This window comes from Pelodiscus sinensis, chromosome 2 (assembly GCF_052426305.1).
Source record: "Pelodiscus sinensis isolate ZL-2025 chromosome 2, ASM5242630v1, whole genome shotgun sequence".
Classification (NCBI taxonomy): Eukaryota; Metazoa; Chordata; order Testudines; family Trionychidae; genus Pelodiscus; species Pelodiscus sinensis.
In genome coordinates, this window is record NC_143053.1 from 256617414 (window position 1) to 256761592 (window position 144179).

General features: G+C 48.2%; 1 protein-coding gene across 2 annotated transcripts; it reads left to right on the forward strand.

Annotated features, from left to right (window-relative positions):
* Positions 1–29725: 29725 nt before the first annotated feature.
* On the forward strand, positions 29726–33444 carry LOC149525467 (uncharacterized). 2 transcript variants are annotated; one of them, XM_089776841.1, is made up of 2 exons: positions 29726–30648; positions 30844–32507. In XM_089776841.1, the coding sequence occupies exons 1-2, from the start codon at positions 30099–30101 to the stop codon at positions 31326–31328; spliced, it is 1035 nt and encodes a 344-aa protein (XP_089632967.1). In that variant the 5' UTR covers positions 29726–30098; the 3' UTR covers positions 31329–32507. The 2 variants fall into 2 exon arrangements, with proteins under 2 accessions (XP_089632967.1, XP_089632966.1); XM_089776840.1 differs by having other exon boundaries at positions 29810–30648; positions 30844–33444.
* Positions 33445–144179: the final 110735 nt, after the last annotated feature.

The window sequence follows — 144179 nt, forward strand, 5'->3', positions numbered from 1 at the left end:
TCAAGTGTAGGCCTTTTAAGACTACACTTGAAAGGGAATCCTCTGAACTATCATTCATGCTTAAATTTGACACTTTACACTTAAGTTTGAATAAAGACTCTAATTATCTTACCCATTACAAAGTGCTACATAGTCCTGTTTTATGATCAATAAGTATGTGATTAAATGTCTATCCAGAGGCAGCACGGTCTAGTGGGCAGATCAGTAGACTAGATAGATAGATAGATAGATGTGGTATAAGGGACAGAAAGAGAGAGACAGATGTGGTGTACAGAAAGAGGATATCCAAATTATATCTTCTTCTGATCTCACTTTCGCAAGAGGATCTTTCGAAAGTGACAGTAGTCTGGATGCAGGTTTTTCTGGAAAAAAACCCCTTTTTTGAAAAAAATGCTCTTCCTTAAAAAATGAGGATTACGCGTTTTTTTTTTAAAAGGAGTTTTTTCTCAAAAAAAAAATGCACCCAGACTACTTTCACTTTCAAAAGATCCTCTTTCGAAAAAATCCGTAGTTTAGATGTACAGATAGATAGATAGATAGATAGATAGATAGATAGATAGATAGATAGATAGATAGATAGATAGATAGATATTCTTCCTCTGGAAAATGCTGAGGGTCTTAATTGCATTTTTATTTATTCTTTGCTCTAGCACACCCATGGGCATCTAAGGGGTGCGCTACACTGCACCGTAGCTTGAAATAAGATACGCAATTTGAGCTATGCAAACTGCATATCTTATATCAATCTTATTTCAAAATTGCTTATTTTGTAATTTAGTGCTGTCTACACAGCACCAAATTTCGAAATAACCCGCTACTCCAAAACATCCCTTCCTCCTTGTGGAATGAGGTTGACAGGGATGTCGCGATAGCAAGCCCATTCTATCCCGAAATAGCGTTGCAGTGAAAAACAGTCTCAGGTCTGGGCCTTCATAGAATCATAGAATAATAGGACTGGAAGGGACCTCGAGAGGTCATCGAGTCCAGCCCCCCGCCCTCAAGGCAGGACCAAGCTCCGTCTACACCATCCCTGACAGATGTCTGTCTAACCTGTTCTTAAATATCTCCAGAGAGGGAGATTCCACCACCTCCCTTGGCAATTTATTCCAATATTTGACCACCCTGACAGTTAGGAATTTTTTCCTAATGTCCAATCTAAACCTCCCCTGCTGCACTTTAAGCCCATTACTCCTTGTCCTGTCCTCAGAAACCAAGAGGAACAAATTTTCTCCTTCCTCCTTGTGACACCCTTTTAGATATTGTCATGTGGCAAGATCAATGAAACAGCAAAGAACTATGTAGAGGTTAACAGGTTGGTGCAGGAGGCTATAACCGGGGGGGTTGCAGGGGGTGTGATGAAGGGGTGTCCACCTATGGGGTGGGGGGAATTTGTGAAAGCGAGAGTGCGAGAGAAATTCTCTCCATAGAAAGACTCAAAGGGAAAACTCAGCTCCTTGGCTGTAGCTGAACAGAGCAGAGAGGCCCGGTCCCCTTGGATACTGTGTCCCAGGGTGTATTCGCTCATGGACCAATTTAGCAATGGTCTCAAGTTTTCAGTTCCTGCAAAACAAAAATCGCACAGATTCCCAAACCCACAAGGGCCGACGGTGGGGATGGATCCGGCCAGCAAGCGTAATATAAGAGGGTGTTTGTTGGTAGCCTGGGATAAGCCCAGATCTCAGCCCTGCCTGACAGCTCAGACCGCTGCTTGTGTGAGCACAATAAGAAAGTGTGATTCATGATGTATTGATGGTATCGCCAATCCGCCGGGGACGCCCCATGCCAATTTGGAATTTCTCGCTCCCAGCCAGCAAAACATTCGTCAGCAGCTTTTCCGAACACAAGAGGACATGAAGAAATACAGTCCGAGGTGGCCGTGCCAGGAGCTGACGCTCTGGGCTGTGCTAGGCAGGCTGTGGGTAGGCATGGTGTGTGCACGGACAGACCGTGACGTAAAGGTGCAGAAGCGTGTGCCGGGAGATGGGCCCCATGCCTGCCCCTGCCGTCCGTTTGATTCCAAAGCTCAAACAAACAGGAAGGAGGACAGCCACGTACCTGCGCACACATGGATGGGAAACTGATGCCATGAATGGGCCTTGCTTGGATAACTCATCCCATAAGAGCATCAGAACAGCTTTAAGGGGTCAGACCAAAGGTCTATCTAGCCTAGTGTCCTGTCTGCCCACAGTGGCCAGCACCAGGTGCCCCAGAGGGAGTGAACAGAACAGGGAACCTCAGGTGATCCCTCTCCTGTCACCCATTCCCAGCCTCTGACAAACAGAGATTAGGGACACTTTCCCTGCCGATCCTGGCTAATAAGTATTGATGACTTCTCCATCCCCTACTGGGAGAGGGAGACGCAGGATGGTCAGCATATACGGTCACTACGATTTCCATTAGGGTAGCTTGTACAGGTCTCAACCAATGAACAGATCACTTGCTGATTGGGAGAAAAAAAACAGGTTAATGGTGGATTCTGTCACTTCTGGTCTTTAAATCATGAGGTGAGGATGTCAGTCACTCAGCGTGAAGGCCTTTTCCAGAGGTGGGCAGGTGGGCTTCTGTAGCTTACAATGTGCAGGAAGTCGGGCAAGACGATCGCAGTGGTTCCTTCAGGCCTTCACGTCAACGAGAGCAGGGTCCCATTGTGCTTGGTGCTGTACTTTCCCATGGTGAGAAACAATCCTAGCCTGGAAAAATGACTGTCTAAATCCCACATGGGATTAGAGTTGTTCTCTGTTTGGCACCAGCTTAGTTAGGGCTGTGAAGGCCACAGCTGTAACTGGATTCAAAAAGGAATTGGATCCATCCACGGAGGATAGATCCATCAATGGCTATCAGTCAGGATGGGTAGAGATGGTGTCCTTAGCCTCTGTTTGTCAGAGCATGAGAATGGGCGACAAAGGAGGGATCACGTGAGGATTCCCTATTGTGTTCACTCCCTCTGGGGCACCTGGCATTGGCCACTGTCGGAAGACAGGACACTGGGCTAGATGGACCTTTGGTCTGACCCAGTATAGATGATGTTATGCTCTTACTTTGTCCCCTCTTTTTCCTTCCTCACCCCATCTGAAGAAGTGGGCTGTGCCCATGAAAACTCATGATCCCCTCTACATGTTTTGTTAGTCTATAAAGTGCTTCCAGACCATTTGTTGTTGTTTTTTTTTTCTGTAACAGACTAACTCGGCTACCTCCTGAAGCTCCTATTTTTTCTGTTTTCCTGCAAACCATATCTCTGTTTCTCCCCATTCCCATAAGAACAGCTGTACTGGGACAGACCAAAGGTCCATCTAGCCCAGTATCCCGTCTACCGACAGTGGCCAGCACCAGGTGCCCCAGAGAGGGTGGACCGAAGACAATGATCAAGAGATTTGTCTCCTGCCATCCCTCTCCAGTCTCTGACAAACAGAGGCAAGGGACACCATTTCTATCCCCTGGCTAATAGCCTTTTATGGACCTAACCTCCAGGAAATTATCTAGCTTCTCTTTAAACTCTGTTATAGTCCTAGCCTTCACTGCTTCCTCTGGCAAGGAGTTCCACAGGTTGACTACACGCTGTGTGAAGAAGAACTTTCTTTTATTAGTTTTAAACCTGCTGTTTTCCCCATTAGTTTTCCCCCTTTCATATTCTGTCTTTACTCCCCCTTCCCCTCCCCGAGGCCCTATTTAATCATTGCAGGGGGAGGACAATTACACTGATGTCACTGGTCGTTACTTCCCTACCACTGTCGACTGCTCCATTTTGGGATGGTAAATATGAAAGTGATCTGCGGTTCTAGCCCCCTAGGTAAAGGTATCTCATGGTCGGGCCCAGCCAGACCATCAGCAGCACTTTCCTGCTGTCCCAGGACTTAAAAGCAGAAGATGTGGCTAGCCGTGGCTCTGAGAGCTTGATCCAAACGCCATTGGTGTTGAATGCCATTGAATTTGGTGAGACTCCAGTCATTGATCTCCTCTGCCACAGCCTCCCCGCCTCTCCACCCCGTTGGTGGGAAGATCGCTTGTCTGAAGCTTCTGCCCTCTTGTGGCTCCCTGAAGACATTCAGCTCCCAGCCTCTGCTCTCACACCTCGGAGCCTTGCTCCCTACAACCGAGGATGTGAGGAACCTTCTCCAGGCCCGGCCCACCAGGCCTCAAACCTCTGCCGTTCAACGTCTCTCTTTAAGACCCACTTTTTTCCAAGAGACTTGTTGGTCCCCCTCTGGAAACCTTCTTTAGTCACGAGCATGGCCTCTCTCTACAGCCCACCCCATCTTTTGTTGGGGCGTAGTCTATTTAGATTAGAAGCTCTTCAGGGCGGGGACCGTCCTGGCTCTATTGACAGACAACCAACGACAGGCATGGGGGGGCATGTGTGTAGAAAGGGAAGGAAAATCAGAGCTCCTGTGGCTCTTCAAGATGGTAGCCAACCCGGACGTCGTGTGTATCACGTGCACTGCTGCAAGTGGAGACGATGGTTGGGGAAAGCAGCAAAATGAGGTGTTTTGGGGCCTATGTCCCTACAAAAGCTAGGTGAAGCACAGGAATGGGTTCCCTAGGGAGGGGGTGGAATCTCCATCGATAGTAAACCCATGGCCCTGTAGATAACACAGTTTTGGTGCAAGCTTGGTGTTCCAATGTCCCAATATAGACCGCTGGGCCTAACACTTGGTGGTTAGCCACAGCATATCTTCCAGAAAGGCATCTACTCTTGCTCAGGCGTTATGAATTCTAGAATCTTAGAACTGGAAGGGAACATGAGAGGTCATCAAGTCCAGCCCCCTGGCCTCACGGCAGGACCAAGCACCATCTAGAATAGATCATCCCCCACAGATGTCTATCCAACCTGCTCTTAAATATCTCCAGTGATGGAGATTCCACAACCTCCCCAGGCAATTTATTCCAGTGTTTAACCAACCTGAGGAGACTGAAGATTCACTACTTCCCTTGGTAGGCTGTTCCAGTGCTTAATCCCCCTTGCGGTCAATAACCTCTCTTGTTTCTAATATGAATTTGTCTGGCTTTTAACATCCATCGGTTAGTGCCTCCTATTTAAAGTGCCATTCAATTCTGGGGTTATGGAATCGGTTCCTAATTCCATGTTTGGTCACATGGGGTTCTAAACAACCCTGAGAAAATAATAACCTTCTATTATTTCTTTCTATTGTCTTCCAGTAGCGCATTTTTACACTAGGAAAGTATTTCAAAATAACAAATCAAAGTAACGTGTCCACACTCCGGGGATGCCTCGAAATGCATCCAAGGCGGTCTCCATTCATGTGGACGTGGTACCTTAGACTTAGAGCACTGGGGAGTAATGACTTTGAACGACTCAGGGGAGCTGTTATTTTGAAATAGCGGCACCAGGGCATCCACACGATCGCTATTTCGAAAGAGCTATTTTGAAATTGGCGTTATTCCTCGTGGGAAACGAGTTATTTCGAAATAACAGGCTTGGCAGTGTGGATCCTCCGCTTGTTATTTTGAAATAAGGAGGGCGGGGGCTTATTTCTAAATAACTCCCTAGTGAGGACCAAGGCTTAGAGGAAAAAAGCTGGATGAGGTAAGAGCTTTTATTGCACCAAATTCTGTGGGTCATTTACATCAAAGGCTGAATATGGGACATTTCCAGCCTGCTCATTTAGCCTCATTAACACCAGCACTACTATTAACAAATAACTTTTTTTTCCCCATCCCTTCTTTTTCTGTTATAAATTCGGGGTTCCTGTTACTTACAGTGCAGCTTCCAGCTCATCTGAGGAAGGGGGTTTTGCCCACAAAAGCAAATGATACTATCTATATTTGTCTTAGTCTCTAATGTGCCACAGGAGTACGCATTGTTTTTGGAGTTTGAGACTAACACGCCCCACCCCCAGGTTCTGTTGGTCAGGAGACACCTGGGGGGGGGGGTGCCACGTTATTGAATTTTAAGGGGAGCAGCCAAATCACTGTGGCACCTATGGGGGGGGTGTTTGCCCCAAAGTCTGTACAAAGTGGGCCATGTGAGGTGTCAAATGAAAGCTTATGTTCTACTGATTCTATATTTGCTACTCATGCACCTGTGCGGTGTCTGTATGTGGAGTTATGAATATGGGCTCTGTGCTTGTACTGTGAACGTTCTCTGCCTGAGACAGAGCAGTGGGCCTGGACTGCCTGTTGTAAAGAACAATTGTTCAGTCAATGACTATGCTAATTAGCAGGGCCCCAAGGACAATGGCTCTCAAGGCGCCCAATACACACCTGAGGAATGTGTCTGGAAACCTGCAAACCAGTCAGTATCCAATGCAGTGGTTCCCAAACTTTTCGGCGTCACGCCCCACTTTTTGATTTTTGGGAAACCCTCACACCCCCCCCCCCCAAAAAAATAGCAGAAAAACGTGGGGTGGGATTGGCAGGGTGTGTGGTGGCTGGGTCGCCTCGCGCCCCCTCTGGAATTTTTTCATGCCCCCCCAGGGGGGCACGCCTCCCAGTTCAGGAACCCATGATCTGATGGCTGCTGGCATGGGACACAGGGATAGGTCACTTGGCTCCAGCTTGGATGGTACCAGGAATGGATATAAAGTGCCATGAGGCAGACTCCATCTCGTCTTCAATTCTGCTACCGATCCCAGATGCAGCCTTGCGAGGGACAGCGAGCCGGGAAGGAATGTGGACACATCCTGATGTAGGATGTACACTAGAGACTTTTAAGATAGCAGATTGTAACACCTCTGCTGAGCGCCTGCATCAAGAACTTAGTGATTGGTGCATAAGATGTATTCGCCTTAATAACCTTATTCTCCACCTTTTCTTTCTTTTGTTAATAAACCTTTAGGCTACGTCTACACTGGCAGCTGCTTGCGCAAGAACTCTTTTGCGGAAGAGTTCTTGTGCAAAAACTCTTCCACAAGAGCTCGTCTACACTGCCATGTGCTTTTGCACAAGAGATGTGCTTTTGCGCAAAAGCATCCATGCCAGTGTAGATGCTCTCTTGTGCAAGAAAGCTCTGATGGCCATTTTAACCATACGGGCCTCTTGCGCCAGAAATTCATGTTGCCTGTCTACACTGGCCTCTTCTGGAAGAACTCTTGCGCAAGAGGGCTTCTTCCTGAGGGGGAGTGTCAGAGTTTTTGCACAAGAAGCCCTGATTTTCTACAGTACAACGTCAGTTTACTTGCGCAAGAATGCATGGCTAGTGTAGACAGGCGTCATGCTTTTGCGCAAGCGTGGCCGTTTTCATGTAAGAATGCGCCAGTGTAGACAGCCTTAGATTTTAGATTCTAAAGGATTGGCCCAGCGTGATCCTGTGGGTTAGATCTAAAGTGTAAATTGACTGCGAATCTGTGGCTGGTTTTTTGGGACCAGGAGAACCCATTCGGGGTAGGTGAGATGGGGTCCTATAATCCCTCACCTGTGTACAGGCCCACGGCTGATTGTGGCACAGGGAGAGCTGGGTTGTCTGAGGGGTTTTGCTTTTGGTGAGGCTTCCAGCTGGACGGATTGGTATCTGAAGTGCTCGGTATGACTGGTTTGTGGCCTACTTGGGAAAGGTCTCCAGTCTGGGGGCTATAAGGAACCCTGGTTTTGAGCAATTCGCCCTGAGCGGACGCCCTCAGCTGTGCCCAGATCAGGCCCGGTTGCACAGGGGGTTATCCAGAACTGGTCCTCAAGTTTCCAACCCAACCAAAGATGGTCCAATAAAAGATATTACCTCATCCACCTTGTCTTCTCCTATATACTAACCAACGCAGCTACACAAACACGGCACACACCCGTTCTGCATAGGTTTTTACACCACTTCCATCAGCACAGTATGTGAGCGCCTTTGAGAGTTTAAGAAAACACATAAAGTACCTTATGCCAGCTCAGAAAAGCTTTCTCTCCTTCCCGCCTCCCTGGGGAGACTAAATTACATGAGATTTCTTTCCCTCCACCTATTAAAAACAAACCAAAAAGACTTTGCCTTTCGGATTTGCATATGTTAAACCGATGCTAATGAAATCGAGCTATCAGACTGTTTTTCCATCACAGCCATCTCCCCTTGCCACCGAGGCTATTTTATGCTGACTTCATTTGTCTTGTGAATTTTTGACCCAAAATAGACGGTATTAAAAAAAACCCACATGCACCAAGTCTAATGGTTGGCGCGAAGAATAAAGACTTTGTTAGATTCTGTTCCATCCTCTGCGGATGACGTGCTGTGCTCCACACAAGCCACTTTGGGGCCGTTTGTGCCTTCCGGCCCACCACTGAGTTAAGGGTGGTGTCTCCTATGAGTGGAGGAGATGCCGTGACTCATAAATACTCTTAGGAAAACAATTTAGGAGTGGCTCAAAGGGAGTTTATGTAATAATTTACTGTGGACTGATCCTAGTAGTAAAGAGCAACCCCTTCTGCCCCACACCATCCCTGGCTAGTGAGTGAGGCATGGTCCTGGCTAGTGATGGAGCTGGCTAGTGAGTGAGGCATGGTCCTGGCTAGTGATGGAGCTGGCTAGTGAGTGAGACACGGACCTAGCTAGTGAGTGAGACAGGGACCTGGCTAGCAATGGAGCTGGCTAGTAAATGAGTCACGGAGCTGGCTAGTCATGGAGCTGGCTAGTGACTGAGACACGGACCTGGCTAGTGATGGAGCTAGCTAATAAATGAATCGCAGAGCTGGCTAGTCATGGAGCTGGCTAGTGACTGAGACACGGACCTGGCTAGTGATGGAGCTAGCTAATAAATGAATCGCAGAGCTGGCTAGTCATGGAGCTGGCTAGTGACTGAGACACGGACCTGGCTAGTGATGGAGCTAGCTAATAAATGAGTCGCAGAGCTGGCTAGTCATGGAGCTGGCTAGTGACTGAGACACGGAGCTGGCTAGTCATGGAGCTGGCTAGTGAGTGAGGCACGGATGTGGCTAGTGATGGAAGCCGCTGTCTGCTTGCACCCCTCGCCTGGCGCCCACAGCTCAGAGGGCACCCACAGACATAGGTGCTCGCCAGCAGCTCTGGTCAGCAAGGCTGATGTGGCCACGCCAGAGAAGCCAGGAACGAGGCAGACTCCATTCTTTCATATTCGTGTGACTGGCAGTTGATCTGTTTGCACCGGTGTTGTCTGGCCATTTTCCATTGATGCAAATAAAGACAAGGCTCAGCCAAGCCCGTCATGATCTAAGGGCGGACAGACAGACTGACAGAAGCCAGGTACCAAAGCACTCGATTCACTGTTGAGAGCATGGCCGGCATGGGTAGGGGGCATGCTAGGCGGAGCCAAACCCAGCTTGGCCCCGCCCACAACTCACCCCCAGGACACCTTCTGTAGGCGTAATGGGGGTGGCGTGTTGCTACCGATCAGGGAGGCTGGGACCCACGCCCACCTCCCCGTGGGAGTGATGGGGGTGTGGCATTCTGCCCCGCCTCCGTGGTGGGAGGGGCAGGGGCTTGGCTCCCGTGAGGGGCGGGGCTTCAGCGGGAGGGGAGGGGCTTCAGGTGGATGTGAGGGCCTGCCTCCCGAGCCCTCCCTTCACCGACTACCCATGATGGCCGGCTTTGAAGAGGGACTTGCGAGTGGAGAGGGAGGGGCAGAGGTGAAAGTAAGCAGGTGCAAAAGCCGGCAGGGGGCTATTTAAAGAGCTGGTAGGGACCCGGGGGGCGATGGGACCAAACCTGTAAGAATTTTTAAGTTACTTTCACCGCTGGAGGGGCCTCAAGGCTGAGTTCAAGGAGAAACCGCGTGGCAGGGAGGTGGCTGTTTCAGAGAGCAGACACGAGGGGGAGGGACACAAGTGGGCAGACACGGAGGGGGAGGGAGGAGGAGTGTGGGTGCCCCAAAAGCTCAGCAGGATTGGCCCAGCAATGGCCACTAGCCAGGAGAGTGAGGGGTGCAACTTCAATCTCCGGCTGACCCTAGGAGATGGGAGTGGATGGCCGGGGCCGGATCACTCCATTGCCTGTTCTGGTCAGTCCCTCAGCAGCGCCTGCTACTGGCCACTGTTGGAAGGATCCTGGTCCAGATGGTGTCATGAACTGGGGGAGTGTTGACCAGCACCTGGTGACTGAGGGGTGAACTCAGATACCTAGCAAAGTTGTCAGCCAGGGGGCCGGGAGAGCCAATGGAGACAGAGGGTTGACATTTGAATTGGATACAAGTTCCCTACCTGCTTCTTTGTGTGGGAGAGTGGCACCAGGACTAGAGAGAAACAGAATGGCTGCATCTAGACTGGCATGATTTTGCACAAAAGCGGCCGCTTTTGAGCACAATCTTGCCGCCTGTCTACACTGGCCGCGAGTATTTGCACCAGAACACTGACTTTATACTGTACAAAATCAGTGCTTCTTGAGCAAATACTCTGACGCTCCCGCTCAGGGATAAGCCCTCTTGCACAAGTTTAAACAGCAATGTTAATTTCTTACGCAAGAAAGCCCGATGGCTAAAATGGCCATCAGAGCTTTCTGGCGCATGAGAGCGTCTACACTGGCATGGATGCTTTTGCGCAAAGGCACATGCCAGAATAGATGCTCTCTTGCGCAAATACTTTTAACGGAAAAACTTTTCCGTTAAAAGTATTTGCGCAAAATCATGCCAGTCTAGATGCAGCCAATGATTTAACCATGCCCCCTCCCCCTGGAATTCAGGGCATGGGTGAGGATTGAACCAAGAGAAAAATAGAAGCAAGGAAAATTCTTCTGTGCCTTGGTTTGAACTGTTCTCTGCCTCCCCTCCCCATTTGATATATGGAGATATACCTATCCCAGAAGGCTGGAAGGGACCTTGAAGAGTCATTGAGTCCACTCCCCTCTCTTCACAGCAGGACCAAGTTCCATCTCTGAGGGTATGTCTACACTACAAAGTTAATTTGAACTAACGGACGTTAGTTCGAATTAACTTTGATAGGCGCTACACTAGCGCTCCGCTAGTTCGAACTTAATTCCAACTAGCGGAGCGCTTAGTTCGAACTAGGTAAACCTCATTCTACGAGGACTAAGCCTAGTTCGAACATACTAGTTCAAATTAAGGGGTGTGTAGCCCCTTAATTCGATCTAGTGGGAGGCTAGCCCTCCCCAGGTTTCCCTGGTGGCCACTCTGGCCAACACCAGGGAAACTTTACTGCCCCCCTCCCAGCCCCGGCCACGGCCCCGGATCCGGACCCTTTAAAGGGGCATGGGCTGGCTACGATGCCCATGCCAAGTGCAAGCCTGCCAGCACCCAGCCAGCAGACCCTGCACCTGGCACGGCTCGAGCCAGCCACCCGATGCCCCCGAGCCCTCCCCCTCTTCCCGGGACCAGGCTGGCGGCTCCCGGGAGCTTGCCCGGGACCGCAAGAGGCGGGCACCTACCTGGTCTAGTGCGGACATCATGGACCTCATCCATGACCTCCGCACTAGGCACAGGAAAGTGGCCGTCTAGGGCAGGAGAGCTGCCAGCCTGGCCACCCAGGAACAGGTGTTCATGAAAATCAAGGTGGTCCACTGAGACCCCCGACCCTGAGCCCTGAGCTTACAATGGCCGTCCTGGGTCAGACCAAAGGTCCATCTAGCCCAGTAGCCTGTCTGCCGACAGCGGCCAACCCTAGGGACCCTGGAGGGGATGGACCGAAGACAGTGACCAAGCCATTTGTCTCGTGCCATCCCTCTCCAGCTTTCCACAAACTTTGGGCAGGGACACCACTCCTACCCCCTGGCTAATACCACTCCATGGACCCAACCTCCATCACTTTATCTCACTTCTCTTTAAACTCCTATCCTTCACAGCCTCCTGCAGCAAGGAGTTCCACAGGTTGATTATTTGCTTTGTGAAGAAGAACTTTCTGTTATTAGTTTGAAGCCTGCTACCCATTCATTTCATTTGGTGTCTTCTAGTCCTTATATTATGGGAACTAATAAAGAACTTTTCTTGATGCACCCTCTCCACACCATTCATGCTTTTATAGACCTCTATCCTATCCCCCCCCTCAGTCTCCTCTTTTCTAAGCTGAAAAGTCCCAGTCCCTTTATCCTCTCTTCATATGGAACCTGTTCCAAACCTCTGATCATTTTAGTTGCCCTTCCCTCTCCCACCCTCTCTCTTCCCCTCTCCCACCTCCTTTTCCCAGTCTCCCCCAGTTTTGTTCAATAAAGAGAGATTCTATTTTTGACCACATGTTTTCTTTATTTTGTACATCAGGAAGGGGGGCTAGGGAGGGTAAGTGGAAGGAGGTGAGGGAGGAATGGGGCACGAGCCCCCGATGGGGAGGACTGGGCTGGCTCTGCGGGCTTCTGGGGGTGGAAGCTCTCCTGCAGCCCCCCAATTGCCCCCTCTCCCCAGATGGCAGCCTGTGGCAAGTGCAGCCGGTCTGATGGCCGAGTGCTGTGATGTGCCCAGTGTGGGCACTCCGGGCACTCCAAGCCAGGACTGGTTTGCAAGCGGGGAACCCTGAGAACTGTCTGTCCGGGGTGGGGGTCGGGTCCCTTTAAGCATAGCCCTCGGCTAGCCTGAGGCAGCAGCTCCACGCTCTAAGTCCTCATCTGATGCCCTGCCGGCACTGCTTCCGGCCATGCTTAACCCCGGTTCAGGGTCCACTTAGGGTATGTCTAGACTACAGGCTTTTGTCGACAGAAGCTTTGTCGACAAATACTGTCGACAAAGCTTCTGTCGACAAAGAGCGTCTCGACTACATTCAGTTCTGTCAACAAAGCATGCTGCTTTGTCGACATGGCAGTGTAGACGCAAAGGACAGTTTAGATGCAATAATGCCTTCTATCAACAGAACTCTGTCGACAAAAGACGTTATTCCTCGTAAAATGAGGTTTACCAGTGTCGACAAAACTGCTGAGTTCTGACAAAATGCTAATTCGAACTAATTTTTTAGTCTGGATCCGTTAGTTCGAATTAACTAATTCGAACTAAGTTAGTTCGAATTAGCGCTGTAGTGTAGACATACCCTGACAGATTTGCCCCCTCAAGGATTGAATTCACAACCGGGGTTTAGCAGGTCAATGCTCAAGCCACTGAGCTATCCCTCCCTCTAGATTTGCTACCCTTAGATTTATTACCATCTAAGCCAGGGCTACTCAACATGAGGCCCACAGCCCGTTTGTTTGAGACTCGCGGTGCGGTTTGGGTTTACGCAGGGCTCAATATGCGGCCCAGGGGTGGGAGCCAACACTAAAAAACAGCCTCTAGAATGGTCTTCTGTTGAGATGCGTTTTAGTAGTTAAATTCCTGGACTGTCATTGCTCATGAAAAGGGCTGTCCTATGGGTGGAAATCCGATCACTATTGCATTTTATTAATATCAGCAGAACTGACTTAAATGGGGCCCGTGTGTTGCGTAGTCTTGCCTTAATCTTTGTATTCACGCCCGTCAGTGTGAAAGAAGCTATTTGCATATATTTGCATATATATTTGCATGTCCATGCAACCGCACTTCAGTTGAGGCCCTCAGCATGTGCTGTGAGTATCACTGTGGCCCCCGGGGCTTCCCAAGTTGAGGAGCCCTGACCTAAGCATTGGGCGGAGACTTTCCCACACAAAGAAAGCAGGCAGGGAACCTATATCCAATTTAAATTTCAACCCTCTATCCCTAAGGTGACACCTTTGCTAGGGACCTGAGTTAATCCCTTAGTCACCCCGTGCTGGTCAGCACTCCCTCTGTTCATGACAGATGGCTGTTCTGATGCTGAGCAAAAGAGGATGTACAGGGAGGGTTAAGGAGTCCTGTGGCACCTTCTAGACTAACAGACATATTGGAGCATAAGCTTTCGTGGGCGAAGACCCACTGCGTCAGATGCATGTAGTGGAAATTTCCAGAGACAGGGAGGGTTAGTGGCATACCAAGCTCTGTCAGGAGTGGCCAGGAGGTTACATTGGATGATGGAGCCAGCGGAGGGATCCAAAGGCCAGAGTGACTGGATTAAATCGATGAGCAAAGAAGACGTCTTTTAGCGGCTGCATTTCCGTGGGCAGGAGGGGGCAATGCGTGTGTGTGCATGGGAGGCCCGAGCCATGGTAATTGCAATTGCTGTGTCTCCAGAAGGGGTAATTTCCACTCTTTGCCCTGGTCTACATTAGGGCTTGATTTCAAAATTACCCTCCCTCAGGTCGAATTAAGAAGCGGAGCATCCACTCGATCATGCCCGTTATTTTGAAATCATGGGCCGCTTATTTGGAAATCTGGGCTCCTGCTTTCCTCGGGGAGTAACGCTCATTCCGAAATCGTTATTTTGAAATAGAGGCCATGTGGACATGTCAGTGCCACTATTTCAATATATCGACTCCCGGAGTCATTCCGACTCATGACTCCCCAGTGCTTCCTGGGGCGCTAAGTCTGAGGTAGTGTGTCCACATGACCGGAGCCTGCCTCGGACTCATTTCGAGGCTTCCCCATAGCGGGGACATGCTAGTTCAATTTTGAAAAATCGGGAGCTATGAAGTCAAGTGTAGTTATTTTGAAATCGTTTCCTAGTGTAGACATGCCCTTAGAGTCTTGTGCTGACAGAGCCGCGCCCTTTCCTGCCCGCTGCATATAGAAATCAGGATGAATTCCCAGTCCAGACCTGCCCACAGGAAGCCCCATGTCAAGACTGGCTTTTGGGGACTTCACTGCTGTTCATCTCCTCTTTACAAGGCCACGTAGCTTCACCTTCCTTAAGAGAGGACTTCAGCCTTGCTGGTCCCTTGGGATGACCATTCTTGGCCATCAGATCAGTACTAAGTAGAGTATTCTGTGGGGATTACAGCCTCCCTTCTGCCTCTCTGCTGGATGGACAGGGGTTGCCTCTGCCCGCTGGTAGAGGGACAAGGAAACTTCAGGTGCTCCATGAGGAGAATGGGGATAGATCTGCCCCGCCCCCCAGTACCTTGTATTTACCCTGCTCCCAGAGCTGTGGCTGTCTGTCGGTGCTGCTTCCACCAATCCTGAGAGCATGGAAGGGGAGTCATTTGCAAGCCAGGCCTTCTGCTTAGAGCAAGATCCCTTGTGGAAGCAACTTCAGTCTTCAGCAGAAGGCCCCATCCGAGATTGCCAGTGGCTTGCAGGGGTTTTGAGACCTTGCTCCTGTTCGTTTTAATGGGACTCGATGGTCTGACCCAGTATGGCCGTTCTTATGTTCGTATGTTTTTAATAATATTGGGTATGTCTAGACTACGCTGTAGTTTCGAAAGAGGAAACCACGGAAATTTGCATATCTTCTTCCAATTGCACTTTCGAAAGTGAAAGTACAGCTGGTCCCCAAGTTACGAACGGGTTACGGACCAAACACGTGGCCATAACTCGAAATGTTTGTAAGTCGGACCCCATTGAGTTGCATTGCGACCACACTGTTCATAAGCGCGGGTGATGTTCGTAACTTGGGGACCGCCTTTATGACCACTGAATGGGAGGTTTCGTCGTAAATGCGAATGGTCATAAATTGACCATTCGTAACTCGGGGACCGACTGTAGTCTGGACGTGGTTTTTTTCGACCCCCCCCCTTTTGAAAACCACGTAAACCTCATTTTTTGAGGAAGAGTGGTTTTTTGAAAAAAGGGGGGGGAGTCTGAAGAAAACATGTCCAGACTACTTTCACTTTCGAAAGACCCGTTTTTGAAAGTGAGATCAGAAGAAGATATGCAAATTCCCGCAGAATTTGCATATCCTCTTTTGAAAGTACAGCGGAGTCTAGACATATCCAATTGAGCCTGCTAACAGCCTTAGCTATTCAGACAGTTAGGGTATGTCTAGACTACAGGGTTTTGTTGACAGAAGTTTCGTCGACAGATACTGTCGACAAAGCTTCTGTCGACAAAAAGCGTCTAGACTACATCCAGTTCTGTTGACAAAGCAAGCCACTTTGTCGACATAACAGTGTGGACGCAAAGGACAGTGTAGATGCAATAATACCTTCTATCGACAGAACTCTGTCAACAAAAGATGTTACTCCTCGTAGAATGAGGTTTACATACGTCGACAAAACTGCTGAGTTTTGTCTACATTATGTCGACATAACTCAAAGGCAGTGTGGACGCAGGTATAGTTTTGTCGACAAAAGTCCAAAAGTCCACTTTTGTCGACAAAACCCTGTAGTCTAGACACACCCTTAGCGTTTTCGCTCATGCAGTAGAGGCTCATGCAATAAGGTTCAATTCTACCTTTTGGTGTTTACATACAGGGGCCCAAACTCCTCTCTGGCTATGTCTACACTGGCGGCTTCTTGCGCAAGAACATCTTGCGTAAGGGTTCTTGTGCAAGAAGTCTTGCGCAAGAAAACGTCCACACTGCCATATGAGAGCTGTGCTTTTGTGCAAGAGCGCCCATGGCAGTGTGGATGCTCCCTTGCGCAAGAAAGCTCTGATGGCCATTTTAGCCATAGGGCTTTCTTGCGCAAGAAATCCCTGCCGAGTGTCCACACTGCAAGAGCTCCTGAGCAAGAGGGCTTACACCTGAGAAAAAAGAGCGTAACTCTTGCGCATGGAGCCCCCTCTTACCATGCCTTACTGTAAATTTATTTGCGTAAGAGCGGGCGGGCAGTATGGCTGTACTTGCGCAAGAAGCCGCCAGCGTAGACCTAGCCTCTGTGAGGTCCCTCTTGGCTCACATTTGACCCAGGGGCTGATCCAGCGACCGACTCCCAAATATCAGTGGCGCTGCATGTAGCACTGGGCAGGGGTTGTCTATTGAGGTTCTGCAGCTGTCGTTGACCTCAATGGGGCAACAGGGTGCTTGTCACCTCCGAGGACCGGAGGGCAGAACGCAGCTGGATCACAGAGCAGTACTGCTTGGGGAGCGATCAGCACTCCTGGGCAGAGGTGAAATTCCCCAGCCGGCTTCGTCCAGCCAGAAACAGCAGCACTGCATCTTCCCATCTCCTTGCTGCCGCCTGCTGCGTCCAAGGCATGAGCAGAAAGAATCACCTGTGAAATCCTCCCACTGTCAGACTCACTTGCTCGTCTCTCCCGGCCTGTGTGTCCACCGTGGTTGTTTTCTCCTTACTGCTGGGATGGTTGCAGCTGTAGCTTGCCCCCAGGCCTGTCCCTTCTTCCCCTGTCAGTGAGTCAGCTGCGAGCACCTGAACTACATGCTGTGGTTGGTATTGGCTGTGTTCATTTCCTCTGCGAGGATGTGGAGCAATTGATTACCTCATTGCCGGATTTACACAAGAAACCCTTTCAGAGGGCCCGCAGGGATGGAATGGGAATGGGAAAGGGCCAAAGTGGACTTCTATTTCCCCTCATCTTCCATGGCCCTGTGGGCACCCCGAGAAGTGATCAAGGGTAGCCACTGGAAACAGTGATGCCTTCAAAGCTCCCTGCTGTGGAGTTGTCTTAAAATGATGGAGTCCTAGGGTTGCAAGAGACCTCAGGAGTCATCGAGTCCAGCCTCCTGCCCAAAGCAGGGCCAATCCCAACTCAATCATCCCAGCCAGGGCTTTGTCAAGCCAGGACTTAAACACCTCTAGGGATGGAGATTCCACCCCCTCCCTAGGGAACCCATCCCAGTGCTTCCCCACCCTGCAAGGGAAATAGTTTTTCCTAATATCCTAACTAGACCTCCTCCACTGCAACCTGAGACCATTGCTCCTCGTTCTGCCACTGAGAACAGCCTCTCTCCAGCCTCTTTGGAACCTCCCTTCAGGGAGTTAGAGGCTGCTCTCAAATCTCCCCTCACTCTTCCCTTCTGCAGACTCAACAGAGTCATTTGCATGATGTGAGATGGAACAAGCATCAGTTTCATAAGGGGCCATGCTAGATTCAGCCCTATTTGAGTCTGGAGAATATAGAGTAGGCCAAGTCATTGAGTTTTCTTGCAACAATCTATGCTAAGCCGTGTCAATCACCACAACTCCTCAGCTCCACAGTTCCCCCCCTTCTCTTTGATATTTTTGGTGCATACATGTAGAGGTGATGGACAGACAGCCCCGTGGGCTAGAGTCTTTTCTTTAAGGAGCAAGAAGGCAAGCTTCTTCTCAGCAGATTTGAGTCTCCACTGCTTTGCTCTTGGTGTGAGAATTCTCACCGGAGCAGACAGGGAGTGCAATGGCACTAAATTAGAACGGGGGTGTTCGTACTCCCATTACACGAGTGGAAATGACCGCACAAGGGACCCTCTACCTGAATCACTGTTGACTGCCCTCACCAGAAGAATCATAGAATCATAAGACTGGAAGAGACCTCAGGAGTCATCAAGTCCAACCCCCTGCCCAAAGCAGGACCAACCCCAACTCCATCATCCCAGCCGGGGCTTTGTCAAGCCAGGACTTCAAAACCTCTAGAGATGGAGATTCCCCCCCCTCCCTTGGGGAACCCATCCCAGTGCTTCCCCACCCTCCTAGGGAAATAGTTTTTCCTAATATCCAACCTAGACCTCCCCCATTGCAACTTGAGTCCATTGCTCCTCGTTCTGTCATCTGCCACCTCCGAGAATGGCCTCTCTCCAGCCTTTTTGGAACCTCCCTTCAGGTAGTTGAAGGCTGCTCTCAAATCCCCCCTCACTCTTCTCTTCTGCAGACTAAATAAGCCCAAATCCCTCAGCCTCTCCTCGTAGGTCATGTGTTCCAGCCCCCTCATCATTTTTCTTGCTCTCCGCTGGACTCCGCCCAATGCAACTACATCCTTTCTGCAATGGGGGGCCCAGAATGGGACACAATATTCCAGATGTGGCTTCCCTGGTATGGAATAAAAGGGAATCATGACTTCTCTAGATCTGCTGGCAATGCCCTCCTAATGCACCCCAATATGCCGTGAGCCTGCTTGGCTACAAAGGCGCCCTGTCGACCTGAGGCACTCAGCTTCTGAAGCCAGAATTTGCATTCTGAGCTGGAGAAAAGATCCCAACACCATTTTGGATAAAACAAATGTATTTCCACAAACCATTTTGGGTTAGAGCCAAAGGCGTTTTGGAGGAAAGTTTCATGAAACCCCTTTGACTGGCTCTCACTCTAGAAATCCCCTTCCATCTCCATGCCCAGCACAGATCATGACTTAGTTGGTGCCCCTGGCACCTGCATGCTGGGTTAAATGAATTTAAGAGGTGCGATATCTCCACTCCACCTGGCTTTCCATGTCAAAGGAGGATGAGGGCCAGGCACGGTTCAGAAAAAAAAGTAATAAATCGACTCAGGGTGTCTTAGGAAAGCATTAAAAGTTTAACTGCTTCGTATTAGCAGGGCTTATTATGAGCAGGTATTTCTGAAGCACTTGTTAAGAGATGAGAAATGAATTTGTGGAAAGCTACCCTATATTTTCAGGCAAACTTCACCGTGTCAGGGTAGCCTGCACATCCCAGAACTCCTTTGATCTAGCAACAGGAAAGCTAAATGGATCCACCAAGTGCTTGTGTTTGCTTCACCAGACTCCAAGGTGACTGTTTCACACAACTCCTGTTTCCTCGAGACAGCCTGGTGTTGCTGACTCGTTCTGCATTCTCCACTTCGCCCAAGCGAGTCCTGCTTTCGGAGGGGTGGGGTGCTTTTCCCATTCTCCCATTGGCTGCCAGTGAAATCCCATGGTGTGCAGGAAACAGAGCTCTGCGGTGGGAAGAGGAGCGGAACCCAAACTGAAATCAGGTCATTTGGTGGGGAGGGTCGTGCTCGGGAAGAATGGGTTAATTTGCCAGTTAGCCGCCAATCCGCACAGTAAAATAAAAAAAGACCTTTCTCCAAACCCGTTGAAGCCAATGGGAGTCTTTCCGTTGACTTTCAGCGGGCTTTGGAGACAATCCTAAATGAACTAATATGCCCCTTGTAATATGCATTAGCTAATCTACTACATTTGCATTACATTATAGCTCTTCTGAGCAGGATCCTTTTGAAGATACGCTTTCGTTATAAGACCAGCTGCACGGGGTGTAGGAATGCCAGGAATCACTTAGCACTCTGTCCGACTAGCAGTGTTTGAACTCCTGGAAGAACTTCCAGTAAATTACGGCTAAGGCACCGGGGCAGTTGTAGCATGCTAATATGGTATGTGGTCATGTAATTAAAGACTCTAATATAATGCGTACCCATGGGAGGGATTAAAGTTGCACAGACCACCGTAATTCTGGTATTTTCCAATTTCTCTGTGCTTGGCTTTACTACTGGAATAATGGGTTTGTTTGAGCATACCTAGTGTGTGTGTGTGTGTGTGTGTGTATCTGTCTACCTAGCTATCTACCTATCTAACCCCATACACCAGATCTATCTATCTATCTATCTATCTATCTATCTATCTATCTATCTATCTATCTATCTATCTATCTATCTATCTATCTATCTATCTATCTATCTATCCCTATGCACCCCATCCATCCATCTATCTATCCATCCCCATATACCTCATGGCTACGTCTACACTGGCATGATTTTCCGCAAATGCTTTTAACGGAAAAGTTTTCCGTTAAAAGCATTTTCAGAAAAGCGCGTCTAGATTGGCAGGACGCTTTTCCGGAAAAGCACTTTTTGCGGAAAAGCGTCCATGGCCAATCTAGACGTGCTTTTCCGCAAAAAAGCCCCGATCGCCATTTTCGCGATCGGGGCTTTTTTGTGGAAAACAGAACTATTCTGTCTACACTGGCCCTTTCGGGCAAAAGTCTTTCGGAAAAAGACTTTTGCCTGAACAGGAGCAGCATAGTTTTTCCGGAATAGCACTGATGATTTTACATTAGATCGTCAGTGCTTTTCCGGAAAATCAAGCGGCCAGTGTAGACAGCTGGCAAGTTTTTCCGCAAAATCAGATGATTTTCCGGAAAAACTTGCCAGTGTAGACACAGCCCATCTGTCTATCCATCCATCTATCCATCCCCATACACCCCATCCATCATCTATCTACCCCCATACACCTCATCTATCTGTCTAGCTATCTGTCTAGCTACCCCCAAACACCCCATCTATCTATCTATCTATCTATCTATCTATCTATCTATCTATCTATCTATCTATCTATCTATCTATCCATCCCCATATACCACATCTCTCTCTCTCTCTCTCTCTGTGCCCCGTCCATAGGCTCTGTGGCTGAGGTATAGTCCCATTAACTCTAAGATTGTGTCTTAGCTCCATGGTGACAAGTCAGTTTGCAATCCTGATCCAGCCAACCACAGATATTCATTCCGTGGAGCTGGAAAGGCTGAATGCAGCTCCAGCTTTAGTAGGAATCATCACGCTTTCCTAAAGCCTTAGCTCCTGCCTAGAAACCAATCAAACACGCAAGCCTGTCTCCAGGAGAAAGCGCCGGTCACTTTGCTTTCCCAGCGACATTCCTGGCTCTGAGTCACGCGGAAGAAGGCTATTTTTCATTCCGAGAATGGTAACCTCGCCTGGCGTGCGCTGTTCCAGAAGAGGCGCGAGCAGCAAGTGCACTGAAAGATGGCTCTTCTCTTGTGGGAAAGGTTCACGCCACTGACGCCTCTTTTAAAATCACTTCTAGGAGTGTGACGTCCGTTTGATTGCTCAGCATTTCAGACAGAGCCATGTGCAAGACAGGAAACCCCGTTGAATACGAGCTTCATCTCACTCTTTTCGGCCAGCACTAGATAAAATTCTCCTCTGATGCACACCCCAGCTTTTTGGAGCTCGCATGGTCCAGGGGTTGGATCCAGCCTTGGGAAGCAAGACACCTGGGGCAGTCTTCGTTGGTAAAATCTGGAACCTTTGCATGACCCCAGCGCTGCAACTGGCTTGGATTCCAGCTAACAGAGAACTTCCTTTGGAGAAGGGCTTTGGAGAAGGGAGATGACTCCTGCACCAGCCACCCCCATCACACCAATACAGGGGGCGTGAGAAGGGAAGAGGCCCGTCTGGAGCTTGCTGGAGTATGTGGCAGAACAGGCCTTTGTTACTCCAACCTGTGCCAATGGTGACAGTCAAGAGCAGCCCCTAGACTGCTCTAACTCATATCAAGGCCAGGCTAACAAAGTCTAGGGGAGCCATAGTTGGATCTTGGATGGCCCCTCTTCTTCCCAGACCCAGATGGTGCTCAGGTGCATGGGAGAACTGAGTTCCTGCTTTTTTTTTTTTTTATTCTCAGGGATGCCGTGGATTGGCTTTGAGACCTTGGGCAAGTCATCTCAATATTTCTGTGAGAGGGCTCATAATAATTACCTACCCTGGGTGTTCTGGGGAAGCTGGGCGAAGGCAGCCCCGATTGGAAGCAGGCGCTAATCAAAGCATAACGTTACAGAGCCCTGAACAATCCCTGTTGTCAGACAGTGCCAATATGGCCTTCATACCAGCCTTCTGAAATCCTTAGTTGTAATCTCTCACTGGACCAGGCCACACCTGGCTGGCACTAACAGAGATCCCCCCCCCCCCCCCCCCCCGTTGCTCTCACGTCTCTGTTGTCCTGTAACCATCTCCTTTGCACCTGCCAATCAGTCGTTGCGAGCATTTAGGGCCTGAACCAAAGTCCACTTAAGTTAATGAGTGTTCAATGAATGCTAGATCCAGTCCTTAATGTTTTCTTTACAAAATTCCCAGCTCAGGGATGTCCCAAATCCTGGTACTTTCAAATCAACCCCCCAAATCACACTTATTTCCCCACTGCTTCCTTATTCGCTGGACATTGCAGACACTGCTAATGGAAGTCACTGGCAAAACGGTCTGCTACCTGGGTGTGAAATAAGCCAAAGCAGGCTATACCATTGTGAGGGTGAACTCTGCAGACTGCATGAGACAGGCTTGAATCAAAAATTCCTGCTGCAGGAACCAGAGTTTAGTCTTTGCATTTCAGGTCCTTCCACGGTCCAGTTTTTCCTCATGGAGTAGGCAGTTTCATCGAAACTGACTTTTTTCCATGGGAAAATATTGATGAAATGTCTCCATTTTCCAATCGGGAGAATAAAAATGAAAAAAATATATATGTATAAATATATATATATATAGCTCACCATGAACTGTCAATCATTTCAGTCTGCTCACAAAAGTAGAAATTCTCCATTATGATATTTCCAGTTGGAAACTTTGATTTTGGATATTTTTGTTTATTTGTTTTGTGAAAAATTCTCATAACATAAGAAAATAAGAACGGCCATACTGGGTCAGACCAAAGGTCCTTCTAGCCCAGTATCCTGTCTGCCAACAGTGGCCAGCACCAGGTGCCCCAGAGAGGATGGACCGAAGACAATGATCAAGTGATTTGTCTCCTGCCATTCCTCTCCAGCCTCTGACAAACAGGGCAACGACACCATTTTATCCCCTGACTAATAGCCTTTTATGGACCTAACCTCTATGAAATTATCTAGCTTCTCTTTAAACTCTATTATAGTCCTAGCCTTCACAGCCTCCTCTGGCAAGGAGTTCCACAGGTTGACTACACGCTGTGTGAAGAAGAACTTTCTTTTATTAGTTTTAAACCTGCTACCCATTAATTTCATTTGGTGTCCTCTAGTTCTTCTACTTAGGGAACTAATAAATAACTTTTCTTTATCGGCCCTCTCCTCTCCACACCACTCATGATTTTATAGACCTCTATCATATCCCCCCTCAGTCTCCTCTTTTCTAAACTGAAAATGACTACTGAAGATCACGTGCGTGGTGAATCAGACGCAAGGTGTGATCCCACGATGTTGGGTCACAGTGCGAGCTTCCCACTGGGACGGGAGCTCAGCACTTGCTTCTGGTCTTAGGAAGATGATGAGCTACTCAGCTTTATGTGTGTGACTTTATTACGTACAGCTGGATTCGTTGTGACCAATGCATTGCCAGCTGGCTCTGCGGGTGAAAGGATGCCAGGGAAAGTGTCAACAGAACATCTGAAGAATTTGCTAGCACGCTGCTGACATGCTGTGTTGTAACACAAAGTGCATATGAAATACATGATGTGCTGGCCCTGATGTCTGCCTCCAATCATCCACTATCTATCTAATCTTATTTATCTATCTATCCCCTTACATCCCCGCTATCTATCTAATCTAATCTATCTATCCCCACATGCCCCATCAATCTATCTATCTGTCTATCTTTCTATCTATCCAGCCATCCCCACACACTACGGCTGTGTCTACATTGGCACCCCTTTCCAGAAAAGGGATGCTAATGAGAAACTTCGGAATTGCAAAGTCCACGGGGGATTTAAATATCCCCCGCGGCATTTGCATGAACATGGCTGCCGCTTTTTTCCGGTTCAGGGTTTTGCCAGAATAAGGGATCTTCTGGAAAAGGGCTTATTTTCCACAAGATCACGTCTAGACTGGCACTTTTCTCCGGCAAAACCCCGAGCCGGAAAAAAGCAGCAGCCATGTTCATGCAAATGCCACGGGGGATATTTAAATCCCCCGTGGAATTTGCAATTCCGAAGTGTCTCATTAGCATCCCTTTTCCGGAAAGGGGTGCCAATGTAGACACAGCCTACATCTCTCTCTCTCCGTCTATCTATCTGTCCCCAGACACCACGTTTGTTTCTATATCTTGATCTATTTATCTACTTGTCCCATGCCACCACATATGCTTGGAACAAGCTCCCCATCAAAATCCATCAAGCCACTCACAGCCTTCCACTCCTTTAAAACTTTTCTTTGAATCCACCTTTGTCATGATGGCTGCAAATCACAGCTATCTGTGATTGCTTAGGCCAGAAAGCACCTGTGACTCCTGAAACTGCTAATTTATGCTAGTGCATCTGTCCTCCCTGTTTACCTTTTTATTCCCTGGTTGCATGTTGTCTAAATCCTACATTGCAAGCTCTTTGGAGCAGAAACCATCTCAGTTCTATTCACTTGCACAGCATCTAAGCCATCTCACTGTTCTGCAGAAAGGACCTGGGGATGACAGTGGATGAGAAGCTGGGCTGGAATCAACAGTGTGTCCTTGTAGCCAAGAAGGCGAATGGCATATTAGGGTGCATTAGGAGGAGCATTGCCAGCAGATCTAGGGAAGTGAGTGTTGCCCTTTATTTGGTTCTAGTAAGGCCACATCTGGAGGATTGCATCCAGTTTCGGGGCCCCGCCTACAGAAAGGATGTGGATGCATTGGAGAGGGTCCAGCAGAGGACGGCAAAAATGATGAGGGGGCTGGAGCACATGATCTAGAAGGAGAGGCTGAGGGATTTGGGCTTGTTTAGTCTGCAGAAGAGGGGGGATTTGAGAGCAGCCTTCCACTAGCTGAAGGGGGGTTCCCAAGAGGCTGGAGAGAGGCTGTTCTCAGTGGTGGCAGATGGCAGAAAGAGGAGCAATGGTTTCAAGTTACAGTGGGGGAGGCCTAGGTTGCAGATTAGGGAAAAAACTATTTCCCTAAGCGGGTAGGGAAGCACTGGGATGGGTTCCCTAGGGAGGGGTGGAATCTCCATCCCTAGAGGTGTTTAGGTCTCGGCTTGACCAAGCCCTGTCTGGGATGATTGAGTTGGGGTTGGTCCTGCTTTGGGCAAGAGGCTGGACTCAATGACTCCTGAGGTCTCTTCCAGCCCTAGGAGTCTATGAATGGGACGCTGAGGGTTCCTGCTGGATGTTAACCTGATACAAAGAGTAGCACAGATAAAGAGCTTATGGGAATTGATGGAGGTCGACTCCTGGGAATGATGGCGGCTTTAAGGCTGGAATGGCCCAGTTTAAGAGAGCAGGACAGCTGCACCCGACTGGAGCTCAGGGGAGGGCATTCTAGACTCTTTTGAAAACCTGCACCCTGTGCCCTCTTGGCAGCATATTTTTTTATCTCCACAGGACTGTTCTGAATGCTAAAGCTCCTCTCAGGTGTAGGTGTCAGGGGAGAGGGCAGAAAGCCTTCGACAGTGAACTCCTCAGGGGCTCTCCTTGTCTTTTGGCATGTCTGTGATGGCATTAGTGTGACCCCCTAACGGGTGCATGTTACGGGTCCCTCCGTTGGCCCAATCCATGGGGACACAGGCCAGTTACAAGCCCACGGAGGCAGCGTTTGCTCACACAGTAGCAACTTGTGCTGGGTCACCTGCCACATTGGCGCAGGAGCTATCCGGGCATGTCGACACTGGGAAACGATTTTGAAATTTCTCAAATCCATTTGAGAACTCCCAAAATGACAAAACCGAGGTAGCATGTCCGCACGACAGGGAAGCCTCAAAATGAGTCTGAGGCCGGCTCTGTTCATGTGCGCTACCTCAGAATTAGAACCCCAAATAGTACTGGAGAGTCATTCGTTCCAATGATTCTGGGGAGTCGTTATTTCGAAATAGTGGCACCGGAGCATCCACACGCCTGGTCTTCTGAAATCACTCTTTCAGAATGAGTGTTATTCCCCGAAGAAAGCAGGAGTCCAGATTTCAAAATAAGGGGCTTGGTTGTGTGGATGCTATAAATTCTTCCTAAGGGGGGCTATTTAGAAATAAAGCCCCAGTGTAGACCAAGGCTCCGATAAGGATGCGCTGCCTAAGTTACTTGGGTATGAAATACCCTACTCTAGACACGGTCTTTTGGTGTCCCACCCACGCTGGCAAATTCCTCCCCAGCCGGCTGAACAGCTGTGCACAAATCCAAGTCCTCTTTAAAGATCATCTAGAATTATTCTGTAACAGTTCTCTGTGGCCTGCACGTTCCTCTCTCCCTCGTTTTATTTTGTGACACCCCTTGCCCTGTTCCTGAGGTATTGTGTGTGATGGATGCAGCCCAGACCACCACAGGAAGTGTCTCTCGGGCCTTCCCAGCAGGCTCAATATACCCCCCGCTGGATCGCAGGCGGACGGCTCCCCCACGCCTGCGTACTGATGGCGCTCTGAAAGGAAAATCTCCAACACCCGCTGACACACAATACAAAAGAGCCTTGGCAGATGGGGGAGTGGAAATGCAGTTTTGGCACTGACATTGGTAAAAGCAGGTCACACTGTGCCGGCTATAGCCCAGACAGTGTGTGTTGGAAGTCCTAGCTCTATTTGGCTGGAGCCTCAGGCACGCAGGGTATTAAACAAGACTGACCATAAAGGATACGTCTACACTGCACACCAAGCTCTGGGTCTGACTCCGGTTTGACTCCCAAGCCCCCTTTTAGTCCACACACAAATCAGTCTAACTCCAGTGAGGAAACATTCCGGACCGGGACCCTGCTGGGGACAGAGTCAAAACCCAGGTCCCATTGGGTCTGTCTATGGTGCAACAGAAACCCGGGGTTAATAGAACTTGAATGAGCCAACCCTGGGTTTTTTAAATAGGAATTGAGTGTCTAGACCCACTTGTAGCCCCGGGTGAGGAATTGTTGGATCTTGAGTCCCAATCTGGGGCTCACCCATCTACACTGCATTCTGCAGGCCTGAGTCCAAACACCTGTATCCCTAGCACCCTCCCCGAAAGAGGCCGCTCTAGCCCTCTGTTCCTTTGGCACGGTGGGAAAACTTGTCTGTCCATCAAACGTCACTGCCCATAAGACAGAAAACAGAACCAAGGGATTGTGGGATACCTTTAGTGGACCCCCAGGGGACTACAGTCATTCCTCATTTAACACTATAGATGCATTTCTGAAAATGTTCGCGCTAAGCGAAAACAGGCTAAGCCATGTATACTGAAGTGTGAAGTGGTTCCTCTTGTGTGTCGGTTTTTAAAGTGTTCTGGGATCTTTCAGAAGGAGAGGTTCTATCAAAATATAAGTTTTTACTGGGCCTCTCTCTGTACTTACTATCACAATTTGACACCACTCACACCATTAAGTTCATTGGCATGACTCCCACTTTGCATTGGTCACTGTAAGCAAAATCAAGTCCCTTAGGGTAGGTCTATACTACAACACTATTTCGGGACTCCAGAGCATCCCACAATAGCTATCCTACATCTTCACAGCAAGCCTGTTATTTAGGGTTCGCTATTCTGACGTCCCTGTAAACCTCATTCTACGAGGAATAAGGGATGTTCTGGAACAGCGCTTTATTTCAAAATCTGGTGCCGTGTAGACAGAGCCAAATGACAAAATAAGCTATTTCGAAAACAGCCTCGAAATAAGATCCTTGATTTGTGTCGCTCAAATTGCGTAGCTTATTTCAAGTTATGGTGCAGCATAGATGCACCCTTATTCTGACCCGCCAAATCTTTATCCAGGCTAGGAACGTATGCAAATCTGAATACTTGTTGCTCTTCAGATGAGTTCAGATTTAGATCTCTCATTCACACTATTTCTGGGTATGTCTACACTACAGCGCTAGTTCGAACTAACTTAGTTCGAATTAGTTAATTCGAACTAAGCTAATTCGAACTAACGCGTCTAGAACTAAAAACTAGTTCGAATTAGCGTTTTGCTAATTCGAACTAGCAAGTCCACATTGAGTGGACTCTGAACAGGGCTTAAGGATGGCCGGAAGCAGAGCCGGCAGGGCATAAAAGGAGGACTTAGAGCATGGAGATGCTGTCTCAGGCTAGCCGAGGGCTGCGCTTAAAGGGTCCCGACCCCCACCTCGGACACACAGTTCTAAGGGGTGCCCCGCTTACAAAGAAGTTCTGGCTTGGAGTGCCCGGAGTACCCACACTGGGCACATCACACCACTCGGCCATCAGCCCGGCTGCACTTGCCGCAGGCTGCCATCTGGGGAGAGGGGGCAATCGGGGGGCTGCAGGAGAGCTTCCACCCCCAGAAGCCCGCAGAGCCAGCCCAGTCCTCCCCATCGGGGGCTCGTACCCCATTCCTCCCTCACCTCCTTCCACTTACCCTTCCCTAGCCCCCCTTTTTATTGATGTACAAAATAAAGATAACGTTTCTTCCAACATTGACTCTGTCTTTATTGAAAAAAACTGGGGGAGACTGGGAAAAGGAGGTGGGAGAGGGGAAGAGAAAGGCTGGGAGAGGGGAGGGCAACTAACATGATCAGGGGTTGGGAACAGATCCCAGATGAAGAGAGGCTACAGAGACTGGGACTGTTCAGCTTAGAAAAGAGGAGACGGAGGGGGGACAGGATAGAGGTCTCTAAAAGCAGGGGTTGGGTGGAGAGGGTGCATTCAGAAAAGTTCTTCCTGAGTTCCCATAAAGAAGGACTAGAGGACACCAAAGGAAAGGAATGGGTAGCAGGCTTCAAACTAGTAAGAGAAAGTTGTTCTTCTTGACAAAGCAAATAGTTAACCTGCAGAACTCCTTGCTGCAGGAGGCTGTGAAGGCTACAACTAGAACAGAGTTTAAAGGGAAGTGAGATCAAGTCATGGAGGTTGGGTCCATGGAGTGGTATTAGCCAGGGGGTAGGAGTGGTGTCCCTGCCCAAAGTTTGTGGAAGTCTGGAGAGGGATGGCACGAGACAAATGGCTTGGTCACTGTCTTCAGTCCATCCCCTCCAGGGTCCCTAGGGTTGGCCGCTGTCGGCAGACAGGCTACTGGGCTAGATGGACCTTTGGTCTGACCCAGGACGGCCATTGTAAGCTCAGGGCTCAGGGTCGGGGGTCTCAGTGGACCCCCTTGATTTTCATGCACACCTGCTCCTGGGTGGCCAGGCTGGCAGCTCTCCTGCCCTAGCTGGCCACTTTCCTGTGCCTAGTGCGGAGATCGTGGACGAGGTCCACGATGTCCGCACTAGCCCAGGAAGGTGCCCGCCTCTTGCGGTCCCGGGCAAGCTCCCGGGAGCCGCCAGCCTGGTCCCGGCAAGAGGGGGTGGGCTGGGGGGCATCGGGTGGGTGTCTCTGTGCCGTGCCAGGTGCAGGGTCTGCTAGCTGGGTGCTGGCAGGCTTGCACCTGGCACGGGCACCGTAGCCAGCCCGTGCCCCTTTAAGGGATCCGGGGCCGGGAGGGGGGCATAGAGTTTCCCTGGTGTTGGCCAGAGTGGCCACCAGGGAAACCTGGGGAGGGCTAGCCTCCCACTAGTTCGAACTAAAGGGCTACACAGCCCTTAGTTCGAACTAGCTAGTTCGAACTAGGCGTTAGTCCTCGTAAAATGAGGTTTACCTAGTTCGAACTAAGCGCTCCGTTAGGGTATGTCTACACTAGAAAGTTAGTTCGAACTAACGGACGTTAGTTCGAACTAACTTTCCTATGCGCTACACTAGCGCTCCGTTAGTTCGAACTTAATTCGAACTAACGGAGCGCTTAGTTCGAACTAGGTAAACCTCATTTTACGAGGACTAACGCCTAGTTCGAACTAGCTAGTTCGAACTAAGGGCTGTGTAGCCCTTTAGTTCGAACTAGTGGGAGGCTAAGGCTTCCCAGGTTTCCCTGGTGGCCACTCTGGCCAACACCAGGGAAACTCTATTGCCCCCCTCCCGGCCCCGGAGCCCTTAAAGGGCCACGGGCTGGCTACTCACTTTGTGCCAGTTGCAAGGCTGCCAGCACCCGTGCCTGCACAGCCTGCACCTGCCACAGGATGAGCCAGCCATCCGAGGGCTCCCAGCCCTCCACTGCTCCCCACGACCAGCCTGGCGGCTCCCGGGAGCCTGCCCGGGGGCGCAAAAGGCGGGCGCCCGCCTGGTCAAGTGCGGAGATCGTGGACCTCATCGAGGTTTGGGGGGAAGCCTCAAATGTCCACGATCTCCGCACTAGCCACCGGAACGCGGCCGTCTATGGACGCATGGCTGCCAGCCTGGCCGCCAGGGGCCACCAGCGCAGCCGGGAGCAGGTGCGCTGCAAGATTAAAGACTTGCGGCAGTCCTACTCCCGGGCCTGCCTGCCAGGGGCTGACCCGGAGGCCTGCCCCCACTTCCATGCCCTGGACCGCATCCTGGGGCCTCATGCCGTCCCTGCCCCCCGGGACGTGATTGACCCCGGGGCAGAGGGACCGCTCCTGGACACGGAGGAGGAGGAAGAGGGCTCTGAGAGCCAGGAGCCTGCCGCCAGCCTTCCCAGGACCCGGGACCCCCGAGGCACCCCACAGAGCCGCTCGCCTGCATCATCAGAGGCCGGGGAGGCGTCCACCTGTGAGTACCCTCGTGTTCCCCTTATGTGTACGGGGGGCTGGGGCGAGAGGGAGCCCCGGGGCCGTGCGCCTGGGCCTTGCCCACTACGGAGCAGCAGCTGGGGATCCTGCAGGGGCCCTGGCCTTGCAGAGGGGAGCTGGGTTTCACACACCTGGGCCCCTGGGGTAATTGACCGCTGGTCTTCTTGCACCACAGCTGCAGCACCGGGGACTGCAGGGCGCACCACACCGCCTGCAGCAGCCGCCCGCGCCCGGGCAAGCAGGACAGCCAGGAACCAGGAGGACTACCAGAGGCGGCATCTCCGGTTCCTGGACCGACAGCTCCGTCTCCAGGACCACTGGGTCCAGGAGGACCTCAGGCTGCGCCAGAGGAGTCTGGAGGCCCTGGAGGAGCAGGGCCGTGCCCTGCGAGGCCACCTCCAGAGCCTGCTAGACCGCTTTCCATTTCCTCCTCCCCCTGCTCCCCCTCTTGCTCCCCCTCTTGCTCCCCCTGCTCCCCCTCTTGCTCCCCCTCTTGCTCCCCCTGCTCCCCCTGCTCCTCCTGCTTCCGCTCCTGCTTCCGCTCCTGCTTCCTCCACACCCCCTGTCCTCTCTGCCCCCCCCTCCACAACCATTCCCCACCGACGCCCCCGGACCCGCAGTGTGGCGAGACGGGAGAGGCACCCAGACTCCCACCCCTGAGCTTTCCTTTCCCTTCCTCCCTTCCCTCCCCTCCCCTTCCAGCTCCCTCGTCCCAGGTTTCCCCCTCCCTTCTCCCACCTTCATTCCTCCCTCCCCCACCCCAGTTCTGTGAAATAAACAGACGTTTTTGTTGGAAAAACAGGTGTCTTTATTTGACAGTAGGTAGGGAGGGGAAAGGGGAAGGGGGGGGTAGGGTGGAAGAAGGCCCCGGTGGGGCATGCAGGGAGAGGTCAGTCCTCCTCCTCCTCCACCTGGAAGCTCTCCCGCAGGGCTTCCCGGATCCGGATGGCCCCCCGCTGGGCTTCCCGGACGGCGGCGGTGCGGGGCTGACCGTAGTGTCCAGCCATGCGGTCAGCCTCAGCCATCCAGGCTGGCAAGAAAGCCTCCCCCTTCCGCTCACACAAATTGTGGAGCACACAACATGCCGCCACCACGGGAGGGATGTTGTGCTCAGCCAGGTCCAGACGGGTGAGGAGGCATCGAAAGCGGGCTTTCAGTCGCCCGAAGGCCCCCTCCACCACGATGCGGGCCCTGCTCAGCCTGTTATTGAAGGCCTGGCGGGAGGGATTGAGGTGTCCCGTGTAGGGCTTCATGAGCCAGGGCTGCAGTGGGTAGGCGGCATCCCCCACCAGGCAGACGGGCATGTCCACGTCCCCGACCCTGATGTGGCGGTCGGGGAAGAAGGTCCCGTCCTGCAGCCGCTGGCACACGGAGGAGTTCCGGTACACCCGGGCGTCGTGTGCTTTGCCGGACCAGCCCACATTTATGTCCGTCAACTGTCCCCGGTGGTCACACACGGCCTGCAGGATGACGGAGAAGTACCCCTTGCGGTTCACGTACCGGGACGCCTGGTGTTCCGGGGCACGGATGGGGATGTGCGTCCCGTCGATGGCCCCCCCGCAGTTGGGGAAGCCGAGGGCGCCGAATCCCCGGATGACGGCATCCGGGTTGGCGAGGCGGACCACCCTGCGGAGCAGCACCCGGTTGATGGCCTTGACCACCTGCGGAGAGAGACACAGCAAAGCGTCAATCAGTGGGGCGCCCGGGTGGCTGGGAGCGTGCGTGCCCTGGCAGTGCCCCGCGCCCCACTCCCGGAAGCAACCCCCCTGGCGGCGTGTAGTACGGCCGGGACAGCCCGACCCCTCCGGTGCGGGGCGCCTTCGCCTCCTCCCCCCCCCCCTTTGTCCCTGGGGCGGCCCATCCCCTCCTCGCAGCCCCCCTCCCCCCCGGCTCGGTGGCCGACGAGCGCCGTACCTGCATGAGCACTGCTCCGACAGTGGATCTCCCCACGCCGAACTGGTTCCCGACGGATCGGTAGCTGTCCGGCGTGGAGAGCTTCCAGAGGGCGATGGCCACCCGCTTCTGGAGGGGGATGGCGGGCCTCATGCGAGTGTCCCTTCTTTGCAGGGCAGGGGCGAGCCACTCGCAGAGCTCCAGGAAGGTGTCCCTCCTCATCCTAAAGTTCTGGGTCCACTGTCGGTCGTCCCAGCGCTCCAGGACGATGCGGTCCCACCAGTCGCTGCTGGTGTCCAGACGCCAGATGCGGCGGGGCACGCCGGTGCCGGGGCGCCGCCGCGGCTCCTCCACGGCCCCCAGGGCGGCCAGGCGGAGAGGCAGGGGGCTGACGTTCCCCAGGTGGTGCCAGGCAGCCTCGAGCCATTGCTGGCAGGCTTGCAGTAGCAAGTCCAGAACGTGCACCAGAAGGTGCAGGGCGAGCCGTGGCTCCATGTTGCCACCTGCGGCAGTCCCCCCCGAAGGGAAGCACTGACACAGACGGGCACAGAGACCGACGCTTTGCTGTCCCTCGGCGAGGTTGGCAAGCAAGCAGGAAAAGCTGAGAACCGGCTGTCCAGGGGGGGTCCCTTTAAGCACGAGCCTCAGATAGCCTCAGACAGCAGCCACACAAAGCAACTGCTGACCTGATGCCCTGCCAGAACCGGTTTCAGCTGCCCTTAAATGCCCCCCTGCGTCCAATCAGTGTGGACGCGCTAGTTCGAACTAGCAAAACGCTAGTTCGAACTAGTTTTTAGTTCTAGATGCGCTAGTTCGAACTAGCTTAGTTCGAATTAACTAATTCGAACTAAGTTAGTTCGAACTAGCGCTGTAGTGTAGACGTACCCTCAGTTCGATTCAAATTCGAACTAACGGAGCGCTAGTGTAGCACCTAGGAAAGTTAGATCGAACTAACGTCCGTTAGTTCGAACTAACTTTTCAGTGTAGACATACCCTCTGTGATCAAAATTGGTTCTATGCCATTACTGTCCTAGCCCACAGCTGCCACCCCTGTTAGTTCCACATTAGGGGAGGGTGTCAGAACTCTCTTTGGGGTCACGGCCTAGCTAAACCTTATCGATAGAGACGGTTGAATTGCTTCGTCCAGAACATTTTCCATTAAAATACACTTTCACCTAAACCAGTGTTTCTCAGCCTTTTTTGATAAAGTACCCCCTTTGCAATATATATATATTATATATAAAGGAGAATGTTTGCATGTTTGTGCGCTAATAACTGGGACACTATGGGTGTGTGTAAACTACATGGCTCCATCGATGGAGCCATGTAGATTAGGCTGATCGGCAAAGGGAAATGAAGCCGCAATTTAAATAATCGCGGCTTCATTTAAATTTAAATGGCTGCCGCGCTGAGCCGACAAACAGCTGATCAGCTGTTTGTCGGCTCAGCGCGCTAGTCCGGACGCTCCCACGCTGACCTGAAGGCCCTTTATCGACCTCCCCGTTATGCCTCGTAGGATGAGGTTTACCGGGGAGGTCGATAAAAGGCTTTCATGTTGACAGGGGAGCGTCCAGACTAGCGCGCTGAGCCGACAAACAGCTGATCAGCTGTTTGTCGGCTCAGCGCGGCAGCCATGTAAATTTAAATGAAGCTGTGATTATTCAAATCGCAGCTTCATTTCCCTTTGCCAAATAAACAAATCTACATGGCTCCGTCAACGGAGCCATGTAGTTTAGACGTACCCTATAAGAGCTATCACAACCAAACTTTGCATGGGATAACCTGTCATCTAGGAGAAGGTTTTAGGGGACTGGGAGGGAAGAGATGAGAGACCGACGCCTCTCCCCAGAGCTGCACGGAGCTTGGCAGCGTGAGGAGAAGTGGCTTCCCTGGGGAAGCAGCGGGGACAGTCACTCACTAAGGCCAGCTGAAGGACAAGGAAGTGGAGGGGTGGCTTGGGCACCAGCGGCAGACACACGGCTCCCTTCCCCCTCCCTCACCTCAGTTATATCAACTGTCCTGAGCAACGCCTGGTAACTCCAGCTAATATATATAATTAGAGAGAGACACACACACACACACACACACACACACACACACCAACAGGACCTACAGATTTCAGACACAACATTTTTTTCTCCCATTGCAGCACATTTGTTTAAACAACTTAATTGTACAGTCGTCGGGTGAACAAGGAAATTTTTGGGTGTGAAAAGTGCAAAAATAATAAAGCGCTGTAAAACTTAAGACAAAAATTCAATTTTCTCCACATTTCAGTGGTGTAAACATACCCCCTAGACTTCTCTGGAGTACCCCTAAGGGTACTCCTACCACTGGTTGAAAAACACCCATCTAAACCACACTTTTCCAAGGAGAAAATATGATTTGGGGTGAAAAAAGCCCAGAATACATTTTTTTCCCTCATTTGGAGCTGTAGCGCCACTTTGCTGCCACTGTGGAGGCCAAGAGGCTAAAATGAAACAATATCTTGTCTAGAAATGTCAATCTCAAATGCCAACATGAGGTGTTATTTCTTGGTTTTGGAAACAAAACCCTAAACCCAAAGCAGCGCTCTCAGTGGGAACAGGACTGGTCATTTCCTGTGAAGGTTTTGCTCTGAAACCAAAAAAATGTTCATGTCAAACCAGTTCAATATTTTCCCTCGGAGAAGTGACTTTTCGTAACCAAGATTTTTGGCCTGAAATTTCTCCTGGGCAAAATGTTCATTTTGCAGCCCTGCGCTCCTCTTAGGAACAGCCACCCCTCCGTAATCGCGCCAGCTTTGGGCCAAAGCTTCAGCCTGTGTTCATGTTAGTAATCTCATGGGTAGCCTCGTGTGTGGAAGGATGCTCTGGAGATAAAGGACCGAGGCTCAAGAGTTATAGCTTACATCCAGGGGTCTGGCAAACACCTTCTAAGAGACCCTGAGCAAATGATCTGGGGGGCAGTGAGGCCTTGTGAATAGGACAGAGTGGCTGATAGAATTGCCTGGCTCTGTGCTTCTGGAAGGGGTCAGGCCTGGGGTGGAAGGGGCCAGCCCTCTGCACTTCCTGGACTATACTGTGTCCCTCCCTAATCAGCCCTCTGCACTTCCTGGACCACACTGCATGGGGCTCCAGAGATGATTGAAAGGGCCCAGGGCACCCCCTCTGATGGAGGGCTTGGGATCGAGTATTGGAGTGGGCCTCTGCTCTGGCTTTCCGGGATGCCTTGGTCAAGTCCCTTTCCTTCCCTCTGCCTCAGTTTCTTCATCTGTAAAATGGCCATCATGGGGCAGGCCCCCTTTGTCAAGCCCTTTGTGATCTGCTGAGGAAAGAGCTCTGCAAGCCCTAGATCTTAATATCGTCCGGCGCGCCTCCGCTTCCCTTCTGTGAAACGACCATCACGGACCTCCCTGTCGTTGTCCATTCCTTGCCAAGCTGAATGGAAGATGGGGACAAACATAAAAAAAGCCACAGAGGCAAGTAAACCTCATTGACTGTCATTGGGACGTGGGATTCTAAATCGACTAGGCCCAACGGTAGCTGCTCCTCCAGCATGGCGTGAGGAGGGATTCGTTGACGGATGCTTTTTGTCCCCAGCTGGAAAGCACCATAGAAAGGCCAGGGTGGGGGGTGAGGGGATGGGGGGACCGGCCCCTGCAACCCTGTCGTGACTCTCAGCCAGCCGGTAGAACAGAAGCGTTATTGGGTCACGGGGACACAGCGTGGAACAGACATGTTGTTACAGGAGTGGTCAGTACAATCCATCCTGGCTCTGGGCCCTTGCCTACCCCCCAAGCCAGCCAGACTGCCTTCTCCCTAAGCCAGCCGAAAAACTAACTCACCCACCCAGCAATGGGTCCCAGCCCTCCAGGCAGCCCCACCCCCACCTTTGTTCAGATTCCTAGTCAAGGTGTCACCTGGTTGCTTCCCCCCCAACCAGGCTGAGGTTACAGGACAGCCGGAGCTCTTGTTGTGTACCTGCTAAGATGGGGAAGCCTGGGGCAGCTTCCCCCTCAGTGACAGTCACAGCCAACATTCCCATCCCCTACCGGGTTCCAGTGCAGTGCCCAGGGAAACTGAGGCACGCACACATGGGGTTACCACAGAAATGTACAGGTCAGTAGGAATCCCATACAGCAGGGCTACTCAACTTTGGAAGTTCCGGGGGCCACAATGATACTCAGCACATGCCGAGGGCCGCAACTTAAGTGTGGTTGCATTTACATGCAAATATATATGCAAATAACTTCTTTCGCATTGAGGGGCATGAATACAAAGAACTTCCCACAATGCCCCAATGCTGCCAGTATCTCCTCCCTGAGAGCTGGGAACGCAGACAGCTTGTACCCATCTGTTCCAGCCAGCCCATCCGCTTGCGTCATTCAATGCTCACCCTGCCTGGGAGATGCCTCACCATTATGGAGTGTGGGGGCCACGTTCAAAGGATTGCACCCATGGGCCACATGCGGAGACCTGCATAAGCCCAAACCGCACTGTGGGCCACAAACAAACGGGCCGCGGGCCGCATACAGGCAGAGCCAACGCAATTCCCACTGTGTCACACAAGGATTATTCCTTTGTCCTTTTGACTGTCTCTGCTGAACATGCCATTGAATGCTCTGTATCTACAAAAGGGAAGAGTGAGGGGGATTTGAGAGCAGCCTTCAACTCCCTGAAGTGGGGTTCCAAAGAGGAAGGAGAGAGGCTGTTCTCAGGGGTGACAGAACAAGGAGCAATGGTCTCAAGTTGCAATGGGGAAGGTCTAGGTTGGATATTAGGAAAAATTATTTCCCTAGAAGGGTGGGGAAGCACTGGGATGGGTTCCCTAGGGAGGGGGTTGGAATGCCCATCTCTAGAGGTTTTGAATTCCCGGCTTGACAAAGCCCTGGCTGGGATGATGGAGTTGGGTTGGTCCTGCCTTGGGCAGGGGGTTGGACTCGATGACTCCTAAGATCTTTGCCAGCCCGAGGATTCTATGATCTTGAATATCTCTACACCTTCCATTAGATCAGAGCCACGTGCTCCAATGGACAGCAAAGGTTGAAAACTCTATCGGTTCAAAGCTCAGCTCCCCTGACTGAAGCGCATAGTCATTAGGTAATCAGCAGAATTTGTAACCAATAATGACTAAAACTCCGTTTGCTTCGCTATCTTACATGTGTTTCTCATCGCAAAAGCCTCCTTGAATAGCAGTTTTCATGATGTGTTTTTTCAATCCAAGGGAAAACCTCTTTTAATGTACTATATTAAAGAAAGGGTTTCTCTGATTCAAATTTTGCTTCCATTTTTGGTCCATGCCAGTTGGCATTTGGTGGGCATTAGAAGTAAAAGATGAGCAAATCTGTTCACACTGAATTAAGAAACGATCCCATATGTTAACCATAAATTGATGCAAATCCAAAGTAAATATTGCCCGAGATCCAGAAAAGTTTGATCCATGTTCTTTAACTCTCCTTTTTTTAAAAAAAATCCCTTTTCTTTTTACATCATTTTCTCACTGCCTCTCTGCTCCTAATGTAGGAACACCAGGGCAAAAAACACATGGAGACAGTTACTGTAGTATTCCTGTCTGAGTAGAAGCAGCAGATAAGAACTAAGGTATGAACCTGTATTTTTATCTCAGCTTAACTCCTAGGTAGGTCTGGTGGAGAGGAAGGTGGAAAAGTTTGGTGAAAATAATCATGAATATTTTTCCTTGGAATTTTTTTGTCTAACATTAAAAAAAAAAAAAAAAAAAAAAAAAGATTGATCAGCTCTTCTGATAAAACTTCTAATTTCATCTCTCCTCCTAGACAGAACCATGGACTATTAGAACTGGAAGGGACCTTGAGAGGTCATCTAGCCCCTGCACTCACAGTAGGGACCAAGCACCATCTAGACCATCCCTAACTAATGTTTGTCTAGCCTGCTCTTAAATATCTCCCATGATGGAGATGATGGCGATTCCACAACCTCCCGAGGCAATTTATTCCAGTGCTTAAATAAATATAATATATTGATTTTGACCTGAAGTTTGGAAGCGCTATAATATCCCATGTAGAAGACTAACTATTGTCGCAACTCACCCCATCATCACCTTGGCTACCGAAAAGAAAGAGGCAATGGAGAGAGACAAATCGGTAAAGCTGGTTGGAGGATGACAAATCCATTTCACAGCAACTTGTCATGGTTTGAAGTTTGTTGTGATTTCCCAATGGAAGGAAAACAAACTCGTGTTTTGTAGGTCTTTCATCATTTTGTTGCTCTGCTCTGGACCTTCTCCAATTTCTCCATGGCTTTCTTGAAATATAGTGCCCAGAATTGGACACAAGACTCCAACCGAGGCCTAACCAGCACAGAGTAGAGCAGAAGAATGACAAACGGCCGTGTCTACACTTGGAAACTATTTTGAAATTGCTAAATTCAACTTAAACTCCCAATTTAACACATTTGAAATTGCGCGTCCTCACTACGGTGAAGCCTTGAAATGAGTCAGAGGCAGGATCCGTTCATGTGAATGCGCTACCTCCAACTTAGAGTGCCAGGAAGCCCTGGGGAGTCCTTAGTTCGAGTGACTCTGAAGAGTCGTTATTTTGAAATAGCAATACCGGCGCGTCCACACAACTGTTATTTTCAAATAACTATTTTGGAGTTATCCTTGTTCCTGATGGAAAATAGGAGTACAGATTTCAAATGAAGCAGCCTGTTATTTCGAAATAACTGGCTTAGTTGTGTAGACGCTCTGCTTCTAAATTCAACCAAAGGGGAGTAATTTCAAAATAATGGGCTTGGCTGTGTGGACGCTCCGCTTCTAAATTCGACCTAAGAGGGGATATTTTGAAATGAAGTCCCAGTGTAGACCAGGGGCATGTGTCTATGTAGCGCCTAGCACAACACAGCCCTGATATGGTTTGAAGCCCCTAGGGGATACTGTCATGCAAACAGGGTTAAAACTATTCAAGCCAATGGGCCATGCTGCTTTATGTCAGCTCCAGATCGGATGCTGTCGCTGAACGCTGGCACAAGAAACTGCACCTAGGGACCCCACTTGCCGTGTCAAAGCTGTGTCAGAACCCACATCCTGTTGGAGGTTCATCAGCTCCATAGGCAATATTAACCCCAGCACATAGGGAGGGACATGGCTGAGTCTGTAGGCCAGTAAAGCCCCACTTAACAAATAAAATACGCCCGGAGGTGTTACTTCATGAGCACTTGGAACCCGTGTGTGGCCAGCACCTCCTTGGTAAGACTTTCCACTGAGTCTGAGGTGCGGGGCGTGTGTGTGGTTTGTGTGAATAATGGAGTGTTGGCGGGACGAGGCGGTGATTAACGACCCTGGGGTGTGCCTTCAAAGGCAAGGGCAGTACATAGGAGAGTCAGGCAGGGAGATGGCAGTGGGAACAGACAGAAGAAGAGGAAAGAGGAAGAAATTAGTCGGTGAAATTCTCTGGCCTGAAGGAGAACAAATGATTTTCTTTTGGCCTTAACCTCTGGGCACAGGCAGCAAGGGAGATGGAAACATAAGAGCATTTAGAGGCACTTTGTGGATATATTCACACATCACAGTGTTGATTCAGTAAAATCCTAGAACTGGAAGGGACCTCGAGAGGTCATTGAGTCCAATCCCCTGTCCACACGGCAGGACCAAACACCATCTAGATCATCCCTGATAGACATCTATCTAACCTGCTCTTAAATATCTCCAGTGATGGAGATTTCACAACCTCCCTATGCAATTTATTCCAGTGTTTAACCACCCTGACAGGTAGGAAGTTTTTCCTAATGTCCCACCTAAACCTCCCTCGCTGCAATTTAAGCCCATTGCCTCTTGGCCTATCCTCAGAGGCCAAGGAGAACAATTTTTCTTCCTTGTCTTTATAACACCCTTTTAGTTTCTTGAAAGCTGTTATCACGCCCCCTCTCCGTCTTCTCTTTTCCAAACTAAACAAGCCCAATTCTTTTAGTCTTCCCTCATAGCTCATGTTTTCTAGACCTTTCATCATTTTTGTTGCTTTTCTCTGGATCTTCTCCAATTTCTCCACATCTTTCTGGAAATGCGGACACAATACCACAACTGAGGTCTAATCAGCACAGAGTAGAGCGGAAGAATGACTTCTTGTGTCTTGCTCACAGCATTCCTGCTACTACATTGCTCCCTCTCTATTTTTTTAGTAAAATAAAATGTTTTCCTAGAGGGCAAGAACACATGGCCTAGTAGACAGCATGAGCATAGGCAAGGGATGCAAAAGACCTAGATTCCATTCCTGGTTGACTTACTGGGTGACGTTAGAGAAGTCACTTTACTCTTTTCACACCTTAGTTTCCCCAGCTGTAAAACAGGATTCATGATGCCGACCTCCTTTGTGAAGCCCTTTGAGATCTATGGGTGGAAAGCACTCAATATAGGCTAAGGATTATCATGATGGGAATGGGATGGATAGTCTGAAGGCAGGGATATCCTTGATACTTGGTACCCTTCACTGAAAAGTGTAATGGTGGTGTTAGAAAAGGGTTTTTTAAACTGTCATTGTTTAATTCCCCATTTTTATTTTTTTATGAGAAACTGACAAAAATAATTTTGCCAGGCTTCAAAACCATGTTTTTAATAAAAGGAAAAGTTGGGCTTCAAAAATATCCACTGAATTATTTTCCATTTTAGTTTCCATGTCGAAAAGTGTTCATGAAAATGGAAAAAAAACCCTTCATGAACATTTTTTAGTGAAGTCAAAACATTGTTTTCAATAATAATAATAATAATAATAATAATGATAATAATAATAATAATAATAAAAGAGGTTTTCACCAAAACATTTCTACCTGCTCTAATTCATAATCCTCTCAGGCCATTTGAATGTTTTCTCCAATCCATTTAATAAAAGGCAGCCACAAATTTGTTACCTTAACAATTTTTATTATGCTGCTCACTTGGATCTCTCCAAACTTTGCTGCTGAAGGAGCACACATGCCCCTACTATTTAAAGGAGAATCTCCATTATCTGTTCACAGTATAGTGCCTATGACACACAGAATAACCATTCTGATTGTCAGCAATACACACACGTAATAGCCAGTTCATTATAATAGTTAACACAAAAAGAGTCTCTCCTTAGGTGACAGCTGACTTGCTGCTTAGAATTGATCCTTTAATCTAAACATTCTTCCTTAGGGTCATATTTTGCCATCCCTCTTCTGACTGACTAGCACATTACTCCTCTGGTGAAGTTTCTTTCTTGTCCGATGTCATGTAGTAAGCCGGGGGGGGGGGAGGGGGAGAGGAGGGGAGAGCTGAGAATTGAGTCCATTTCTGGGCTGTCCTGGCTTTCTCTTTATCTCTCCCTTTAAGGAAAAAGGAATCGATTTCCCGAAGCACCACAGGTGGACTTTTAGCTTGCTTGCTCCGATAAGTTAAGCAGGTGGAGAAATTCTTACCTCACGGGACTACATAAATACAGTGCACAATCCAGCCCATAATGCATAAAGTTGTCGGACTTTACCTGTTTTCACATTCCAGGTGTGTCTAGACTGCTGGGTTTTGTCGACCCAAGCAGTGGCAGCCGATCCGCAACACGGCGACACACTTCAACGGGCTGTTAGGTCAGCCTGACAGTCGGCCGCTTCCCCAGGCCATTTCCTCACTCCCCCTCGGCTCTACATGGCTCCAGGTCGACTGTTGGTTCTTGGGGTCCTGGCAGGCTGCACCCTGGGATAGGGTAAATACGGTCTCCTCTTCGGAGCATGGGCCTGGTGGTCTGGGCCAGTCCTCAGCCTCTTCCAGATCCTCAGGGCCCCGCTGGCTTGGGAGCTCAGGACAGGCCTCTGGTTCCTCCGGCGGCTGGCCCCCAACTGAGCTCCTGGGCTGGGCTTTTATGTTCCCGGCCCTGCTCCTTGCCCTCCGAGGAGCTAAAGGGACAGGACCCGTCTCAGCCCACCTGGTCTCAGAGAGGGGTTCTTCCCCCTCAGTGTCAGTGAGCGGCCACCCCTGTTCGCTACAGATCCTTGGTTTAAAGGGATTGTGTGTGGGGAAGTTCTGGGTGGGATCTGCAACCCCCCTACAAAACGCATTCTGGAAGGGGTTAGGAAGCATCTCAGCCCTTCTCCTATGGCTCCATTGTTCAAAATGCCCCCAGCTGCTGCAGCTAATGAGGGCAAGTCCCTGCCTAAAGAGGAAGGCATGGGAGGTGAAGGGGCAGACCCCCACCTTGTGGCTTCAGGTGAGCAACAAGGAGGTAGCCCCAGATGACCTCTGAGGGAGTTATCACCTCCTGGAAGCACAAAGGAGGGAGCTGGAGACAGGTGCTCTGAGCTTTCTGACTCATTTACTTTAGATTGATAGACTCTGCCTTCTTGTTGTTCTTGTTGATTAGGTCTAAGCCACTGCTGCCCCTTCCAGGACTGACCCCGGTCACTGGAGTTTGCACAAGGTGGTATCCACTGACAGGACCCCTCCCGCCCTTGAGAAACTCGACGTTTTGTCTGATCTTTCTGAGAATGTCTACACAGCAGGGGGTGGGCTATCAGGCAGGCCAGGACTTTATAAAACTGGTGAGGAAGGGTATGTCTACACTACCCTCCTATTTCGAAATAGGAGGGTAATGTAGGCATACCGCAATTGCAAATGAAGCCCGGGATTTGAATTTCCCGGGCTTCATTTGCATAAGCCGGGCGCCGCCATTTTTAAATCCCGGCTGGTTCGAGCCCCGTGTAGCGCGGCTACACGGGGCACGAACTAGGTAGTTCGAACTAGCGGGGTAGTGTAGACATGCCCTAAGGGAACTTTGCGAACAGGGGCAGCTAACAGGGAATTTGGGGAGGTAGTTCTCCAGGTGAAGGAGGAGTGATTACGGTACCCTGGCGGTAAGTGGCTGTCTGTAGTGTGTGTCTGTGTCTGTTTGTACATGTGTTACTTGTTGGTTGCCTGAAAGAAACTGTGTGCTGAGCTAGTATCTGTCTGTCTGCTTGTTTGTCTGTTTGGAGTTTAGAAGGGGAGTTGGAAGGGGGTGAGGTACACTTGCCATTCTTTAAAACTTAAACTAAACTAAAACCAAAACTTCTTGATTTAAATAAAAACCCTGCCAATAACCTAATTCACTGTAGGAGAGAATGCAGGCAGACGCCCAGCAGCAGAGTGGGGGCTAGCCTGTTTATTGCGCCCAATGTAGCATGTATGATTACCTGCCCTGTGGGCGGGTGGCGTAGGTGTGCACTTGGTGCAAGGAGCTCCTGGCCCTCAGAGATTGCGTACGGGCTTTGGAGGCCAGGGTGGCTGAATTGGAGGAGGCAGAGAGGTACGTAAATAAGGCTTTCCGGGACACCGTAGAACTGTCCCACCTCCGGTCAGACAGCCCCTGTGCTAAGGAGGATGAAAGGCTCAGGGAAGAAGAACATTCAACCGGAGCAGAGGGAAACCAGAGGGAAACCATCCAGAGGATGTTATTGTCTCCTCTCACAATGAGGCTACATCTCCGGGGGAGGGAACTCCAGTCGTTAGGAAAAGGTATGTGTTAGTAATGAGGATTCGATCATTAGAGACATAGATATCTGGGTTTGTGATAACCAGGAGCAGGGGCAGATGACTGTTTTGCAGGGCCCCGGGCAGCATAATTTCGCGGGGCCCCCCTTTGCCACGGCGCATGCGCAGTGACGCCATGCGCATGCGCGGTGGTGCCACGGCGCATGCACGGGGCTTTTTGAAGCGCGGGGCCCGGGGCGGCCGCCCCGTTCGCCCTGCCCTATATCCGCCCCTGACCGGGAGAACCATATGGTGACTTGTCTGCCTAGTGCAAAGGTTGTGGATCTCTCGAGACATCTAGATAGACTTATGTGTAGTGCTGGGAGGAGACAGTGGTTGTGGGTACCATGTAGGTACATGTAGGTACCAATGACTTAGGGAAGGGTATCAGAGAGGTTCTGGAGGCCAAATTTAGGCTGCTAGGAAAGAGACTGAAATCCAGGACCTCTATGGTATCATTCTCTGAAATGCTTCCAGTTCCACGCGCAGGGCCAGGTAGGAGGACAGAGCTTCAGAATCTCAATGCGTGGATGAGACAATTCTGTAGAGAGGAGGGGTTTAGATTTATTAGGAACTGGGGAAACTTTTGGGTTGGGGGAGCCTATACAGGAAGGATGGGCTCCACCTAAACCAAAATGGAACCAGACTGCTGGTACTTAACATTAAAAAGGTTGTAGAGCTGTTCTGTTCACTCCCTCTGGGGCACCTGGCGTTGGCCATTGTCAGAAGCCAGGATACTGGGCTAGATGGACCTTTGGTCTCACCCAGTATGGCCGTTTTTATGTTCTTAGTAAGCCATCCTTCAGCTCGACATTATGTCGAAATAACTGTTTGAGTGTAGACACGGACTGTGTTATTTCGCTGCTGCATGGACATAGCCCCTGAGACACACACGTGTGTGCACACCACACCCCGTGATGTTCGTATGCACATGGGAACATATTTTCAGAAACGCTTACGGAGCAGCTTTTTTAACAGTTCCTCCCATGAAATTAGGGGCAGGTTTTCCAAGCTTAACTCCTGTTCAAATACAAAACAATGGAGTTAATATTCGCAGACCTTCAGCACCTAACATCTGGAGCGTTGTATCACATCTGGAGCATTGCGTCACATCTAGAGTGTTGCGTCCATTTCTGGGGCCCCTACTACAGAAAGGATGTGGACGCAGGGGAAAGGGTCCAGCGGAGGGCAACCAAAATGACTGGGGGGGCTGGAGCATGTGACTTATGAGGAGAAGCTGAGGGATTTGGACTTATTCAGTCTCCAGAAGAGAAGAGCGAGGGGGATTGGAGAGCAGCCTTCAACTACCTCTTGGGGGTTCCAAAGAGGATGGAGAGAGGCTGTTCTCAGTGGGGGCAGGCGGCAGAACAAGGAGCAATGGTCTCAAGTTGCAGTGGGGGAGGTCTAGGCGGGATATTAGGAAAAACTATTTCCCTAGGAGGGTGGGGAAGCACTGGGCTGGGTTCCCTAGGGAGGGGGTGGAATCTCCATCCCTAGAGGTTTTAAGACCTGTCTTGACCAAGCTCTGGCTGGGATGTTTTTGTTGGTGTCGGTCCTGCTTTAGGCAGGGGATTGGACTCGATGATTCCTGAGGTCTCTTCCAACTCTATAATTCTATGATCCTCTGGAGCTAACAAGCACAGAGCCTGCCGCCGAGTTTCGGCCTGCCTTCTTTATCAACGTCGTGGTCAATGAATGTGCTGGACATCTCTAGCGGCTGCTGCTGCAATAGAGGGGCTACGCCACGTTACCCAATATCTAATTGGTTGTGCCGTTAGAAGCCATACGCCAGAAAAAGACGCTCGCGACTCTCTGGCCTCTTTACAAAATTCTGGCCACGGTACATGTATTTTAGTACCAAGAGTTTGCTTTGTTTTCCTAATGCTTCTCTCAGTGCTGATGTAAAACAAGCCCTGATGTCTGAGGTCACGGATCAGCACCTTCCTGGGATTTCGTCGGCATTCAGATCAAAGCCTTGGTGAAAGGTAGTTTGACGGCCTGGAAAATTATTCAGTGAGGGCTTCAGTAATTGATTCTTCCCGCCAGCTGAGGTGCTGCGTTTACACATTTACATTCTGGAGACACAACAGACCTGGTTCTCTCCTGCCCCGCACCTCGTTTTCACCACGGGAGGTGGCTGTAAATCACTATAACGTGCATCAATTAGTGTTTCCCTCCCCTCCCATGCCCAGGTGAAAGCCACCAGATGAGGTCTGAGGCAATGGAAAATCAGGCCTAACGCATTGGCATTACCCTCCTCCAAAGTGATTCACATCTCGGTGGGAATATCGTGGCCCCCAGCTTTGTGCTGTGTGGGCAGCTGCACACCACAGTGAAAAGCTAGCTGTGTCCACACTGCAGGGTGTAGCTACTGGCACCAGCGAAAGGCTCTGTCAGCATCCCCGCTGCCTCGTTTCCCCCCGCCTCCCTCGCCAGAGCCATTCCCCACCACCGTAATCTTTCCCTGTGGTGGTGAAAGACTCAAATTAGCAGGGTATGTGGGGGAAGGGGCACTCCTTGGGTACATGGGGCACCTACACTAAGGTTCTGGCATGTCCTTCGTCACTTAAGCAATTCCTCTATTCATACCTGTGCAGGGTGGCATGCAAAGTATGTGTAACGCTGACAGGTGGAATCAAACCTGGGACCTCTGGACCTTAGTGCATGAGTCTCTACACAGCCTAAGCTAAAAGCCTGCCGGCTCCCAGCTAAGGCCAGGTCTACACTAAAAGGGAAGGTCGAATAAAGATGTGCAACTCCAGTTTCGTTAATTAAATAACAGGAACAGACGTGCCTTGTTTCGAGTTTCCCCCCTGGCTCCATGGTGGCAGGCCAATGGGACCGAATGCTCTCATGGACTTCCCTTACTCCCCGCAGAAGCGAGAGTACTGGCCACTGGTGGAGGGCACCCTCTGAGTTGATTTAGCAAGTCTTAACTAGACTTACTAAGTCAAACTCTGGAAGATGGATTGCAGCAGCATGGATCTTCCGTTTAGTCAAGACATGGCCTAAGGCTGTAAACAGACCCAACTCCCTCAGCCTCTCCTCATAAGTCATCAACTAGGCAAATATAACTTAGATAGGGCCACGATAAGGTGGGTGCATAATTGGCTGGATAACCGTAGTCAGAGAGTTGTTGTTAACGGTTCTAAATCCTGCTGGAAAGGGATAACAAGTGGAGTTCCTCAAGGGTCTGTTTTGGGACCCGTACTGTTCAATATCTTCATCAATGATGTAGATATTGGGATAGAGAGTACGCTTATTAAGTTTGCAGATGATACCAAACTGGGTGGGGTTGCAACTTCTTTGGAGGATAGGGACATAATTCAAAATGACCTTAGAAAGTTAGAGAAATGGTCAGAGGTAAACAGGATGAGGTTTAATAAAGAGAAATGCAAAGTGCTCCACTTAGGAAGGAACAATCAGTTCCATACATACAAGATGGGAAGCGACTGTCTAGGAAGGAGCATGGCGGAAAGGGATCTAGGGGTCATAGTGGACCACAAGTTGAATATGAGTCAACAGTGTGATGCTGTTGCAAAAAAAGCAAATATGATTCTAGGTTGTATCAACAGGTGTGTTGTAAGCAAAACTCGTGAAGTCATTCTGCCGCTCTACTCTGCACTAGTTAGGCCTCAGCTGGAGTACTGTGTCCAGTTCTGGGCGCCACATTTCAAGAAAGATGTGGAGAAATTGGAAAGGGTCCAGAGAAGAGCGACAAGAATGATTAAAGGTTTAGAGAACATGACCTATGAAGCCAGGCTTCATGAACTGGGCTTGTTTAGTTTGGAAAAAAGAAGATTAAGGGGGGACATGATAGCGGTTTTCAAATATCTAAAAGGGTGTCACAAGGAGGAAGGCGTAAATTTGTTCCTCTTGGTTTCTGAGGACAGGACAAGGAGTAATGGGCTTAAAGTGCAGCAGGGGAGGTTTAGATTGGACATTAGGAAAAAATTCCTAACTGTCAGGGTGGTCAAATATTGGAATAAATTGCCAAGGGAGGTGGTGGAATCTCCCTCTCTGGAGATATTTAAGAACAGGTTAGATAGACATCTGTCAGGGATGGTGTAGACGGAGCTTGATCCTGCCTTGAGGGCGGGGGGCTGGACTCGATGACCTCTTGAGGTCCCTTCCAGTCCTATTATTCTATGATTCTATGATTCTATGATCACTGGAGATATTCAAGAGCAGGTTAAACAGAGATCTATCAGGGATGATCTAGATGGTGCTGGGTCCTGCCATGAGGGCAGAGGACTTTACTTGATGATCTCTTGAGGTTCCTTCCAGTTCTAGTGTACTATGATTCTAATCTGGTCCTACAGTGGCTAGGATTGTCAATAAAGCCTTACAAAAAGTAGCCACCCAACTACCCTTATGCCCCTGTAAAAATCCCGCTGATGAGCCTTGAGAACTAGGGCTGTGATTTCAAACAGGACTGAATGCCTCATCCAACAGAAATCCTGGCCTATTTCCTTTTGAAAAATTCCAGCCAAGAAGCTAGGCACGATACAGAATGTAGCTTAGACATATCCTTTAGCAGGTACCTATGAGTCACAGTCAGAAGCCAGGGGTCTACAGAAGCCAGGGGTCCAGAAGCCAGAAGCCAGGGGCCAATGAAATCTCTGTTTGTTAATTGGGTCTCAGCTTGTGACATCTCATGACCCATTTGCTGTCACGTTTCCTGAGAGTCAACAGTAAGAAGATTCGTTTTGGGATTGTTTTTACCTCAGCCGTTCATGCTGGAACCCAGGGACTCACACAAGACCCTGTTTACAGTGATAAGGAGGATAATATTGTCAGTAGCTAACTGCTGAGGCTGTGTTTACACTAGGAGATTATTTTGAATGTAGGAAATTCAACTTCTGGGCACCCGATTTTACAAATTTGAACGTTCATGTCCTCACTACAGGGAAGCATCAAATGAGAGACAGGCTCCGTCAGTGTGGACGTGCTACCTCAGACTCAGAGCCCCAGGAAGTCCTCTGAGGAGATGCTAGTTCTGAGGAGAATTAGTTCAAATTAGCGGCACCGGAGCGTCCATGCTAACATTATTTTGGACTTATCAGTTCAGGAGTAGTGGTACTTCTCGTGAAATGCAGGAGTACGAAATTCCAATTCTGCAGCCCATTATTCTGGAGTAACCGGCTTGGCGGTGTGGACGCATCACTTACAAATTCGACCTCGGGGAGGTTATTTTGGATGAAGGTCCTAGTGTAGACCAGGCCCGAGAGAGCAAAGGGTCCCGTTAGCCTAATGTCCAATCTTTTTCTATGTAACTCGATTAAGAATCTCTGCTGGAAGCTAAAATCGAAGGCAATAACGTGTGTATTTGGGTTTCACAGCTACTGCACTTGGGAGATTGACAGGAGGGCTTTGGAGGGGGCAGAAGATTGTATGTCAGTTGTTTAGAATGCAAACATTGAAAAATGTGTGACATTTTTGGAGCGTGCACAAAACGGGGGAAGGGTTGAAGCCCATGCTGAGAAATGAACAGACTCACTTGGCCATAAGTTGGGATTTGTTTATTATGACACAGCCGCATACACAGTTGGGCTGGGCCTTTCCCTAATAAGCCGGTCGTATTTCCAGGGGGCTATAACTCCACCATTAAAATGTACTCTATTTATTTTTCATTATATGTTCAGTTCAGTTGGTATTAAGAAAATTGGGACAGGGGGAAACCTATAAAAGTTCAGGGTTCATCGTCAGTTCAAATGAGCTCATTGTGCGTCTGTCTACCGGGGTGAAAATCTCACAGAGCATGGTTCTCATTAGGATGATCATTCCAGGAGGCCAAATGTGCAAGGCACTGCATAAACACAGGGCCATGGAGCTATGTGAATAACTGATTTGTCAGTTCAGTGGCAGTGCCCAAAAGTCATGAGGCAAAATTATTTTGGGTCAAACTGTAGCTGAAGGGTTGGGGAATGTTCAGTGAATACAAAATTCCAGGTGTGTTCCTGAGCAAGGGTTGGAACCTGCCGCTCATGAATAAGTGGTGGAACTGCTAGGCGAGTGGGTAGTGGATAGGGAAGAGATGATATGTCAGCCAAATCAGCCTTTTTGTGACTGGTCGCAAATTCTCAAACTGTTTCAGCTCAGCTAAAAGTGCTGTTTTGTCTATTTCACCTACCAAGGAAAGACATATGAATGGGGTGAAAAAATGAAGTAGTGTTATGTCCATTTTACAGATGTGCACTTGAGGGTCAGAGAAACTAATCAGCTTTGGAAAAGTCCCCAAGTGATTTAGACACAGCAGCCCCATCTCCGAAAGGGGCTGATCTGAGTTTGGTTAAAGGAATCTTTTTGTAGTAAAGTGTTCTTTGGTGGCGTGGGGTAGTTTTGCAACTCCTTGGAAAGTTTTTTCATGAGGAAACTTTATTCTCTTTGTAAGAGAACAATTTATTTTACAGTCTCCAGTTGCAAAATCCTAGCTGTATAAAGTTGCACCTTTCCCAAAGAAGGCCATGTCTACACTAGAAAATTATTTTGAAATGACTAAATTCGACTTAATAACTCCAGATTTAACAACATCAAAATAGCGAGTTCACACTATGGGGAAGTCTCAAAATGAGTCCGAGGCTGGCTCCATTCATGTGGACACACTACCTCAGACTTAGAGACCCAGAAAGCACTGGGCAGTAATTACTTCGAATGACTCAGGGGTTGAGGGGGATTAGTTATTTCAAAATAGCAGCACTGGTGCATCCACACTATTGCTTTTTTGAAATAACTCTTTCAGATTGAGTGTTATTCCGTTATTTCAAAATGACAGGCTTGGTAGTATGGATGCTCCGCTTATAAATTCGACCATGGGGGGAGGAGAGGGTATTTCAAAATAAAGTCCTGGTCTAAACCAGAGCAAAGTGTCTTCTTTTTTCTTTTAATTCAGGAACCCAGTGTTACTCAACAGACTTCACCCTGCAGGCTCAGTGGAATTTCAAAGGCACTGGGACTGTTTTCTCTTTCTCTTTCAGACGGCCAAACACTGACTAATCTGTGGACTAGGTAAGGGGAGAGGAAGCAGCCCAGGGCAGGGAACTCTAGCCCGCGAGCTGGCGTGTTACGGCGGGAAGCCCCGCTAGCCGTACTGGACCAAAGTAGGTCTGCATTCTTAGGGCCCTAGGCTGGGGTCCGTGAGTGAGGACGGGTCCGGACCCCCCTTTCCCCGCTGTTAGAGGAGGTACAAGCAGTCCTGGGTGCATTTGGGCCAGACCGGCCCACGGAGCGGAAGTAGATAAAAAGGGTCCGATACGAGAAGACTTGGCACAGGTCGGACTCTTGTACCCGCATGAGGAGTGGGGGGTGAGAGGTGAATAAAGACACTGGTGGACTAGCCATGGTCTGCACTGGTACACCAGCATTTCATCTGCAGATGCAGCTCCTGCCTTATATTTTCCTTCGGAGACTTCCAAGTGCTTTTAAACCCGCCGAACTCTAGTTTTTTTACTCTTAGCTCACTGTGTCCCCAACCTCATCCATTGTCCGAGTGTGAAATCTAGCAGGCTGGCAGGTTTTATTAGATTTTCTTTTGAGAACGAAAGAAAGAACGAAAGAAAGAACGAAAGAAAGAACGAAAGAAAGAACGAAAGAAAGAAAGAAAGAAAGAAAGAAAGAAAGAAAGAAAGAAAGAAAGAAAGAAAGAAAGAAAGAAAGAAAGAAAGAAAGAAAGAAAGTCTCTCTACAGGGACAGCACTGTGAAAATATTGCACCTTAGTCTGACTGCAAAGGCTTGCTGTGACTTTGATATTTTTCCCTTTGTCACTCACCCTCCTAATGGGAGCTCACTTGACCTTACTGCCGTTTATGTGCAGAACTTTAAGCCACTGCACACTGCCTGCAGGCATTCATTATTTATGTATTAACTTCTTGGCATTTCTCCCGATTTTCTCTCCTCCCCCGCCCCTTACTCCATCATGGAGGAGAGGCCAGACAGCAACAGCTCCATGGCTGTCCCAGTGCTGCCGGCTGGGGCTTTTTCTTCTAGAATGAACTTGTTGGCTTCCGACTGTCTGAATCTTTCCTCCCTGGTATGGGCAGGTGGGGTAACAGGAGTTCCGCTGCCCCGGTTACACCTCCGACACACCGAAGAATGCTGCTGAATCGGTCTGCTCCATTATACCCAGAGATGACCTCGGGAAAAGGTCGGATTGAAGCATGTGGTCGTTATGCATAAACAACGCCCACACATACACTCGCTCACCCGCCCTCCACTCATGGCTCCAGAAGTTAGATTGATCTGAAAATGAGCAGGGCTGACATTTTCAATTGGGCTGAATTATTCGCTCTTCAGAGAAACCACAGCCCTGAGAGATGCAAATGGTATTACGCCATGCTCTTATGAATGCCCTCCTTGGATTACTCAAGCTGAAAGCCAGGAATATCATCAGAGGGGATCTGTGAACTTTGGATGTCCAGCATGAAATCTGGCCGTCCCCAGTCTGTCTGAGCACCTGGAACAAAAATGCTTCCTGCTCTTCCAATGATTCGCATGGATTTATTTGTGATTTATTCAGCACCACAGGTGGGCAATGGCATGTTAAAATGAGGTAGTCCCTGACTAGGAAATCCACGATTCTGCGATTCCCAGCACTTCCCATCCACCACGATCAACTGTTTCACAGCACGACAGAAGGCTCTGAGGGGGTGGGGACAGCGTAGATGGGCGGGTGTGTGGAACTGAATGGAAAGAGACAGGACAGGGGTGAGGCCTTGGGAAATGGTGGAGTGGGGATGGGGCCTCAGGTGGAGTGGGAACAGGAAGAGGCGGGGCAAAGGTGAGGACTTGGCGGAAGGGGTGAAGAGAGGGTGGGGCCTGAGGTGGAGTGGGAAAAGGAAGAGGCGGGGCAAAGGTGAGGACTTGGGGGAAGGGGTGAAGAGAGGGTGGGGCCTGAGGTGGAGTGGGAACAGGAAGAGGCGGGGCAAAGGTGAGGACTTGGGGGAAGGGGTGAAGAGAGGGTGGGGCCTGAGGTGGAGTGGGAAAAGGAAGAGGCGGGGCAAAGGTGAGGACTTGGGGGAAGGGGTGAAGAGAGGGTGGGGCCTGAGGTGGAGTGGGAACAGGAAGAGGCGGGGCAAAGGTGAGGACTTGGGGGAAGCGGTGGAGAGGGGGTGGGGCCTGAGGTGGAGTGGGAACAGGAAGAGGTGGGGCAAAGGTGAGGACTTGGGGGAAGGGGTGAAGAGGGGGTGGGGCCTGAGGTGGAGTGGGAACAGGAAGAGGTGGGGCAAAGGTGAGGACTTGGGGGAAGGGGTGAAGAGGGGGTGGGGCCTGAGGTGGAGTGGGAACAGGAAGAGGCGGGGCAAAGGTGAGGACTTGGGGGAAGGGGAGGAGAGGGGGTGGGGCCTGAGGTGGAGCGGAGCCAGGAAGAGGCGGGGCAAGGGTGAGGCCTTGGGATAAGGTGGTGAGTGAGGGTGGGGCCTGAGATGGAGTGAGGACAGGAAGAGGCGGGGCAAAGGTGAGGACTTGGGGGAAGGGGAGGAGAGGGGGTGGAGCCTGAGGTGGAGCGGAGCCAGGAAGAGGCGGGGCAAGGGTGAGGCCTTGGGATAAGGGGGTGAGTGGGGGTGGGGCCTGAGATGGAGTGAGGACAGGAAGAGGCGGGGCAAGGGTGAGGCCATGGGAAAAGAAGTGGAGTGCAGGTGGGTCGTGAGGGAAATCTCCAGCCAAGGAAGCCAGAATGGAAGGAGGAAGGTCTGGCCCTTAAAATTTTGCATCCAGCAAAACAGGAAAGTTACACGTAGTGTGCACCCTTGAATGAAGACTGCTTGGGACAGCAAAGACCGATTGCATCCCTTTGCATCCCCTTGAGGTACTTCCTTGAATCACCCTTATACTGTGCAATGGCTTGAAGCAAGAGCCATTATGAAACAAAGGAGACCAATTTCAGGGAGACCGCGGGCAAGCCTTGCGTACTGACCTCAGTCACTTGGAGCTAAGTCTCAGTGGTCTTGCTTCAAGATCTGCTTATGGAACAAGTGGTGTTCCCTGTGAGCTGGGCACTTGTGCAGCTGCTTAGGAGAGATTCAGCTGCCACCCAGCTGATTAGCAAAAAGCCCACAGCTAGGTTTATGTTTCTACTGGTGGTGCACATGCACATGCCTCAAGGCACATAAAATTTATCCCACACGTGGATGAAAAAAATCTGCACATGAATGGTAAAGATTAGAGAGTACACTGAAGAGGAGCCCTACAAAACAAAAGATAGTCACAAAATGATTGGAGGAAAGGTCTTATAACCTTTGGCTCGTGGTTTAGAGCTCTCTCTGTAAAAGATCCCAGTTTCACCCTCTTCTCTACATGAGGCAAAAGGGGAATTAAACCTGGGTCTCCTACATCCATATGAGTGTCCTAGCCACTAGCTAAAGACCATCCAAGAGAGAAACCCCCCCAGTTTGAATCCATATTTCCTCTATTCCAAGAGGCCTTAATGCCCTGTGGGAGGAGGAAGCAGGGATAGGGTCCACAGTGACCTAGACAGATTAGAGGATTGGGCCAAAAGAAATCTGAGGAGGTTCAACAAGGACAAGTGCAGAGTCCTGCCCTTGGGACGGAAGAATCCCCAAGCTTTGTTGCAGGCTGGGGACTGAATGCCTAAGCAGCAGTTAAGCAGAAAAGTACCTGGGGATGACAGTGGATGAGAAGCTGGATGTAAGTCAACAGTGTGCCCTCGTAGCCAAGAAGGCTAATGGCCTATTAGGGTGCATTAGGAGGAGCATTGTCAGCAGATCTAGAGAAGTGATTATTCCCCTTATTCAGCACTGGTGAGGCCTCATCTGGAGTATTGCATCCAGTTCTGGCCCCTGTTACAGAAAGGATGTGGACGCATTGGAGAGGGTCCAGCGGAGGGCAACCAAAATGATGAGGGGGCTGAAGCGCATGACCTATCAGGAGAGACTGAGGGATTTGGGTTTGTTTAGTCTGCAGAAGAGAAGCGTGAGGGGGGATTTGGTAGCAACCTTCAATTTCCTGAAGGGAGGTTCCGAAGAGAATGGAGAGAAACTGTTCGCAGTAGTGACAGATGGCAGAACAAGGAGCAATGGTCTCAAGTTACAGTGGGAGAGGTCTAGGTTGGACATTACGACAAACTATTTCACTAGGCGGGTGGGGAAGCACTGGGATGGGTTACCTAAGGAGGTGTTGGAATCTCCATCCCTAGAGGTTTTTAAGTCTCGGCTTGACAAAGCCCTGGCTGGGTTGATTTAGTTGGGATTGGTCCTGCCTTGGGCAGGAGGCTGGACTTGATGACCTCCTGAGGCCTCTTCCAGCTCTATGATTCTATGAAGTCCCGCCCCCAATCCCCTAGCCACACTGGGCATGCTCCAACGGCTGGAACAGTATAAAAGGGAGCAGCTCAGCTCACTCTGAGGTGGACGCTGGAGAGAAAGGGCCTTTTAGTGGAGCTCTAGGGGTGGACCAGCCAGAAGCCCAGAGGATGAGAGCCAGAGACCCAGGAGACTGTATTGAGCCTTCAGACCCGGTGGAACTGCAAGCAGAGAGTGGGGCTACGGAGCCCGATGCCCTGAAACTTTGGGGACCACCCCAATGCCAGAACTGGTAGGAAGCAACCCAGGGAGGGTGCAGAATGGTAACGCTCCCAGGGCTGCTGTCCCAAACTCCTGAGACTCTAGCCATTAGTCTGTGCTGCCCTGAACCCCCACGGCTATATTATAGACTCTGGCCATTAGGCTATATGGCTCTGTGACTCTACTTTACAGACTGTGGCCATTGGGCCGCACTGCCTCGGGACAGGGCATGCTTACGATGCCACAAGACCATCATAATGGGTCTGGTGAGGACCTTGGTCTTATGTTTTTAAAACCCCCCAAAAAGCACATTGAAGGAAGCAGTCCCTGTTGTCCACGCCCTCTCTTTGTTCAATATCCATTCCTGGTTCTGGATCTCTTCATGGAACTGGGGCCACCATCGCAGTAGCAGAACATCAGACACCGCAAAGGGCAGGGCCCTCAAAAGGAAGAAGTGGGATATATTTCACGGCGGGGGAAGCGTCCCATGTGGATGTTGTGTCGGGGGCTGTGCTCCAAGAGGAGGCCAATTTAAAGTTAGTGCTGCCCTAATTGCCTCTTGTTAGTTCTCGATTCTTACAATAATAATTAAAAAAGAAAGAAAGAAAATAACTTGCGGTGAAAGGAGGGGGGGAAATCTGGCGCTAACTCTAAGCAATTTGCACCTTGTGCCCAAACCGTAACTCTCTGCCTCCAAAGCGTCCACACCCCATGATTTACGTTTGACAGGCCCAAAGTGGTTTGGAAATGGCACGGCACCGAGCCCTTGTGGTGAGGCTAACTGATGTGAGAGAAAACAAAACGGAGTTAATTTATGGGCGCGCTCCTTTGCTCTGCGATGCTGGGCCAGCACAGCTGTCTTCCAGTGGAAAAGTTTTGCCAAAAATCCCCTATTCTCTCTCCCTCCCGGTCTCACTCTTTTCTCCGTGCTCCCGCCTCGTTCTTTCTTCTGAACTTTTTCACAGCTGAATGAAGATGGATTCACTACAGTTACACTTTTACAAGTGTTTTTGTATCTATTATTAGCCTGCCTAAGCACAATAATGTTCTGGCTTTGCTCAGTTCCTTACACGTTCTCTCGCCTTGAAGACAGAACGTCCTTTAGCCTCGGAACACATGCCGAGATTTGGAAAAATGACGAATGATATTGAGCGCCTAATGTGGGATGCCTTGAAAACAGGTTTGATTTTCACGAAGCACTGATCCATCGCTCACATCTCAGAAAATCCTTCCTCTTGCAAAGTCAAGTTGGCTATCAGAAATACGGAGGCGCACCAAGTCATCAACTGCTTTTGAAGAACTTGATAAAGTTCAATAAGGGTCAGGCTGTAGGTATTTCAATCAGGAAATGTGGCGTTAACTTTTTAGCAGTCGCTAAAGGCCTAGACATATTAGTCAGGACAAACCAGAGGCACAACTGCCAACACAGGCAGAAAGTTGTCCATGGATATACACAGAGCCCTGGTCTACACTGAGGCTACGTCTAGACTACGTTTTTTTTTAAAGGAGATATGCATATTCAGTGCTAATTTGCATATCTTCTTCCGATCGCTTTTTCAAAAGCAGGTTTTTCAAAAGTGAAAGTAGTCTGGACGTGTTTTTTTCAGGAAAAATAAACCTTTCAAAAAGCGCGTAAACTTCCTTTTGTTAGGAAGAGCAGTTTTTTCGAAAAAGGGGGGTTTTTTTCTGAAAAAAATGCGTCCAGACTACTTTTACTTTTGAAAAATCTGTTTTTGAAAAAGCGATCAGAAGAAGATATGCAAATTAGCACCAAATTTGCATATCTCCTTTTGAAAAAAACCTAATCTAGATGTAGCCTCAGGCTTTATTTCAAAATAACCCATTAGGTCAAATTAATAGGTGGAGCGTCCTCATTATCAAGTCCATTATTTCAAAATAATGGGTGGCTTATTTCAAAATCTGCACTCCTGCTTTTCTCAGGGAATAATGCTAATTTCAAAATAGCAGTCCTGTGGATGCACCAGTGCTGCTATTTCGAAATAACGATTCCCCAGAGTCATTCAAACTAATTACTCCCCAGTGCTTCCTAGGGCTCAAAATCTGAGGTAGTGCGTCTACACGAACAGAGCTGGCCTTGGACTGATTTTGAGGCTTTCTGGTAGCCAGAACATGCTATTTTGATGTTTTTATTTCAGGAGTTATTACATCAATTTTCATTATTTCAAAATAGTTTCCTACTGTAGAAATGCCCAGCCGGAGCTCCTCTGACGTCATGGGAGTTATGCTGATTTTCACCAGTTGAGGATTTGCCTCTTGGCTCCTTTCTGCACCTGCCTTTCAGGGACAGGCTTGTCAGGGAGAGGGGGGAAAGAAGCAGACGCTGGGCAAAGGAAGGCCTGCTCTTGTTACACGGTCACCAACCCTTGGGGAGCTGCGGCACATCCACCAAGCATTGAAGGGACGTATGGACGTGGGCTATAACCAGCAGATCATTACAATCCCTGGCATTATTCATCAGGACATCTCAAAGCTCTTTACGGAGATGGAGGTCAGGCTCACAAAGCCCATTTTACATATGGGGAAACTGAGGCACTGAAAAGCGCCATGTCATGCGCAGTGTCACCTTGCCAGTTAGCAAGGGAGGAGAACCCAGCTCTCCTGAGTCCAACAGCACCGCTCTAGTTACTTGCCCACATATATTTTCCAGCCCAACCTTCTGTGGTGACTGCTATTTTAGTCTGCACCTGAGTTTGAGACCTACAAAGTTGGAAGGGGCAGGATGGATCCCTGTGGCTGTAAGAGCCTTATACCCTCCTTGGGGATGTGACAGAAATTGGCACAATAAATTCTGGCTTACACTTTTAGCATGCATAGGATTTTTCGATGAATTAGAAGGGATTTTACTGTAAGGTGGAATGTTTTCTCGGGGGCTGTGTCTAGACTGGCCAGTTTTTCTGGAAAATCAGCCGCTTTTCCGGAAAAACTTGCCAGCTGTCTACACTGGCCTCTTGAATTTCTGCAAAAGCACTGACTTCCTACAGTAAGAAATCAGTGCTTTTTGCAGAAATACTATGCTGCTCCCGTTCGGGCAAAAGTCCCTTTTGCGCAAGAGGGCCAGTGTAGACAGCTCAGATTTGTTTTGCACAAAAAAGCCCCGATGGCGAAAATGGCGATCGGGGCTTTTTTGCGCAAAAGCGCGTCTAGATTGGCACGGACGCTTTTCCGCAAAAAGGAGCTTTTGTGGAAAAGTGTTCATGCCAATCTAGGCGCTCTGTTCCGAAAATGCTTTTAACGGAAAACTTTTCCATTAAAAGCATTTCCGGAACATCATGCCAGTCTAGACGTAGCCCATGAGTATTTGTACAGACAAGCATCGTGGCGTGGGATGTTACCTGACAGGGTGGGGGAGACAGTATTCCCAAAACTCCTCACAGGAGCCTGACACAGAGTCAATTAAAGAAGCCCCCTGAAGGATCTTATTCCTCATCTTACGGATATCGAAAAAGAGAGGGTGGCTCTCTAAATATTAGGCTCTAGCAAATGCTGCTCGCCAAACCCCCCCCCCCCCCCCCCGTCTCTTGGGTAGGCAGGCCCGGCTCTTCCACAGCCACCAAGGAGGGCCGGGGACCTGCCAGCCCTGCCCTCTCTGACTCTTACTTCCCCACCACCAGGGAGGGGTAGGCCAGAGCTGCGCCAGGCCTGGCATGTCGGCACCAACCCCAGCCTCTCGGTCCCCTCTGGTTTCTGGGGCCATTGCCAGCCCCGGCCTCTCAGCCCCCCCCTTCCCTCCTGCCCTCCAGCTGCCAGGGCCGCAGACAGCTCTGGCCTCTTGGATCCTTCTTGCGTCTAGGCTCCTGCCCCCCACAAGAGGGGGGAGTACACGTGGCTCCTGCCCTTCCCATAAGACAGGAGGCCTCATGGCTCCATCCCCCACAGGGGGAGAGGCCAGGAGGCTCTGGCCTAGGGTTGCCAGTTGGTTTAATCAAAAATACTGAACCCTCCCCCCCCCCTCAAAAAAAAACCGTGAAAAAAATTCTGTTGAGAAAAAAAAAGTGGGGAGACCAAAATTTTGAAATGCTCTGAGGGATGCAGGAGTACAGATTTCGAAACAAGCAGCCTGATATTTTGAAATAATGGGCTTAATAGTGTGGACGCTCCGCTTATAAATTCGACCTGCGGGGGGTTATTTGGAAATAAAGCCCTGGTGTTGACAGGGCTACAGGGCCACAGGGCTGCTCATTGTGTTTAAAGTCACAGACTAACGTGAAGACCCTTCTGAGACTTTCTACTTTTTAATGTTACTTTCGTTTCTTTGTAACGCTCACGACAAACCATTAGGCTGCATTTCTGGCTCCAGTTCCTGGTCCCCTCGACCTGGTTGTATCCACTACGCCCAATTTGGCAGTGCCTGGACTCTGTTCCTGATTATCTGAGCTTGGGTCTGACCTTTGGCTCTGGTTCCTAACTTCTGACTCTGGCTCCTGACTCCCTCCCTCAGTGTGGTTCTAATCATTAAGCTGAGCTGGACATTGTCACGAGTGACTAGGGTGATCCATTTGGAAGCCAAAGTGCTTGTGGCCCTGTGCACGGCCTGGGCCTGTGCTCACAAGTGTGCGAGCATGGAGGGTGGTTTGCACAAGTGGGACTGTGTGCCTGTGGAACACAACGTGGCGAGGAAACAGCATGTCTCATTCTGGGAGAAAGAGACAGACGAGATAAAAAGGTATCTCAAAAAAGATATACTGGCATTAAAAAAGGTTCAGAGAAGGGCAACTAAAATGATTAGGGGTTTGGAACGGGTCCCATAGGAGGAGAGATTAAAGAGACTGGGACTTTTCAGCTTGGAAAAGAGGAGACTAAGCGGGGATAGGATAGAGGTCTATAAAATCATGAGTGGTGTGGAGAAAGTGAATAAGGAAAAGTTATTTACTTGTTCCCATAATAGAAGAACTAGGGGCCACCAAATTAAATTAATGGGCAGCAGGTTTAAAAGAAATAAAAGGAAGTTCTTCTTCACACAGCGCATAGTCAATCTGTGGAACTCCTTGCCTGAGGAGGCTGTGAAGGCTAGGACTATAACAGGGTTTAAAAGAGAACTAGATAAATTCATGGAGGTTAAGCCCATAAATGGCTATTAGCCAGCATGGCAAGGAATGGTGTCTCCAGCCTCTGTTTGACAGAGAGTGGAGATGGATGGCAGGAGAGAGATCACTTCATCATTACCTGTTCGATTCACTCCCTCTGGGGCACTTGGCATTGGCCACTGTCGGCAGACAGGCTACTGGGCTGGATGGACCTTTGGTCTGACCCAGTGTGGCCGTTCTTATGTTCTTATGAGGCTCCAATGGGGTTTAAACCAGCTGCTAGTCTGGTCCCACCACATTACATCCGGGAGGGGCTGGCTCTTTATTTTTAACATTCTCCACTGTGCCGGGGGAAGACGCTGTGGGCTGTCATTGCTGAAGAGTGAAAGGTGTGATAGAGCTAATGAGAAGCACCCTTTCCGGGAGAGACGCCCGGCTGATCCTGCCTTACAGCCTCCCTTTCCCTCTGCGCTCTCTCTCCCTGTCTGACACCCCGCCTTGTGAGGCACCAACCTGTTGTCTCTTATCCGAGAGAGGATGTTAGCTAAGGCCGGGGCTGGGTGTAAATCCTCCGAGATAGTGCCACTATCGCCTCACGCTGGGGGTGCGAAAAGGCAGTATCAGCGCTGGACGAGATAAACAGCTCTTCAGTGAGTGACAGCGCAGGGATAGGCCCGGTCTGCGTTGACACACTGATAACTCCCCGCCCTGTCTCTAGGGGAGCAGCCTACTAGGCCAAGGCGGAGTCCAGAGAGGCTCCCCCAGAAGGACCGCTCTCAGCGACCGCAGTTATTTTGGTGTGTGGCTAAAATAGCTTGAAGTCAACAAGGGTTTTCACTTGTTTCCATTCACAGGACTTGACGACCGGGCACTTGAGGCCGCTGGAAGCAGATGGAGAAAACATTGGGGGAGATAATCCTGTATTGCCCCATGTTCCGACCAGAGCACAGACTAGAGGAGAAATTGCAATTGTTTTTTTCCAGGCCTGTATGAATGAGTGTCATACAGGCTAATGAATTAGCACTGTAGATCCTGATTAGCAATAGGTCTTTTCTAGTTCTCTGTCAGTTCTCTGCCCAGATGATTCTCGAAATCAAGACTGGATGGCTTTGGAGCTCAGCTGTAGTCCAACCACACAAGAATGGGCTGCATGCAGGAATTCATGGGTGAAAAGCTATGGCTTGTCTAAAGCACTGAACACATGCGGGGCCCATTTTGAGGGAGTATAACAACATAGACGCTTGAGGGGAATAGTTGGCTTAGCTCACCCAGTGCAATTCAAGCTACATCTACGCTGGTACTTTGGTTGGTCAGGGGTAGGTTCACATCCCAACCAACAGAATTTTCACCGACGGATGTGCCAACATAGACAGCTCTATGTTGGTGGGAGAAGCTCTCCTGTCTACATATCTACCACCGCATATTGGGGATGGTTCACTTATCCCTGCAGGAGACAGCCGAGTGGAGACCTTATAACAGTGCACCTGTAGCGGTACAGTTTTGCTGCTGTTAAGTGTGTAGTGTATACATAGTCATCCAGGGGCACGTCTATACTTATGAGAAGATCAACTCACCAGAGGCTGATCTTCTAGTGTTCGATTGAGGGGGTCTAGTATAGACCCCCTCAATTGAACACAGAGCCTGGAGGTACCTGGTACTCTTCCTTCTGCGAGGAGCAAGGGAAGCCAGTGGGCACATGTGCTCCCATCAGCCTCCTGCTGTGTGGACATTGCCATGGCTTGGCTTAAGGTAAGTGGACTCCAGCTATGCATTTTGCATAGCTAGCATTGTGTACCTTAACCTGACCTGCCTGGTCTAGTGTGGACCAGGCTCAGGTGAGATTGATCCCTTAAGCACTACTCTGCTGTACTAATGTTATGTGATTGGTTTCAATGGAACCACACAAGTATAAATCTAGCATCTAAGAGGTGATTGATAGGGCTCCTAGTGTTTTGTTCAGTCTAGTTTTCTAAATCCCAAATGATGTGTCTCCTACGGCTTTTCCCAGGAAATTCTCCCATTTCCCTCATTGTATGCTGCCAAAATTCTTCTCACCTAATTTTCACTGTCTCATCCCATTACTCCCAGTCATACCCATAAGAATCACACTAAACAATCCCTCAGTTTCCCTAATCTCCATTTCTCTTTCACCTTGTTTCTTCACCTGGTTATGCTGCATCATTAGCTCTTGAGGTCTTTCCTTAAGAGTGTCAAGATTTCACTTCCCTGAGCATTAATATCTTGACATAGTGCTCGGAAGTTAACACAGTATTACAGGTCCATACACACATGGGCGGAGGTAGCGTAGGCAAGAGAAGGCACGGCCTTCCCAAAACTACCTACAAGCCCCTGCTGGTGGGAAAGGCTGGGGCCAGGATGCAACACCTCAGCTTCCCGTCCGTTGGGCAGGGCTGAGGTACTCCATCAAACCCGAACCCAGTGTTCCAGACACTGATGCCTGCCCCCTAGGCTGCTCCAGAACCTGTTACCTCAGATTGGATGTTTGCTGATTGTGTGGATGTGGGAGTTGTAAGTCTGAACTAGCAGGGTTAGATCGAATTAAGACCTGGTTAAGTCGAACTAAGGTGCTGTTAGTTCAAACTATCTATTCTTAGTTTGATCCAAGGAAGTTTATCCATTAGAGGCTTCCCGCCTTTTGTGGGTTGCACACGGTACTATTGCTTTGCACCCCATTCTAATCCTTTGCACTCGGTACAAAATGCTGTGCACACTGCCCAAAATGCTCTGCACTCAGCTCAAAATAGCTGCATACGGTTCAAAATGTTCTGCACCCCACCCGCAAAAGAATGCACTCGACACCGTTGGAATCTTCCCACCTTAGAGTGCATAAATACCCCAGTTGAACGTCTGTTCGGGTCCCCGGTTCTTTTTGGGTTCCTGGTTGCGTTTGGGTTCTGTTAAGTATCAGAGGGGTAGCCGTGTTAGTCTGAATCTGCAAAAGCGACGAGGAGTCCTGTGGCACCTTATAGACTAACTGAAGTGTAGGAGCATAAGCTTTCGTGGGCAAAGACCCACTTCGTCTTTGCATCTGACGAAGTGGGTCTGACGAAGCACATGCATCTGACGAAGTGGGTCTTTGCCCACGAAAGCTTATGCTCCTACACTTCAGTTAGTCTATAAGGTGCCACAGGACTCCTCGTCGCTTTTGGGTTCTGTTGTATGTCTCTTTGTAATAGTATAAGGGTACGTCTAGACTACATGCCTCTGTCGCCAGAGGCATGTAGATTAGGCTACCAGACATAGTAAAATGAAGCGGCGATTTAAATAATCGCAACTTCATTTAAATTTACATGGCTGCCGTGCTCAGCCGACAAACAGCTGATCAGCTGTTTGTCGGCTCAGCGCGATAGTCTGGACGCGCGGGTGGCGACATCAAAGGTATTTGTCGACCATCCAGGTATGCCTCCTGATCAGCTGTTTGTCGGCTCAGCGCGGCAGCCATGTAAATTTAAATGAAGCGGCGATTATTTAAATCGCCGCTTCATTTTACTATGTCTGGTAGCCTAATTTACATGCCTCTGTCGACAGAAGCATGTAGTCTAGACGTACCCTCAGTGTTAGAGTGAGTGAGGGAGTGTAAGGGTGTGAGTATAAACAGCGTAGTGTTTGCGTGATTGGAGGGTTCTATTTTTGGGTTTTTATGCCTGTGGAGAATTCCTGGGTGAAAACCATTTGGATCCCATTGGATTATTTCTGGAGAGCGGAAGGCCTTCGACTTATAGTCCATATCCTGTCTATCATCAAACCAGAGGACCTATCCTGAAGTGACATCGAGGGATCTCCTCACTGTTCCTCTGCCACGGCTTGCAATTAGCCAAGGCATAGAGGTCGTGAGCTCCTCAGCTGTTCTATACCACGTGAATGTAATGTATAGTCCTGTTGTTTAGGGGTCTTTTCTATCTACTTTGTCTTCGGGGATAGGGAGGATTATAGAGTTGTTGTCTTATGCTGTTCTGTATTTCAAAACTTATAATATATGGTTTGGCCCTAAATTGAGACTCGTAGTTTTATTTGGAAAACCACGCGCCGGTGATAGATACAGCCACGAGTAATCGGCCTCTGGTGATCCCTTCTTCTGGGACTTGGGATATTTATCATCTTCACTATAAATCAGGGCGTGTCCAATTAGGCCTTAAATTAATCGTTACTGCGTCCCAGGGTAACAAACGCACTCCATCTCCCTACTTTCAGAGGGTCCCTTACCCTGCCTTCCTAATACAGGAGCCAGCTCAATCCCTGGGGCAGCCTGTGTCCCCGGCTGCTAGGGAGGACAGGAACCCAAGCCCTCTAGATGGCCAGGAAGGATCAGGCTAGAAATGGGTTGTGCTTGGCTCCAGGAAGATAATGATTACCTAAGGGGTGGGGCCTTTGGCAGAGAGAGCGGGGCTAGGGCTTGCCTTCCACATCTGGGCCTTCACCAGCCGCCCATACATACACAGGCATATGGGACATGATCCAACTCAAGAATTTTTCTCTCCAGGGGCCCTTGAAGAAGTGGTGATACCGCCACAGGCTGCATATAAAGGACTTTTAACTCTAGGCCTTTGCACCTTCAGTCCCACATTTCTTGGACTCTCCTACTATTCTAATATCCATGGAAACCTCCAGTCTAACCCATCACTCCTACATATCTTTCAGTGTAACAGCTGCTCAGATTTTTTTCATTACTTCACCCCAGGGTCGTATATTCCAAAACCAGAAGGGACCACTGTGGTCACCTCGTCTCTGACCTCCTATTTAGCACAGGACAGAGTTCTTCAAAATCATTCCTAGAGCAGATCGTTGAGAAAACCACCCACTATTGATGTAAAGCTTGCCAGTGATGGAGAACGCACCCATACCCCATGGTAAGTTGTTCCAATGGTTCATTACCCTGTTAAAATTTTATTCCTTGTTTCCAATCTTAACTTTTCTAGCTTCAGCTTCCAGCCCTTGACACTTGTTATACCAAGATGTGCATTCTTCCAAATTGAATGTTATGGTGTTATTTTTGGCCCGCATTTCTACTCGCTCGCAGGGTCAGGCCTACACTGCCATAGCAAGTCTGAGCATCCGCGTCTACAGACTCAGACACCGGCTGTGACGCTAAAAATAGATTTGTGGATATTTGGGCTTCGGCTGTAGGTAGCTCAGCATCTCAAATCTAGGTCGAGGGGCTAGCTGCAGGTGTAAATCCGTGGAGAGAGCTCAAGGAGGCAGACCCTGGCTCTAAATTTACTGCTACTTTGCAGTGTAGTTGTACACCATGAAAATCAGACAGAAGTAAATAGAATCTTTCCATTGATTTCAGTGGATTTTGCATCAGATCTAAAAGGCTTTTTGTATTATTATAATTATGGCTGGTGCTTGCTGTTCTGCCTATTTAAAGTCACTTGAAAATGACATTAACATGTTTTTCAATAGTGAAGATAATTAAATCTTATCATTGAGTCACCCGATGGATCTATAGTCATTAGAGTCAGGTAGGAAATGCTTTTCTCATCCCACAAGCGTTTTCAAGATTTTGAAAAAATTGTCCCCTCCCACATCACAATGAAAAGTCAAGTCTCAAATTTTGCAAATCAAAAATACCCACCCTCCAAAAAATCTCCCAAATTTTGAAGTTGGTTATTTGAAATGTTTCTTTTGGAAAATGTTAGCACATTTTGTTCTGATTTTGACTTTTTACATTGTTTTTACTCTAGATTTCCTTAAATTACAAAATTTTAAAAAATCATTTCAAATTGAAAAACAAACCTTTTTTTGTTTAAAAGTTTCCAACGGGGACAACAGATTTAATTGTCCTTCGCCCAAAGTGGGAAATTGATCAAAACCGCTCCCTTCCTGTGAACGGTTTCAGCTTTTCCAAAACAACATTTTCCTACAAAAGAGGTTTAGTTGAAAAATTCTGGACTAGCTCGAATCTTTATGTGTTTAATCTTTTTTTAATGATTGCTTAGCTGATCTGCCATGTACCTGACCACAGTCCAATCTAATCCCAGATGAATTAAACTTTCAGGCAAGATTTCATGACACAGTAATAAAATTTTTTGTTAAAATCCAGATTAATTATACTTTTCTGTATTCCTTTCATCAAGTCATACTGTAATTCTAGTAAAACAATTGGGTTTGTTTGAAAAGATCCAGGGTTAGCATGTCAGCTGGTATAATTGGCATCACTCCAGTATGCCGATTGTTATTATCTGAGGATCTCAGATTTTTTTGCCTTAAGGTCAACACATTATAATGAAGAGTCTCTTCTCTTAGCCCTGGTCTACACTAGGGAGTTATTTCAAAACAACCCTCCCTTATTTGAAATAACAAGCGGAGCGTCCACATTACCAAGCCCGTTATTTCGAAATAAGGGTCTGGTTATTTCAAAATAATAACTCCTGCTTTCCATGAGGAATAACGCTTATTTTGAAGCCGTTATTGTGAAATAGCAATCGTGTGGCTGCTCCACTGCTGCTATTTTGAAATAACTACTCCCCAGAGCAGGGCTGGGCAAAATACGGCCCAGGGACCAGATGTGGCCCTCCAAGCCACTGGATCTGGCCCCCGGACCACCCTGCTGGGACCCTCAGGCATGCAGCTGCCACGGTTTAAAGCACAATTCGTGTGGCTCGCTGCTCTGCAGGCAGGAGAAAGCTTTGTGTGATCTCCCCATCCCCAGCCCAACCCTCAGCTCCTATAGGTTGGAAACAACCAGCCCATGGAAATTGACCCCAACCAATATCTCAGCTCCTATTGGCTGGAAACAACCAGCCAATAGGAGCTGACAGATTGGCCTAGGGGATGGGAACCACACAAGCATCTTCCCCCTCCTGGAGCTGAGAGCCCATGTGGAGGGAGCAAGCCTTCATTTTAAAGCGATCTGGGGCAGGTACCCCAGCCTGCTTTGGGGGTGCTGTAGGTCTACTGGCTTAGATAAGCACCTCCCAGTCAGAGCCTGCCTCTGGAACCCCTGCCCCTCCTATATCTCAACTCCCTCCCCGAGGTCACCATCCAAACTCTCTGCACCTCCCTCCCCAGGTCACAACTCCCTCCCAGACCCTGCACCGCCTCCTACACCTCTTCCCCAGGCCACAATCCTCTCCTGCACCCAGGCCCCCTCCCAGACCTTGCACTCCAATCCCCTGCCCCAGTTCACAACCCCCTCCTTCACCCAAACTCCCTCTCAGACCTCACACCATCTCCTGCACCCCAGTGCCTTACCCCATGTGCCCTTCTGCATCCAACCTCCACCCTAGACCCTGTATCTCCGCCACAGAAAAGTGTGGCTCTTGACCACTTTCCAAAATCTTGGAGTGCCCCCCCCCCCAACAAAAACTATTGCCCACCCCTGCCTCAGAGTCATTGAAAGTAATTACTCCCCAGTGCTTCCTGGGGCTCTAAGTCGAGGTAGCGTGTCCACATTAAGGGAGCCTGCCTCAGATTAATTTTGAGGCCTCCCTGTTGTGTGGACACGCTATCTCGAAATAGTTATTTCTGGAGTTATTATTTCTAAATAATTTCCTCGTGTAGTTGTTCCCTTAGTGTTCCTGTTAGAATCTCTTGTAAATGATGAGACCTGATCTTATACTGGAATTCTTGCATGGTTCGGTACCTGAAGTCCTTGAGACATAAATCAAAGGGAGTTTGGTGAGTCCTGTGGCAGGTCCCTCCCACCTGCCCTCTTAAGTCCAAGGCCCCCTGGCCCGAGTCCACAATGTGGTCTATAGCTGGCCCTTTAAGCAAGGCCAAGGCCCTCCAGCCTGAGTCCACAATGCAGTTCAGGGTTGTAGCGGGGATGCACCCCAGGTAGGGGGACCCAGGCCCACCCTACTCCACCGGGTCCCAGCCCAGGGCCCCGCGAGCGACCGGTAACAGGTCACTCCCTCGGCGGGGCAATCCGACCGAAATGCACTGAGGTTCTCTGGGCGGGAGAGGTGGCTCCCGCTCCTGCCCTGGGCCACTTTCTACCTGGATCCCTGGGGTTCCTTCCCCTGTACTTGCCCAGCTTGCTGCGAGCTCCAGGCCGGCATCCCCTCGGCAGGCAGTCCCTGGGTGACACCAACTCGCCTCCGCATCCCTTCCGGCCTCTCCTGGAGTCCCCGGCAACAGCTGAGTGGGCGCTCCCTGCACCGGTCCTTCTCCTCCGGCTGTCTCCCCAGACTGAGTCCTTCCCCAGGCTTTTATAGCACAGCTACAGCCTGGGCATGCTTGGTAGGGCTGTGGGGGAGGGTCCTCTGCAGCCAGGTAACCCTGTCTGGGCCCTGCAGGTTCAATGCGGGGCTGCCTCACCCCATCACAAGTCCTTTCAAAAAGAAAGGCCTTCTCTCCAGTGACCGTCCCAGTCCTCCACTTCTCCACATTCAAAAAGTTTCTGGGGACCAGCACAAAATGTTCTCTGACTATGAATCATCTGGACACCTGAGTGAGACCAAACAGAAACAGGACTAGTCAGAATTTGTAACACAGAAAGATACTATTCTCCCAAAACAGTCAATAGTCGTCACATTTTCTGTTTTGCATATTTCCTGTAACACTAGTCTCAATTTTATAATCATTGTATCGCTTTTACAAATATTTTCAAAGTCTCTATTAACAGTTTTGTATCCCCAGTTTTCTGTAAAAAAAAAAAAAAAAAGTTTTCCGTAGCAACCTTTCTCCATCTCCCACATCATAATTTCAAGAACAAAATGGCTAAAAAAAATATATTACAGTTTTGGTAAGCAAAAAATATGAAAATGCCATCACAAATGGGAAAAGGGTCGCTGCTGGACACTGCAAAGTGGAACTAACTGGTAATTTGAAATTATCCCTCAAATTGTTATCTCGTTTTTTCAGTAACTTGCTATGTTTGGACACTTTTGGGATACATTCGAAAAGGCAAGTTCTGTATACTATGACAGAAGAGACAGATTGGTTCTGCCCATTAGATCAACAAGTTAAATTCAATTACAGATATATACACACAGTAATCAAAGAAATTAGACTGGGGGGGAATTGGGCCTAGTTTATAGTCTTCGGCTAGAGAAAAGCAGCGTGTCTATTTGCAAGTATAAAAATGTTTTAAAGCTCAATCGCAGTGTAGCATAGAGGTTGGCTTCCTCGGGAATTTTCTGTGTTTTTTGGCAGCCAGTAGCACCAAGCTTAACCTGATCTTTACCACATAATTTCAATCCAAAAAATGTGATTATAAAACTTTTCCCAGCCATGCAGCTCTTTAACCCAAACTCACGATACTGAAGGATGGACGGGTTCCATTTTCTGTGTGTATGTATCTGATGAATTCGATGGAGGGGAGGCCTTTAGAATCCCCTTCATACATCTTTCTTTTCCACAAGTGAATTAGCAGCAGGATAACCAATGGCCAAAATAACTGGATTCATAAGAGCAGCCTTGGATTAATTAGAGCTAAATATGTACCTCATAGACCCACCACAGACTTAAGATTGAAAAAAAAATCTCAGCGAAACCCTCCTTTTTTATGCTATTTTGTGGCACTCAAAACATATTTACGTGGTATTGTAATTTCGAAAAATAAAATCGACGTTGGTGGAGCAAAACTGAGCAACCGATTATTTACATACAGCCACATAGTGCTCCCCTCGGTTTTAAGATTCTGAATGAATGCCACAAAAACAAAGACATTTGGAAAATCATTCCTCCCTTACCCATTTGGGACTTGACCCAGTGCCCGCTGAAGTCATTCGGAATATTTCCATCGATCACCGTGGGCACTGGCTCAGGCGTGAGGTCATCATGCCTAGGTATTTACTTCATATGGTTTGAAAGCTTATCCATGGAGCAGGAGCTGGGTTCCCTAGTGCAGAACAGAGCAGACTTATCTTTGAATCTCCTGGCTTTGTTCAGGTTGAAACCAAAACCTAAACCCTTTGTTATTTTGGAGCTTCATTTCTAAAGATGGAGAATTCAGCTGAAGTAAGACCAGAAGGATTGCCCTGTGCCTACATCCAAAAATGCAGCCAACGTGATTCTGAGGTTCTTTTAAAAAAAAAAGTTTATTTGCTTTGGATGTTGAGTATTTTTTCTTCATTTTTTTCCTGCTCCACGAACAAGGCATTATAAAAAAGTATGGATATTGTATCAGATCGGAACAGCCTAGCTCACAAACTATTAGCCTCTAAGGGCATGTCAGCACTAGATTTACCCTCAGGAGGATGATCTTCTGGCATTCGATTCAGCAGGTCTAGTGTAGACTCCCAAATCGAACGCTGAGGACAGCCAGCCCCAATGTTTGGTACTCCTCATTCTGCGAGGAGTCAGGAAAGCCAATGAGTGTGCAACGTAGACATGGCAGCTTGGTTTAAGGAAAGCTGATTTCATCTATGCATATTGTGTAGCTGAATGGCATGCCTTAAGCCAACCTGTGTTCCCAATAATTACATTCCCAATAATATTCTTCTCCCTTCACTTCTTTTTTGTCTCTTTTCCTCAAATTTGAAGGTAATGGGGTTGCCCCCAAAAGAATCAACATTTACATTGCCACTACATTTGACTTTTACAACAATATTTGTGGGATTTCCAAAAGTAGCAAATACAGCAATGAAGGGCCTAAGCATTATAGGATGAATTCCGGGTTTTTATTGCCCCACTGAAGTCAGTGAGAATGTTGATATAGACTTCAGTGTATGGACAATCAAACCTTTAGCTGAGACAGTAGAATTGATGGGAAAAATTGTTCAACAGAAGATGTTGAATTATGGGAAAAAGTCTCAGAAAATTATTGATAAATAACAACTCAGGAAGCTAATGAACTGGTCAAATCATGCAGTTATTCACAATTAACATGAGTTCACCCATGAAAAAATTACCAGTGTTCACCATGATTACAGTAATTACTCGTTTAACACATGCCTACTTAACACTTTTTCACAATAGCATGGTTTTATTTTTAGGGAACGTCGAATAACACGACCGTCCCCGAAATAACATGAAAATAATCAAGTGGCGGACTATTTTGCGTGGTGGTATAAGTTGGTGCAAACAGTGGTAATAAGCATATGAATGAGCGGATGAATACACGTTTATCTTCCTCACTCACTCACGTTTATCTTTGTGTTTTAACAAACCACAGCGACTTGTGTTGCTAGTTATCTTGTGTCGCTAGATATCTAATTCTGATGTTGACGACCCAGCACCAACAAAATACTGACTTTGCCACCACCACCTGAAATGTAACCCTCACCTTTTCCATTATTTTTAATGGGAAAATTGACCCCGCATAGCACCTTTTCCCTTAGCACAAACATTTTCAGAAACACATCTATAGTGTTAAATGAAGAATTTCTGTATAATTGGCAACCAATTAGTCAATCAGCTTTCATATGCAGTCATTTATCACCACACAGGCCCAAGTTTTTACACAAGAGAAATCACACACTGATCAGTTCAATTCCTGGGAAAGCTAAACTTTGGGTTTTAATTGTTTTCTCAAAAAATTATATTTTCCCCATAAAATAAAAGGCATCAACATTCTCAAAATAGTTTATTTTGACATTCCTAATGAAAACTGCCAGTGTTTAGATTTTGTTTTGAAATTTAAGATAGCCATATTTTTTTTAAATTGACTCTTTCTTTCTTTCTTTCTTTCTTTCTTTCTTTCTTTCTTTCTTTCTTTCTTTCTTTCTTTCTTTCTTTCAGTTTGGCTATGTCTACACTACAATGGTTTTTTTGGAAAAAGGTACACAAATTGCGCTCTACAATTTGTGTACTTTTTTCCAATACTTTTGTTGGAATAGGCTTTTCCGAAATTTGGCCCATCTTCACCGGGTCAAATTTCGGAAAAAACTCCTCTTTTGGAAGATCCCAAAGACAGGGTTTTGGAAAGAGCATGTCTTCTCTTCCACAAAAAAAAAAAAAAAAAAAAAAAAATGGAAGAGCAAACACATTCCCCGGATGGAGCAGAGGTTTTTTGGGATACCTCCGGTATCCCGAAAAAACTCTGCAATCTAGACGTATCCCATGTGAAATTTTTTTGAAATTTACAATTTTTTATCCCATTTGAGGCAGGACAAATTTCAAAATCTCAGAAATCTTCACTGGACAGAAAAAATACATTTCCCACTCAGATTTAACAATTACTATGTAAGATTGTGATACCATGCCTACCAAGTATTATATAGGAATTTAAATATACCTAGTATACTTCTGTCTCTGTGTGCATATATTTATTTTAAACTAATATGAAGTGTGTTTATATATTATATAATATGTCTAGGAAGGTTATGGAAATTCCATCACTGGAGATTTTTAAGAACAGGTTAGACAGACACCTGTCTGGGATGATATAGATGGTGCTTGGTCCTGCCATGAAGGCAGGGTACAGGACTTGATGATTTTAAAGGGTACATCTACACTGCAGCGCTATTTTGGGATACTTCAGTATCCCCAACTAGCTATTCCGCATCTTGACAGTGTGCCCATTCTTTCTAAATTGCTTTCAAAATAACAGGCTCGCTATTCTGACAACCCTGTAAACCTCATTTCATGAGGATTAAGGGATGTTTTAGAATAGCGGTTTATTTCAAAATTAGGTGCTGTGTAGACAGCACCAAATTACAAAATAAGCTATTTCGAAATGCACTTGAAGAAAGCTATGCAACTTGCGTAGCTCAAATTGCATAGCTTATCTCAAGCTATGGGTAGAGCGTAGATGCACCCTAAATGTCCCTTCCAATTCTAGTTTTCTATGGTTCTATGATGTCCCCGCCAAGTGGTACGAATTGCTATATTAGCTTTCCATTTCTTTTCCTACTAATATGTACTCTCTTCTTAATTCCAACGTGACATCGAGGTTGTTATGGGTTTTCTTGCTTTTGTTGTTGTGTGTATCTGGGAATATAGAGAGGCAGAAATGTAATGTAACTCAAATACTGGACAGTAAATGTAATGTAATACTCTTCAAAGTGCCAAATCTTCTGAACCTGGGAAGAATTCATGATCCCCATCTACCCTGATCTGGCATTGTGGTTAGCATTGAAATTCCCCCTCCCCTCCCTCTATTTCAGAGCAGTATAAAGCAATAGACTCTGGGAAGTCACCCTGTGTATCTGAAAAGCTGGGCTCAAAGGACTCCTGATTGAAGAGTGTTATGGTGTCCCTCACAACAGTATCGGATTACAGCCAGGGATGTATGAGGCTCTCTTGTCTTCCTCCAAAATTATTTTGGGTATGATAAGCCAGAGAGCGGACCTAACAGAGGAGAGATAACTGAGAACCCTGCAGAGCAAATACACATCTATGTTACAGAAGAAGGGGGGGGGGGGGACTGACACCTTACATAGTTCTAAAGCTCTGTCTTGTCCTCCGTTTTTTTTTTTTTAAGCAAAGAAATTAGCAGATAGATACTCTGATTACCTTTCAGATAGGGTAACTAGTAAAGATACACATTAAGAATCCTCAACAGCACCCAACCCAATCCCTGGCAGAATCCTTTTCCATGAGCACCCCCATTTCAAATAACATGAACATTCTCAAAAGCATCTTGTCTCTGCCCTTCCCTTCCCAACATCTGGTGCAAGAAATCGCATCCCCATCTCCCCATGGAGAAATCTGATGCGCTATAAAAAAGCACTCACCAAAAGCAACAACAACAACAGAAGCACATGAGTTCTCGGAGCCAAAACAGACTGTGTGGGAAGCTCAGCAGCAGGCTAGTTAAGTCTAGTTGTGCGAGGAAATATACGAACCAGGAACAGTATGAACCTGATTCTAGATGATTGGGCAACAAAAGGGCAAATGAATTTCAATGTTGATAAATGTAAAGTAATGCACATTGGAAAAAATAATCCCCACTATCTATAACTACTCAAGAGAGAGATCTTGGAGTCATTGGGGATAGTTCTCTGAAAACATCCACTCAGTGTGCAGTGGCCCTCAAAAAAGCAAATGAAATGTAAGGAATCATTAAAAAAGGGATAGAGAATAATAAAAAATATCTTATTGACTCGATATAAATCCATGATACACCTACGTCTTGAATACTGCATGGGGATGGTGTTGCCTCATCTCAAAAAAAGATATCTTGGCATTGGAAAACATGCAGAAAAGAGCAACAAAAATGATTAGGGGTTTGGAACAGCTGCCATATAAAAAGATTAAAAAGATTGGGATTTTTCATGTTAGGAAAGAGGAGACTAAGGGGGGATATGCTAGAGGTGTATAAAATCATGACAGGTATGGAGAAAGTGAATAAAAAAAGTTATTTACTTGGTCCCATAACATAAGAATGACCAGCACTAACTGGAATGAACAGGTAGCAGGTTTAAAACAAACAAAGGGGAGATTTTTTTTCTTCACACAGCACATAGTCAACCTGTGGAACTCCTTGCCAGAGGATGTTGTGAAGGCCAGGACTTTAACAGGGTTCAAAAAAAGAACTAGATAAATTCACGGAGGATAGGTCCATCAGTACGTATTAGCCAGGATGGATAGGAATGGTGTCTGTAGCCTTTGTTTGTCAGAGGCTGGGTGACAGGAGAGGGATCACTTGAAGATTCCCTGTTCTGTTCATTCCCTCTGGGGCACCTAGCATTAGCCACTGTTGGAGGACAGGATAGTGGGCTAGATGGACCTTTGGTCTGACCCATTATAGCTGTTCTTACGAACAACTTCAGCAGCCAAGATGGAGGGAGAATGTCCAAATCCCAGTAGTAGCCATGCTACTAAGAAATGGCAAATTCCAGTTCATCACAGAGAGGGGAGATTGAAAACAGCCCCCAGATGACCTGGCGGAGGGTTCTAACCACTAGGCTAATGGCTGCCATGGAGCTCCTGCCCTTCTCCTCCAATCATTTTGTGTGGAAGTAGAAGACTTGTAACCATGACTACCAGATCAGGCCCCACCTGATAGTTAGGCCAAAAAGTAACTCTGTCTCCTCAGGTTGTGATCATAAGCAGATATAGGCCACTCCCTGCGGCCCAGATTTAGCTGTATTACTATGACGAAGGGGCAGGTCTTTGGACACATCCATTGGTTAGCTCAGAAGCTCCCCGCCAAGTGTACTCATTTTTGTTGATCACATTTGTAGTCACTTTACTATTGAGCGTAACAAAGAGAAGGCTAAGGGCTGGCTCGGTTAAGCCTGGGCCTTACAGTCTAACAGAGCGAGTCATAACACGATCCAACATCGGGAAGCGGATGCGAGATCTATTCAGAGTAAATCTTTAAATGGCCTAAGTTGCCTGGTGGATCTGGCCTGTAGTCTTTTTGTGCCTCAACTCCCCACCTTTAAAATGGCGACACAATAGCACTTTCCTACCATACAGGGTCGTTGCTAGGCTGAAAAGCTGGTGAGGTGATCTGGTACTAGGGCGATGGGTGGCCATGAATACATAAGATCGATATAGCCCTAGGCCTGAAAAACAGCTCAGACTAATGTTTAGTAGCCCAAAAAGACAGGAAAGTTGTCCTAAGAGGAGGATTTGGCCAGCTAAGTATATCATTGGTGAAACTACAAATGTGGATGGTTATGATCAATGTTTAAAGCAATCTGAAGGCTGCAGATACTAATGGGTGAATAATTTTGTGAAGTACAAAGGGACAAAGCTACTAACTAGGATGAATGTAAAGAGGAGATTTCTAGCGAAATGTTAGGAAAATCTTTTGGACACAGAGATCAATTAAACTGTCAAATAGACTTCCCTGAGGAGAAAGCTACATCCATTGCTCTAGAAGGTGAGCTGACTTATGCAATGATTTATGACCCAAACTAGACAAAGCAGTGGGAAATACATTGTAAGGCACAATCTTAAGCTGGTAGATAGAGGACCAAACAAGGCTTTTCCGTCGCTAACGTTTAGCTTTCTATGCTCATGATGGACTTGGATCAAAAGACCTTTCATACAGTCATGAAAGAATAGTCATTAGAACACAGCAAGACCGAATCCTATTCACCCAACATAAAAGTCTCCATCAACAATATCAACAAATAAAAGCTCCACACCCGGCACAGCCAGCCAATAGCTTATCCGATGACAGTTAAACTTATAATGTGTATTAAGGCATTTGTGGGAAATGTGGATCCCAGGATATTTTGATAGTCTATGTACCCTTCAATTCAGTCATTACTCACCCTCCCTACATTCTTCTTCATTGCCAAAGGCCATTGTCTTCCATTTGTGACATCACAGTCCATTGGCATAGCAACTGTGATGAGGTCACAAAGGGAGAATTAGCACTATTAATCTGAATAAGCACCAGGAGGAGATGAATAATGAGCATGAGGCCTGATTTAGACACTAATTACTAGCAATTTTTTTGGACAAGAAAAATACTTGAAAGGCAAATGGAGTTTATATTTATATTACACTTGGATGGCGAAAAGTTCATATTTGAGTAATAAAATTATAAGTGCTGGAGTGAGAACATCTGTAGGACCATGAAAGCTTTTTTTCCAGGCAAAGAAGCCAAAAAATTATGATTTTATTTTTAAGGCTGATGGAGAAGAGCGTGTGAGTAGAAATGTTTTCATTCTGTGGGGGACCCAAAGTCCCAAGAGATATTCAGATACGCTGCTATCCAAAAGGGGTATGACACTAAGGCTTTCAGTGTGGTCCGTATTTCACATTCCAACAGCACCCACAGTCGTTTGACTTAGAGGGAACGTTGTTGCATTCTTCTTTGTCGGGACGCAGCCCTGTTGAATGTGTGGGAATAATCATGTGCAGCATTCCCTGTAAGTTAAGCATTTGGGCAGCCACTCAGGAGAGATTCAAACACTGTCCAGCTGATTAGCAGAGCGCCCCTAACCACCCCTGTGTTCCTACTGGTGGTGCACACCTGGATATACCTTGGTGCATGGAACAAAATTTATTCCACACATGAATGAAAACTTGAGGGGACATGGATTTCATATGCCGAATTACTTATCAGTCAGCATTGTTGAAGCCAGCTGCAATAACCCATGCTGACTTCAACAGTAGAAGATCACCCCCTTTTCTTCTCTTTATTCCATATTCTGCTCTCTGTTACACCAGAGTAAATCTAGAGGAACCATTAGCTTCCATGGGGTTACTTTGGGTTTATAGCCACATAACAGAGAAAAAATTTAGCTCTTTGCCGATTTCTTATTCCTTATTGATATGAAGGCCTGGAAGCTTATGGACCACCCCAAGTGAGCTTTATTTCTATTGGGCATATACGCTAGAATATTGACTAAGGGCACGTCCACACTGCAGCCCTATTTCGAAACAACACCGTGCGCACCTACACGGTGAGCCTGTTATTTCAAAATAATTTTCAAATAACAGGCTTCTTATTCCAACTTTGGTAATCCTCATTTCACGAGGAGTCAGGGAAGTGGAAAGAAGAGGGTTCTTCCTTCGACTTCTTGCAGTGCAGACGGCACCACAAGTGGAGTTAAGCTACTTCTGCTTCTCCTATGCAATTAATGTGGTTGAATTTGTGTATCTTAATTCGACTTTAGCCCTCAGTGTAGACGTACCCATGGATTCTCTCTTTCATTATGGACTGACTTCTTCCTTCCAGTGGAAGGCGTCTCTCATTGTCCTGAACAGATGTCTACAGAAAGGAAAGAAAAATCAACTGCTGTTTGGAGGTTGTGATTCGCCCTTGCTCAAGCCCAGTCTAAACAGTTTTTGTACCAGTCCAGATGTGTTGATTAGACATAATTTTGTTAACCAAAATACTCATGCTGTTACAATACCACATGTGGATGCAGTTCTACTGAAGGTGTCTTTTATAGCCTGGTATAGTTTTCACCCCCTGCCATATGGTGAAAACTATACCAGGCTAGTTTTCTGCCACAGTAGACACATTTTCATACCAGCCTAATTCCATCCACTCTACTCTACTCTACTCTTTAGAGGGGGTACATGACTTTTAATTACATGCTTAACCTGACAAAAACCTGTTTGCAGGCAAAGTCTTTAAGTGTCAAACCCCCACAACATTAGTGACTTTTCGAGGCGGAGGATTTTGGTCTAGTTCAAAACCCACACACATTGGTTCTCTTCATTCATTTCCTTTTCTCCTTTTCTTGTTTTCTTTTCCTCTCTCCTTTTTTTTCTAGAGCTAGTCTGCATTTTTTTCAATGCTTTTTTTGGGGGGGGGGGAGGAAGGCAGGTCAGCAATAGAATTGTGTCATATTAAAATGTTATTTCCAATGAAAATATTCATGTTTTTGTCCTACGCTCCCAAACCGAAAAGCTTTTGGGTTTTATGGGGGGTTTTAAATGAAAACTGGAAATGTTTTTGTGGGGAAAAAAATAATTTCCCAACCAATATGAGCTGCAACCATCCAGGTAGCTTATGCTTTTAAACTACAGGGACTTTCCAGGCAAGCTTTGCATAGTACTATACACTATTCAATCAGCTACCAGATCTGCTACCAGAAAATTGAGGGATGCTACTGTACAATGAAACTGCCCAATCAGAGAAACAATACTTGTGTCTAGGTTCAATGTCCGGCTGTCCTGGACCCCCCTCTGAGGTCTCTGGCTGGAGGAGTTGCATGCTCTGAAGCAGGAAGACTTTCCTCTCTTGTGAAGGGCCGGCAGCATGCAGTGTCAGATGTTCCATGCAAGAAGTGGAAGGCGTGTTCCCAGGATTATGTCAAGGGTTCAGGGATATTCCCAGGCAACCAGCCCCTGCACCAGTTCTTCAGATCTTTGGCAGGTGGAAAAGACACCTTTGAGTTGTAGGCTTGGAATTCTGACCCTGGGACCTCCTGTGCAGGATCAGTCCATCTCCCTCTGCCGGGCCTTGATCTAAAGGCCAGAAGTGGAAATAATAGAGTCTTCCTAACTTCACTTCACCATTTTCGCGATCGGGGATTTTTTGCGCAAAACAAATCTGAGCTGTCTACACTGGCCCTTTTGCGCAAAACCTTTTGCGCATAAGGACTTTTGCCTGAATGGGAGCAGCACAGTATTTCCGCAAGAAGCACTGATTTCTTACATGAGATCGTCAGTGTTCTTGTGGAAATTCAAGCGGCCAGTGTAGACAGCTGGCAAGTTTTTCCGCAAAAGCAATTGCTTTTGCAGAAAAACTTGCCAGTCTAGACACAGCCTATGTGTTTGTGTTATGTTCTGGGAGTCTCCAACTATCTTGAAAATACTTGGGGATTCCCCTGGGTTAGAATTTTCCTCCTGAGCTGCCCTGGTGACCGTCCCAGGAAGAAGTGAGGCGGGTAGAGGCACCTCCAAACAAATCCACCGGGAAAAATAAAATTGAGTGGGTGGTGGGATCCAGAAAACCCAGTCCTGTCCATCAAAACCTTTAAGCAGATTGGCATTAAAGAAGGTAACCAGGTGGAGAGGGGGTGCTACATTCAGTTTGCTGCTCCCAGGTCCCAGCAGGGAGCGGAGCCAGCTGAGCGGGAGACAGCCCCATGCAGGCCTGCCGAGGTGCTTCTGCCAGCAGGAAAAGTAAAGCAGCCTCCTGCGGCAGGGGAAGAGCTCAGCAGTCCAGTGCAGCCAGCCTTGCCAGCAAATGGGTCCTGAGGGCGCCAGGCCTAGAAGGCTCTGCCCCTTCTTCAGCCTGGCTGATTGCACTATGTCCAAAGGGGCAGAGAAAACCCCTACCCACCCTGGCCATGCTGCTCGATCAACCTGATGGACACAGGTACTTCCCAGGGGAGCAGTTCAGCAGAAAAGGCCCTGGGGATGACAGTGGATGAGAAGCTGGATAGGAGTCAACAGGGCGCCCTTGTCGCCAAACAGGCTAACAGCATATTGGGGTGAATTAGTTGGAGCATTGCCAGCAAATCTAGAGAAGTGATTCTTCTTTTATTCAGCACTGGGGAGGCCACATCTGGAGTATTGTGTCCAGTTCTGGGCCCCCCACTACAGGAAGGGTGTGGATGCATTGGAGAGGGTCCAGCAGAGGGCAACCAAAATGGTTAGGGGTCTGGAGCACATGATTTACGAGGAGAGGCTGAGGGATGTGGGCTGGTTTAGTCTGCAGAAAAGAAGAGTGGGGGGGGGGGGTTGAGAGCAGCCTTCAACCTCTTGAAGGGGGTCCCAAAGAGGATGGAGAGAGGCTGTTCTCAGTGGTGACGGATGGCAGAATGAGGAGCAATGGGCTCACATTGCAGCGGGGGAGGTCTAGGTGGGATATTAGGAAAAACTATTTCCCTAGCAGGGTGGGGAAGCACTGGGATGGGTTCCCTAGGAAGGGGGTGGAATCTCCATCCCTAGAGGTGTTTAAATCCTGGTTTGACCAAGCCCTGGCTGGGATGATTGAGTTGGGGATGGTCCTGCTTTGGGCAGGGGGCTGGACTCGATGACTCCTGAGGTCTCTGCCAGCCCTGGGATTCGAAAAGCCCAGAGGTCCGTGGCTACATTTCTTTTCCTTTAAGATCAAATCCCTTACATTGGATGGAGCCAGTGACAATCCCACTTGACCTTCGAGTCCTGACATCGACTGCCTTACACCGAGTGTTGTGCCTGATACAGGCCTGGCTCCTGCCCTCACACACAGTCAATAGGTTCCCAAGTGATGGAAACCCAACACAAGCCAGCCTCAGAACCTTATGCCCGCTGCGTTTCCACACAATGCAATGTTAATATTTACAAGACCTGTGCATTCCAGCGGGGGCAGTCTCTCTCCTCCAGCTCCCCACCCCGACATACATTTCACACGGTTGGAGGCGTGACATTGCCACATGGTTCAGCTCCCTGATTGATGCTGTCTGCTAACTTCTCCGTCAGGCTGATCTCGAAATCTCTGGGGTGTTTGGACCTCGCAGGCACGTTGGTTTTGCCTTGACCTGTAAAAGAGATGCTGGCAATCATTCACTTGACATCCTGCCATGCCCACTACCTCCTTCAGAGTGTATCCAAAGACTGAGTTATTCCAAATCTGCGGAGGAATGTAGTGCCCCCACGGGGGGTAGCACTGACAGACGGACAGCTGTCTTGCAGGGTGAATTGCACTCCAGTGCTGACAGACTACACATAGCTTCCTGCTCAGCTTATGCTTTGTGAAATGCCAACAGACCCCGATCATGAGTAGCTGTGATCGAACCTGGGATCTCTGGAGTCAAATGCATGAGACTCTACTGCCTGAGATCAAAAAAATGTGCATCTCTTAACCAAGGCTGTAGCATAAGAACATAAGGATGGTGCACGAGTGGGGCTCCGGCCCGCCCCAGTCAGACACATGCTTAGCCGCCCCCCCTCGTGTTTCCCCACCCGGAGCAGGTCCTCAATCCTCTTCGTTTGCTCTCCTCCGGCGCCAGACGGTTGGTTTGGCTGTTATCGCCAGGACGTGGGGGAAGGGGAGCCCGGGCCCGCCCTCTCTTACGGGCCCCAGCTCAGGGCCCTAAGGACAGGTCCGCTAGATCCTGTCCAGCTGGCTGGGCTAATGCCCGCAACTCACCGGCTCACCAGCTCCAAGCCCCGCCCTGGGCTATTTCCTACCCCTGAGTCCTCCTCTGGTTCTGCTGCTGTTCCAGTGGGACCGGTTCCCACCATGTGGCTCTCTTCCCGGGAGTTTCCCTTCCTTGGCGTCCTTCCTCCCCGGTCTCCCTCTCTCCCAGGCGTCCTCCTCCCGGGTTTAAAACCCCGCACTGGCATCCGCCTGGCATGACATCACCAACCGCCCACGTCACGACCGGCACGTAGCTCCTCCCTCTCTCGGGGTGCCAGCCGGTGTGTCTCTCTGGCTCTGCTCCCGCCTCTCAGCTGAGCGGCGCGGCAGTACAGGGGCCGCCCACGCTTCCTGGTCTGCCCCCAGGAGCGCTAGTGCGACCGCGGGGTCAGTGTGGGGCGGGTGTACCTCCGCGGGGTGGAGGCTGCTCGTCCCGTCACAGACGGCCAGACTGGGTCAGACCAAAGGTCCATCTAGCCCAGTATCCTATCTTTCCACAGTGGCCCCAAAAATTCAGACGGAAGCAAATCTCCATCATTGGAAATTTCATTCCTACTGATTAAGATTTTGGGTAAGTCATAAGCAACTGAAAACAGGGGGTTTTACCATGAAGTGACCAGCAACCTTAATAATTGGTTTCCCTACCACCTTCAAAGGAGATTCGGGTTGGACATTAGGAAAAACTTCCCAGCTGTCAAGGTGGCTAATCACTGGAATAAATTGCCTAGGGCGGTTGTGGAATCTCCATCACTGGAGATATTTAAGAGCTGGTTGGATGGACATTCATCAGGGATGGTCTTCATTATGCTGGGTCCTGCCATGAGGGCAGGGGACTGGACTTGATGACCTCGAGGTCCCTTCCAGTTCTAGGGTTCTATGATTCTACGATTCACCCATACTATAGCCTTCACTCAGGACAGCATAGTGAGGCAAAGCTAATTGGGATTCATACAGCCCAGTGTGAACCTCTGATGGAGTGTGGATTTGGGTGCTATTACAGCCGGTCCCTGAGTTATGAATGAGTTACGGACAAACACTTGGCCATAACTCAAAGTGTTCGTAACTCGGATCCCATAGAGTTACACGCGACTGCGCCGTTCATAAGCGCGGAACGCGTTCGTAACTCGGGGACTGCATTTATGACCACTTTGGTTGTAAGTGCGGATGGTCGTAAATGGAGGTGGTCATTAGTTGAAGACCGGCTGTACTGTGTTTATCTCAATAGAAGGGCCAGAACATATGCCACACAGAGAGAATACTTGTGGTAACTTTAGGTTAAACAAATATCTCTGAAACATAAAAAAGGATCCCTCCAAATGCCGCATAAAAAGAGGAGCCAGGGGCTATATGGCGTGTTTTCCCCCTCTGCCTGAAGCTGCAGAAATGGATGGGATATTTTGCTAGTTTGAAGCCGATGGGTCAGACGCACAGCTGGTGGGAAGCAGAATCGCTCTCTCAAAGTCGGCTGATTGAAAACAGAATAGTTCTACCCAGGTGAGGAGAACCTTGCTACCGGAGGCTTTGGCCTGGAGAGCTTTTTCCAGAGATGTGGCCAAATCTCTGCTGTGTGTTTGGGCTGCATGGCCGGCTCCTGTCAGGGGCAGCTCTGATATTGTACAGGGACCACTTTCTGGCCCTGTAAAGATGGTTTTTTGCCTTTCCCCACATGCTCTCAAGTCACGAAAAACCCTGGGACCGGATCCTTAGCTGTCCCTGGCCGTCTCTCTATTGTCTGCCAGAGGCGTGCCAGTTTACACCAATTGGGGTTCTAGCCAGGGGAATTTGCTAGCCGGAGGCTTTACTAGAAGGCTTGTATCTAATGTTATTTATCTTAATGCACAAAGCAAAGAGAGCTGCCTGCACACAGTAGGAAGGTTCTGCAAAGCTGAAATACATTGTTTTACTATACCTTGCAAGCCTGCTGGGAATTTAAAAATAATAAGTGATGGGACATGGCAATCTATTTTGCTATGACAGAGTAATATACCGCGTCTGTGTATTTTTACTCTACGGGTGTCCCATGAAAGGAGTCAGCGCCAATAAAAGGGAGGCTAAAGCAACATGCTCTTCCAATTAGGGCACCCAAGCGTGCTCCAGCAGAGTGTGCCCAGAGTCTAGCTCCGGGGCGGAGAACCATTATTGGGCCAGGGAGCAAAAACCAAACCAACCAACCAACCTTCACTGAGGTGGCCCCTGACTGAGAAACAGAAAGACCCTCTCCACATTCCCCTCACACATCAAGGCCGGCGGGGGGGGGGAGGCTAGTAGATTTGTGTGCTCCAGCCCCATGCAGGGATGGCGGCGGGGCTGGAGTGCCAACGCAAGCTCCCCAATGGCGGGGGGAGCCCCGAAATTCAGGGGGCGGATGCAGGCAAACTGGGGGCCTCATCCGGCCCCTGAGCCTTAGGTTCCCCACCCCTGGTCTAGCTGAGGGTACATAATCATAGAATCATAGAACAGTAGAACTGGAAGGGACCTCAAGAGGTCATCAAGTCCAGTCCCCTGCCTTCCCGGCAGGACCAAGCACCGTCTAGATCTAGAAGGGCGAGTTCTAGGCACACGTGGGAAGGTAAGATGCCCTTCCTACTGATTCCTACTGATCTGAGTGCCCTTCCTACTGATGTGCAGGTGAAAGCAAGAGTATAGAGCTGCCGGCTTTCCTTTGTAGGTGGGCAGGGAAAGGGCAGAGTCTTAACTCCACCCACACAGCTCACGCATGAGTGGGTGCAGTGAGGGAGGTTAAGGGCTGAAGTCAATTCCTTCCCCTCCAAAGCGAGCGGGCAGCTCAGGACGGGATTATGACTAGCCAAAGGGTAAATCTGCCTTGGAGCGTCAGTCCAGGCTTCTAATTCAGCCTCAAGTCTCAACCCCCTTTCTTCTGCTCACAAATAATGCCCGTCCCGGCTTGAACCCAGGTCCCAGCATGCTGGCTAGTTCCTAAGCATCCAGGATTCAAGCCCAATCGATTTGTGGTGTAGACACAGCCCAGCTGCACTCATGCTCTGGGCATCTGCCACAGGGATCTGCAGCCTCAATTATGTGTCCTGTAGACAGTCACTTTGGGTGGGCAGCCATGTTTTCCCCAGCACACAATGAACAAAGGACCGGAGCAGTCCGTTGTGGGCGGGCACTAGGACATCACCTGGGTTCTGGATGGCTGGAGGCAGGCCCACACAATGAGAGCCGGGGAGCCAGGTTGGGATGGAGGGTTCAAAATCCCTAACTTACAAATGTGTGTAGGGGCTCAAGCCAAAGGGTAACCGAAACAGGCTCTGCTAACTCGGGCTTATGTTGCCATGGAGACAGACCCTGAGTGTCGATCTAGGCCTTGCTCTGATTTTATGTCATGCACCCCTGGCTCAGGGCAGATTGGATGTATCCCTAAATAAACCAGTAGAGAGTGTATATGTCAAGAGAGACAGACACATCGGCTGCGTCTAGACTGTTAAGTTTTTCCGCAAAAGCAGCTGCTTTTGCAGAAAAACTTGCCAGCTGTCTACACTGGCCGCTTGAATTTCCGCAAGACCACTGAGTTCCTACTGTCTGAAATCAGTGCTTCTTGCGGAAATACTATGCTGCTCCCGTTTGGGAAAAAGTCCTTTTGTGCAAAAACTTTTGCGCAAAAGGGCTAGTGTAGACAGCTGAGATTTGTTTTGCGCAAAAAAGCCCTGATCGTGAAAATGGCGATCGGGGCTTTTTTGCGCAAAAGCGCGTCTAGATTGGCACGGACGCTTTTCCGCAAAAAGGGCTTTTGCAGAAAAGCATCCGTGCCAATCTAGACGCTCGTTTCCGCAAATGCTTTTAACGGAAAACTTTTCCGTTAAAAGCATTTGTGGAAAATCATGCGAGTCTAGACATAGCCATCTAGATTTATAGTGTTTTGCATGTGTAACCCAGAGGAACTGAGACCATGGACAAAGGAGAGTGAATTCTGCTCTACAGTCTTAGCTGAGAGCTAGTTGGCTTTTAGCTCATTCAATAGAGGCACCTGACTTTAGCCCCTAAGGTTCTAGGTTCATTCCCACCAACAGGTGACCCAAGTCCATTAGCTTTACATGTAAGAACTCATTCAAGATGAACTGCTGGGACATCTCTGAAGCTCAGGATGGGAAAAGCATGTAACCCAGAGGCACTGAGAAGGGAGCGTAAATTCATGTTTACAGACTTAACTGAGGTCAGGTCTACACTAGACCTGGCAGCTTGGCTTAAGGTAGGCAACTCCAGCTACGTAAAACATAATTGGGGTCAATGCACCTTAATCTGAATTTAGAGGCATCCCCAGAACGGAAGGCCAATGGGAGCAAATGTTCCCGTCAGCTTCCCTCACTCCTCACAAGAACAGGAGTATCAGCTGCCAGCTGAGGTACACTCTGAGTTTGATTTAGTGAGTCTTCACTAGACTCACTAAATCAAACTCCGGAAGCTCGAGTGTGGCAGCGTCAAAATTCCGTGGAGTGAAAACAAGGCATAAGAGCCAGTTGGCTTTTAGCTCATAAAACCGAGGCTCATGGCTTTAGCCCCCTGAAGTCCCAGATTCAATGCCACCAGCTAATAACTAAGTCAGAGTTTACTCTCCCACCTCAATGCCCCTGGGTTACATGTGGACATGGAGTGCCTCTCACAAACTCCCTGAAATACACATGTGCACACAGAGCCATCACCAGTAAGAACCAGGCTCAGACTCTCTCTGAGAGTGGCAATCTGTCCTCTGTCGTTCTCTAGGACAGGATTTGGCAGCTTCCATCAGGAATGGGCCTGAAGTTACCCAGATGTGTCTAGTGAAGTAACTATTTCCCCCGGCGATGACAGAAGTCTGGCAGGTTGCCTGATGAAAATACTAAGGCAGGGTTTGGGATTTGTTTCTTTTCAAAGAGGGGGAAACCCACACAGCAGCCGCTCTGGCAAGAAATCTGTGGCTTCTTTCTGGATGGGAGCACCGAGGTCTACCATAGGAGGAGAAGTCTTAATGCAATGACAGCTCTTCTTCTACACATGCCATCTATTCGGTGCTGTTTCTTTAGCCCAACCACATATTCTCTCCCTTAAGATACTGTATTCTCATATCATGCACAAGAACCCACGACCGTGTTCAATGTGTTTGTCTTTTATGCTGACAAGATATAGGTCAAGTATCAGAGGGGTAGCTGTGTTAGTCTGAATGGCTGTGTCTAGACTGGCAAGTTTTTCCACAAAAGCAGCTGCTTTTGTGGAAAAACTTCCCAGCCGTCTACACTGGCCGCTTGAATTTCCGCAAGACCACTGACTTCCTACTGTCTGAAATCAATGCTTCTTGCGGAAATACTATGCTGCTCCCATTCGGGCAAAAGTCCTTTTGCGCAAAGCTTTTGCGCAAAAGGGCCAGTGTAGACAGCTCAGATTTGTTTTCTGCAAAAAAGCCCCGATCGCGAAAATGGCGATCGGGGCTTTTTTGCGCAAAAGTGTGTCTAGATTGGCACGGACGCTTTTCCGCAAAAAGTGCTTTTGCGGAAAAGCGTCCGTGCCAATCTAGATGCTCTTTTCCGCAAATGCTTTTAACAGAAAACTTTTCCGTTAAAAGCATTTGCAGAAAATCATGCCAGTCTAGATGTAGCCAATCTGTATAAACAAAAATAAGTCCTGTGGCACCTTATAGACTAACAGATGTATTGGAACATAAGCTTTCGTGGGCAAAGACCCACTTCGTTAGATGCAACTGACAAAGAGAGTCATTGCCCATGAAAGCTTATGCTCCAATAAATCTGTTAGTCTATAAGGAGCCACAGGACTTCTTGTTGTTTATGAAGCTATAGGTCAGTGCTCATGTTACACTATGGAATGTGATCAGTCCCGAGTGACTGATCTTATAGCAAAATAATCCCAGTTTATTTCTACTTTTATTCTTCGTCTTTCCCCTGGCTCCATATTTTCTGAACCGACACATTTTAAGTGCTCATCTGCACAAATCTACTCTTACAAAAAGAAAAACCTCAGAGGGGCAACTATGTTAGTCTTTAACTTTAAAAACAAGTAGTCCTTTCGAGACTAACCGAAATATATAGGATCATGAGTTTTCGTGGGTGAAACTCACTTTGGGATGAAGTGGATTTTACCCATGAAACTCATGATTCTATATATTTTGGTTAGTCTCGGAAGGCATGTCTACACTAGGAAACTATTTCAAAATAACTAAAATTGATTTAATACCTCCTGAAATAACAACATCGAAATAGCGTGGCCTCACTACAGGGAAGCCTCAAAATCAATCCAAGGCAGGCTCTGTTCATGTGGACGTACTGTCTCAGACTTAGTGCTCCAGGAAGCACTGGGGAATAATTACTTCGAATTACTCTGGGGACTCATTATTTCTAAATAGCAGCACCGGAGTGTCCACACTATTGCTATTTCAAAATAACTAATTCAGAATGAGCCTTATTCCCTGAGGAAAGCGGGAGTACAGATTTCAAAATAAGTAGCTCGTTATTTCAAAATAGTGTGGATGCTTTGCTTATAAATTCGACCTAAGGGAGCTTATTTAGAAATAAAGCCCTGGTTTAGATCAGGCCAAAGGTGCCACAGGGCTGCTCGTTGTTATGCAAAGAAAAGTCCAATTTTTGAGTGGGGCACAGAGGGCTGAATGACCTGTAGCTGGTATTTCTTCCCCTCATTGGGGGTTTAGAGCTGATGTTCTCAGGTCTGTGTAAACCTAGGATGGAATTTTCAAAAGTGCCTAAATGACTCGGATGCTAACGGTGTCTGGTTGCTAGCGCTCTGCAAATCCACAGATATCCACTTTATATTCCCGGGTTCTGGCATCCACAGATATGGATGTGGCTATCCATGGCTCATTTTTGCAGATACAGATGCAGATACAAATTTTGTATCTAGAACCCTGCAAATGTGCAGATATCCACTTTACTTCCATGGGTATCGGCATCCATGGCTACAGATGTGGATACCAATTTTGTATCCATGCAGGGCTCTACTGGTTGCTAGGGCACACTAAGATTTTCAAAAGTATGTAGGCCTCTAACTGACATGGATTTCATGATAATATGGCATAAAAATTTTGGTGTGTAGGATTTTCTGCATTCTGCAAAAGGAAGGATGATCTAGTGGTTAAAACAGTGGTCCCCAACCTTTTTGTGTCCAATAGCACATTCATGTTTTCCAAAGAGCGTGGCAGGCGCCAACAATTTTTCAAGGCTTATTTTGTATTTGTATATTAAATAATACGGAAAACATAATATTTATTATTACATAATATATGACTCTATAAGATAAAGGTAATTTTACATGTAAAAGGTATTAATTAAATTATTCAGCAATTACTCTTTCACCTTACCATGTGAATTTGCTCTTTTTTATCTACCTGTAAGAGAAATTAAAGAATTTTTACAAAATAAATATCATAAATAGTTTTTATCTTATTTATTTTTAAAAAGTAAAACATTGTTGAACTGCTGGTCCAAATATATTTATTATTCTTACTTTAACATAGATAGCCAGTTATGGTTAATTAAAAAATATTCTCTGTATTGTCACTTGTATCAGGATTTCAATAAACAAACAAATATGAAAAAAGTTAAACACAAATTAATCATACGTGCTCATCAGCACTTAATGGAAAATAGTGAAAAAAACCCACATTAATTTATATGGTTTTTCTAATAAAGTCAGTGAGATTTTTGGCACTGCATTTCTTCAGCCAATTTTTCGTAATTGGGAAAGTAGGATGATATTCCCGTTCGTAAGCAATCATCAAGATGAGCCTAGATCTGTACTTTGATTTTATGAAGTTCATTGTTGAAAACAGAACTTCGCATAGATAAGTGGAACCAAAATAAGATTTTATTTTGTATACTACATTTTTTAAGGCGGGAAACGTTTTTTCGTCAATCAGATTCCAAAAGTTTTCATCTGTTGCACAGGATTTTAGAACAATATCATTTTGAAGGTCCAAAATCTCCAGTTCCACTTCTTCTGTTCTTACTTGAATGAGACTCGCAATTGATGTAGCCATTTCTGTTACCTCTATTTGAGAAGTAAAAGGATTCACAAGAAAGGCAACTACAGGCTCAGTGATGGTGAACTGTTGAAATCTCTTTTCAAATTGTTCCAGAAGTATTTGAATATGGATAACAAATGGTGATGTGTTAAAATCACTGTCACATACCATTTTCTTCATGCTTGGGAAATGTACAAGAGACTTTGTCTTCATATGTGACATTCACAAGATCAATTTTGCTTTGAATGATTTTACAGAACCTATCATTTGAGCCACCTGTTTGTCTTTTCCCTGCAACTCAAGATTTAAAATGTTCAATTTGTCAGTTATGTCAGCAAGAAAAGCCATTCTTGCCGCTCTGCGTTGAAATAATACCTACATTGTCTTTTATTTGAACCACTCATTTTGGGCAACATGTTATAAAAAAAATAAATCACAAAGCACGATAAAACAGCCATATCAGTCAGGGGCAGATGAAAGTTTTGCAGGGCCAGGGTTGCACAATTTCTCGGGCTCCCCTTTGGAGTAAAATTAGAAAAAAGGCGGGGGCGGGGCTCGAGCCTCCGAAGCACCACGTCGGGCTCTCTCGCGAACCCCAGGCTGCCAACCCTGCTCTAAGCAGGGTGAATGTGTGTAGTTTTAAAATGCTGGCACGGGCGCACATAAATGCCTCCCCTTTGGAGAAAAATTAGAAAAAAGGCGTCAAATGTGAAATTGAAGGCGTTGAGGACCACGGCGTTAGAGTTTCAGAGGGGTAGCCAGGTTAGTCTGTAACTGAAAAACTTTAAAAATATTGAATAGTGTCGCAGCATTTTTTAGATTAACAAAATTTGTAGTTGGTATCATGAGCTTTTGTGGGCACAACCCACTTAAACTATTTATTAGTTATTTTTTAAGGTTTTTTTCCACTGGTTAGAGTGTTAACCTGAACCGTGGGAAACAACCCTTGTGGGCTTGGGGAAATCACTCATTTTCTGTGCCTTAGTTCTCCGTTTGTGAAATGGGAGCAATCAAAGAGCACTCCCTTCCACCGAGGTAAAAATGCAGTACGGCTTGTGAGGTGTTCTGATATTAGGTGATTGGGCGATATAAGTGCTTAGGATAGAAAGGTTAGGAAATGACTTGCCCTCTTGTGTCTGATGCATGGAGAGAGGAATAGACCAACCTCAGAACAGGCTGTCCTGTTTGAGATGTTTTTTGAACATTGAAATGTCAATGTGTGATTTTTTATGGGGGGGGGCGAGATTTTATCTTGCTTTCTGAATAATTGGCCTCTACCATTTTTTTCGCCATGTCTCCCTCTCATTTCTATTCCCATTCTACACTCGCAGTAATTACTGTGAGTTATAGAATGTGTGACAGGGTCAGAACAGAAAGCTATAAAAAAGCTAACAGAAGACTTTAAAAAGGAGGGGAGATGTATAAGCCTCACACTGAGGAGATCTCTGTTCCCAGAGTAGCAGGGAGGGGCTGGTTTAGAACCAGCAGAGGCAATCCAGGAAAGTGGAACACCTGGAACTAATAGACCAGGCCTGCAGAGTCAGGTCAGCCTAGGCCAATTAGGACACCTGGAGGTAATTAAGAAAACCAGTTCAGACTGGCTATAAAAGAAGCTTTGCCTGCAGTTGGGGAGCATGTGTGGCTGAGAGGATGGAGAAGAATACTGCTGGGAGTAGGAAGAAAGGAGACAACTGAACACTAGGAGGGCGAATCGGAGAGCAGGAAGGTGCTGGGGAGGGTGTGGGGAAGTAGCCCAGAGGTCTTGGAGCTGCATTATGGCAGGTGTCGGGAATTCACGCAGGCAGCTACAATTACAGGGCCCTGGGCTGGAACCCGGAGTATAAGGTGGCCCTGGGTTCCCCCCTCCCCCAAAACCCACCTCCCCACTTGCAGTCAGAGAAAAGGAGTTTATTCTCTATTTTACCATATGCTGGCCAATGATGAAAATAGCTCAGCAAACAGCAAACTAAAGCCCTAGGCATGGTGCCTAAAACGGTGGGTTGCTGTGAACTTCTGAAGCAAGCAAAATCCGCCAGGAAGCGCCAGACCCACCGAGTTTTCATAAGAGCTTTGTCACAAATCATAGAATCGCAGGGCTGGAAGAGACCTCAGGAGGCACTGAGTCCAGCCCCCTGCCCAAAGCAGGACCAACCCCAACTCAATCATCCCAGCCAGGGGGTTGCCACACCAGGACTTAATCATCTCTAGGGATGGAGATTCTGCACCCTCCCTAGAGACCCCATCCCAGTGCTTCACCATCCTCCTAGGGAAATAGTTTTTCCTAATTTCCAACCTAGACCTCCCCTACTGCAACTTGAGCCCATGGCTCCTCGTTCTGTATATCAGTAAGAACAGCAGCAACATTTTGTTTATACAGACCCAGATCCAATTGCCAAACTGCCAAGAAAACTGCTGAACTGGAATTCATTTGCTAATTCAGTACAATCCATTTAGGACTGACTAAGGATCTTAACTGGTTAACACACTACAAAGGCAGTTTCCCCTCTCTGAATATTCACATCTCCACATTACATGCTGAGAACGAGTCACTTCTGCCCTGACTTGATTAGCCTCATGAACACAAGTAACTTCTTTCTTTTTTGTTCTTATATATACACCCCTGTCTCTGTATCTTCCACTCCAATTCATCTGGTGAAGTGGGTTTTACCCACAAACGCTTACACCCTAATAAATCTGTTAGTCTCCAAGATGTCACAGGACTTCACATCGTTTCAGCAACACAGTTGTATGTTTTTACCCACAGCCATGGGCTTCTCAGACCATACCAACTCTGACTGCTGTTAACAGAGCTGCGGGGAGGGATAGCTCATTGGTTTAAGCATTGGCTTGCAGCACCCAGGGCTGTGAGTTCAGTTTTCAAGGAAGTTCTTTAAGGGTCTGGAGCAAAAATTCATCAGGATGGTATTGGATCCTGCTGTAAAGGCAGTGGGCTAGACTTGATGATCTTCAAGGTCCCTTCTAGTCCTAGGAGATAGGCAAAAAAAACCCACCTCCAGAGCTTTTCTGTTCATAGAAAGCAAAATCTAAGGCCCGGATTCATCAAGATACTCAAGCACTTGCCTAATTCAAAGCATGTGAAAAGTTCCATTGATGTCTATGTGATCTGGCCCTAAAGCCCATTGAAGCCATACACATTGTTTAGTTAGGCACACGTTTTCGTCTCAGTCTGCTTGAATACTGTGTACAAGTGTGGTCACCTCATCTCAAAAAAGACAAATTGACATTGGAAAAGGTTCAGAAAAAGGCAACAAAAATGAAGAAGGGTTTGGAACGAGCCCCATATGAAGAGAGATTAAAAAGGCTGGGACTTTTCAGCTTAGAAAAGAGGAGACTAAGGGGGGGGGGGAGGATACGCTAGAGGTCTATAAAATCATGACTGGTGTGGAAAAAGTGAATAAGGTAAAGTTATTTACTTATTCCCACAATATGAGAACCTAGGGGTCACCAAATGAAATGAATAAGGGAGCAGGTTTAAAGCAAACAAAAGGAAGTTTTTCTTCACGCAACATACAGTCAACCTGTGGAACTCCTTGCCAAAGGATGTGGTGAAGGCTAGGACTTAAAAGGGAACAAAAAAGAGCTAGATAGATTCATGGAGGTTAGGTCCATCAATGGCTATTAGCCAGGAGGAGTAGGAATGGTGTCCCTAGCCTCTGTTTCTCTGGAGGTGGGTGATAGAGGAGGGATCACATGAGGATTACCTGTTGTGATCCTTCCCTCTGGGGAATCTGGTATTGGCCACTGTCAGCAGACAAGACCCTGGCCTGGATAGACTGTAGGTCTCACCCAGTGTGGCCATTCTGTTGTTCTTATGGTTGTTCATAAATAGCTTTTTTTTTCTGCTTTCACCCCATTCTGTCCTTTCCCTTTTATTGTCATTAGGTGGAACCATTCACTGTGGGAAGATCCTGAGTGTTGGATCCTAACTGAAGTCTCACTATTGATACACAATCTTGGAGGGGTGGCCATGTTAACCTGTAACTTTAAAAACAACAAGCAGTCCTGTGGCACAGTAGAGACTACCAAATATAATATAACATGAGCTTTCCTGGGTAAAACCCACTTCATCAGATGACTTGGTGTGGAAATTACAGAATCCAAAGTCTGTATGACTGCAAAAGCAGTTTCCTGTCAATGTTACGACCAGTGTTAATGAAGCTAATTGAATCAGGCTGGAGGTGTCCCATTCATAGCTTTTGAAGTGAAAATGGAAATATCAAAGGTGGGGAAAATTGCCTTTGTAGTGTGTTAACCAGTTAATATCTTTATTCAAGCCCAAGTTGATAGTATTGAACTTGTAAATTAATTCCAGTTCAGCAGACGCCCTCTGCAATTGGGTGATAAAATTCTTATGGAGAAGAATGGCTACTTTTAACTCCATTATTAAATGTCCAGGGAGGTTGATTGATACCCAGGTTATAAACCCAGAAGGGACCATTATGATCAGAGACAGGCCACAGAATTTCACTTGCCACAAGCCCTCATCTTGTGATTAAGCTGGATCATAGATTTTGGAGAGGCATCCAAAGTCAACGGAAGTTTTGTTCTTCTCTTACGTGGAAGTCAACTCATGGTTCCGGTTCATACTGCATGACTGTTAGGGCAGGTCAAAGAGAAGTCAGCATACCCTGATTGGTCACACATGGGACGAAGAGACTGGTATGTTGGCTTCTATTCATTCTTCTATCTCACTGAATAATCTTGGGCAAATTGATGGCAGCTCTGTGCCTCAGTTTCCCCAACATTACAATTAGGACAGTCATAAGGACCTTTATAAAGTGATTCCAAAGCAATGTACACATCATGCCGAGGCCAATGGTCATCTTTGGAGTGACCTCAGTAGGCTTTTGAGCTGGCTACATAAGGCCCATGTGCTCTGAACAGATGTACAGAAATTCCTCATTTAACACTATAGGTATGTTTCAGAAAATAATCGTGTTAAGTGAAAACATGTTATGCGGGGTCAATTTTCCCATTGAAAATAATGGAAAAGACGGGGGTTGTGTTTCAAGTGGTGGTGTCTGTTGAGACCGGGACATAAGGTTGGGGGAGAAAGGGCGGGGAGGTGTTTGGCTTTGGGGAAAGGAAGAGGAGGAGAGGGGAAGGGGATTGGGTTGGGAGTATGCCCCTGTGCTGGGTCTGCCGGGCCCCTCACTGTGTCCGGCGAGAGGGAGAGAGGTCACTGGGGAACAGCATGGCAAGCGGTGAACACTCCGCCACTTTGTAGGGAGGCAGGGGAAGCCCCGCACAGCCGCCGGCAATGGGATGGCTGGGGAAAACGTGTTATTCCGGGGATGGTCGTGTAATTCAAAAAACTTTCCCTAAAAAAAAATCATGCTATTGCAAAAACGTGTTAAGCGGGCACGCGTTAAATGAGGAATTACTGTACTGCACATAACAAAAAAAAGAAAAACCCAGCAACCCACCCTCCATTTGGTTAGCTTCCTCTTGAATGGAACACAACTGAGAAAATACGCGAACTGTGGACGAGTAAAATCTCATTGGACAGAGTTTGCTTACTTAGCTCCGAGCCGTGTAACGTTGGATTTAGTCCACCGCTCGCTGCTTTCCCGTAAGTCCTGGGGAGAGAACCATTGCTGACTAGCTATAAATTGGCTATTATTGAACTCAAAGCAGCCCCTTCAGCAGCTCGTTACTGTAATGGTGTAATTGGACCGGAGACTATGGAGGAAGATTAGGCACTCTGAGAGGGGAGCATAAAACTATATGAAACACATCGGATGGCAATGAAAATGTAAAAGAAAAAAATACCCCTCAGACCATGCACACGCTAATTCAAAGCACATGGGAGTCAATTTCTGCAGGTTCGACAATTGTAGCGGGTCACATGAGTCCTCGTTTGCCATCCAGTATTAGCCAGCAATCCTGAACACGATCAGTCAAAAAAATTTTTGAATGACATGCGCGCCCACAGGCGGCAGCTGTCGCTTTAAAAAAAAATATTTAACATGTGCTTTTGGTGTCTTTCCTCTACAGAAGAACAATGAATATTTCTCAGAGCATCTGTCAAATGCATTTGACAAACGATGGGTCACAACCACCGACTGGACAGGATGTGACCACGTTTTTAACCTTAGGAGGCAAATTTTACGCATGGAGGATTTGGTGATGGTTTTGCTAAAGACCTTAGGTAAGTCAAATTAAGCGACGCAGCTTTAGCTATCTCAATTGCGTAGCTGAGGTCAAAATAGCTTCATTCGGCTTGTGGCGCTGTCTACACAGCAGGAAGTCGAAGGAAGAGAGCTCTTCCTCTGACTTCCCTACCCCCTCGTGAAATGAGGGTAACAGGATTCAGGGTAAGAAGTCCTCCAGCTTGCCATTATTTTGAAATAAAGGCTTGTAGTGTGGACGCACACTGTTATTTTGGAATAATGTCAGTTATTCAGAAATAATGCCACTGTGTAAATGTACCCCTTGAATGCGAGGGAGTTTATAGCTGGGATGGAAGGGGACAAAGAATCAGTCCTCAGAGAGGAACATCTCTTTCACTGCTGCCTGTTTACTCCAGGAGGGAGGGAGGAAGTATTGCCTAGTGGATAAAGCACTGGACTAGCATTTGGAAAACCTGTTTTTAATTCCAAGTTCTGCCGCTGGCCTGCTTAATGACCCTGTGCAAGTCACGTCACCACTTTACGCCGCTGTAAAGCTCTTTGAGATTTAAGGGTGAACAGAGCTTGAAGAGAGCAAAATAATATTATCCGCTAGCTACCACCAGCCAGTTACTTATCACGTATCCATTCTATCTGATCTTGGCTTTCCACAGCCTGCTTTGCTGGTCACTCCCCACTATCACCCTGAAGAAGGAGCAGATTCATTGGATTTGCTGGTAGAACCCGGATCCACAATCGGCAGCCTCATCACGCCACAGTCCAGTCAATTAAGGCAAGAGGTTTAGGTCGCATGGAGCCAGTTTGCACTGACATTTAGAACAGCCTCTCAAGATCCCTGCTGACCTCATCATGGGAATCTCGCCAGTGGGTGGTAAGGTCGGTTCTCACATTTGACTCCCCCTGTTGCCTGGAATCGGTCGGGCAGGGGGAATTCTCCGGGGGATGAGGCAGACACTCTCGGAAGGAGGGAAGGAGCGAGCTCGGTTGGACGCCTTGAATATGATGCACGTTTTCACAGGGCACGTGTGACGCCAAAAGGGCTTGGAAAATTCACCTCCAGGCTCTCCCACTCAGAGAATCATTAGAAGAGACTGCAGGAGTCACCAAATCTAGCCCAAAGCAGGACCAACCCCAACTCAATCATCCCAGCCAGGGTTGTGTTAAGCCAGGATTTAAAAACCTTTGGGGATGGAGATTCCACCCCCTCCCTAGGGAACCCATCCCAGTGCTTCCCCATTCTCCTAGGGAAATGGTTTGTCCAAATAGCCAACCTAGACCTCCCGCATGGGCCACCGCTGCTCCAGTCTAGTCCGCAAGGAGAAGGAAGAGGACTCCAGTCTGGCTTTATTTATTTGGAAAAGTTCAAGCCAAGATCATGGGTCATACACAGTTTTGCCAACCCTTACATTATTTCTTGTATTTTAAATCCCTAGTTCCTGGAGTCATGTGAATGTGAGAGAATTACAGCTTATGGTTAAAGAGGAAGAGAGAGAGAGAGAGAGAGAACATTTCTAGACCTCATGTCTGTGGGGCAAATCTTAAAATTGCCATTTAAAAATAGCAAAACTAGAAGATAAATATAAAGAATCCATTTTGAAATGTGGTGAATTTTACATTATAGGCCAGGGCCCTGAATGCTGAACACTTTGACTAAGTCTACATTTTGCGCTTTCTTGTGGAAGAACATATGCAAATGAGCCACGGTGATGAATATTGCTGCACCTCATTTGCATACTTAATGAGCCGCCATTTCGCACAAGGGGCTTTTGCTCAAGGAGGAGCACCCCTTACACTGCTCCTTCTACCGCACAACCCCCCTCTTGTGCAAGAGCTGTTCTGCGGCTTATTTTCAGGCAGAACGGCTCTTGCGCAAGGCAGGGTTTTTGTGCAAGAAGGAGCAGTGTAGACTGCTCCTTCTTGCACAAAAGCCACTTGTGCAAAAATGGCAGCTCATTAAGTATGCAACTGAGGTGTGGCGATATTCATCTCTGCACTTCATTTGCATATGTTCTTGTGCAAGAAAGCCCAATGTAGACATTGCCTTTGGCTTAGTCTACACTGTAGGGTTTTTGTACAAGAAGCCTTTTGTGGAAGAGTTCTTGCGCAAAAGCGCATCCAGACCTCTAAGCGCATCGCAAAAGCGATGTGCTTTTGCACAAGAGAGTATCCACACGGCATGGACGCTCTTGCACAAGAAAGCTCTGATGGCCATTCACAGAATGGCCATCAGAGCACCTGGGCTGTTTCTGACAGGGGTTTCTTGCACAAAAACCCCTCTGATGCGTCCACACCTGCATTTTTGTGCAAGAGTTGTAGTGCAAAAAGGAGTTATTCCTCATGGGGAGAGGAATAACTCTACTGGCAAAAGCCCTCTGTTCTGTCGATTTTCTTGTGCAAAAACACACTTGAGGTGTGGATGCTCCACTGGTTTTGTGCAAACCTGTGGAACTCCCTGCCAAAGGATGTGGTAAGGACCAGAACTTTAATAGGGTTCAAAAAAGAGCTAGATAAATTCATGGAACAATGGCTATTAGACAGGATGGGTAGGAATGGTGTCCCTAGCCTCTGTCAGAGGCTGGGAATGGGTGACAGGAGAGGGATAACTTCATGATTCTCTGTTGTGTTCCCTCCCTCTGGGGCATCTGGCATTCAGAAGACAGGACACTGGGCTAGATGGACCTTTGGTCTGCTCCAGTGTGGCCATTCAATGTTCTTAGCTTCTCCATGCTTGAAAGCCATCATTCTGTATAGCCATTACGTAGAGCCTGCTATGGAAAATCCAGTGCTAGTCAAAAACCAGCAATGGTGACTGTGCTCCTAAACAGGAAGCTGCGCACGCATGACTTAAATCAGTGGTGGCATGAAGAAAATGCCAGTCGGCCTTCGCACAGAATTCTCCAGGAAGCAGGGAGCTTGGGATTTCAGCAAAATGTTTTTATTTATCCATCAGAGCAACAACATAATGCAGATAAAACAGTCACCAGGTGTACCCTGGGGGGAGAAATCCAATGTAAGATATGCAACGCCAGCTATGATAATAGCCCAGCTGGCATCGATGTATCTTAAATGGAATGTCTCTGGCCACCCCACTGGGGGAGGTCGAAGGGAGAAACTCTCCCATCAACTTCCCTTACTCCTCGTGACCTGGGGGGGGGTACTAAGGGCCGACGGAGGCATCATCAACATCTGATTCAGTGGTTCTTTATTAGACCCGCTGAATCGAACCCCAGAAGATCGATCTCTGGAGTGTCAATCTCACGATAAGTATAGACAAATTCACAGAATTCCAGTATCCTGGTCTGTTTCCCTCTCTCTTGCTAGGTGACTTCCTGTTACCTACTTGTAGGGGCCACAAGAACACAAAACACCACAATAATGTCTTATGATTTTCAGGATTATTGCACAATTGGGAAGGAAGTAGTACCAGGCAGAAGTTGCATCCCTATCTGATTCGACTTCTGGAGGTGACTTTTGACCTGAGTGCAGGCCCTAAAAGGTCACATTAGGACTCACTTATGCGCAAAGCCAACCTCGGATTGGATGGAAGTAAACATAATTTCCAGGAAATTCTCTTCTGGGGTCTACCGGCCTATTGGCATGAGGTCAAATGAAAACCACAGGATGTCGGCCCTTGGCTTAAATTATGCTTGTATAAGTCAGTCACGTACTGGATTCTTCGGGACTCCCATGTTTACCATGCCAAGTTCAGTCCACATCTAAGCTTATAGTTATTATTTATTTAGTTCATTTGCCTGCATTTATTTGCTTTGGAAGGCCTAGGCCAGCAGTTTTAGAATTCGTGCAAACACTGGAATAAAATAGGCGCAAGCTCCGGTAAGCATCTTAGCACAAAGAAGAAACCAGAAGCCGAATAAAAAACAGGACAAACCAAGTGAATCCAAATATAACTTGGTCTTCTTTTTTTCCCTTTGAATATCTCTGTTTCCCTACTGGATATTTCCACTGACTTTTAGCCTCATTTGCAAGTGTTTCTTGGGCCCTGCTTCAAAGAGAACAGAGCATTTCAATGAACAAAAAAAATAGAAAATGACGTTCAAATGCGATGCCTTGAGGCACGGCCCAAGTCAACAGTCTTAGCCCAGAGACTGTTCCAGTTCACAAGTCGGCTCACTGTTCTCCCTTGCGTTTGTTCTGTTTAGATACCTCACACGTTAATTCCAGGACTCGATCATCTATGTCTGCAACCCCACCACACCCCGCCCTGACTGGTACCAGCCCGTTCCCCCCCTCGCTCCCTGAATTGCTCCAATCTCCGTTACACGATTGCGAGGAGACCAAGGAAAATTCTGAGGGCTTTGATTCTTCCTCGGCCTTAGAATCATAGAGCTGGAAGAGACCTCAGGAGGTCATCAGCTCCCTGCCCAAGGCAGGACCAATCCCAACTAAATCCACCCAGCCAGGGCTTTGTCAAGCGGAGACTTAAACACCTCTAGGGATGGAGATTCCACCTTCTCCCTAGGGAACCCATTCCAGTGCTTCACCACCCTCCTAGGAAAATAGTTTTTTCTAATATCCAACCTAGCCCTCTCCCACTGTAACTTGACAGCCTTGACCAGGACATTTCCAAAGCAAAAGGAGCCAGGAAGGAATGGGGATGGAAGGAAAGTGACATTTTGAGTAGGGCTGTTAATTGACCTGCGTTAATGCCTGCAATTAACACAAGACAGGATGAACACGTTAAAAAAATTACGCATTCATTGCAGGCAGGGCTGGATTAAGGGGGGGCTAGCTGGGCAGCTGCCCGGAGCTAACCTCTGGGGGGCACCTGATGGCAGCTGTAAGGGGCACCCAGCCGCGCGGCGCCCCTTACAGGTGGAATCAGGCGCCGCGCGCCCGGGGCCAGAGGCTGCACGGCGCCCCTTAGAGCTGCAATCAGGTGCCACGCGCCCGATTATAGCTGTAAGGTGCGCAGCGCACCGGGGAGCGGGGCCGCGCATGCGCTGTGTGCCCGGAGCAGAGCCACGCATGCATCGCGCGCCCGCTGCCCAAGGCGCTGGAATGGCTCGAGCTGGCACTTCAAAGGGGCAGTGTAAGTGGAGCCAGGGATCAGCTGGAGTGTCCAGCTGATCCCCAGCTCCACGTTGCAAAGCCCCTTTGAAGTGCCAGAGTGTCACTTCAAAGGGGCTTTGCAACAGTGGAGCCTGGCAATGGCTGGAGTCCACAGCTGATCCCCGGCTCCACTTGTGGTGCCCCTTTGAAGTGCCACTCTGGCGCCTTAAAGGGGCAGGACTGCATGGAGCCCGGGGTCAGCTGGAGTCCCCAGCTGACCCTGGGCTCCACCTTGCGCTGTCCCATGGTGGCATTTCCAAGTGGAGTTGCACGCGATTAATCATGATTAAAATTTTTAATCACTTGACAGCCCTAATTTTGAGTGTTCTTTTATTGGAAAGGGGAGTAGAGGTGGGACGGAGCTAGAGGCCTATGGTGTTGGTAAAAAGATAGTGGCAATAAATGACCAAATGTTCACAAAAAGTCAACCACAATCAAGGTTTCCAGGTGTAAACACACACACACACACACGAGGAATAAGGGAGTGGTCGGCAAAGGCTTCCCCAGCCAACAGATCTGCGTCTAGACTGCCACACTGTGCCGAATCACTTGATCATCGGCACAGCGCAGCGGCTATGTTTATTTTAACGAAACGGGGATTATTTAAATCCCCACTTCTTTGCCTATGCCGGGTAAACTAGTTTACATGGCTCTGTCGATGGACCCATGTAGTCTAGACATGCCCCTAGGCTACGTCTAGACTGGCATGATTTTCCGGAAATGCTTTTAACGGAAAAGTTTTCCGTTAAAAGCATTTTCGGAAAAGAGCATCTAGATTGGCACGGACGCTTTTCCGCAAAAGCACTGTTTGCGGAAAAGTGTCCGTGGCCAATCTAGACGCGCTTTTGCACAAAAAAGCCCCGACTGCCATTTTTGTGATGGGGGCTTTTTTGCGCAAAACAAATCTCAGCTGTCTACACTGGCCCTTTTGCGCAAAAGTTTTGCGCAAAAGGAAGTTTTGCTCGAACGGGAGCAGCATAGTATTTCCTCAAAAAGCACTGATTTCTTACAGTAGGAAGTCAGTGCTTTTGCGGAAATTCAAGCGGCCAGTGTAGACAGCTGGCAAGTTTTTCCGGAAAAGTAGCTGCTTTTGCAGAAAAACTGGCCAGTCTAGACATACCCCAGTGTAAACTGGGCCATGGAAATTAGGAACAGTGGATGTGAGGGGAAAAGCAGAACGGTCAGGTCAGCTTTCTATCCCCCTTAAAGGTCCTTTGGTGCCCATCCTGTGTGGGAACACATGTAGCAATCTCCTATAATTGATTCATGGGTTTTATTGCAAGTAGCACCAGGAGACCTCCGTCGAGGTCAAGGCTCCATCCCACTAGCCACTGTAGATATGCACAGTATCTGGAAGGTCTTGCCAAAGCACTTAGAATCTAACTAATCCAGAGAGCTAGGAAGGGAAACACACAGAGAGAGGTGGAGACCCTGGCTTGAGGTGAGTAGGACCAGAAATAGAATCCAGGTTTCGTCACACCAGGGACCTGGAATGGAGAGTCACTGAAGAGCCACTGCACCCAACTGTAAATGTGGCATATGATGGAAACCACTTCCAGATTGGGGGGGGGGGTGCAGCACCCACATTCCTACTTCCAGCCTGGCCCAAAAGCCAAGCACTCCATTGCAATGCCAGGAACGGGCAAATATCCACAAATTTGGAATTGAGTCAGTTAATATTCTCAGAATGTTTTTTAAAATGTGTCATTTCGATAATGGGCTAAGATCCAGATTTAAACACCCATCGATAATCAACGCTTGGGGGAAAAAGTATCTGTGACTTTCAGGGCATTTTTTTTCTTCTGCTTCCAACCAAAGACTACTATAAAACTCCACAAGAGCCAAAGCCTCAGACAGAGAACAAATTACAGTTTATACACGACTTTTCCTGTTTTCTACTCTGTATCTAACCCTCTGCAGATGGGCTGACTGGTTTTGATCTAATTTGTGATGGTTTCATTTGCAAGGATAGCCCTCTACTGTCTGTAGGAATTGCAGGCTGTTTCCGCTTGGACAGTCTAGTTGCCCATGGAAAACCAATCTGGTTATTGTAACTCGCCAAGTCAAATGTTTGCAAAGGTTTTCTTTGACCACGCTTTTCGGAAAACCTCCTTCTTGGAAAAAAAACAACACAGCTTCCTGGTTAATGGTCGAGTCACTGTCTTGGAATGAGCCACTTTTTTGCCCACAGCTGGGATAGGGTAGGGGAATCACATGACATGGTTGACATCACCCCAAGGGAAGCGTTGCGCGATGTGCTGATAATTTTAGGTGTGCTCTACGTAGGACGCACTGTGTATTTTGCTCACCTTCGCAGGCCAGACTGGAATTCGCCATTAAGACCTTGTCTCCCAAACATAGGCAGCTCCTAATTCATGGGTACTTCCTGGAGGATAGAAACAAAAAAGGGAATTTTGTATGGTCCTGCATGCTGACCAAATCAATATGACAGCAGCCATGGATTCCTGAAGAGATACAAACTGGTTTACCTCAACAAATGATCACCAGGACACTTCACTGTATTGCGGGGGGGGGGGAGAAGTTGGAAAATCAAACAGGAAATTTCCCCAGATCAGACTCTCTTGGAATTCCAAAGCACTTTCAGTTTCTAGCCAAGATGGAGAAAACGTACAGAACAGCTTTTCCCTGCTTTCCCGCCCCCCCCCCCCCCTTCCCCGTCCCCCTGCTGGAGCTTTTAAAAAAAATTTCAGTCCAAACTGGAGCAGGTCAGAACATGACCAATACAATATTTTGTGCTGCAAGCAAGTGTGTGTGGGGGAGGGGGAAGAGGGGGGAGAATTGCAAACATTTTCCCAATAATTTTCCACATTTTTTAATCAGCTCTCATAAAAAGCAAGAAATAAAGGACACAGCAATGGATTCAAATATTTAATTAAATTACAGACCAGCTCCTCAACATAGTTCCACTGAAGTCCTCTCTTCCATCTCATCCCTCCTTAAAACATGCTTCTGGCACCACTCTGATAAGAAATTAGCCAACTAACAAGTGCCAGGAAGAGAAGCAGTTGAGAATAAGCAGTAGTTAAAGAAGCTCAAACAATTTTGCAATGCAATTTTTCCCATCAGAAAACATGGCTTTGGCAAAATCAACATTTTCTTCAGGAAAATATTGATTTTGAGTGTCCTTTTCGACGTCCCAGGCAGGAACACTGTAACGGGGGGCCATTTTGTAATGAAAAAGCTCATTTCAACATGCTTTTTAACTGTGTTTCAATTACATTTTTGTTTGGGCTTCTCCGATTTTGAATCTTTCTCGATTTTTTCATTTTGCAAAAAATGGTGCCATAGTTGGACTTTTTATTAGGATTCTGACTGGCAAAAAAAAAAAATTTGTAATGTTCAGATTTCTCGCAAAGAAAAAAATCCATTTTCTGAACAGTTTTAGGTATTTCTGGCAACATATCTTCTTATTTTGGTTACCAGTCACTTCCCGTTAAGAGACCCGTTATCAGCTGCTTATAGTTTTCCATACTGGATTTTGTTGCTGATTTTTGCGTTTAGTTTTATGCTAATGTTCAATCAAAACTAATTCAGTTATTTCCAAGAATGAGGGTAGACAGAAACACATAGTTTTACCCAAATTAAAAATATTTCTTACTACTGTTTCATAGAAGAGCTTGATTGGCCCAACACTGTCGAGCAAGAGGTGCAAACAACAATCCAGGGACAGATATTTGTGCGAGGGATGTGCCTTTCACTACCCTGGGGGAAATCTGCTCTGATTTGGTCATGGTATAAGCATTTGATAAAATTACAGTTTACACATGCTCTGTAGAACGTTTTCTTCAGTTTTAGCAGCTAAAATGTATTATTGCATCTGTAGAATCATAGACTCATAGGGCTGGAAGAGACCTCAAGTCATTGAGTCAACCCCCTGGCCAAAGCAGGACCAACCCCAACTCAATCATCCCAGCCAGGGCTTGGTCAAGATGGGACATAAACACCTCTAGGGATGGAGATTCCACCCCCTCCCTAGGGAACCCAGCCCAGTGCTTCCCCACCCTCCTGGTGAAATAGTTTTACCTAATATCCAACCTAGACCTCCCCCACTGCAACTTGAGACCATTGCTCCTCGTTCTGCCACCTGCCACCCCTGAGAACAGCCTCTCTCCATCCTCTTTGGAATCCCCTTCAGGGAGCTGAAGGCTGCCATCAAATCCCCCCTTACTCTTCTTTTATGCAGACTAAACAAGCCCAAATCCCTCTGGGTATGTCTACACTACCCCGCTAGTTCGAACTAGCGGGATAATGTATGCATACCGAACGTGCAAATGAAGCCCGGGATTTGAATTTCCCGGGCTTCATTTGCATAAGCCGGCCGGCGCCATTTTTAAATGCCGGCTTGTTCGAACCCCGTGCCGCGGGGCTAGATAGTTCGAACTAGCAAGCCATTCCGAACTATCTGTACGCCTCGTGGAACGAGGAAGAAATTCAAATCCCGGGCTTCATTTGCACGTTCAGTATGCATACATTACCCCGCTAGTTCGAGCTAGCGGGGTAGTGTAGACATACCCTCTGCCTCTCCTCGTAGGTCATGTGCTCCAGCCCCCGAATCATTTTTGTTTCCTTCTGCTGGACCCTCTCCAATGTGTCCACATTCTTTCTCTTATGGAGGGCCCAGACCTGGATGCAATACTCCAGATGTGGCCTCTCCAGTGCTGAATAAAGGGGAATAATCACTTCCCTAGATCTGCTGGCAATGCTCCTCCTAATGCCCCCTAATAGGCCATTCGCCTTCTTGGCTACAAGGGCCCCCTGTTGACTCCTATCCAGCTTCCCATCCACTGTCATCCCCAGGGCCTTTTCTGCTGAACTGCTGTGTAGCCAATCGGTCCCCAGCCCGTAGCAGTGCTTGGGATTCTTCCGCCCCAAGGTCAGGACTTTGCTCCGCCCCCTCGCAGCTCCCGGCGCTAACGACACGACACCTACTCCATTACGCCAGAGTGACTGAGCAGGCTACCGCCCAGTGCAGCAGGGCAGCTCAACTTCCCCAATAGCCACTGCGATCCAGGAACCTCTCTCCTGCGCTCTCGGGGTGGTGACAGGGAGGAGGAAGCAAAGGCAAAGGGGACACACGTTGAGGCCGCAGGGAGGGAAAGGGGCAGTCTGAGGAGACTGGAATTGGAGGGGGAGGGAAGCGACTGGGACTGATTTAGCAAGGCAACGAGGACGGGGAGCGAGGAGCAAAGGGCGGAGGACAGGGCTGCTGACAGAATTGCCAGGCAAGGTGGGAGGGACCTGGCTGTGGGGCCCAGGAAGGGGCGAGACCTTGGGCAGAAAAGGTGGGGTGTGGGGCTCCCCAAGCCAGCCCTTCCGTGCTGCCCACATTGTGCCACTGCAGGTCCCAGCCGCAACTTCAAGGCTGCCCTTATAAACATCCAGGCCCTGGGGCCCCTGCTCCTTTTGCCCCCCCGCCATCAGCAGCCCTGCTTCAGTGACCCCCGTGGGATGTGCAGAAGGGCAGAATCCCTGGGCCCAAAGCCCCCATGCAAAGGGGCCAGTGGTGAATGGAGTCTATCGCTGTTCTAACCTCCAGAAGCAGGGTAGCTGCTTGGCTGGACCAGACGACACACGGCATCCCCGGTAAGTTCCAACACTGAATGGGACAAGGGAGAAGAAGAAAAGGAGTCAGGGGAGAGAGAAGAACCAGGGGGTGAATTTGGTATGGACTGGTTTCCCTGACCCGTAACGTGTGGGAGGTAAGTATCATGGCCGGGTACCACATTAACAATCGCACTGGAGGGGCCGTGGAAAGAATGGATACAAATAAACTGGGTAACTTGAGATTAGGGGAGCTGTCAGGATTTCCTGACTCCTAACCCTGTGCTTTAGAGCAGACCTGGTGGGTTTGAAATATGTGTTATGGTTCCCACGACCTTGAGATAAGGAGGCCTCGGTGCATCGAGGCCTGCACAGATAGGAAAGCGTGTGATTTAGCAAGAAAAGACACCATGCCGCTCAAGGGGCTGTTCCCCCCTCCCAGGAGTTATTCTGTCACCTTCGGCCCTAAAGCTCGCTGGACAGGAGTCAGGGTGTGAACAGCTCGACCTGCCAGTGGGCGTGCCGGGAGGAGAAAGAACTGCTGTACACATTGGCTTTAAAATAATACTCATTGCTCCTGCATGATGTGCGTTCCTGCCGGCTTGCGCCGGTGCACCGGGCATCAGAACCATGCCTCATTTACGCACCGCTGCTCCTATGCCACAGAGCTCTGACACACTTGCTTCAGTTCACATCCCTCTTTAACAGAGCCCCGGCGCTGGTGCTTAATTCGAAACACGTGTCTAAGTAGCCGTCTAGTGGCTTGGACTTAAGCCAGTGCTGTACAGAACTAGGCTGGGAGGCTGTGTTGAAGCAGGAAGGGGGGAGTCCGGTGAATATAAGAATGGCCAGACGGGGTCAGACCAAAGCTCCATTTAGCCCAGTGTCCTGTCTGCCGACAGTGGCCAATGCCAAGTGCCCCAGGGGGAGTGAACATGTAACCCACACAGCTAGTGTAGTTCACTGTCCCAGGCAGTGGCACCAAGACCACAGCAACAGACAAGAACGAGGGACTTCTACAGCCTAGCCTGAGAGACAGCTGGCTTTAAGCTCCAATGATAGAGGCTCTTCCACTAAGCTCCAGAGGTTCCAGGTTCAAATCTGCCAGTGGCACCCAGTTGGCTCTCACCCTAGGCTATACATGTCTAGTGCTGTGATCTTGGTGCCACTGCATAGGACAGTGAATCACACCTAGGCTATGTCTACACTCGTGGCTTCTTGCATGAGTAATATGCAAATGAGGCTAAGCATGGAATATCGCCAAGCCTCATTTGCATGCCTAATGAGCCACCATTTTTTTCAGAAGAGGCTCTTGCGCAAGAAGGAGTGTCTACACTGCCCCTTCTTGCACAAGAAAAACCCTCTTACTTACCTATTACTTTTCAGGAAGAACGGCATTGCGCAAGACGGTTTTTCTTGCGCAAGAAGGGGCAGTGTAGAAGCTCCTTCTTGCACAAAAGCCTCTTCTGAAAAAAAGGGTGGCTCATTAGGTATGCAAATGAGGCTCGGCGATATTCCACGCTTAGCCTCATTTGCATATTACTCGTGCAAGAAGCCGCGAGTGTAGACATAGCCAAGGTGTGTGGGTTACAAACACAACAGGGAATCCAAGTGATACCTCTCCCGTCACCCATTCCCAACCACTGACAAACAGAGGCCAGCGACACCATTCCTACCCATCTTGGCTAACAGCCATTGATGGACCTAATCTTTTTTGAACCCTGTTAAAGTCCTGGTCTTCACCTGGTGGTTGGGTTAGTAGCATATCATGGAAGACACCTAGGTTCAAGTCTTGATCTAATACAGAGCTTCTCTTGGGGGAAGTGATATCTTTGGCCAAGTCTTTGTGCTTCAGATGCCCATGTATAGGAATAGCAAGTCCTTTCCTTCCTGGGGGGTGTCGTAAGGATGAATGTATTAAGGATGAACATGACCTATGAAGGAAGGCTGAAAGAACTGGGTTTGTTTAGTTTAGAAAAGAGAAGATTGAGGGGGGACACGATAGCAGTTTTCAGGTAGCTAAAAGGGTGTCATAAGAAGGAGGGCAAAAACTTGTTCATCTTGGCCTCTGAGGATAGAACAAGAAGCAATGGGCTTAAACTGCAGCAAGGGAGGTTTAGGTTGGATATCAGGAAAAAGTTCCTAACTGTCAGGGTGGTCAAACACTGGGATAAATTGCCCAGAGAGGTTGTGGAATCTCCATCTCTGGAAATATTTAAGAGCAGGTTAGATAAATGTCTAGCAGGGATGGTCTAGTCAGTACCTGGTCCTGCCATGAGGGCAGGGGACTGGACTCGATGACCTCTCGAGGTCCCTTCCAGTCCTAGTATTCTATGAGTCTATGATTAAGGACGAAGCGCTCAGGACCCATGGTAACAGGGACTGGATAAGAGCTAATAGGGAGAGTGGAAGACACAAGTGGCACTGGACTTTGATCTGAATTCTGTACCTCTCAGGTCTGAAACATACAAAGAAGGTGTTTTAACATATCTCCAAAGCACACTGCGGTGTTAAGCCATTATTAACATCAGGTTAGTGCTTCGGCATAGGAATCCCTTCACCTGTATTCACTTTAAACCTCACTCCTTTGGTCTCATTACCAGCTTCGTGAAATTCACAATGATACGACGGCCCTAATTTCGTACTGTTGGGTTTGAGATGCATTATACTCTCTGCACTACACGACTTTTCTAGGTTTACTAGTCCAGTTCCTGCAGCTGGAGCAGGCATGCCTTGAGATCAGCATGGAGGCAACTCTCATGTTATTGAGACTCTCACAATATTTGATATTTTTCTTATCGCCCAGAGTCATTTACCTGGGTAAGAATCACAGCTCTTATTGGAAAAAGAAGACATTTCTAGCCGTTGTGGTTGTAGAGGAAAGTCAGGATGCCTGAGACCCTACAGGTTTGAAAACCACAAGGAAAATAAAAAGAACCCAACATTTATTATTATATTTTAGAAATGAAGTCGTGATTTTTCAGCCTGATTCATGATATTTGAATGAAGAAGGTTTGCAAACCGGGGTCAATAATACCAAACATTTGTTTTCAAAGCATCCAAATTCCTTAGCTAATTAGTCTAATTAAATAACACTTCCTTATCTACTTTGATTAATGACTAAGCAGTATATGACTGAAGTTTATAAAATCATGACTGGTGTGCAGAAAGCAAATATGAAAGTATTATTTACTCCTCATAACACAAGAAATTAAGATTAAATTAAATTAAATTATTAAGCAGCAGGTTTAAAATAAAAAAAAGGAAGTATTTTTTCACAAAACACAGTCAACCTGTGGAACTCCTTGCCAGGGGATTTAGTAAGGGCCAAGACTATAACAGAGTTCAAAAAAGAGCTATAAAAATTCATGGAAGACAAGTCCATCAATGACTACTAGCTGAGGGTACGTCTACACTACAGCGCTAGTTCGAACTAACTTAGTTCGAATTAGTTAATTCGAACTAAGCTAGTTCGAACTAACGCATCTAGAACTAAAAACTAGTTCGAACTAGCGTTTTGCTAGTTCGAACTAGTAAGTCCACATTGAGTGGACTCTGAACAGGGCTTAATGATGGCCGGAAGCAGTGCCGGCAGGGCATAAAAGGAGGACTTAGAGCATGGAGATACTGTCTCAGGCTAGCCGAGGGCTGCGCTTAAAGGGTCCCGACCCCCACCCCGGACACACAGTTCTAAGGGGTGCCCCGCTTGCAAAGAAGTTCTGGCTTGGAGTGCCCTGAGTGCCCACACTGGGCACATCACACCACTCGGCCATCAGCCCGGCTGCACTTGCCGCAGGCTGCCATCTGGGGAGAGGGAGTAATTGGGGGGCTGCAGGAGAGCTTCCACCCCCAGAAGCCCGCAGAGCCAGCCCAGTCCTCCCCATCGGGGGCTCGTACCCCATTCCTCCCTCACCTCCTTCCACTTACCCCTCCCTAGCCCCCCTTCCTGATGTACAAAATAAAGGACAATTGTGTTCAAAAATAGAATCTCTCTTTATTGAACAAAACTGGGGGAGACTGGGAAAAGGAGGTGGGAGAGGGAAAGAGAGAGGGTGGGAGAGGGGAGGGCAACTACAATGATAAGGCTTTGGAACAGGTTCCATGTGAAGAGAGGCTAAAGAGACTGGGACTTTTCAGCTTAGAAAAGAGGAGATGGAGGGGGGACAGGATAGAGGTCTATAAAAGCATGAGTGGGGTGGAGATGCTGCATCAAGAAAAGTTCTTCATTAGTTCCCATAATAGAAGGACTAGAGGACACCAAAGGAAAGGAATGGGTAGCAGGCTTGAAACTAGTAAGAGAAAGTTGTTCTTCTTGACAAAGCAAATAGTTAACCTGTGGAACTCCTTGCTGCAGGAGGCTGTGAAGGCTACAACTAGAACAGAGTTTAAAGGGAAGTGAGATCAAGTCATGGAGGTTGGGTCCATGGAGTCCTATTAGCCAGAGGGTAGGAGTGGTGTCCCTGCCCAAAGTTTGTGGAAGGCTGGAGAGGGATGGCACGAGACAAATGGCTTGGTCATTGTCTTCGGTCCATCCCCTCCAGGGTCCCTAGGGTTGGCCGCTGTGGGCAGACAGGCTACTGGGCTAGATGGACCTTTGGTCTGACCCAGGACGGCCATTGTAAGCTCAGGGCTCAGTGTCGGGGGTCTCAGTGGACCCCCTTGATTTTCATGCACACCTGGTCCTGGGTGGCCAGGCTGGCAGCTCTCCTGCCCTAGACGGCCACTTTCCTGTGCCTAGTGCGGAGATCGTGGACGAGGTCCACGATGTCCGCACTAGCCCAGGAAGGTGCCCGCCTCTTGCGGTCCAGGGCAAGCTCCCGGGAGCCGCCAGCCTGGTCCCGGCAAGAGGGAGTGGGCTGGGGGGCATCGGGTGGGTGGCTCTGTGCCGTGCCAGGTGCAGGGTCTGCTAGCTGGGTGCTGGCAGGCTTGCACCTGGCACGGGCACCGTAGCCAGCCCGTGCCCCTTTAAGGGGTCCGGGGCCGGGAGGGGGGCATAGAGTTTCCCTGGTGTTGGCCAGAGTGGCCACCAGGGAAACCTGGGGAGGGCTAGCCTCCCACTAGTTCGAACTAAAGGGCTACACAGCCCTTAGTTCGAACTAGCTAGTTCGAACTAGGCGTTAGTCCTCGTAAAATGAGGTTTACCTAGTTCGAACTAAGCGCTCCGCTAGTTCGATTCAAATTCGAACTAGCGGAGCGCTAGTGTAGCGCATAGGAAAGTTAGTTCGAACTAACGTCCGTTAGTTCGAACTAACTTTCTAGTGTAGACATACCCTGAGTTGGACAGAGATGGTGTCCCTAGACTCTGTTTGCCAGAAGTTGTGAATGGCTGACAGGAGATGGATCATTAATCATGCCCCGTTCTGTTAATTCCCTCTGGGGCACCTGGCATTGGCCACTGTCAGAAGACAGGATATTGGGCTAGATGATCTGACCCAGGATGGCCATTCTTATGTTCATATTTTCTTGTCCCTGAGACGCTCTATTTTTATTATCGTGGTGTAACAAAAGGAGAAGGCACAGATTGATTAAGTGACTTGCTTCTGCGGTTATGCAGGGAATGTATCTCAGATTCAGACTCATTTTTTCCAGATATCTACAACCACTGGACCCACAGCGTCCAGACTTTTCCAGCCTGAGGCCCGGCCCAGCGGTTCTTAAACGTTTTGGCCCATGGCCCACCCTGCTTAATGCCAACCTTTTCTGCGGACCACCAGCCAACCATCCATGATGACAAAATGGGTGCAGGAGGGGGTTCAGGGGTGAGCTCTGGGTGCAGGAGCTGGGTGGGAAGGAAGGTACAGGAGCAGGCTGAGGGTCGGAGAGGCTGGGTGGGAGGGAGGGTGCAGGAACAGGGTGGGGTGGGGGGGATGGATGGGGTGGGGTTCTCACTGAGAGGGAGGGTACATGAGTGGATGAGGGTGCAGGATCTAGGCATGAGGGTGATGGGGGGCACTTACTGCCTTTGTGCCTCCCGCTGCTCCACGACACTGCCTTCCTCTGCTCCCATTGGCCATGATTCAGCCAATGGGAGCAGCGAGGAAAGCTTCCAGGCAAGTGGTTTCCTGAACTGCTGTTCCCTGAGCCGGGGGAAGGTGGAGGCAGCATATGGAGCCTCTTCCTTCCCCGAGAGCTGGATCCAGTCCATGAGACACCCCCCCTCCACACACACACACCAGGAAGTTAGCATTGGTGCTCCAACCTCACAGGGGGAGGACAAGCCCTGAGCCTATAGCCCACCTGCAAGACAGTAGCAAACCACTTGTGGTTCATGGACCACACTTGGAGACCCTCTGCCCTAGCAAAAAAAAAAAAGAGTAAGGGGCCAACATCATTGTTATTGAATATTTGTATCGCAATCACGCCAAGGGCCCCCAGCCATGGAACGGGATTGGAATGTGGAATTGTGTTTGGGAGGCACAAACACAAAATAGCCCCCACCCTGACCCCTAAGCATCAGAGATTTGGATGGATCCCTTGGCTTCTTTCGCACCCTTTGCGTCACAGCGATAGGCAGTTGAGTCCAATGACCCCTCATCCCCCTATTTGGGATGCTGTTGATACTGGGTGAGTCACTGGTGGGGCATCGCCCATCTCTGTGCCTCCAGCCTTGCTCGCCCATTGCATAAATGTCATTGAATTTCCTCCCGGCCCTTTGTGCTTGTTTCTTTGTCTGTGGCCAACATTTCAAAGTTGACGAAAAATGTCCCGAAACGTGAAAACAGAAGGAACGATTCCACTGGCATTGTGAAATCCGGAAAATGTGAAGCGGGCGATATCGTCTCAAGGCAGGGAGTGGGGACTAGTGGTTAGATGCAGTATCTGGGGCTCAGGCATGCAGGCTTTCATTCCTCTCTCTTCTACAGACCTCGTGTCACCCAGGTTAATGTCTCTGTGCCACGTTCAAACACCTCTGGTTAAAGGCTATGGAGATTAACTTGTCTCTGTTATCTTTACTCTCCTAACAAAGGCATGTGAGTCTACTTTTCTTAATACTAGCATTACCAGCCCCTTGTGATGCTGGACGTACACTCTGGTTAGCCTGGTGCGGGGTGGGCAAAACCAGACTTGGCTGCCATCTTGCCCGTGAAAAGCCTGCTGTTGCCATGGCCACCTCCCTGCTGCTCTGCCCCCCACCTCACGCCGTGCACTCCCATCTGCCCGAGAATGCCGTGGGGCTGTCATCCAGGAGCTGGCCCGACTCCCTTCCACACTCAGCTGCTAACTTGTTCCCTCTTTGGAGCAGCATCAGGCTGCCACGTGGGAGTGACAGTTACAATAAATAAACCCTCTTACAGATGCCAGGGTCCCTGCTCTGCAGGAAGAGCTCTGGTCCCCTAGGATCAGAGCCAGGGGGAGGGGGCAAACTCTAGCCAGCTTGTCCTCAGTTGAAGGGAACAGTTTTGCTGGAGGCTGCCCTGCTCAGAGGGGTATGTTGGGAGCTGCCCTGGTAGGAAGGGAAGCTGAGAAGAACTGTCTTCCAGAGGGCAGGCAGGCACAGCTGAGGGTTGCTCTGCACACACCCAAAGCTGGGGAGGGTCCCCTTCCATTCACTGCAGCCCATGGCTCCAAAGTCAGCTGCTCACCCCAACCCTGGGGAAGCTAGTAACTCTCTACCCTCAGCTGTACCAGCTCCCACCCTAAGGAAACTAGAGACATCAGGCTGACTGCACCTGGGGCAGGACCAGAACCCACAACCCCAAGTTCTAGAACCTGAGTCCGGCCCCATTAGACCAATGGCAAACCCACCCCAGTGGCAGCCTTTTCAAGTCTTCTAGTGTATTCTCAAATGTTCTTTGTGCTGGAGCTGCTCAGATAAAAGGACTGTAGAGAACACCCCTTGGCTTTACGGCTTCTATGAGCAACCTGTTTCTAAGATGTTATCAACAATCATAGAGTCCCAGAGCTGGAAGAAGCCTCAGGAGTCATCGAGTCCAGCCCCCTGCCCAAAGTAGGACCCACCCCGACTCAATCATCCCAGCCAGGGCTTGGTCAAGCACCCCTACAGGCTGGGGACCGACTGGCTAAGCAGCAGTTCTGTAGAAAAGGACCTGGGAGTTACACTGGATGAGAAGCTGGATATGAGTCAACAGTGTGTCCTTGTAGCCAAGAAGGGACTTAAAAACCTCTAGGGATGGAGATTCTCCCACTTTTCTAGGGAACCCATCCCAGTGCTTCCCCACCCTCCTGGTGAAATAGTTTTTCCTAATATCCATCCTAGACCTTCACCACTGTAAATTGAGACCGTTGCTCCTTGTTCTGCCAACTGCCATCACTGAGAACAGCCTCTCTCCATCCTCTTTGAAACCTCCCTTCAGGTGGTTGCAGGCTACTGTCAAATCCCCCCTCACTCTTCTCTTCTGCAGACTAAACAAGCCCAAATCCCTCAGCCTCTCCTCGTAGGTCATGTGCTCCAGCCCCCTCATCATCTTTGTAGCCCTACACTGGACTTTCTCCAGTGCATCCACATCCTTTCTGTAATGGGGAGCCCAAAATTGGATGCAATATTCCAGATGTGGCCTCCCCAGTGCTGAACAAAGAGAAATAATCACTTCTCTCCATCTGTTGGCAATGCTCTTACTAATGCACCCCAATATACCATTGGCCTTCTTGGCCTCCAGGGCACCCTGTTGACTCCTATCCAGCTTCGCATCCACTGTTATCCCCAGGTCCTTTTCTGCTGAACTGCTACTTAACCAGTTGGTTCCCAGCCTGTAACAATACTTGGGATTCTTCCGTCCCAAGGGCAGGACTCTGCACTTGTCCTTGTTGAACCTCATCAGATTTCTTGTGGACCAATCCTCTAATCTGTCTAGGTCACTCTGGACCCAATCCCTACACTCGAGACTGTCTACCTCTAGGAAGGGCTGGTAGCAATGTCTATTATTTTAAGAAAATACAGGACTATGTAGCACTTTAAAGACTAACAAGATGGTTTATTAGATGATGAGCTTTCATGGGCCAGACCCACTTCCTCAGATCAAATAGTGGCAGAAAATGGTCACAACCATATATACCAAAGGATACAATTAAAAAAATGAACACATATGAAAGGGACAAATCAAATTTCAGAACAGAAGGGGGATGGGGCGGGGAAGGTAAATGTCTGTGAGCTAATGATATTAGAGGTGATAATTGGGGAAGCTATCTTTGTAATGGGTAAGATAACTAGATCCTTTATTCAAACTCAGGTGTAAAGTGTCGAATTTTAGCATGAATAACAGTTCAGGGATGCTTGACACTTCCAAATATAAGACCCTCTTTTCAATGGCTTATCATTTCACCAACGCATAACTGGTCTGGCTGAAACGATTTATGTCTGCCTCGGTTTTGAATATGTTTGGAAAACTTCAGCCAAAACCCAGCCCAGCCCATTCCAAGAAGAAGGCTAGGGAAGAATACATTATGTTGCCTATGTTAAAAACACCACCGCTTGCCCGACAGGGACAGAGGAAAGATAAATTAGTGTTTGTGAAGCACTTAGAAGCTGTAGTGAAAAAGCACCACTGAAAAGGCCAGGAGGAAATCAGTCATCCTGTCTTCAGAGCAGGTTCTGACTAGTGTGTAATAAATAAGGCCACTGAATAATGAAGAAAAAACCCAAATATTAAACTGCTGTTCTCTCAGTGAACCCCGGCCGTTCTCTGCACTGAATGAGGCAGGAGTCTTGTGGGGAAAATATTACAGAATGGAAGACAGGTCATAATGTGTATGGACAATGAATGTTATACAGACAGCCTTAAATCTTGCATTTCCTATCTTTTTAGCAATCATTCAAAAAGGGATAGAGAATAAATCCATGGTACCTCCACAGCTTGAATACTGCGTACAGATGTGGTCACATCATCTCCTAAAAGATATCTTGGCACTGGAAAAGGTTCAGAAAAGGGCAACAAAAACAACTAGGAGTTTGGAAGGGGTGCCATATGAAGAGAGATTAAAAACACTGGGATTTTTCAGTTTAGAAAAGATGAGACAAAGGAGGGATATTACTTGTTCCCATAAGAAAGAACAATGGGTCACCGAATGAAATGAATAGGTAGCAGGTTCAAATCAAATAAAAAGAAGTTTTTCTTCAGGCAGCGCACAGTCAACTTGTGGAACTCCTTGCCAGAGGATGTTGTGAAGACTGAGGGTACGTCTACACTACAGCGCTAGTTCGAACTAACTTAGTTCGAATTAGTTAATTCGAACTAAGCTAGTTCGAACTAACGCATCTAGAACTAAAAACTAGTTCGAACTAGCGTTTTGCTAGTTCGAACTAGTAAGTCCACATTGAGTGGACTCTGAACAGGGCTTAATGATGGCCGGAAGCAGTGCCGGCAGGGCATAAAAGGAGGACTTAGAGCATGGAGATACTGTCTCAGGCTAGCCGAGGGCTGCGCTTAAAGGGTCCCGACCCCCACCCCGGACACACAGTTCTAAGGGGTGCCCCGCTTGCAAAGAAGTTCTGGCTTGGAGTGCCCTGAGTGCCCACACTGGGCACATCACACCACTCGGCCATCAGCCCGGCTGCACTTGCCGCAGGCTGCCATCTGGGGAGAGGGAGTAATTGGGGGGCTGCAGGAGAGCTTCCACCCCCAGAAGCCCGCAGAGCCAGCCCAGTCCTCCCCATCGGGGGCTCGTACCCCATTCCTCCCTCACCTCCTTCCACTTGCCCTTCCCTAGCCCCCCTTCTTATTGATGTACAAAATAAAGATAACGTTTCTTCCAACATTGACTCTGTCTTTATTGAAAAAAACTGGGGGAGACTGGGAAAAGGAGGTGGGAGAGGGGAAGAGAAAGGCTGGGAGAGGGGAGGGCAACTAACATGATCAGGGGTTGGGAACAGGTCCCAGATGAAGAGAGGCTACAGAGACTGGGACTGTTCAGCTTAGAAAAGAGGAGACGGAGGGGGGACAGGATAGAGGTCTCTAAAAGCAGGGGTTGGGTGGAGAGGGTGCATTCAGAAAAGTTCTTCCTGAGTTCCCATAAAGAAGGACTAGAGGACACCAAAGGAAAGGAATGGGTAGCAGGCTTCAAACTAGTAAGAGAAAGTTGTTCTTGACAAGGCAAATAGTTAACCTGTGGAACTCCTTGCTGCAGGAGGTTGTGAAGGCTAGAACTAGAACAGAGTTTAAAGGGAAGTGAGATCAAGTGATGGAGGTTGGGTCCATGGAGTCCTATTAGCCAGAGGGTAGGAGTGGTGTCCCTGCCCAAAGTTTGTGGAAGGCTGGAGAGGGATGGCACGAGACAAATGGCTTGGTCATTGTCTTCGGTCCATCCCCTCCAGGGTCCCTAGGGTTGGCCGCTGTCGGCAGACAGGCTACTGGGCTAGATGGACCTTTGGTCTGACCCAGGACGGCCATTGTAAGCTCAGGGCTCAGGGTCGGGGGTCTCAGTGGACCCCCTTGATTTTCATGCACACCTGGTCCTGGGTGGCCAGGCTGGCAGCTCTCCTGCCCTAGACGGCCACTTTCCTGTGCCTAGTGCGGAGATCGTGGACGAGGTCCACGATGTCCGCACTAGCCCAGGAAGGTGCCCGCCTCTTGCGGTCCAGGGCAAGCTCCCGGGAGCCGCCAGCCTGGTCCCGGCAAGAGGGGGTGGGCTGGGGGGCATCGGGTGGGTGGCTCTGTGCCGTGCCAGGTGCAGGGTCTGCTAGCTGGGTGCTGGCAGGCTTCCACCTGGCACGGGCACCGTAGCCAGCCCGTGCCCCTTTAAGGGGTCCGGGGCCGGGAGGGGGGCATAGAGTTTCCCTGGTGTTGGCCAGAGTGGCCACCAGGGAAACCTGGGGAGGGCTAGCCTCCCACTAGTTCGAACTAAAGGGCTACACAGCCCTTAGTTCGAACTAGCTAGTTCGAACTAGGCGTTAGTCCTCGTAAAATGAGGTTTACCTAGTTCGAACTAAGCGCTCCGCTAGTTCGATTCAAATTCGAACTAGCGGAGCGCTAGTGTAGCGCATAGGAAAGTTAGTTCGAACTAACGTCCGTTAGTTCGAACTAACTTTCTAGTGTAGACATACCCTAAGACTTTAACGGGGTTCAAAAAAGAGCTAGATAAATTCATGGAGGATAGGTCCATCAATACTTACAAGCCAGGATGGGTAGGAATGTTGTCTCTAGCCTCTGTTTGTCAGAGGCTGGGAATGGGTGACAGGGGCGAGGAGGGAGATAATTTGATGATTATGCAGCATTTGGCATTGGCCACTGTCGCAAGCCAGGATACTGGGTGAGATGGACCTTTGGTCTGACCCTGTATCACTTTTCTTATGTTCTTACGTTTCGTTGCTATTCAATGCTCCAAAAGAGCCAATTTGTCTTTAATCCCGACCAGCCCATGTGCAAGGGGACAGAAGGTTGGGTGCAGAATGGGGGAAGCATGTCATCATTGAGAGTGCTCGGTGGTGCAAAGAAAGCAGAATTATTCACTGATGAAGTGCCCGATCAGTGCACAACCCTGCCTCCAGGTGGAGCACAATCTTGCCCTTATATCTGACAAAACAGGAGTGAGCGAAAGCCATTAAACTCGTTCATACTAGCTGCGGGAAGAGCCCAATGCTTAATGGCCAGTAAGGACTGCAGCTAATTTCACATATCTGCAAATAATACATCATGATAGAGCTATTGGACACCAAGAACTAGACCCTATGAAGAGGCAGTGTTGTCTAGAGGATATGGCATTGGATGGCAGTGGTTAATTTGTGCCAGGGTTTGCCAGGGGGGAGCACCGGCACCCCTGGATTTGGCAGTTCAGAGCCTCGGCACCTCTGGGCTGGCCACATCACTTATAAAAGTAAAAAAACAAAAACAAAATTTGCTTGAGCTCTGGCATCTTTCTCATTACAAATGAAGCACCACTCCATGGGGAGTTAGAAGACCCTGAGTCTTTCACCGCCCTGCAGTGTGACCTTGGGTAAGCCATTTTAACCATTCCGTGCCTCGGTTTCCCCAACCAGCTTTTGTCTCTCCTGTCTTTTTAGATTGTGAGCTTTTTAGAGCAGGGTATGTATATTTTGTTATAACATCCAACAACCTCGGTTGGGGCCTATTGGTGTGCCTGTAATGCAAATAAGAGCAACTATTGTTATAATTAATGGAGCAATGAGTCATAGAATCCTGGAATACTAGAACTGGAAGGGAACTCTAGAGTTCATCAAGTCCAGTCCCCTGCGCTTGCAGCAGGACCAAGCACCGTCTAGATCATGGGTTCCCAAACTGGGGGGCGTGCCCCCCTGGGGGTGCGTGAAGAAATTCCAGGGTGTGGCACAAGGCAATCCAGCCCCTTCATCAAGTTTTGCTGCCCCGGTCAGTTCCTTTTTTCTTTTTTATTTGCTCAACAGGTTTTGCTGTTGGGGTGGGGTGGGGTGAGGTAGGGTGTGAGGGTTTTTTAAAAATCAAAAAGGGGCGTGATGCCGAAAAGTTTGGGAACCACTGGTCTAGATCAACCCTGACAGGTGTCTGTCCAATCTGTTCTTAGATACCTCCAGCGACGGAGATTCCACAACCTCCCTAGGCAACTTATTTCTGTGTTTAACCACCGTGAGAGGTAGAAAGTTTTTCCTAATGTCCAACCTAAACCTCCCTTGTTGCAGTTTAAGCCCATTGCTTCTTGTCCTGTCCTCAGAGGCCAAGGAGAAAATTTTTTCTCCCTCCTCCTTGTGACACCCTTTTAGGTACCTGAAACCCTCTATCATGTCCGCTCTCAGGCTTCTCTTTTCCAAACTCAGCAAGCTCAATTCCTTCAGCCTCGCCTTCTCTGGACCTGCTCCAATTGCTCCACATCTTTCTTGAAATGTGCCCAGAACTGGACACAAGTCTCCAAATGAGTCCTAATCAGGACAGAGTAGAGCGGAAAGTGACTTCTCAGGATTAACTCCTGTTAATGCAATGGGAACAGAAGCTTTGGTTGATACTTTTCAATCAGATCCATTCAAGCAATGCAGCTTTCCAGAGTTACCCCGGGAACCCCTTCTCAGTCCCAACGAACGACTTTCTTTATAGTGCCACTTCTGATGCCTCTTCTGAATAGTCAGGCCTCTTGTATTCTAACATTAGCTCCATTTTACAGCAGAGGAAGAAGAAGAAGTGACTTCTCCAAGGCCAGATTTGACCTGGAAGAACACGTAGCTGAGCTTGGATTTAAGCGCAAGGTGTATTAAGGCATAATCATAGAATCATAGAATCATAGGACTGGAAGGGACCTCGAGAGGTCATCGAGTCCAGCCCCCCGCCCTCAAGGCAGGATCAAGCTCCGTCTACACCATCCCTGACAGATGTCTATCTAACCTGTTCTTAAATATCTCCAGAGAGGGAGATTCCACCACCTCCCTTGGCAATTTATTCCAATATTTGACCACCCTGACAGTTAGGAATTTTTTCCTAATGTCAATCTAAACCTCCCCTGCTGCACTTTAAGCCCATTACTCCTTGTCCTGTCCTCAGTAACCAAGAGACCGAAACAAAGAAGTCATTGAGCATCTCTGCCATTTCCAAGTTTCCTGTTACTGCTTCTCCCTCCTCACTAAGCAGTGGGCCTACCCTGTCCTTGTAGAATCATAGAATCATAGAATCATAATCATAGAATCCCAACTAAACCATCCCAGCCCCCTCCCTAGGGAACCCATCCCAGTGCTTCCCCACACTCTTAGGAAAATAGTTTATCCGAACATCCAACCTAGACCTCCCCCACTGCAATGTGAGACCATGGCTCCTCATTCTGTCATCTCCCACCACTGAGAACAGCCTCTCTCCATCCTCTTTGGGACCCCCCTTCAGGGATTGGAAGGCTGCTACCAAATCCCCCTTATTCTTCCCTTTTGGAGACTAGGGCTTACTTTGCTATGGTAAGTCGGAAAAAGAAACACAATTTATGGCATGCACATTGCGTATCTTTTCCCACTTTACTGTCAAAAGAGGTTTTTCCGAAATTTGGCACGTCTACATGGCGCCAAATTTTGGGAAAAATTGCTCTTTCAACACATTCCCTTATTCCTCATAAAACGATGTGTACAGGGATGGCGAAAGAGCTCGTCCACTTTTTCGAATGTTTTTCCGAAAAAGCGGATGCCTTCCTTGGACGCGGCCTTGCTTTTCCGGATACCTCCGGTATCCCAGAAAAGCAGTTCAGTCTAGACATAGCCTAAGACACCTACAACCCTACTCACGAAGCCACAATGCTTCCACGGCTTAAGCAACAGAGGGAGCAAAAACATTCCTGAGGCTATTATCTGAAACACAAACTCTATACCAGAAATGCAAGGCTAATTGTAGTCAGAAGACTTTGGATGATCTTTCGCAACAAGTTGCCTTGAGCCATCTGAACTCGTGAGGTCTGGTACAACTTACCTTTGTTTGGGTTTGCTATTTTTTTAAAAAAATTTCTTCAGAAGTTCCTCCTTACTTACATGCCCTGCCAAGCCCAGGCGGTGGTGTGTCTGCGAAGCCAAGCTGACCACACGCTGCACGCTGGAGGCCTGCGAGCACTGAAGCACAGCGGTGACATGACACACCCGCGGTCCCCTTGAACTCCTATGCCTCAGTGCGCCTAGTGTCAGCCCTCCGGCGCCAACCCAACGAAATCAAATCTTTCCAGGAAGAAGAAGGAAAAGTATTTAAATGAGAGATCTGCTTCAGCGCCAGGGCAAGCAATTGGGGCTGGATTCCTCCACTGGTTTTCGCATGCCGGAGTTCAGGCTAGTCGAGCGCCTCTGGCCTTCAGGTCTGTGTCAATAAACAAATAATAATTGACAAAGTTGGAATGAAAAGAAAAGGGAAATAAAATCAAAGCTGCCTTCCCCCCCCCCCCCCCGCCTGATTAAAGAGCAGCAAGTTTTTTTGTCCATTGGAAGCAGAAGTTCAGAGGAACACTAATCAAACCCTGACAGGAACTCGGCCACCGCAGAGAGCGCCTTCAGGTGGCCACGCTCTGGAACTCGGAGGGGCGGCCAGCCCTGGTTTGCATTCCTTGCGTTGGGCTTTGACATGTTGGGGTGGCGAGGTGGGGTTCCTCCGATCCTGCAGCCCCCGTAGCAGCAAGAACAGACGCCACCAGCCGGTAGAGCAGAGAGGGTTTATTCCTTCTTCAGGATACAGCACAGCATAGACGGAATGGCTGTGTCTACACTGGCATGAATTTCCGGAACTGCTTAAAACGGAATACTATTCCGTTTTCAGTTTTTCTGGAAAAGGAGCGTCTACATTGGCAGGCTGCTTTTCCGGAAAAGCCCTTTTTCTGGAAAAGCGTCTGTGGCCAATGTAGACGCGCTTTTCTGGAAAAGAGCCCCGATCGCCATTTTCACGATCGGGGCTTTTTTCCAGAAAAGACTACTGGGCTGTCTACACTGGCCCTTTTCTGGAACAGTGTTCCGGAATAAGGACTTATGCCCGAGCGGGAGCAGAATAGTTTTTCCGGAATAGCGGCTGATTTTGTACAGTAGAGCGTCGTTGCTTTTCCGGAAATTCAAGGGCCAGTGTAGACAGCTCGCAGCTTATTCCGGAAAAGCGGCTGATTTTCCGGAATAAGTGGCCCAGTGTAGACACAGCCGATGTGTCTACAGGAGTCTGGGCCAGGATGCCTCAGCCCCCTTGAGATGGGGCCCCTAGATTCCAGTACCCTCCTTAGTCTGTTTCCTTCATGGTTCCAGCCAGAAACTGGCTCCCTCCCAGACCTTGCCCCCAACCAGGTGTTCGTCGCTGTCTCCCTTCCTTTGTCTCTTCCTTGGGGAAAGAGCCTTGTTATCAGGTGTCTGGGCCAATGTGGGTGAGTCAGGGGGACAGCGGATTACAGAGCAGACAGCCCCCCCACTACATCACACATGTCAATAGATAGGCTCAGAATTCTGGCTTTTACGGTGTCTTCGGCCCGTCACTCCAGCTTTTCGGAGGGTGGGCGGGGAGGGGGGTGGCACTTTCCATTCAGTTCTGGAGAACTGTCCTTGATGGCCTCAATTCTTCTCTGACTGAAATCTGTACCACAATTCCCTAGTTTCGTTTACCTCACAGGGTCAGTCCGCACCCCCGAGGGCCAAGCAAACACTCTGCCTCTTGCGGATTTAAGACCATCCACTCAACAAGCCCTAATTCCGCAGGAGAATTCCGGGCCTCATCCTGGATGAGGGAAGTGAATGGGGGGAAATTCGATTTGTCTAAAAGTGTGTTGGGCCAAAAAATAAACACCAGACGCTGAAACGACACTCAGAGAGCCTGCTCTAAACCTAAGCTAAGTCCACTCAAAAGACTCACTTTGACGGGCTTTGACTATGCCTAGAGCAGAGTTATCACCCCACTGGAGGAAGGGTGGGGGAGTCCAACCTCCAATAACTCCAGCCTCACCCCAGATAGCAAAGCCTCTCCACGAGGCGCTCAAGGGATGGCTGGAGGAGGCTCGTCCCTTGCCCCGCCCCTTCTACCAGAGGCTCCACCCCTTCCAGGGACTTGCCCCGCCCCTATCTTGCCCAAAGTTCCAGCAAGTCTTTCGGCCGCCCTAATGGGACCAAAACCAATAGTTTTATAGAGGCCAGAAAGCTGATCTATCTATCCCCCACACCCCGTTTATCTATCTATCTATCTATCTATCTATCTATCTATCTATCTATCTATCTATCTATCTATCTATCTATCTATCTATCCCTATACACCCCATCTATCTATCTATCTATCTATCTATCTATCTATCTATCTATCTATCTACATCTTGCCAATCTACCTATCGGAGGCATTGGCAGTGTGGATTAATGGATAGAGCACTGAGCTCTGCCATTGTTCTGCTGGGTGACTTTTGGCAAGTCCCTTTGTCACTCTGTGCCTCCGTTTCTTCACCTATAAAATGAGGGCAATGGCACTGACATCCTTTGGGAAGTGCTTTTTGCTCTACAGAGGACAAGTGCTCAATACAAGCCAGGAACTTTCCTCTCTCCCCAGCACACCCATCTAGCTAGACATCCTGTGCTTGAATCAGCCTGGGATTTCTTTCCGAAACCTCCTATCAAACTAGGCAAGATACGACCCAGCCCTGAGCCCTTCTGTTATAAATAATGTCTGTATTTTGCATGGGGAGGCTCCGGGTCGGCAGTGTGGCATAAATAGATGCATATGAACATTAGCCTGAGTACCAAGTAGCCTTCTAAACAAAGGGCGATTTTAAGGCCCCGTAAGGCAATGGTGGGCAGTTTCTGCTTAATGCAGAGTTTCTTGGAGTCCCCCAGAAAGCCAGGATGCCAAGGGATGGTGCCGGTTCACTGAGGCAGGAGTTTTCCCAGCTGATAGTGAATCATCCTGCAGAAGGCAGCGCAGGGCGGTGAACACAAGCCATGGATGGTTAGGCGTTCGGGGTGGGGGGAGAACGGCCTTGGGCATGATCTCCGGAGGCCACCGACCGAGAGGTCAATGAACGCCTGGGCCAGGAGCCGGTGTCGCTGGTCAAGGGAGACAGAAAGGCAGCTGTGTGAGCTCAAGGAGAGGGCAACGGCCCGGATACCAGGCCACGGGGGCAGCGCGAGAGCCGGATGGGGAAGCGTTTGTGGTTTGTCACGTCGGGCCCTCCTGACACCTCAGTGTAAATACTGGTCCCTTGTTCTCTCTGCCTGCGAAATGGCTGCCGGTGGGGCAACCAGCCAGATGCTCAGCGTGTGTGATTCGGAGCAGCCCCCTCCACTTGGCCCACGGGGGGATCTGGCCTGTGAGCTATGCTGGTCTACTCCACCGGACCATCTGTATTGCACCAGCCGGCTCCATTGACTCCAATGCTGATTTACACCGGCACCCGTGGAGTGACAAGGATTTACCCCAGCTGAGGATCTGGCCCACGGTTCCCTCCCGTGATCCACTGCAGGCTTCCACCCCTTAGAGCACTACGCTCACTAATTCACCTTCCACCAGAGCAAACCCAGGGGTAGGTCCCAGGCAAGCAGCGAGCCCATGAGAGTTGGAAGACTGAGGCTGGAAGGAGCTGCCATAGGCCCTTCCCTCCCCCCGCCCCAGGCAATCGAGTAAGCCCAGACTATGTGGTGCTAAGAGAGAAAGTGGTGTCTCTAGACCAGGGGTTCCCAACCTTTTCCGGTCCCCGTACCCCCTTGGCTTTTAGTAAACCTTCCCGTACCCCCTATTCAATAGGAAAGGAAATACATTCTAGACTCTAGAATCCACAACTTTCTTCACTCACACTACTACTTTGGGAATATTTCAATTAAGATAATTTAGTTATTTACCAAATATTCCCCGAACCCCCTTGACAAGCTTCTCATGCCCGCTGGGGGTATGTGTACCCCAGGTTGGGAATGCCTGCTCTAGGGCATTCAATTGACACAGTTCTGAGTTTACCTTTGCTATAAAATCATGACAGGCGTGGAGAAAGTGAATAAGGAAAAGTGATTTACTTGTTCCCATCACATAAGATCTAGGGGTCACCCGGGGCATGTCTACGCTAGGAAACTATTTCGAAATAACTAAAATCAATTTAATAACAATATCGAACTAGCATTTCCCCACTACAGGGAACCCTCGAAATGAGTCCGAGGCCGGCTCCGTTCATGTGGATGCACTACCTCGGCTTACAGACCCAGGAAAAACTGGGGAGTAATTAGTGTGAATGACTCTGGGGAGTCGTTATGTCAAAATAGCGGCACTGAAGCATCCATGCTACCACTATTTTGAAATAATTATTTGGAAATTAGCGTTATTCCCCAAGGAGAGCAGGCATACAAATTTTGAAATAAGCAGCCCTTTATTTCAAAATAACAGGTTTCCCACTGTGGCTGCTCCGCTTATTAACTCGACCTAAGGTGGGGGGGACTCGAAATAAAGCCCTGGTGTAGACCAGGGCCACATGAAATTAATAGGTAGCAGGTTTAAAACAAACAAAACAAAGTTTTTCTTCACATAGCACATAGTCAACCTGTGGAACTCCTTGCCAGAAGATGTTGTGAAGGTCCAAGACTTTAACAGGGTTCAAAAAAGAACTAGATAAATTAATGGAGGTTAGGTCCATCAATGGCTATGAGCAAGGGTGGGTAGGGACAGTGTCCGTAGCTTCTGATTGCCAGAAGCTGGGAGTGGGTGACAGGGGAGGGATCACTTGATTATCTCTGTTCTGTTCATTCCCTCTGGGGCACCTAGCATTGGCCATTGTCGGCAGACAGGACACTGGACTAGATGGACCTTTGGTCTGACCCAGTCTGGCCATTCTCATGTTCTTACAGCCACCTCTCGATTACAGGGGAAAGATTGACCAAGGACAATGCACCCGGGCTCAGGATAGCTGAATTGTGGGGTTGGTTCTACCACAAACTCCCTCTCAGACCTAGGGCAAGTCACTCGGGCCTAGGTCCACAAAGGATTTTCGGCTCCTAACTCCCATTGAAAGCTATGGCACTTAGGAGCCTAAATACTTTGGAGATCTGAGCTAGTGACTTTGCACCTCTGTGCCCTGTCTGTAAAGCAGGGATAACTGCTTCCCTCTCCCCAAATTCATCCAGATGTGGCGTGGCTTGGATGCTCTGTTAGAGGGGCGAGTCCAATGGAAAGCCCTGTTAAGAAACATACAGCTGTTTTTTTTCCCCCATGGGGGAACCCCATTTATCCCAGCCACCCCAATGACACACCTGGGGCCAAATCCCCCACTCATCCAAAATGTGCAATTAGCATTTTGGACAGGAAAAGCCACTCGGCTTGCCAAAAACCTGAGCACACCCCTTGCGACAGACTGACACCTAACGCAGAGCACGGAGGGACGTGGCCCTGCCTTACGTATTAGCTGGGTCATTGCTGTTGCAGGGGAAAATACAAAAAAGCCCCTGAAGTCAGACCTTAGTAGGTGGGAAGAAAGCGGGAGTCGTTCGGAGCAATTTACTTCCAATCTGTGAGCCTTTCTCAGAGCCACAGTGCAAGCCGGGTGGGAGCCCACTTGGAAATCGCAGACACTTCTGTTCATTAATTTAATTTTTAAAAAATCACCTTTTTTCATAGCGGTGATGACATTTCTTTTCATTAGCCCTTGCGAATCCTGCCTGGCCTCTTTGACCACACCTGTGAACCGAAAGCCCCATAAAAAGGGCTGGGTCTGTTTTGGGTGGGCATGTGTTTTGCTTTTGGAGCCAAGTTGAAAGCTTTGCGGCCCGGGCTTTTCCCTAAGCCCAGCGGGGAAGCTCTGAGAAAAGGCAGGACGATAGGAGCTCTTGTGAAGGGAAGCAGGCCTGCTGATACACCCAAAACCACAGAGCGCTGCAGTGGAAAACATTGCTGTGTGAACTGTCAGCGCCAGATGCTGATAATGAAGAGGCGGACGGGCGTGGGGAGATTTGCAGTGGGGGGGCGGGGGAAGCGCAGTAGACGGTGTATAGTCCTTGCCCTGATCTTTAACTCTTACGCTGCTTCCTGACGTCAGGAGCCCTCCATAAGCCAACCGGTGTCATGCACAGTCTCCGCTGTGCTGTTCTGGCAGCAGAACGCTGTGGCCGGAGATGGCCCCTGTGCTTATCCCTTGGACTGCCTGGGTTACACACCAACCCACTGCAACACCAACCCACCCCCTAATGCCCAAGGTAGAGAGCGCATCCCTAGGGCCTGGAGGCACAACGCAAACTAGAGCCCCACCGAGGCTGCTCTAACTCACCCCAGTCGCGGGGCAGAGCCAGGAGAGGGGAGCCACCAAGAGGCAGGACTCATCACCGCAGCGCCTCCTGCTGGTAGCTCTGGGGAATTCGTCTTCCCTCAGCAGGGCGTCCCATTTTGGCGGGGTTTTCACCCGTCCGCGGGCCACAGGCGTGTTCCAGACCTGCATTGCTCCCGGACCGCGATATCCTCTTCGGGACAGTGCCCTCTGGCCAGGTCCACTAGAGTGAGTGCTCCTCCCCCTTCTGGCGGTTTATCAGCCGTCCTTAGTCTCTGCTGCCTCGGTGGCCAGCGGTGGCCTCCAAGCCCAGCCCCTCTGTCTCAAGGGAGAGCTACCGCGCTTGGTGGCAAGGTGTGATGCAAGGGGGAAAGACCCACCCACTCCTCTGAGTCCTGACCCAGGGGCCCTCTGGCGGCTGCTTTGTCCTGCTCTCCTCTACTCCCCTTCACTGCCTCTAGTTCCCTGGGCCACTTCCCCTGTGACCCTTTGCACCCTCCTGGCCCTTGCAGCAAGGCAGGGATCATGCAGGTGCCTCCCTCTCTAGCCCCTCCGAGCCTGCCCAATAGAGCTCTATCGAAGGTGCTTCTCTGGGAACCAGGTCCTGGTCCTTCCCTGGTCAGAGCCTCACTGACTCTTTCTGCTGAGCTGCTCCTTTATATGCGGGGCTGGCCCAGCAAACCACACCCTAACTGGCTACTAAAAAGCCTCTCCCTAATTGGCCAGGGCTGTACAGAGGCTCCCGCCTGCTTTAACCCCTTCTGGCCCGTGTGGGGCAATCACCCCACCACAGGAGCCTAAAGGTAGCTTACACCCACCATAGCCCTCCACCCTTGAGCCAAGGGCAGGAACGGTATAACTGGGAACCAGCCCCTTCTGTGTGGTTTTCGGCCGGTGCCTTTAGCATGGCCAAAAGCCTCAAATCCTGAGCTGCGTATGTAACCCACTGACAAGTAAGGTGGCCAGATATCTTCACGAAAAATTGGTTGAGCGAGAAAAAAAAAAAAAAAAGAGGTTGCTGCACCTTTAAATTGCCACGCTTCTCACTCCCCCCACCCTCGCAGATGACACCAGCCTTCCATCCGAGGAAAGCAGAAAATACCAAAAATACTGTTTTCTTTTACCGGGAGGAAGGCCAAAATATTGAACTGTCCGGGCGAAAACCAGACACCTGGCAACCCTAGCCACTGGCAAGGGAGCATCACTGGCCGTGCTCTGTGCTGAACCAGAGAGGAGATGAGTCTGCCCAGCCTTCCTGGGATCCTCTTGGATGGTTGGTGGAGCATTTGCTGTTCTTTTGGCTGGTGAGCCTCTTGGAGAATTCTGGGCGATATTTTCAGCACAGAATATCATTGAAACTCACCTTTGTTGTGACACCTACATAAATCCTCGTGATCAACAGCTGTTTTTACTGTGACTAGAATGGTGCAAATAGACTGGGTGGTTCAGGGAGAGTTCAAAAAAATTGGAAAAAATATTTTTGTGTCAAGCACAAAACAAGATTTTCCAAAAATTTCAGCACGTCACAGCATAAAATAGCCTAATAACTGTCATTAGTTTTAGGTCAAACAAACATTTAATTTGACCATGTGGTGAATGGTATGGAGGTAACACCATTTTCTGGACCCTATTTTTAAGCCATTCAGTTAGCTAACCTCTTTTCTCAGTCGTTGTTCATTCTTTAGGCCTAATATCCACCCTAGACCTCCCCCACTGCAACTTGAGACCATTGCTCCTCATTCTGCCATCTGCCACCACAGAAAACAGCCTCTCTCCATCCTCTTTGGAACCTCCCTTCAGGGAGTTGCAGGCTGCTCTCAAATCCCCCCTCACTCTTCGCTTCTGCAGACTAAACAAACCCAAATGCCTCAGCTTCTCCTCGTAGGTCATGTGCTCCAGCCCCATTATTTTCTTTGACCTCCGCTGGACTCTCTCTAATGTGTCCACAAGCTTTCTGTAATGGGGGACCCAGAACTTGACACAATACTCTAGATGTGGCCTTTCCAATGCCGAATAAAGAGGAATAATCACTTCTGTAGAGTTGCCGGCATTGCGCCGTTGAGTGTGTCCATACTGAAGTACCAGCATATCTTGATGCTTGAATCATTCCATAGATAACAATGCGACTCATCCATGGATGGGCAATCATTTTTGATGGCGGGGGGGGAGGGGTCACTCCAAGAATTTGGTAAGTGGTCAAGGGCCGCCGCACTATTCTGTGATATTAATGGAGGAGGTGAGGAGGTGCGGAGGTGAGGAGGCCTAATATCCAGCCTAGACCTCCCCCACTGCAACTTGAGACCATTGCTCCTCGTTCCGTCTGGGATGGAAGTTGGGTGCAGGAGGGAGCTCAGGGTAAGGGATTGGGATGCAGGAGGGGGGAAATTCAGATGAAGGAGGGGGTTGTGACCTCAGGTAGCTGATGGAGCCAAGGGGAAGTGCAGGAGGGGGCCCAGGAGAGGATTCGGACCCAGAAGAGGGGGAGCAGGGTCTGGGAGGGGATTGTGACCTGGGGTCAGGGGGCAGAGGGTTGGGGGCAGGGCGAGAGAGATGGTGGGGTGCCAGAGGCAGACTCTGGCCTGGGCAGCTCTTGGCTAGCAGCTCAGCAGGTCCTTCAGACAGTCTCTCTGCCTTCCCTGCTCCCTCAGAGCACTGTGAGCTCCAAAGTGGTGGGGGGAGGACTTTGTGATATTGTGCTGAGGGCAGGGGCAGCGTTCGAAGTCTCTCCTCTCAGAAAAGCGCAAGCCCCCTACTGCCCACTGCTCTGAGCAGCATATGGGGGCAAGGCTGGATTTGGTGGAGTGGCAGGCCAGATCCAGCCCATTCGCCGTATTTTGTCCACCCCAGGACTAGTCCCATGTATACAACTGTTCACCTCTTTACTCAGATCTCTCTCTATGCACACAGCGCAAGAAGCCATTTTGTCCTCAGCCTTGCTGCAGCATGTTACACAGGAGAGACACACACTGTGTTCTCTCTTCCAGGCTCACCGGTATTGGGACCACCAGATAGCAGGCCATACCTTGACTGTTTTATCCCAGACGAGGACTTAAGGAGCTTGCCATTGCCCAACCAAATTAATCCGGCAGTGTACAGAGAAGCTTAATGAGCACACAAACATCCATGGACCTTATTCTCCCTCTCACACAATCGCATCCCTGCTGAGGTAATGCAACCGACCCCAGTTGTCTGTGAGGGGAACCAAACCTGGGGCCTCTGGGCACTTAGGGCGTGAGCCTCTACAGCTAAAAGCCCACTTGCGATCAGCTAAGGCTGCCCACCAAACTCATTACTCTTTTTGTGAGTAGTCGCTGTGCCGCTCTACAGGATAACGTACCACCTCCCGAAGGTATGTGGGTTACACTGACACACATACCGCTCACGCCACATCGTATATATCCTGTGGCTTCCCACCTCCTCTTCTCAGCCCATTACTGGTCTTTGATTAAACCCCATTGCCCTCAGGTCTTCTTCTTTTAAAAGCCCCCTGGGTGTATTGCTGTTTTCCTCATGATAATTGCTACAAGAGAAAAACGAAACAAACCCATGTTGTTAGGGCAGAGGAAATGTAGAGAGATTAATCCTCTTCTCTTGGGATGTCGTGCACCAGACGCTTCATTCCCTTCCTTCTGACTGACACATTTGCTGGCGATGAAATCAACCACTTGGCTGCCAACTGGAGCTTGAAAGTGATTGGAAATTACTACGGTTTACAACTGGAGGGCCGGCAGAAAAAAATTCTGTTTTGTTGACATGGCAACAGGGACCCAACCAATCTGAACATGAATTAGGGACATGTCCAATAATTTGGAAGGGCTGTGCTCTTAAAAAAAAAAATTGAGTTGTAGAGTAGGAAGAGAAGAAGAAGAAACGTTAGAGTACACTGGAACGGCCTATTAAAAAAACAGCACATTATACATCCAAACTATATAGGTGGTAAGTTGGTAAGTGAAATCTATGCCAAGATCAGGAAACCTCCAGCCAGAACAGATGTGGGTTTATAGAGGCAAAGCGAGCCTTTAAAACGGGCTTAGGGAATTTCCAATTCAATAATATGTTGATCTAAATGTGAAGACATGAAAATGGGCATTTAATGGGATCTGAGCTTTTAAACCGAACGAACTGATGAAGTGGCATTTTTATGGGGGACCGGCCTGAAGTTCACTTAATACAAAAATCACGGTTCTCCCGAGCGTCAGCCCTGATTTCTTCACGTCAGGAGCGCTGGCAGGTCGCTAGAGAAAGCCTCACAGGAGAGCAATTCCGAACGATGACATCACAAACTCCAATATTGGTCCCTTGAGGTATCCGCTTATATTGTATCTAGACCACCCAGACTGTTTGCTCTCATCAGAGCTTCACTCTCACAAACAAAATGTCTCTTTTCACATTGAAGAAATGAGAATAATAAAGACACATCAGGCCAGATTAGAACATAAGAACAACCATACTGGGTCAAACCAAAGGTCCATCTATCCCAGTAACCTGTCTGCTGATACCAGATGCTCCAGAGGGAGAGAAAACTACAGGTAATCCTCATGTGATCCCTCCCCTGTCATCCATTTCCAGACAAACAGAGGCTAGGGACACCATTTCTACCCATCCTGTCCCAGCTGTGCCGTGCGAGGTCCCTTTTGGAGCACTGGAAAGAGGGCATCTTTCCTCATGGAAACAAAGAGGCTGAGCAAACCCATCGACATGAATAGGGGTTTTTCCATCCACATCAGTGGGCTTTGGATCTGGCCCAGAGAGAGACGTTCCTCCTCGACTGTCACAGCGTAAGCCGCCTTTCTGCAATATCGGCATTTTCCTCCTTCCTCCCTCCCCTCCCCACCCCGTCTGTTATAAATAGCAGCGACAGGAGCTGCCGTGCCCCCTTTGGACTCCCCTCAGAGCTTCCCGAAGCCAGCAGTGATTACAGGGCCGCCTCTTTGAGTAAACAATGCCTCCTCCTCGTGGTCGTGTTCCAGCGGCCTTTGCCCTGTCCCACCGTGACCCGCGGCAGGAAGTTCTCCTGCGCGAGCTGCAGGCTAATTAAAGGAACAGCCTAGAGACCTCGTCACCTCCCCCAGGGCCTGCCGCATTGTTCTGGTCTCCGTCAAGCCGCATGACAAGGTTACGGCGGCAGAAAGTTGAAGTGGCTTCTTCAGTCAGCAAAGTTGCAAGAGGAGATGCCCTGTTTCACAGGCCCGGCCCGAGATTAGCGGCGGATAATAAATGTGCCTGTGTCGTGAAAAGCTAAAGTTGAAGGGATTGGGTGTTTCCTGGCAGCTCTCTCTTCAGGGCTAATGACTGTGGCCGGGCATCGCGTACGTGCCATGCAGACAACCCCAATTAAAGGGCCGCAGCCTTATGCGTTTTGTGTACTTTAGATACTCCAAATATAAACCCCTTGTGATATTCTCCCCCACAAAAGCAACAATCGCTTGTTCTGAGCAATTAGGTCCTTTTTTATTTCAAGGCAGCAGCAGAGTCCGGCCAGCTCAAAGCCTTTAAAAACCATGAACGTGGTGTAAAAAGCAGATTTAAAAAAAAAATCTGTTTGTTTCCTTCCCGGATTTGGAGACTTTGGAGTGCATGGGGATCAGCTTGTTAAGGTTTTGCTCTGCACTTCAGCCCATAGCGTTGTGCTGCTCAAGCCCGGCCAGCCCCCCTATGTCACGGGCCAAGGGGGCTGCTCCAGCGGCCCCCTCTCCTGCGTGACACGGCAGGCAGGTTAAATGGCTCAACATAGGGTTCCACTGGTTAACGTTTTAAGTAGGATTTTAGATCCCTACTCTGTCCCTGCAGACCAGCCTTCCAAGATGGACTCTGCCCCTTTGTTTCTGCAGCTTCATATTTACACACCCATAAGAGACACCCCAAGCTTCCCTCAAGGTTCTGCAGCTGCCTCCATGATTTCTGAGGAACAGGAGTGGGAAGGTATTTCTTGTGGCACCTACATAGATTCATGGGACACTAGAACTGGAAGGGACTTTGAGACGTCATCAAGTCCAGTCCCCAACCAAACACTGTCTAGACTCTCCCTGACGGGTGTCTATCCATCCAGCTCTTCAATATCTCCAGTCACGGAGATTCCATAACCCCCCTAGACAATTTATTCCAGTTTATTTAACAGGTAGGAATCTTTTCCTAATGTTCAACCTCAACCTCCTTTGCTGCAATTTAAGCCCATTGCTTTTTGTCTTATCCTCAGAGGCCAAGGAGAACAATTTTTCTCCCTCCTCCTTGTGACACCCTTTTAGGTACTTAACATCTGCTCTCATGTCCCCTCTCAGGCTGTGTCTTGACTGCATCCCTCTGTCAGCAGAGGGATGCAATTAGACACTTCAAAGTTGATAATGAAGCGGGGATTTAAATATCCCGCACTTCGTTAGCATAAAAATGGCCACCGCTTTTTTTCGACGTGGAGCTTTGTCAAAAAAAATGACAGTCTAGCCGCGGATCTTTTGAAAAATAAACCCTTTTTCAAAAGATCCTGTATGCCTCAAAAATGAGGTTTTTTTCAGAGTTTCTAATCTGCATCCTCTGCCAACAGAGGGATGCAGTCTAGATGTAGCCTCTGTGTTCTCTTTTAAACTAAACAAGCCCAGTTCTTTCAGTCTTCCCTCAGGTTTTCTAGACCTTGAATCATTTTTGTTGCTAGCAAAGTGGCTGCCTAGCTGTACCAGCTCTATGCAGGAGTGTCCCTGAGTTGGCCCAGCCTGACTCCCATCTCCAGCAATTGCCCATTAGGAAAAGCAGATCTCTTCAACATCCAGAAAATGCGCGAGTTCTTCCTTTCTGGATGACAGCCCAGGAGAGACTCAGTGGGCTGTGGCCCATGATAGTCCCTCTCGCTGTCAGATCAGAAATAGCGCTGTTGTAATGAGCCGTCAGCCGAGTGGGAAGCCAGGACGTCTGGCAGCATAACACAGATCGCTGCCACTTGAGTTAAAGGAGTCACTTTGCTAGCTGCCGGCAATAGCAGGTTCTTATCCACTAGTGAGAGAGTCAACATGCATGTGGTCAATGGGGTGCATTCGGAGACTTCGCACGAGGATGAAGACATGTATATGCTGATGGTGGTCACGGGGTCAACACGCATGTGGTCAATGGGGTGCATTCGGAGACTTCGCACGGGGATGAAGACATGTATATGGTTATGAGGAAACACATGTCTACTCGGGGGAGTTATTTTGAAATAACTCCTCTTACTTTGAAATAACAAGGCAAGCGTTCACACTACAGGCACGTCTACACAGCAGCGTTACTTCAGAATAACTGACGTTATTTCAAAGCAACAAAGGGCGCCTCTACACAGCAAGCCGTTATTTCGACATAATGTCGAGCTGGAGGACTTCTAACTCCAACTCCTGTAACCCTCATTTCATGAGGCGTTAGAGAAGTCGAAGGAAGAGTGTTCTTCCTTCGATTTCCTGAGGTGTAGACAGCGCCAAAAGCTGAGTTAGGCTATTTTGACTTCAGCTACACAATTGTCGTCGCCGAAGTTGCATCGCTTACTTTGACTTTTCCCCTGCTGTGAAGATGTGCTCTATTAATCCCGTTATTTCAAAATAATGGGCTTGTTATTTTGAACTAATCACTCCTGCGTGTGAAGAGAAATAAGCTTATTTCGAAATAGTTATTTCAGGAATGATTAGTTCAAAATAACCTGGTAATGTAGACATATCCATAGTTCTTAAGAACCATTGCTAAAGCCGTTAGCACAATACACTCCAGTGTTTCTTCATAAGAACATAAGAACGGCCATACTGGGTCAGACCAAAGGTCCATCTAGTCCAGTATCCTGTCTGCCGACAGTGGCCAGCACCAGGTGCCCCAGAGAGGGTGGACCGAAGACAATGATCAAGCGATTTCGATTTGTCTCCTGCCATCCCTCTCTAGCCTCTGACAAACAGAGGCCAAGGACACCATTTTATCCCCTGGCTAATAGCCTTTTATGGACCTAACCTCCATGAAATTATCTAGTTTCTCTTTAAACTCTATTATAGTCATAGTCTTCACAGCCTCCTTTGGCAAGGAGTTCCACAGGTTGACTACACAAGTTCCTCATAAGCAGCTGCCCAGTGATTTCTCTAGGTAACTACCTTGGTCCAAACTGATAGGGGATAATCCACATAGGGGCTATATATACCCCTTTCCTCTTTACACAGAATGCTTTCCAAACAAACTAATGTACCGACTCTCTACAGGAAACAGTACCTACAACTTACCAATGCAACCTCCTCTCAGGCAGGTGTTCTATGCTCAACACGGCTTAAAGACAGGTGTGTCTACACTAGGAAATTATTTTAAATAACTAAATTTGGCTTCATAACTCCCAATTTTACAAAATTGAACAAGCGTGTCCACACTGCAAGGAAGCTGTGAAATTAGTCTGAGGCCAGCTCTGTTAGGGCACGTCTACACTGCAGCATTATTTTGAAATAACTAAAGTTATTTCGAAATAGCAAGGTGAGCATCCACACAGCAAGACCATTATTTTGAAATAACAGGCTTCTTCCGGCGTAATAAACCCTCAATTCATGAGAAATAACGCCTATTTCGGAATAGCGGTAGTATGGACGCTCCACGGCTGCTATTTCAAAATAGCGCCTCCCCAGGGCCATTCAAAGCAATTACTTTCCAGTGCTTCTGGGGGCTCACAAACCAAGGTAGCACATCCACATTAGGAGAGCCTGCATTGGACTATTTTTTGAGGTTTCCCTGGAGAGTGGACGTGCTATTTCGAAATAGCTCCTTCGGGAATTATTATTTCAAAATAAGCTCATGGTATAGACATACCTTTATTATCAGGGCTTGACAAATCCACTTATCTACTCGCCCGTGGTGAGTAGATTTCAGTCGGTCGCCCCGTTCACCAGCAGTGCGCACATGCGCAGTGCAGGTCTGGCGCCTGTGCGGTGCGGAGCTGGTGAGTGGGTTTTCGCCATGGTTGTTGAGCCCTGTTTATTATGGGCGCGCTACCTTGATTTAGAGCTCCAGGAGGCACTGGGGAGTAATTATTTTCACTTACTTTGGGGAGGCGTTATTTCGTAATAGCACCACCGCAGCGTCCACACTCCTGCTATTTTGAAATAATTCTTTCTAAATTAGCCTTATTCCCCGTGGAAAGCAGGAGTCCAGATTTCAAAATAACCATCCCGTTACTGTGAAAGAACAGGTTTGGTAGTGTGGACGCTCTGCTTATTATTTCAAAATAACTCCTTCATGTAGACCCGGGCTAAGGCTTTGACATACTTCTCTGTTCAATGTTGCACTCTGAATCGTTTGCTTGACTCCCCTCTTCTTTTTTTTCCTCCATTTTCTGTCCTCTTTAATCAGTTGATATCTGGTCAAATTGGCTTTCTCCTCTCCTGAACAGCCTTTCCTCAAAATCTACTAGGCTACCGCCTTTAAGTGATTGGGCAAGAAAATGGCAAATGAAACTTAATGTTGATAAATGTAAAATAATGCACATTGGAAAACATCATTCCAACTATATATACAATATGATGGGGACTAATTTGACTACAACTGCTCAAAAGAAAGATCTTGGAGTCATTGTGGATAGTTCTCTGAAAATATCCACTCAGTGTGCAGCGGCAGTCAAAAAACCAAACAAAATGTTAGGAGTCATTAAAAAAGGGATAGAGAATATGACAGAAAATAACTTATTAACTCTCTATAAAACCATGGGACGCCCACAGCTTGAATACTGTGTACAGATGTGGTCATCTCATCTCAAAAAAGATATCTTGGCACTGGAAAAGGTTCAGAGAAGGGCAACAAAAATCATGAGGGGTTTGGAACGGGTCTCATATGAAGAGAGATTAAAAAGACTTGCACTTTCCATCTTAGAAAAGAGGAGACTAAGGAGGGATGTGATAGAGATCTATAAAATCATGACTGGTATGGAAAAAGTGAATAAGGAATAGTTATTTACTTATTCCCACAATAAAAGAATTAGGTGTCACCAAATGAAATTAATAGACAGCAGGTTGAAAACAAACAAAAGAAGTTTTTCTTCACTCAGCGCACAGTCAACCTGTGGAACTCCTTGCCAGAGGATGCAGTGAAGGCTAGAACTTTAACAGGGTTCAAAAAAGAGTTAGATTCATGGAGGTTGGGTCCATCAATGGCTATTAGCCAGGATGGGTAAGAATGGTGTCCCTAGCCTCTGATTCTCTGGAGGTGATGACAGGGGAGGGATCCCGTGAGGATTACCTGTTGTGATCCCTCCCTCTGGGGCATCTGGTATTGGTCAATGTTGGCAGACAGCATCCTGGGCTAGATGGACTTTTGGTCTGACCCAGTATGACCGTTCTTATGTTCTTACGTTCTTTTTCCATTGTTAAAATAAGCACTGTTTTCCCTCATTTCTTCATCAACTGCCCTGTCTGAAGGTTTCCACAGAAGCCAACCTTGGCCAGTTCTGATTCTAGACCCTTCTCAGAACAACTTCTACGGACCTGGACACAGGACATTAGCCAGGACAGGATAAGAAAGCTGCAGCGCTATAAATGACTCCATGTCTCCGACTTGACCACCACGCCTGACCTGGCAAGGAGCCTGCTTCCTCCAACACATTACTCAGAAGTTTTCTCCCTCCTTGCTGGCCAGTGCCTCACTGACTGTGTCTCCGTGCTGCTGAGCCGGTTCTGCTTTGCTCAGTGTGAGTTTGAGGTCGCTCACTCTCAACACGCCTCTGGAGAAATGAGGCTTAATATCCAGGAGTCAACTATGGTCATAAAGGGTGTGTCTACAACGCAATGTCAGACAAAATAAGCTATGCATTTTGAGCTATGAGACTATTTCGAAATAGCTTATTTAATCATTCAGCACCATCTAGACAGCGCCAAATGTCGAAATAAAGCGCTATTCTGAAACGTCCCTTACTCCTCCTAGAACGAGGTTAACCGAATAGCGAGCCCGAAATAACAGGCTCGAAATAGCGTCGCAGTGTAGACATAGCCAAAGAGTGATCATCAGCTGTTCTAAGACAGCAAAGGGAGGGAATCTGTAGGGGACTGATGAAGGAGGAGAGTACAGCAGGATATGGTCTCAATTCACAAAATTATAATGTAGCCACGGTAATAAACTGGAGAATGCTGCCTAGTCTGTATCATAAAACCAGAGCACAACCCTGCTGTGTAACAGAGCAAGCCCTCTCCAGAATGCCTTTTTTTTTAAAGTTTAAGTAGGCAAGAACAAACAACACAATTTCCCGTCTATCTAATGAAATCCATCTGCCCGGGCAATGCGTTCCTATAGATCGGCTCCCTGCACTGGAGCTATACATCAAGAGGTGGAATTGATTTTAGCCTCCGTGGCATTGTGCGAGGCTCGTTGGCTTTTCGGGTTTCTGGGGGAGCTCTTTTTTGCTTTCAACGGATGTGGTTTCCCCGCCTGGATTTCCTTCCACAAGGGAGTTATAGCTGGACATTGATGAATAATTTGTAGTCTCCACTAGTGAAACTTGTGCTGAGTTATGGCAAGTTCCCTCTCAGTGCTCTTTTGTGCCTGTAGACCTAACGCCTTCCACGCAAGGTGTACGGAGCATTTTGCTCAGCATGATTCCCTGGGAAGAGTGGTAAGTGTTACATGTGTTCTAGCTGTCTTCCCAGCTCCTCCCTTGCACCCAACCAGGTCTTGTCATCAGGACTTCATGGAAGACAACTCAGGCTGGCTACGTCTACACTGGCATGATTTTCCAAAAATGCTTTTAACGGAAAAGTTTTCCGTTAAAAGCATTTTCGGAAAAGCGCGTCTAGATTGGCAGGACGCTTTTCCGCAAAAGCACTTTTTGCGGAAAAGCGTCCATGGCCAATCTAGACGCGCTTTTCCGCAAAAAAGTCCCGATCGCCATTTTCGTGATCGGGGCTTTTTTGCGGAAAACAGTACTATGCTGTCTACACTGGCCATTTTGCGCAAAAATCTTTCGGAAAAAGACTTTTGCCTGAATGGGAGCAGCATAGTATTTCCGGAAAAGCACTGATGATTTTACAGTAGATCGTCAGTGCTTTTCCGGAAATTCGAGTGGCCAGTGTCGACAGCTGGCAAGTTTTTCCGGAAAAGCGGCTGATTTTCCAGAAAAACTTGCCAGTCTAGACACAGTCGTCATGTCTACAGTACAGAGTTTTTCCGGAAAAACGGCCGTTTTTCTGAAAAATCTTCCCTTATGTCCACACTGCAATCACGTTCTTTCGAAAGAAAATTGAAAGAACAAAGGGTTTGAGTGGTAAACCTCTTTCTACGAGGAAGAAGCCTTTTTCCAAAAGAGCTCTTTTGGAAAAAGGCATGTGTGGACGGGGAAGAGGGAGTTCTTTCACAAGAAGCAAAAGAGAAAAAGCACAGGTGCCCTGGTGACCACTCCATCCAAAGCAATCACAGCTTACATGCAAGAGAGCATCCATTCAGTATGGACGCTATCTTATGAAAAAGCAGATCACTTTTTCGATGCACTTTGGCAGAGTGGACGCTCTCTTTCGGAAGAAGTTTTTTTGGAAGATCACTTCCGAAAAGCTTATTTCAAAAGAAGCCTGCAGTCTCGATGTAGCCTCAGTTGTGGCACTGGTAAAAGCGGGATGAGAGCAAGAGGCAAGCCCTTAACTTAGAAGTGAAGGACCAAATCCTCAGCTGATTTAATTCAGCTCTCTGGACGTAAGTGGAGGGGTGCTGATTTATGCCAGATAAGATCTGATCTACATTCTGTGGGGCAGGCAAAATGTCCTTATTTAGCCTTCGTCTACACTAGGGCTTTATTTTGAAATAAATCCCCTTCGGTCGAATTTATAAGCGGTGCATCCACACACTGGAAACAATAACCCCAACTCTACATACCATACAATGGGGGCTAATTTAGCTACAACTAATCAGGAAAGAGATCTTGGAGTCATTGTGGATAGTTCTCTGAAGACGTCCACACAGTGTGCAGTGGCAGTCAAAAAAGCAAACAGGATGTTAGGAATTATTAAAAAAGGGATAGAGAATAAGACGGAGAATATCTCATTGCCCTTATATAAATCCATGGTACACCCACATCTTGAATACTGAGTACAGATGTGGTCTCCTCATCTCAAAAAAGATACACTGGCATTAGAAAATATTAGGAGAAGGGCAACTAAAATGATTAGGGGTTTGGAATGGGTCCCATATGAGGAGAGATTAAAGAGACTGGGACTTTTCAGCTTGGGAAAGAGGAGACTAAGGGGGGATATGATAGAGGTCTATAAAATCATGAGTGGTGTGGAGAAAGCGAATAAGGAAAAGCTATTTTCTTGTTCCCATAATAAAAGAACTAGGGGCCACCAAATGAAACTAATGTGTAGCAGGTTTAAAACAAATAAAAGGAAGTTCTTCTTCACACAGCGCATAGTCAATCTGTGGAACTCCTTGCCTGAGGAGGTTGTGAAGGTTAGGACTATAACAGGGTTTAAAAGAGAGCTAGATCAATTCATGAAGGTTCAGTCCATTAATGGCTATTAGCCAGGATGGGTAAGGAATGGTGTCCCCAGCCTCTGTTTGTCAGAGGGTAGAGATGGATGGCAGGAGAGAGATCACTTGATCATTACCTGTTTGATTCACTCCCTCTGGGACACCTGGGATTGCCCACTGTTGTCAGACAGTGTACTGAACTGGATGGACCTTTGGTCTGACCTAGTATGGCCATTCTTATGTTCTTATGTTCTTAAGCACCAGGATACAGTGAGGTATGGAGATTTGATTTGTCTCACTGGGTGTAAATCCATGACCAAGCTAAGATAAGAACTGAGGAACCAGATTCCCACCTTGCTTAGTCTAACCACTAGGCCACACTTTTTATCTTACTGCTGCATGTGGCGCCTTGTGAGTTAAATATTTTTTCCACTGTCACCAAAGGCTTAATTATAAGCCTCTGGCACCAAATGTAGGCTGCTCAGCCGATAGCTGTCTGACTAGCTGAAGCACTAATTCCCAATCTGAGCCTGAAGAGACTAGTTATCTTGGTGAGAGAAACACATACTTACACAGACTTTTTTTTTTCTTATTCCTGACCTTTCGGAGTGAGCGTGAAGGCAGAGGACTGAGGAGTGAACCTCAAGAGAGGCAGGTTCAAAATGTTGTACAGCAACACCGGAGAGCATTAGACATGTAGGGAACGTACATATACATTGAGAAGCAGAGGTGTGGTTGAGCTGGAGAGAGTCCAGAGGAAAGCAATGCAAATGGGAAAGGGTTAAGAAAACCTGACCTCAGAGGAAAGGTTAAAAAAACGGGGCATGTTTAGTTTTGAGGAAAGAAAACCGAGGTGGAAACTGATTCCAACCGTGAAATAGGTTCAGGGCAGTTATAAAGAGGATGGGGATTAATTGCTCCCCAATTCCACAGGAGGTAGGACAAGAAGAAATGGGCTAAATCTGTGGCAAAGGAGATTTCAGTGAAGTGTTAGGGAAAAAAACTTTCTTACTCTCGAGGGGGATCTGTCGAGAAAGAAAGCTTTTTTCAACAGATCCCTTATGCCTCCTGCAAGGAGGTTTCCAGGATCTGTCGAAAAAAGCTTTCTTTCTCGACAGATCCCCCTCTAGACTGCCGCTTTTTGCTGACAAAGTGCTGAGTCGGCAAAAGGCGGTGGCCGTTTTTATGCATATTAGGCGCGGGATATTTAAATCCCTGTCTCATTTGCAATGTTGACCTGCCTAATCTCATAACAGAGGGATGCAGTCTAGACATACTAAGGGTGGTTAAGCTCAGCAACAGGGTTCCAAGGGAGGTTGTGGTATTTCCATCCTGGGCAGGTTTTAGAGACAGACAGGCCAAACACCTGTCAGAGATGGTCTAGGACAATCAATGGTTTTCAGCCCATGGTCTGCAGACCACTGGGGGTTTACAGACTATGCCTGAGATTTCCGAAGGCATGCGCACCTTCGTTTGAAATTTTGTAGGGGCCTGAAAAGGAAAAAAGATTGAAAGCCACGGGTCTGGATTTACTCTGTCCTGCCTTAGGGCAGGGGACTGGATTTGATGACCTCTCCCGGTCCCTTCCAGCCCTACCATTCTATGAAAAAAGATACTCTGTGTTTCCAATTCCCTCTGCTTTCACAATGACTCAGTCCCTGGTTCAGAGCCAGATCTGCACGGTTTACGATGTCCGAGAATTGATTTGCTTTAAGTTCTGCATTTCCCTCATTAAACATTACTAAAAGGTAAGGCAAAGCTACAAGACCACACACGTTGGCATTGGGGCCATATGTATGCAGTGCACAGCTGACATGGCAGCATAAATTAATGTTTGCTCCCATCTGGTGGGTGGAAGTAGAAATTGCAGGTAGATGGAACATGATGTAAATTGTTTTTTCAGTGAGTTGTGGGTAATATTTAGTGTGGGGGGGGAGGGTAAAAAACCTTTTTTGATTTTGTTTCTATTTTCACTAGGAGGGTGCGGAAGCACTGGAATGGATTACCTAGAGAGTTGGTGGAATCTCCATCCCTAGAGTTTTTTAAGTCTCAGCTTGACAAAGCCCTGGCTGGGTTGATTTAGTTGGGACTGGTCCTGCCTTGGGCAGGGGGCTGGACTTGATGACCTCCTGAGGTCTCTACCAGCTCTAGGATTCTATTTGTAAAGGCATTTTATGGATCATTATGTTTTTATTTAACTCTTTATCTGTGTATGGATCACATGGGCGTTTTCTGATCCGCTACCGCTGTAATTCTGGAGCGGAAACCAGAGATCACAAACAGGGAACGGGTGAATGTGTCATACACGTGTCATACTACCTCAGAAAGGCAGCAATGCTAAACATTCATGGTCCATTTTGGTCAATTTCATGGTCATCCAATTTTTTTTAAATGGTAAATATTAAAATGGTAAACTACAGCGGTGGAATTGTGTGGGGAGGTTGCAAGGTTATTATAGGGGGGCTCTTTTGTGCT

Coding starts and splice junctions, on each gene's coding strand:
- LOC149525467 (XM_089776840.1), top strand. CDS start 31,971: ATGTCCACGTCCCCGACCCTGATGTGGCGGTCGGGGAAGAAGGTCCCG.